The 144,179-nt window shown below is 43.2% G+C and overlaps 1 protein-coding gene across 1 annotated transcript; it reads left to right on the forward strand.

Annotated features, from left to right (window-relative positions):
• The first annotated feature begins 1,221 nt into the window (after positions 1 to 1,221).
• FOXO1 (forkhead box O1) lies at positions 1,222 to 101,636 on the forward strand. Its single transcript, XM_012758548.2, has 3 exons — positions 1,222 to 2,241; positions 96,488 to 97,839; positions 98,319 to 101,636. The coding sequence occupies exons 1-2, from the start codon at positions 1,612 to 1,614 to the stop codon at positions 97,823 to 97,825; spliced, it is 1,968 nt and encodes a 655-aa protein (XP_012614002.2). The 5' UTR covers positions 1,222 to 1,611; the 3' UTR covers positions 97,826 to 97,839; positions 98,319 to 101,636.
• The last annotated feature ends 42,543 nt before the right edge of the window (positions 101,637 to 144,179 follow it).

The following is a 144,179-nucleotide window of genomic DNA, read 5'->3' on the forward strand; positions in this document are numbered from 1 at the left end:
GACGTCCTGGACCTGCAGCCCAGATGAGAAAAGGTGGGGTAGGGGTGGGGGGCTGACTGACGCTTGCAGCAAGTGGCCTGAAGGAACTTGCGCCCCAAAGTTTTGGTCCTATCCGCTCTTGAGTTTTTACTCAACATCTCAACACTTCCATTCTAAATAAAAAAGAAATGACAGGCTAATAGTTAAACTTAATTAGGAGTAATAAAGTGATAAGGTTCTCATTAAATGCTCTCTTCTGAGCCCTGGACTCAGTGGACAGGGTGTGCGGTTCCCGCCTAGAGCAAGAGGTTCCCACAGAGGGCATGAGGTCTGGGGTGCCTTTGGGTCTGCGGGTGCAGTGAAACAGGAGTATCTGCTCCCCGCGCCGAGCCCGTCTTCCTCATTTCTAGCCTCTTGGGTCAAGAATGGAGTGAATCGGCTGCTGGCTGCGGGGCTGGGAGGCCGGCCCCCGGCCACCCCGAAAGGCAGCGGCTCCCCTCCGGGCGCGGACAGGTGGGCGCCGGGCGGGGAGGCTCCCTCGGCGCGGACTTGACCGCGGGGCGACGGCGGCGGGGGTGGGGCGCGTGGCGCCCGCGCGGGGCCGCGGGACTTGACAGATCGCAGCGAAAGAGAACATTCAACACAAACAAAACCCACCGATTCCCCACGTCGCTCTGCAAAGACAGAGTGGGTGGAGCCGGGAGGGGGCGACTGAGGAGAATTCCGCGAGGCCGCCTACGCCCGCCACCCCGCGCCCCGGAGCGCGGAGCGGCCCCGGCCGCGGCCCCGGGCTCCGCGTGGGGGTCAGGGCGAAGCGAGCGCCGCGTTCCGCTCCGGCTTCCCGAGTACTCGGCTTCGCTCCTCCGTAGTAAACAAAGTGTCGCCGCCGCCTCCACGCCGGTTTGCCTCCTAGCAATCAAAACACTGAGAGGGCGAGAGACTCACAGAAACACTCGAGAATTACCAGAAAATAATAACAGAGATCCAAAAAAAAAAAAAAAAGTGTGTGTGAAAGAGAAAAACACCCCTCTACCCCCCACCAACCCACTGCCGCCTCCCCGTGGAAAACCGGCCCCCGCCCAGGCCGGCGCCCACTGGCTGCCTGGGCGGCGGTGCCGCGCTCCCATTGGCCGCGCGGGCTGTCAGTTGGGGGCGGGCCGGCGCGCGCGCCGCCGCGGGCGGGGGGCGGCCGCAGATCCCGTAAGTCGGCCGGCCGCGTAGTCTCTGCAGCCGCCGGCGGCGCCGCCACATTCAACAGGCAGCAGCGCAGCGGGCGCGCCGCCGGGGAGAGCGAGCGGCCCGCGGCGTCCGTCCGTCCTTCCGTCCGTCCGCGGCCCTGTCAGCAGGAGCGCGGCGCCGGCTCTGCCCGGCCCGGCGGCTCTGGCCCGCCGTCCAGTCGGTGCAGCGGACCCGGAGGAGCCACGGTGTGGATGGACCCACGAAGTTAAGTTCTGGGCTCGCGCTTCCACTCCGCCGCGCCTGCCTTCCAGTTTCCGTCCGCTCGCCGCGCCGACCTCGCCCCCCCCGCCCAAATCTCGGACCGGCTCTTCGCGCCCCCTCCCCCTCCGCCCCCCGTGCTGCGCTCTCCCCCTTTTTGGCTCTCCCGCGGCTGGGGGAGGGGCGGGGGTCACCATGGCCGAAGCGCCCCAGGTGGTGGAGATCGACCCGGACTTCGAGCCGCTGCCCCGGCCGCGCTCGTGCACCTGGCCGCTGCCCAGGCCGGAGTTTAGCCAGTCCAACTCGGCCACCTCCAGCCCGGCGCCGTCGGGCGGCGCGGCCGCGAACCCCGAAGCCGCGGCGGGCCTGCCCTCGGCCTCGGCGGCCGCTGTCAGCGCCGACTTCATGAGCAACCTGAGCCTGCTGGAGGAGAGCGAGGACTTCCCGCAGGCGGCCGGCTCCGTGGCGGCGGCGGTGGCGGCTGCGGCCGCGGCTGCCGCCACCGGGGGGCTGTGCGGGGACTTCCAGGGCCCGGAGGCGGGCTGCTTGCACCCGGCGCCGCCGCAGCCCCCGCCGCCCGGACCGCTGCCGCAGCACCCGCCGGTGCCCCCGGCCGCCGCCGGGCCGCTCGCGGGACAGCCGCGCAAGAGCAGCTCGTCCCGCCGCAACGCGTGGGGCAACCTGTCCTACGCCGACCTCATCACCAAGGCCATCGAGAGCTCGGCGGAAAAGCGGCTCACGCTGTCGCAGATCTACGAGTGGATGGTCAAGAGCGTGCCCTACTTCAAGGATAAGGGCGACAGCAACAGCTCGGCGGGCTGGAAGGTGAGCGGTCTCGGGGCGCGCGGCCAGACCTGGGGGCGCGCTGGGGCAGGTGAGGGGGCGGCTGCGCAGGTTCGTGCGCCCGAAAGTGCAGGGCCCGAGGGCGGCGCCCGCGGGCAGGACAGCGGGAAGGGGCGCCGCGGCGGTGGGCTCGCCGGGAGCAGTCGTGGGGCGGCGGTAGGCGCGCGCGCGCGCGCAAGTGAGTTCGACTGGGACGGGGCAAGGGGCTGGTCTGGGAACTAAGAAAGTGCGCCGAGAAGTGGACGTCAGAGCGGCCGAAAAGTTTGTCAGCGAAAGGAAAAAGGGGTTCACTTGCAGCGGCTGCCCCCTTTCCTCCCGGATCTCCACGGGGAGAGGCGGCTCCTCTCCGCCCCCGCGGCGCGCGTCCCCCGGGCCTTGCGCCGCGGAGCCGTTTCCGCCGCGCCTGGCGTGGGAGGGCAAGGCTGGGGGCCCCGAGCCCCCCGCCCCGGGACCCGGCTACAGGTGGAGGGCCGGGCCGGACGCGGTGCAGGGCGGGCCGCCCGGTTTCTGGAGGTCAGTGCACACTTCGCTTTGTTTTGGTTTCATCCTGCGTGTCCTCGGGCGCAGGGGGCCGGGCGTCCTCAGCCCGAGGTAGCGCCTCCGACACGTGCGAAGGGGCGGCCACCGCCTGCGGAGCGCCGGCGCCCGGCCGCGCGGGGCGAGCTGAAGTTCAAGTGTGACCCTCGGCGGGGGCGGGAGCTGGCGGCGAGGGAGGGGCCGCGGGCGCAGGAAGCGAGTGCCTTTAAAGGGCCAGCGCGCCCGGGCCGTGCGCGGCGGGGCCAGGACTTCTTCGCGCGGGGAAATGCACCCGAACTTGGTCCTGCCCGGGTTACGAGGCTTCTGATTAGGGACCGAGACGCTGCCCCGGGTGACCGGGCAGCTCTTGCCTGGTTACTGAAGTGTTACCGAGCACGGAGCACAGATAAGGGGCAAGGCCGGGGGCTTTGGGACTGTCTTGGGGGCGTCGAAGTGGAGGTGCTTGTCGGAGGAACGGTCGGGGACTTCCTGCCTCGACGGAGAATTGTAGATGAGGCCGCTTTTCCCGACCGAGACTGGGAGAGACTCAGGCTGAGGGCAGGCACATCTCGACCTCGAGAAGGCCCCGGGGCCCCCAGGGGGACGGTCTCTGGGGAGGCTTATGCGGGCGGGGTCCAGTCGCTCTGTGGCCTCCCCAAGCTGTTTTTTTACTACCCGGCAGGTGGAGAGGATTGCAGTAAAGGCTCTCCGAACCAAACACCTTTCCACCTTTCCTCGCCCCTCATCTTCAGTGTGTGCAGCTTAATAAAGATTGATCTTTGCTGCGCAGTTGTTGCACCAGGTTATTTTACGTACACTGTCATCCCTGTGGTTAATGTGTGTCAAAACGGTCGGGTCACTCACATTCATATTAGAGTTCCTGGAGAAGGAGCTAGGATTCATTTTATTTTTTCCAAAATGGGTTTTAGAGTAAAGGTATCACTTATAACCTCGTTACTAGGCATTGCATGGAATTTTACCAAGTGTTTCAAAAAGGTGAAGTGTCCCCTTAAGACATAGATAAGCTGGCATCTGTTCTTTTAAGTCAGAAAATCGGGATTGTCTGCCAAATCTTATTTTACTTAACATCTGAATTTAAGTACTTGACTGATTTGCTCATCTATCAATCCTACTTAAGCTATTATAAAGCATTTACTAGTAAAAAATTTTTTTGGCATTCAAAGTACAGTGTGTACTTACACCATTCTTTTATGTCCTTGGAAATGGATACAACATACTTCAACTTGTTGGAGTGCCTTTCTTTAAAGATAGAGAAGGCAATGTTTTGGGATATTTTTAGTTTTGCCTCTCAAATGGCATTGTCAGGGTAGTATTCTTAAACTAGGAATATAATATCAAATCACCTTCTCAACCATTTTATTAGGTTCATAGTTTTTCTAATTTTTTAAAAATGCAAATATACTTTAGTTTTTTTTTTAAAAAAAACATTTTACTTAGCAGAGCTAGGAGACCTATTAAACGTTAAGTAAGGACCATCTGGAACTGGAGGCCAGTGGCAGGTCCTGGTGGGAACCTAGTGGGGCTGTGGAAGGAGCTGGCTGCCTTTCTCAAATGAGTAAATGTTTCAGGTGTAATGAGAGGCAGTTGGTGCAAGTCAGATTACAGCAAGTGCATTTTCAGTTTGAGTAAAAGGGTATTTTAAGAAGAAAAGAAACAACCTGAACTGTTTTAACTCATAGCTAGTCTTCTGGTTAGAGTTTTCATAAAAATAAGTTACTTGTTAAAACCAAGTTTCACTCTCAGATCTGAAAGTCTCTCCTGTTCTAAAGATTCATAAAAGAGAAATTTTACTATGACTTTTAACTTAAAAAAATCCTAATTCTTAAATGCAAATCAACCAAAACTTAACTGTTTTAGTATTGAGAGACGTTGCTTTGGAACAAAATAATATTTCCTGTGATTTACTACTGGGAGTTAGACTGAATCTTTAATTAAATAAAGTTTCTTATGCTCTGTCTACTTCCTGAGGACTGCCTGAAAATTTCAAAGACATTTGCATAGGACAAACTAGTTGGAAAGCTGTTAGAGAGTTCAAAAACTTTTAATATCATTACTTAGGCAGTTAAGCACTGGTTATATATGAGGGATGTGCATCTTGTGTTAAGGTGGTAGGATAAATCTGCTTACACTTGATTTAATCTTGGCTAGAACTGTCAGAAGGTCACATACAAAGTGGAACCTAAGACTTTTGGAAAATCCAGGATCTTTTAAACCTAGTGCAGTGTTTATAAATAGTGAAACTTCATTTCCATGACCTATTTTCTCACTTAGAAAGCCTTCTATGCTTGGGAAGTAGTATTGTGAACTTTGATTTTTTTTTTTTTTTTTTATGGCAGTTTTGAGTTGACTCTTGTTTTTTTGTGTTGATGTTATTTGGAACACTTTAGGTTAAAAGAATGACTTTAACACGTATTAAAGACATTTTTACATTGTTTTATTATGCATGCGATAGCTCAGATATTCTTTTATTTGGAATGAAGTTTCTTTAACTTGGCCTATACACTGACAATAGATTTTCTTATATTTTAAATCATCTTCTGCAATTTGGGCTTCTAATCTGTAGGTGAGTAATTTAACTAGCTGCAGAGATCTCATTACAAAGGTAGCTGCTCTCTTCCTGCACATTTGACTTAAGAATCCTGAGACTGACGATTCGGTGAGATTGAGTAGAGGATCTGAGGCATCTTCTGGTTTGTTACTGAAATTACCTTAAAACCATTTTTATAGTCAGGTAAAAAATTGGATACAATATATGTATTGGGGGCAATGAGAATGAGGAAAGATAATTAAAAATGGGTGAGGGGATTATGCAGCTGAATGTGATATTTTGTTAACGGCAGTAAGTTACTTGAACATGTCTGGCTAAACATTTTGTTAAGAAATTCCGAAATAAATGCCAAGTCTGAATACCTTACTTGAGACTTGTAAGAACTTTATTTCTACTTTTTGCCTATGGTTTTGTGGCACATCCTTGGTTTGGGAGAGGATGGACAGGGTGTCTTCCGGTTTTATTTATTTATTTTAGAGACAGGGTGGCACCCTTGTCACCCAGGCTGGAATGCAGTAGTGCAATCCTATAGCTCATTGTAGCCTCAAACTGCGGGGCTAAAGTGATCCTCCTGCCCCAGCCTCTCATGAATAGCCAGGACTACAGGTGTGTGCCACCATGCTCAGCTAATTACAAAAAATTTTTTGTAGAGATGGGGGTTTCATTGTGTTGCCCAGGCTGGTCCCCTGTTTTTAAATGATACTCAGCTTTCAAGTGGCACACAATTTGACTCCTGAAAGGAAGGCATTTTAATCTCATGTAAATTTTTAAAAAGTTAAAGTTCTTTGAGATCTTTAAATTGCTGAAAAGGTATCATGTTAGCAACAGATGCAAATATCACTCTATTTCATGCTCTGCACAGGGCCCTAATAAGATGGGGATGAGGGGAAAGAATACTCCCGGGTAAGTTAGAATCTCTTGTAAACATTTTGCTTGTCCTTGTGCTTCTAACCACTTCATCCAAGTTCCTAAACTGCAGTTTTGTACGCAGTTTTCTAAGAGAGCAACTGTCTGTATTTGTCTGGCATTTCTTTGGAGGGGAGCCTGAACTATTTGCATTTTTCTGGAACACTGCTCTTGGAAACTACCTAGTACCCTGGCATCATGGGAATTTACTGTGTGCTATAGCTTTGGGGCTTCCTGGGATCCTCTTGGAAAGGCAGTATAAACCTCATAGTGATTGGGGAAAGCAACTATTCAGTTGTATAGAAGACCCAGTGAGTTTGTCCTTGGCTTCCCTGCAGTTCCAAATTTGTCCTGGCCATTATTGCAACAACTTGAGGAGACTTGTCCAAACCCCCAATTTCCCCTGGGTCATTTAACCACCATTGTGCATACAAAATTCTGCAGTTTGTGGTGGTCTCGAGTTGTGAAACAGAGGACCAGATGAACTTGAAAAAAATGCTTATTTTGGTATCTAAGGGATGAAGGCCTGTATTCCAGTGGGTGTACCACATACAAGTACACTTAAGTGTGGAAGAATTCTTACTCTTTGCTGATAGCTGATAAGGATTAAGAAAAATCAAGTCAGTGGCACAGAAATTCTTTGTAGAGATTACTACCTGTTATTTGTGGTCTTCTAAGGAACATATGAAACATGAAAGAAAGTAAATTTTTGTACATTGGTGTCTTCATATGGTTCATCCTTTTAAACTCCTCCCATCCCAGTTTGTCCCACCCAGTCTGCCTCTGGTTTATCAGTTTATGGGTCAAGCACTGAAGATACTGAGTCTTGTGTTGACTTTTTCTTGCCACCTGGAAGGCATTTGTGCCATCTTCCTTTGTTCTTTCATCCATCCTCTTACAGCTTTGATAAAAGCTTAAAAAAAGGAAAGGAGAAAAGCAAATTAGTTTTGGTATCAACCTTAATACAATTGAAAAGCTACAATCTGCAACTCCTTGTCAGCATATCAGTTAGTGAATGTTTACCTTAACATATAAATAAGGGCCTAAATTCAGTATGTGTCCTTTATTTTAGGCCTTGTTCATTACAGGGAAAAAAAAACTGAAGTGAGAGCTGTGAGTGTTGATTAGCCTCTGTAGCCCCTGATTTTCTGGTTTTTGCTCTGATGCTTACTGAAGTTACACTCTATGCTCAACAGTCACTAAGGCTGGGGTGGGTTGGGGGCAGGTGTCTAAGTCTTCCTGTTTTCAGCTCTGCTTTGAGAAATTCTTATCTTGGACTCTGTTACATTGTACTATCCTGGTCCTCCCCCCATCTGGCTTTTCCGGTTGGTTCACTCATTTTTCCTCCTCCTATACTCGTAAGTATACATCAAGGACTAGTTGTGGACTTTTTTCCTGGTCTTTTTCTAGATGACTTACTCTCCTATTGCTCTGTGTTTCCAGTTTCCTAAAGGCAGTAAATGTCCCCCTTTTCAATATGTCTAAAACAAAAGATACTACATAGTATATTTCTCCCTAGTTGTCATCTTTAGGTCCCCGGTTGTGTTAATGGTCTAGTTAGCCCTTTCCCTACTTTTCACACCTGGATGTCTTCTTCATCCCTGCCATCTTATGGTGTTTAGTGTCCCCAAATCCATTAACCCTTCTTTCTCAGGGTGTCCCGAGACTTTGGGGTTCCCGGCCCCTAACCATTCCCTTAGTAAACCATCCTGTGCTTAGGGCTTAGATCATCTTGTGCCCCTACTGGAAATTCTTGCTTAGTCTGCAAGGCTCAAGTCAGTTCACCAACTTCCAGTCTTCACTCCTGCCCAGGGGAATTTTTGCCTTCTCTGAGCAAATTCCTGGTAATCTCTTAATTTATGCTGCTGTGTATTATAATTTAACTTAATGTCTACGTGTGTTGGCTCCTCAGTTATATTGTAAATACATTGTTTGGTAAAAAAACTTACCCTTGAAACATGAATCTTTTATATTTCAGCTTCCTGTGTGTTAGGAGCATCACAGTCTGCATCATGTGAGAATTTAGTAGTATAGCAGTGATTATTGTATTTTGAATAGTTAGTCAGGGTATTTTTTTTTTCCATTTATTTGTGGAATGATCGCTGTGTACGATATGTGCTAGGTGCTTTCGAATGATAGAAATAACTCCAAACTTAGAAGCAGTAGGGAGACCAGCTGTGACATGTAAATAACTATGATACATGGTAGGAAAGGGCAAAGTGCCTCAGAAAAATATGAAGTTATGTATTGGCCATTGAGCTGGGCCTTGAGAATGAGAGGTTATTCCCTTTAGATTTCACTATGGAATTTTTCAAACATTCAGTAAAGTTGAATTCTACACTGAACACTCGTATACCTACCACCTAGTTTCTGCTACTACCATTCTGTTACATTTATTTTATCTTAATGCACATGTATCTTCCTATCTATATATTTTATTTTTTAAATTTATTTTTGGGATGAGGGATTGGAAAGAAGATAGGAGAAGTTATCAGTTTCTCTGAGTGATAGATGTGTGAAATTCAAGGTTCCTAAAGTATAGGTAGAAGGATCTCTATTGTCAGATTAAACTTGGATTTATTAACTTTCATGCTCATTGTCTTAGTAGAGTGTTTCACAAAAAGAAAGATTACTATTAAACGTAAATCTTGTTTTTTTGAAAAATGAGAAATTCTGTCTGGGCGCGGTGGCTCATGCCTGTAATCCTAGCGCTCTGAGAGGCCAAGGTGGGCGGATTGCTCGAGGTCAGGAGTTCGAAACCAGCCTGAGCAAGAGCGAGACCCCGTCTCTACTATAAATAGAAATTAATTGGTCAACTAATATATATAGAAGAAATTAGCCAGGCATAGTGGCATGCCTGTAGGCCCAGCTACTCGTGTGGCTGAGGCAGCAGGATTGCTTGAGCCCAGGAGTTTGAGGTTGCTGTGAGCTAGGCTGACGCCACGGCACTCACTGTAGCCTGGGCAACAAAGTGAGACTTTGTCTCAAAAAAAGAAAAGAAAAATGAGAAATTCTGAATTGAAGTCAGCAACTCCAAAATATACTTAAGGCAATTGTGAGGGAAAGTTAGGTTGTCTTAAATGCTTCAGAATTTAAATATCAGTTCTAATGTTGCATCAACTAAATATTAGACATCTTGATACCTTTCTCATTACACTATATTTGTCATCCACTAACCCTAAGAACGAAGATTATGATGACTCAAGTGTAAGAATGGAAATTATGATGAGGTGTCCCGGTGGATCCAAAGGAGATTAAATTTGAATAGCCAAAACCCAAAATTGACTCCAAGCAGGCCGGCAGGACTGAATGTATTCAGATTACTTGGAGTCACTCTGACTAGTTTACAGCGAACCAAAAGGTTTATGCAATAAAAATGACATTGTGACATATGGAAAAGGACAGATTATTAAAACTTAACTATTTTACTGATATGTTTGTGCCTATGGCAAACATTTTATTTAAAATACACCCTGCTGAGGGGTAGGAGACAGTTAAACGAAAATGGACCAAAAAGCCCATTACTGTGAGGTTTTTTTTTGTTTTTGTTTTTTTTTCCGGCATATTATGGGGGTACAGATTTTAAGGTTTCAATAAATGCCCATTTTCCCCCCTCCCCCCACAAGTCTGAGTCTCCATCATGACCATCCCCCAGATGGTGCACATCTCACTCATTATGTATGTATATACCCCCCCCCCCACCTGCCCAATACCCTATGACTGCAGTACCTATGTGACCACTTAGGTGCTGTTCAGTTAATACCAATTTGCTGGTGAGTATATGTGGTGCTTGTTTTTCCATTCTTGGGAAACTTCACTTAGTAGTATGGGTTCCAGCTCTAACCAGGAAAATATAAGATGTGCTATGTCACCATTGTTTCTTAGAGCTGAATAGTACTCCTACTATGAGGTTTCATGAAATGTGTAAGTTACCATTCACATGGAGAAAATAGCTTTCAAAGTACACCAGGATCTTACACTTGCATGATTGTTAATGAGGCCAGGTGAAACTAGTCAAAACCAAATAGGCAACAGCCTGGAATTGGCCAAGTCTTTTTTTTTTTTTTTTTTTAAATCACTGTTAATGTTTATAGATCCCGTGAAATTTGAAATTACAGCTCATCTTTGGTCTTTTCATTTGTAAGTAGAGACATTATGTAAAATATCTTTGTCCTTCAACTCATCTTGGCTCTAATTTTCAAGGGAAGAAGTGTAGGGTCTTACCTCCCTCAGGGAGGAGAGGTAGAAGTCAGTTTGTAGATCTGTGGGGGAGACAGATCGGCTCTTCTAAGGCAGCCTGTCCCTGCTAGTCCAGGTCTTAGGGAGCTCTGCCCTGTCAGAGGAGAGTGCTACCTCCGAAGTGTGGCCCAGGGGTCTGCACAGCAGCGCGTTGGTCTGGGAAGTACTGTCATCTCCAACAAGCCCAACTTCTACACAGCACTGGCCTGCAACACTCGGTAATTTTGAGGCTGCTACCTTTCTCAGTGTGACTTGGTTCCAGCATTTCTGCACAGATCTTGGAGATCTAAATGAAAATCTTTTTCTACCTTGATTTATTTTTCCGCTTAGATGATATTTGCCTGAATTACAGTGTTGTTTTTTGTGTGGCTTGAGTTATGGAGTTGGTCCTAATGACATGCCCCATGACTGCCTGTTTCTGTTTGTTATCTTTTGTTTGCTTAAAGATGATTCTTGGATAAGTAGGTTTTTCTCAATTGCTATTCCTCACAAATCTGGAAAATGGGTCATAGTTTTGGTGATCTCTACTTTTATTGTGTTAGAGATTTGATAAGCAGCTGAGTTGAGAAAACATGTTTTTCTGTTTGCAACTCTGGTTCCCCCAGCTTGAAGTTGTTGCAGTACTGCCTTGGCTTTGCTGGTGAGAGGCCTTCACTATTTGCTCAGTTAAAATTTTGAAAATAGCTAAATTAACCTGGCACCAGGGAGAGAACCTCAGTGGTTGCATTTTGTAACTGCAGTAAAAAAGCCAAAGAACACCATTAACCCGCTGTCTTATTTGGGTCCTAGGCCAGGAGGGAAGCCTGAGGAAGGGAAGGAGGCCCAGAGGGAAGGGGTATGGACTGAGTTGGGAGATAAAGAAAATCTCTTAAGTGCTGAAGAATTATTCTGAGGTATTCTGAAGAGTTAGCCCAGGCCTAGAGGCACTGGGATTGCATTCCTCAGTGTTTCTCCCTTTTCCTTTCATACCGTTTTAACTTTTTAAAATCTGGGACATTAGTGCTTCCCCTCCACCTGTACCATGCCTTGAAGCCTTATGCAGGTGGCTAAGGAAAGACCCATCCTGTTGTCTGAGTGAGGAATCCCATACACAGAATGGGAACGTTTTCCTTCCTGAAGGGCAGCAAGGGTGAGAGCGAAAAGGAACCCTACTTACTCCGTATCTGAAAAGAAAATGGATTTAGACTTCAAATCCAACTTGGAGAGAGACATTATGATGGAATCGCCTAATTCCCAGGCTTGTAAATATTGTGTCCTTCAAAGCTTGAAAACAAGATAACCACATAAATATTTGAAAATGGCCTATACAAGTAAATGTCAAATATTTGAGACAGTTTGGTTGCTTGGAAGCAAGGTCAGAGGAAATGGTTTGCATATGGTTTAGCTAGTGGCTCTTATTTTGGCAGCTTCTTGAGGGTAGTGACAGTCAAATGCGGATTTTATTCTATTTTGACAAAAAAGTTTTTTTTTTTCAGTTATTCTCATATAACTGTAAGTGTAGGATTGCATAAATAACAGGTACGTTCACTCACCATAATTTTGTATCAGAGATGTACCTTCATCACTTGGTGAGGCTTAACTTTTAGAATCATCAGTTTGTCCTACCAGTGATGGTTTAGTGGTCAGGTTTCAGCTGTGATTGGAGTACAGGAGAAACAGGACTGCCTTAATACAGTTACCTCCTCTGTCTGTGTCGAGGAGCTCCCTCTGTGCAGGGCTAGCTCCAAGGGGGGTGGAGGGGGGCAGGGAGGAGAGGGAAGCTTGCAGAACTTGTAAATATCAACTGGGGGTTGTTTGTGTACTTGGTACCAAGCTGGTTGCATTAGAAACATTTTCTCTCTGGATAGGTAGTTATGCAGACCATTGTGAAATTTACATGAGATGAATAGGAAAGCTTCCTGTGGACCATCCCACCCAGAGAATTCTGTAATTTGTGTGACTGAATTGGTGTCTCTCCTTCAACCTTTTAGAATTTAGTTTTCTCTTTAGTGGCCCATTATGATATTTACATACATTGAATTTGAAAGATTCCTATACTCTCTCTTCTGTTACCTGTGTGCTTAGAGCAGTTTCTTGAATTTGTGAAATTTGTGAAATGGAATGAATTATGTAAAGCCTAGATTTACATTTGTTGTGCTTTTGTATTAACGTGAAGCCTTTCCAGTTATAACACTGATTTTAAAACACTTAGCATTTGGTGACTTTACATTTTAGAGGAGGTCAGCAAAGTGGTTTTTATTGCGTTTTTTTTTCTCTTTTGAAATATTTGGTATAATTAAAAAATTAATGCTAAGGAAATTTATCAGAGTTAAACACTGTTGTAATTCGGGGTGTTTTGATATTATCCTCTTTATTGGTTTTGTAATTGACCCTTCCCAGCAGTGACCACTCTGTTCTATAGTAGTCCTTCTGTGGTCTAGTCATCCTGGATGTTTCTTTCAGGTGCTTTATATTTCTTGCTATGCCATTTTGATACCTTGGATGATTTGAGTTATGCTGAGAATATACTTAAAAAATAAAAAGAAAGCAAAACCCAGCCCAGCCAGTGTGGTAGCATGCCTGTAGTCCCAGCTACTTTGAGAGGATGAGGTGGGAGGATTGCTTGAGCCCTGTGGTTCAAGGCCAGCCTGGGCAGCACAGAGAGACACTGTTGTTTCAAAAAAAAAAAAAAAAAAAGTAAGAAAAGGTAGAATCCCGATTATTAAAAGAAAAATTTAAAAAGCATGATTGTCACAAACTCCCAAGGATTATCCTGCCTGGTCTGCAGTATTTAGGTAGTCCCTTGGAACTGGCCCTGTCTCTACCTTAGGTGTGTGTGGTCCCCCAGGATCTGCCACAGCCCTGTCAGAAGCTGCTCTTCTTTCCTTTTTTTTTTTTTGAGACAGGGGGTCTCACTCTGTTGCCTGGGCTAGAGTGCTGTGGTGTCATCCTAGCTTACAGCAGCCGCAAACTCCTGGGCTCAAGCAATCCTTCTGTCTCAGCCTCCCGAGTAGCTGGGACTATAGGCATGTGCCACTATGGCTGGCTATTTTTTGTGTATATTTTTACTTGGCCAGTTAACTTCTTTCTATTTTTAGTAGAGGGGGGGAGGTCTTGCTCTTGCTCAGGCTGGTTTTGAACTCCTGACCTTAAGTGATCCATCCTCCTAGGCCTCCCAGAGTGCTAGGATTACGGCTTGAGCCACCGCACCAGCCTCCAATTTTTTTTTTTTAGCCTGAAATTCTCCATTGGTGCCTAACTAGAAATAAATATTCTGAAAATAATCTGTTCAGTTTAGTTTCATTTCAAGTCTTTTAATAACTAGTTTAATGTTAAGTTTATGTCGTTGCATTCCTTAGTGTGGTTGCTTTATTTTGAACTAAAGGTAGAAGATATTGGAGAGGATATTATATTGATATAGATGTAGCCCATATTTATGTTGAATGCTCTCCCTACACACAAACTATTGGAGGGTATATGTTGGAAGTCAGTTTCTGTATTCATTATATTTGATTGCATGCCTTATACATTTCTGAGGAAAAAAATGTGCCATGTGATTCCACTGAACTGTGTAAATAACCTTGGGTCATCAAATGCTGATTATATTTATAGGAGGACTCTACTTAATTTCCTTTATGATGAGAGTATGAGGACATTTTAATCAAAGACAAGCTGTTGGTGGTTTATGGTTCTTAGACTAACCATGACTTCTGCCTGTGTTTATATACAAGAGGCAAGAAGGGAAAAAGGAACACACTTTCAACCACGGAAGTCATCTATTCTATCATGATTGACAAGTTGGGGACCTCCAATTAAGCCTCATTTACACTCCCCACCCCCATTTTTGTTTCTAAGAACTCATTTTAAGGAGTACTTGGAGGAAGAAGTAACAAAGTCAGAGGGATGAAATGAGAATTTAAAACACTTCAGATTATAAGGTAATGCATCAGAAGGATTCTTTCATGACGAAATTCTTTGTGATCCTTAGCTGTGTGAATATATCCCTGGGATTTGAAATGAAGACACCCTCCCCTCTCCCTTAATCATGTGCCCTGTTAAGCTTATTTCTGTGTGGCTTGCTGGGACTCATTTAAAATAATGACATTGACTTTTGTTAAATTTTCAATTTTATGATGAAAAAGAAAATTTGTGATGGGCTTTTTGTAGGAAAACTCAGAGGTGTAGGTGCTCTCTGAGGTTGCTATCTTGTTACTCAGGCCTGAAACAAGTTAGCAGCCACCTTTCCGCAGACCTACACGTCCTGTCACATCCTGGGCCCCCTGATCAGAGCATAATGACCTGTTAGACTGTGTTTATTGTGCAAATGAATTTGAATGTTCATGAGGACAGCATACCCATGTAGCTTTAGAAAACTTAATTTTTACTGTCCCTCCATCTTTTATAAGGCTAAAGCTTTGGAGTTTATGGTTATTCATTCTGGCTATAAAAATATTAATAGTATTTTGGTCTAGCCAAATATGAGGCATGACCTTTGACATGCTTGGCTATGCTTGGGAATTTGACGTCCTTCAATTTAGATGGAATGCCCTTGTTTTGTTTCCTGTGATAGTGTGGGGAAATACACATTTTGGCTCTTCAGCGGAGGAAGACAGGAAAAAAAATAAAATTAGAATGCACAAAGAGGGTGTTAATGATTTTATTTCTGCTGGGTTTGGATGAATAGGTATGCTTTTTATAGAAGTCTGAACTTAGGAAAGTATTAGTGCACAATATGAAGAAAATGCTCTGATCATATTTAGTTTTTGTTTTCTTTGATCTGGATTTATTTTTTGACTAGTTTGGAATTTTAGGGTTTTTGGAGCGTTTTGCACTTAAGTACACATGGTAGAAAGGACTTTTTGTGATTCCTTTACCAGTATTATCAGTACTAAGGATCAGCAGCTGAAAAGAGCTGCCAAAGGGAACTGGGGAAGCAAGCCTGTTTGTATTTCTCCCTGAGGAGGGGAGTGTTTTGCTACTACCAACTAAAAGTTTACATCTGTGATTCTGTTTCCTGAATATAGTCAGAACCACCATCAATAATCACCCCTGTAAGGGAGTGCAAAATGGCTTTCCTCTCCCCTGCCAGATTTTTTCTTTTCTTTTTTTTTTTTTTTTGGCTGGGCTGTTGAGTTAAATTGACATAAGGCATATTAACAGGAGAACCAAAAAAACACTTTGTGTATGCACCTGGAATCTCACAAAATGTTAGACCGAAGAAGGGTCAGATGATTGAAGATTTTTATAGCATCCTCTGCTACATTATGGGATTATGCAGGTAACGGGAAAAAGACAAAGAGACTCCCAACCACTCTCACTTTGACCACATGCTGAGCAGAGATCTGGGAGCCTAATGTGGTTAGAAGTCTTACCTATAACTAGCGTTTGTCAGGGGTGCCGGGATCCTGCAGCTGCAGCAGTCCTGGAGCCAGCAGCGTCTCAGGCAGTGCAGGGCGCCTCACACTGGGCACCAGAAACTGTAGGGGAGTGAAAAATGGCTTCTCTCCACCCTTCTAGGTTCTTTGGCTGGTCTAGGAATTAAATTGACATGAAGCAAAATCTAACAGGAGGCAAAAAAAATCATTTCATTACTTACATAGAGTCTCACAAAAATGTGAGGTGGGTCGGATGATTGAAGCTCATATAGCATCCTGAGCTATAGAAAAGATTTGGGATTTGGGAGTGGGGTGTGGTCACACAAGTTGTGGGAGGTTGAGGGGAGGAATTGTATGGTGAATAATGGTTGTCTTGTTATTGCTGATAAAGTTTCAGGTAATAAACAATTGTCTGGAAGGCCCTCTTCTCCCTTACTGGTACTTTACTAATGTAGATTTCTTATACAAATGTAAATTTCTTTTACAAAAGGACAGCTTTTCAAAGCTCTCCTTCTGTGTCTGCAGTTTCTTAGAATAACCAGCTGGTATATTTTGGGGTGGCACAGTCTGGTCATATTTTAGGGTGATGTGTCCTGAGCCCCGACATCCCCTTTGAATTGTCAGGGAATTCAAATATCTGAAATTTGGTGAAGGAATTGTTGAAGCCAGTATTATAACATTTTCCTTTTAAAAGCCACAAAAGTCAAACTTTTGCTTTAATTGCTTTAAACAGAAAACCACGATTCCCCCTTAACCCCTAAATAACCTATTAATAACAACGAAAAAGCTTGCATTATGTTCATTAATTTGTTTTCATTTCCTACCTAAGGCTAGACTAGTTGAAAGGTTAGAGTAGCTGAAAATGTCAGTTTGTTCTCAAATACGCACTAAATGAAGAGCTCCAGGGGCTTTTGAAGGTGCAAATCTAAATGGCTGATATTACTAAAGGTCTTCTTTTTGGTCACCTTTTACTCCCCATTCCTACTTTTTCATCTCTGCTTTGCTTTCCTTCTCATTTTCAGCACCTTCACTTAACATATTTGATGTGAATAAACTTTTTAACCTTATTGTGATTTAGGGTAAAAGTTTCTTTAAAGGTCAGTACTGGTTGCAGGTGTGACTTTTACATTCCCTACAACAATCTCGTTGTATTTATTACTGTCTTTGGAAATGGTCATTAAGTTATTAATAGAACTAATCCCATTTAGAAGTGTTTGCAAGGAGAAGATTTAATGTCTGACAGGTTGTATGTGTAGGAGTTCTCTAGTGTTGGTATTCCTGTTTGTTTCTTGGGTTTTGGTTCAAGGGCTTTCACGTTCATTGAACTGTGTAATACAAGGTATGAAGTCATGGAGTCTTAGTTTGAACAGATTTTAAAACTATCACCAGATGCAGGAATCTTTGCCATGGAGAGATTTTGAGAATTCACTATCTTCCACACTGCTAAAAAAGTTTATTTCTGTATTGAGCCTATGATATATCCTAAAATTCCCTCTTTTCCAACTCCAGGTTTTAGAATTGGGAGCTACATTCAATTAGTTTAATTTATTAGGGTATTAAATATGAAATGTCTGATTTCCTTAATTACTAAGTTTGACAGTTGCTGTCTCTGGCATTTCACTTTGACACTTCTTGTTTTATTTTTATTGTGAAGGTACATCCTCATTCTTTCAAGCATATAGTTTAGCTTGTGATTATCTTTCCAATTTTTTTTTTTAGAGCAATTTTTGTGAACCCATGGATAAGTCAAAAATTTGTGTTATTTTCAAATATGACTTCCGTTGTGGAACCAGTACGGTGCAGGCAGTTCAAAATATCAATGAAGTGTTTGGGAATGGTGCAGCTAATGAACACACAGTATGTCGATCGCTGGAGAAGTTCCATTCTGGTGATTTTAATATTGAGAATGAGCCACATGGGTTACCAGAGACCAAGGTGGATAATGATGAGCTGAAAGCTGTAGTGGAAGCGAATCCATCTCAACCTAACCTACATGTGAATTAGCAGCAAGGTTCAGCGTTACTATTCCAACAATATTGGACCATTTGGACCAAATGAGCAAGATAAAGAAGCTGTATAGATGGGTTCTGCATGAATTAAACAAGCATCAGAAAAGAAATCATCTTGAAGTTTGCCTTTATTTGCTGTCACATGGCAAACCATTTCTACACCGTATTGTTATGTGTGATGAAAAATGGATTCTTTTTGACCATCACAAGCTTTCCGGCACAACGGGTGGATAAAGATAAAAGTGCTGACACAACAGTCTGAAACCAAATATTCATCCAAAAAACCCCTAATATTTCCCCATCAGATACATGTAGCCAGCCAATCACCACAAGTCTTCTTTCCAAGCTTACTAGCCCTAACTCTTTAGTAAGCTCCTCAGAGATCTTAGATTTCTGTAGTTGAGTTATCATTGTCCAAATACAGGATCCCAAACTGAGTTTTCTCTTCTGAATAGGGAATGACTAAAAAAGTACACAGTGGGGTTGGTAGTGCCCTGGTCCAGGGACATGGGCTTCTGGTAGGATAGCCTGAGGAAGCCTGAGTTGGCTTTTGGATGCCGTGTACACTTTGACATAGAAGAGAGATGAAAGGACACTGTTGTAGAGGTCTGTGTATATTCTCAACCAGTGTTTGGAGGATGGCAGTGATGCGCTTTACACTGGGCATGAACAAGCTATAGACTGCATTAAACAAGGCCTGTAGGAAGAAATCCACAGGGGAGTGAGCTAAATGGAAGCCACTCTGTATTTTAGCCTTTTAAGTTAAAAAGATGTAAGTATATGTTTGTCTTGCTATCTTTTTCTAACTTCAGTTTGTTCTGGTAAATAGGACCTTTGAAATAGGCAGGGGAAGGACAGGAAACCACTTTCCCAGCATCTGATAGATAGTCTGGATGTATAGATGTGAACTTTTCATTGAATATACATTTCCCAGACCATCCCTTTCTGTGATTCGTAGTTAACCCATATGTGACTTTTGGGAAGAAAGAACTGTGAACTTGTGCAGAAATATCAAGGTGCGAGTTAAGTAATCATAACTGTTTCAGTATGATTCTAGGTGTGCATTATCACCAGCTGTTCCCGTTGAACTAAAAATGCTTTTGTGCTTTTCAGCGTTGAATCTTGAACTCTGTCTGCAGCAATAAGCTGGTTTAGCAAATTCTAGCAATTCGGCAACCTTCCTGCCTCATCTGTGTTGAATGCTAAAATTAGTAACTTTGAGATGATGATGGTGGTGGCTGCCTTTACCTTCTGAAGCTCTTGATTTTAACTTCTGGCCTAGAGAACATAAGACCATGAACTAGAGAAGTCTCTTAATGTTAGTAAAAGTCGTTAAAATTCTCAGGGTGATTTGGTTTTTGTGCTTGAATGAAGATGGGAGAGAATGCTGCCCCTGTGTCTTGGGTGAATAATTTCATAGACAGGCATTTTATATGTTGAGACTACAGAGGTTTGACCAGTCAGAAAAAAGCCAGGCTTTGTGTAATTGTGATCTCCAGGATCAAGGGCTCTAAGCTCCTGTAAACCACTAGAAGTGCCTGAGCCACCACTCTGTGTGTGACCTGGCATATCCCATGGGACTCACCTGTATGTCTTACATCATGAATATTTTTCTGGCTGCAGCTGGATTTGGCTTTCACCCTATCTCTGGCTTCTAATCTGTGGTTTCGTTCCCCCAACCCAATTTCCCCTCTTAGTAACTTTTTCCTTTCTGTTTGAGGCAACAAAAGTCCTGACTCTCCTTGTCCTATCAGTCCACATGGAGGCTGTGCCTGCTTGGCTCCCCTTGGGATGGGATGAGGTGGCACAGGAAGCATCTAGTCTGTCTTGATCGCAGTTTGTTACGGGTAGTGTGTTTGAGTTTCCTTTGTCTCAATTTCCCCACCTGTAATTTTGGACAGTGATAATTGGCCGGCAACATGCTTGGAAATCTTGGGACAAAAGGTGCTGGTTAGATATATTTTCTGGCACACCCTGGGTGTGGATGTCCTTAGGTCACCAGGGTGTTCCAAAACCGATGTTGGGGTCACGTCAGAACTATCAGCATTCCCTCTGACATTTGCTGGTTATAATGCCCTCATGTGCCTAACCCAGATCTGTAAGTTTATAGTAAATATTAGGAGTCTTTAGTTCTGTTTCTAGATTGGTAACTACATAACTTGTATTTAGACAAGTCACATAACTGCTTTACTAGCTTCATCTGTAAAGTGGGGTTAATGATACTGCTGGGAAGTGCTTATAGGACAAGTTGAGGTGCTCAGAGCAAGGAGCTGTGTAATTATGCCATATTACACATAATAGCACTAACCAAAATACTTCAACTTAAAATTCAGAGGACCTGAGAGTTTGAGGCTTTCATTTTTATTTATGGACCTCAGGATTATGTGTAATATTTTTAGATAAAACCCCAGATGAGAACTAAAGAAAGGACCAAAACCTTTACGCATCTTTTCTAACTTTTCTAGTAATTGTAGCAAGTTTGATAAGGGCACTCTGGGAGACCATGTTTTTGTGTTCTGGAAGAACTTCTGATGGGATGGGGAGATATCTGGTGGCAGAATAGAAAATCATATGTAAACCAGTTCCAATTGTGTGAAGTATCTTTAACTCTGCATAGCTATACTTGGAAGGAAGTACACCCAAATGTTAGCAGTGCCAGTGCGTGTTGTATTGCATCGTATAAGTTTGGGTAAGTTGTTATTATTACTTATTTTTCTTCTAGAGACAGGCTGGAGTGCCTTGGTGTGATCATAGCTCACTGTAACCTCAAATTCTTGGGCTCAAAAGATCCTCCTGCCTCAGCTTCCTTAGTAGCTGGGACTGTAAGCATGCTCTATCATACTTGGTTTTTTTTGTGAGGAGGAGTAAGGGTGTAGAGACTGGATCTTGCTAAATTGCTCTGGCTCATCTCAGACTCCTGGCCTCCCCCCCCCCCCCCCAAGCTACTGGTGTCAAGACTCCTGGCCTCAAGTGACCCTCCTGCCTCCTGGGCCTCCCAAAGTGCTGAGATTACAGGCATGAGCCACCACGCTCAGCTAGTTATTTTTTTCTTTATAAGCAACAAACACTTTGAATAGAAGCATTAAGGTTTTTGAAATGAAAATGCAGTTTGTGGTTTTCAGGCTCCTCCTTGAGAGAACATTGGATTCAAATAAGTATTCAACTTGGAGGTTAAGTTACATTGTTAAAGGGGGGGGAGGACAAGAGAGCTGGGATTAGACTTTTAAGGGTCTTCTACATGCCAGGCAGTGAAACAGGACTGAGCTGATCATGTTAGGATTTGAGGGATAAGTTTGCCAAGTTTACATGTGGTGACAGGCATGAGAGATGCCTTTTTGGAGTATAATTTCCAGTGTAAAGGTAAAGATGACAGACATGATTGAAGCAAGTACACAGTGTATTAAAAATTCATTTTGAGGGCATTTACTGACTACCTCTAGATTGGGTTTTGGTTGCCCTTGCTACATATCTCAGTAATTCTCAGGACTATGTGCAAAAAACCTATAGAATTGTATTGTTTTTCAAAGCAGTGAAGATAGAGTAGCTGTAAAAAAAATAGCTAACATTTATTGTGTACTCACTATACTATGCACTGCTATAAATGCTTGTTATGTATTATTTAATCTCATAAACATAAAGTAGATATTATTACTATGGCCAATTTGTAGGTGATTAACCGAGACACCAAGTTAAGTGATTTCTCAACATCACACAGTAAGTGATGGAGCCACGATGCCATCGGTGTTTAATCTAGATCTCTGACTCCTAACCACTTCATTTTGCTATGTTAAAGAGAATGATTGCCTTTGGAATTTTGGAGAAAAAAACTAAATTGAAAGGTATTAAATTTAAAATTGGAAATACTAAGGTAAAATAAAATTAACAGACAAATAATCAGTTAATTATTAATAATCAGGATCTAAATAATTAATGTACATACTGATAATCCTAGGTTGAAGTTACTGGCTTGTCTAGCTAATTAACTAGACTCTTGAAGATGAAAAAAGTACTTTGATATGAGGCTTTAGTGAATTTTCTTGTCTCTGAGGAGAAAAATTTGAGTGCATTTGTAGTAATGATTAATGAACAGTTGGGAGGGGTTAGCCAAGTGACCTGGATGTGTGGCAAAGAAGAGCTGTTCCCTGATTTCCTCACCAGACAGATGAGTAGGTTCTGTGTGCCCCATAGCATTCAGAAGACCAAGGAAAAGTACTACCTGTCACAGGAGGATGGACTCATCCCGTTGATGCTGTGGGGTTGGTAAATAGAAATAACAAACACTGACCCATTTGAACAAAAAACTTTGTTCTTGGGGTAAGCTTAAGCTTCAGGAAGGCTACTGAGCCCTCGTTTATGGACAAGGACAAAATGAAATTCTTAAGCTGCCATCCATATTTTACTAAGTGCCGGTCATTCCTCCTCCCTGTTGGTACTATCTCCATTGCATGGACAGGAAACTAGGCCACAAGAGGCCAAGTGATCAGCTTCAAGCCATCCTCTTGGATTGCAGGCCTGGAGACTCAGAGCTTGGGGATGCTAAAGCTGCCCTTCTTACTAGATCATTAGTTGGCCTGTGTAATGCCTGGAGTCCCCTTAACTGAGAAAGTCTTTTTTGGGGGTTCTGGAAGATGCATGGAAAAGAGAGTAGTGTGGTTCAGAGGCAGGGGTAGCCTGGGCTTCAGAGTCAGATGTTGCATGGCTCAGGACCTCTTCCGTAATCTTCATCCTCTCTCTTCTTCCTGTATGTCCTTTAAAAAAATCACATCAGCCTACAGCAATTATTTGTTTTAATTCCTTTTATGTACGTAGCTTGTATGAAATAGTTGTCCGTAAGCTTTCGTTTGTGCAAATGGTTCCTCAATAGATGGACTGGATTTTAGCATAAGATTTTCTAGAGTTTTATTAATATTTGCTTAAAATAGTGGAATTTCTGTTCACTTAAGTAAAAGGGCTCCTTTGGGGCAGAGGTCCTGTAGTGTTTGGAACTTAGAGTATTGTCACCAAATCCATTCAAGCTTGTTAAACTTAACCTTGGAAAAGTTAGTATAGATTTTCTCATCTGTGAAATGAGAATAGTACTTCCTGGTGGTGTTGTAAGGGTTAGGAGATTGAGGTTACCACATAAGACAAAGCTTGCTGTTTCCCCGTCCTTGGTCATTTCATTTTCAGAGATTCTAAGTATTTCTACATTTCTTCCTATACTGAAGACTGGGCCACTGGCTCTCAACTGTGTTGTTGTTGTTGTTTTTAAATTTTTTTTGCCCCCCCCCCATGTTCTGCAATTCAGGAGACATTTTTGGTTTTCGGAACTTGGTGGAGCGAGGCGGTTCCTACTGACATCTAGTGATTAGAAATCAGGAATGCTGCTGAACATCCTACTGTGCACAGGATAGACCTCGCACAGTGAGGAATTATCCAGCTCCAAATGTCAATAGTGCTGAGCTTGCAAAACTCTGCTCTAGGCAAAATTGCTCTATATTTTTTCTACACTAAAAACCCTTCTATTTGCTGGGCCTGGCGACACTCTCTTGTAGTCCCAGCTCCTCAGGAGGCTGAGACAGGAGGATCGCCTGAGCCCAGGAGTTGGAGACTGCACTTCAGACTAGGTGACAGAGAGAGACTTTGTCTCAAAAAAAAAAAAAAAAAAAAATCCCTTTATTTGTTCTTTGCTGAGTGACCTCAAACAGTTGGAACAGACAACTGAGAGAATTGCTGACTTAGTTGCTGCTATCTTATTTACTACACCTAAAACTGGAGGAATGATGCAGGGCTGTGGGCTGCTGGCACCCCACTCTCTCTGGGGGAACAGAGTAGAGTTGGGCTGTCAGCCTGAGGCTTGTGACCTGCCACGAAGAGATGGCACAGTTGTCTCCCCAGGTTTCTTGAGCCTTCTACATATCCCTGCTTCCTTTTTTAAATTGTCTCAGCTACTGTTTGGAGTTATTGAGGTGGTGAGCTGTCCGCTCCCTCCCCCTACCTTCCTTCCATTTCAGAACTTGCAGCAAAGTTTTCGAGTTTCTTATGCTCTCTGTGCCCTCAGCCTCGTGTGAATACAGTCTTCATCCCTCTGATGATTCCTTTCTCATCACTGTCATAGAGGGCATGTGCTTTCTTTTTTTTTTTTTTTTTGAGGCAGGGTCTCGCTATCACCCAGGCTGGAGTGCAGTGGCCTCATGTAGCTCCCTGGGCGTGTGTTTTCTTAGGGCCTTGGCTGCCTCGTGAATTCCTAGGTCTCTTGGGTGTATGTTGGCAAAGCACTCAGCCTGGCCTGTCTCCTCACACCTTTAACCAGTGAACAGCTGCTTCTCTTCCCCAGACCCTTCCTCCTCCTCAGACTGCCTCTTTTGGCACCTCCTTTAGGAAGTTTGCCTTGATTTTCTCCCCAGTTGAATGGGATTTCTCTCTTTCCTTTGATTTCCTATAACAGGTGTGCTTTCTTGTGGAACTTTTCCTGGGTGAGTCTCTTGCCTCAGTATCTCATTGGACTGTAGGCTGTTCAGGGCAGAATTCTGTTCTTTTCTCCCTCCTGGTCCCTGGAAACATGAGTTATAGTTCCTTACACCTAATGGGCATGATCCAGAGATTTAAAAAATTAAAAACTAAAGATTTTTGATGGAGAAGTAAAAATAAATTATTCTTTTGTATTGTATCTTCCTTACATTTCATCACTTTTAATACTCCTCTTTAAGTTATCTCATGACGATGATGATGCCAGAGGTTCTCATCTGGCTTGACATGTTTTTCTAGTGCAACGTTTTAAATTACTAGGTCCTTAAATAAAATTATCTGGTTCACCGCTGTCATTGTACTAAACTGACCCTATACCAATCCTCGCTGTTCTTAAATTTAGAAAGGGAAAGAACACTCCACAGTATTCCAGTCTTCTCTGCCACTGAGCACTGCTGGCAGAAGAACAAATTTCAAGAATTTTTTGAAATACAAAAAGTTTAAAGTGGGCAGACACATCATTGTTGACTCAATAGTGGACTGTAGGTGGTAAAATGTATACTGCAATTTCAAAATGACCCTACGTGTGAAGCCTCCAAGATTTTACTTTTCATCTGTGATTAATCTGTGATTTATAGATAAACCTTTTCTGAAATTCTGTAGTATTGGTTATCTAAATAACCAGTTAGTCCCATAAAGTTACTGAGGAAGTATACTAGAATGGCTAAGAGCTTGGGTTTTGCCAGCCACACACTGCCTGGGAGGAGAATACTGCCTTCAGTGCTTAACCAGCTTTGTCATTTGGGCAGTTGACCTCACTGTGCTGCACTTTTCTCATCTGAAAAATGTAAATACTAGCTCTTATAAGTTGTGAGAACTGGGCAAAATATGTAATGTGTTCTAGAGCAGTGTTTGGCGTGTAGGAAGTATTTTATAAATGGCAGCTATTTTTATCATTACTTTAGCATAGTGCAGATTATATATAGAACACAGAAAATAGGAGGCTGCCATTTTTTGAGGTGGTTAAAATTGGATAGATAGGAAGACTTAAGGTTAAGGGTGAAATCTCAGGAGGACCTGTTACGAGCTTTTCCACTAGGGTCCGTGGCAACTGCTCACTGCCTCTGCTGCTAGAAGGGCTGCCACCTGTGTTGTGCTGGGGCTCTTGCTGTCTTATTTTGAATCCACACTTCTTCCACTTGCCAAGTTGTTAATCTTTATGCCTCAGTTTCTTTATTTATGAGTGGGAGTAATGATGATGAAGGATTGTTGTGAGAAGCTATATATGAGTTAATACATGTGAAGTGCTTAAAGAACTGTGCCTGGCATATAGTCAGTGTTCAAGAAATGTCATTGTTTATAATTACAGTCATTTATTCAGCTTGTACTTGGGCCAGGTATGGCGCCCGGCTTGTTGTAGACATTATTTCATTGTCACAGAGATCTTTCAAGGTAAGTATTATCATCACCATTTTACAGGTCAGGAAATGGAGACACCCAGAGAGGGAGAGGAGCTTGCCCAAGGTTGTAGAGCTTGTTGTGGCAAAGGTGTAAATGGCCCTCACTGTTTTTTCTATAGACATGTGCTACTGTGGGCCTGTGACACGCATGGGTCCCTGGGAAGGGGCAGCCTGATAACTGGGAGCCCTGCCAGGCCCCCAAGAATGGGCAGGGCAGAGGACTCACCCTGGTCCGCGGGTGTGCTTGACACCCAGACAGCCAGAGGCCCTTCCTGCACAAGGGCCCAGCCCTTCCCATGTGTAGAGGGCAGTGATGAGAGGTGAGAAGTTTCTTTTAAGGGATTGCCCAGATATGCCATCCTTTAAATTTTCATCTGTAAAAATACTATTGCCAGAATTGTGGCGAAAATGTTTTCATTGTCGTCTTAGCAAGGTATTCGTTTCAATAGTGTTTGGCAAGCAGATTATTGAAGCTGAGTAAAAGCAAAACTAAGTAGAATGATGATTTTTTAAAAACTGCCTCAGCAATGTAAATAATGCCTCCTGTTCCTCATGGATTGCGGTATTGAACTGTAAATTAAATCTTTAAAAGTTGCCTTTCTTGGGTTAAAGTGTTCTTTATTAGAAATACTTAAATTGTTTTTCTAAGTACTAAAAGAAACTTAAAATGTAATGGTTCCGTAAAGCTGCAGATATTTAGTAGCCTGCCGAAAAATTTGTAATCTTAAATTCATTCCTCCTGTCCTTCTTCGTAAGAGGAATTGAAGAAAGAGTGAATGGGAACCAATATTTTTCTAAATCTTTTTTGGTTAGTTAATGCGGAATTAAGCATTGGTCTCTTTATTGAAAGGCTCTTCTATCACCGTTTCTGGTGTCTAATACTTCCTCTCCGAAAATATTGAACAATGCCAGATGCTCGATCAGGTAGATGTTTATATATTTAATTGGTTATTAATCATAATTGATGCAAGTTAGTTTAGAGGCTGATTTTAGTGAATGATGCTAAATTGACATTGGCTTTGTAGAGGGTTTTTGTTGAGAAATTGAGACCAAAGCCACTTTTCTTGATAATACACTTAGAGTGACTTATAAATTGTGTGTATTCTCCTGCAGCTTCTTAAGTTTGTGTTCAGTTTATTGAATGTGAAACTGTTAATTTGTTAATGTCTAAGTGACGTTTGTTGTTGTCTATACAGCTTAGTAATTATATATTTTTGTCTGTAGTCATGTTGACATGAAACAGTTAAATTGTTGAGTCTCTCTGTTGCAGATTTACCCCAACACAAAGCAAGGCTTTGTCGTGTCGTTGGGAAAGATCTAAAGGGACTTTGTCATGGGTGGTTTTATTAGAAAAGTGAAACTTCTTTAAATTTCACTGTAAAATCACAGAGCTATATAATATCAAGCCTTGCTACCATATCACATGCCTATGTTGTTGGACTCACAGGTTGGTGTTGAAGAACTATTGTCAAGTATTACCTTGTACGATAATAGCTCATTAAGAAAATAGGCGGGAAACTTCTTATAATTAGGTCTCCAACCTTGATAGTGTTTTACTTGGTACAGCACTTTGTAACTTTATTTTTATGACCCTGGGTGCTTCACAAATATGAATAGCATGCATTTCTATTGATGTGTGCCTGTGCTAAGGGAAGTTGCATTCCTAAAATTGATTATAAGGAGCCCTGTAAATTCTTTGCCATTTAGAAAGTTACTGTGACTAGGTATCTTTTAGAGATGGAATGGATAAAGGCATCCACATTTGTTTTTGTTTTTCCCTAACAGCTTTATTGAGATACAGTTCACGTACCATACATTTCACCCATTTAACGAGTACAGTTCAGTGGTTTTTATTGTATTCACAGAATTAGTGCAGCCATCACCAATTTTTGAACATTTTCATTATCCCCAAAGAAACTTGTACCCATTACCACTCACTCTGCCCCCATCCTACCTCCCAGTCCTTGGCAACTACTGCTTTACTTTCTGTGTTTATTGATTTGCCTATTCCAGTCATTTCATATAAATGGTGTTATACAGTGTGTGACCTTTTCTGATTGGCTTCATTCACTTAGCAGAACATTTTCAGGGTTCATCCATGTTGTAGCATGTGTTAGTACTTCATTCCTATTTATTGTCACATATTCCATTGTATGGAAATACTGCATTTAATTTATCCATTTATCAGTTGATAGACGTTTGAGTTGTCCCCACTTTTTGAATTATTGCTATTGTGAATAATGTTGCTGTGATTATTCATGTAGTTTTTGTGTGTATGTATGTTTTCATTTCCCCTGGCTTGGGTATATACCTAGGAGTGAAATTGCTGGGTCATATGGTATGGTACTATCTGTTGAACCTTTGAGGACCTGCTAAACTGTTTTGAAAAGTGGCTATACCGTTTTCCATTCCTACCATGCAGGGTGTAACAATTCTATAATAATTTCTCTACATCATTGACAACACTTTTTTATTTTAGCCATCCTAGTGGATATAAAGTGATACCTCATCATGGTTTTATTTTTCATTTTTCTAATGGCTAATGATGTTGACTACCTTTTCACGTGCTTATTGGCTGTTTGCATATCTTTGGAGAAATATCTGTTCAGATCCTTTTCCCCTTTTATATGGTGTTATATGCCCTTTTATTATTGGGTTTTAAGAATTCTTTATGCATTCTGGGTACAAGTGCCTTATATATATGATTTGCAAATAATCTCTCCCATTCTTCAGGTTGTCTTTTCACTGTTTTGGTGGTGGTGGTGGTGGTGTTCCCCTCCCACTCTGACCCCCCCTCCCGCCTTGTTTAAAGTTTGTGGTAAAATACACATAACATAAACTGGGGGTTGTAGCTCATGCCAGTAATTCCAGCTGCTCAGGAGGCTGAGGTGGGAGGACTGAAGGGTAGGAGTTTTAGACCAGCCTGGGCAACATAGAGCGACCCCAATCTCTTAACAAATATCCTTAACGAAATGTACTATTATAACCGTTTTAAATTTACTGTTCCATGGTGCTGAGTACTTTCACATTGTTGTGCAACCCATCACCACCATCCATCTCCAGAATTCTTTTCGTTTTGCAAAACTGGAACTCTGTGCCCATTATACGATAATTCTCCATTCCCTTCTCCCCCCCAGCCCCTAGCAACCACCTTTCTGTCTCTGTGAATTCAACTACTTTAGGTGCTTTATATGAGTGGAATATATAGTGGTGTTCTTTTGTGACTGGCTGATTTCACCTAGTATAATGTTCTCAAGGTTCATTCATATCATAACATGTCATATTCCATTCTACATGTATGTCCCATTTTGTTTATCCATTCATCCCTTGGTGGACACTTGTGTTGCTCCCCCTTTTTGGCTATTGTGAATAATACTGGTATGAATGTGGATGTACAGATGGTGGTGGTGGTGTCCTTTGAAGCACAAAAGTTTTTAATTTTGATGAAGTCCAATTTATCTATTTTTTTTCCTTTTGTTGCTTGTGCCTTTGGTGTCGTGTCTAAGGCGTGTCATTGCCTAATTCAAGATCACAAAGATTTATGCTTATGTTCTCTTCTAAGAGTTTACTAGTATTAGTTCTTACTTTTAGGTCTTTCATCTTTTTGAGTCAGTTTTGGTACATGCTGTGAGACCACAGTCATAGTTTATGGAATGATGGCTCTAAACTTATGCTCCAGTTGTCAGGTCTGCTTTGGTTATGCTGAGAAGTTGGAGCATAAAATGTTTTGACAGATCAGCATCAGCACCTTTCTTTCCAAAAAAATAAAATAAAAAAAAAAGAAAAAAAAAATGTTTTGACAGAGATCTCTTCTTCATAACACTGCCGCTCCCCCAGCCTCTTTTGGCCCAGCATGATTGAGAACTCTGGAGCAAAGACTTTGGCAATAATGATTTTGTATCCATTTTTCTTCACCATAATGGCTTCATTCTTTTTCTCCCTTCTCTACCCCACAACATAACTCCTGGCACTGCCTCCCTCCCCGGCCTCTTTGGGATGCAGAAGTCATACCTGTGTGGAAGCACTGCCCCTTTGGTTCTGGTTCTGAACCCCATTCCAGCAGTGGTAGTCCCCAGGGAATCTTTGTATTGTACCTCAAAGCAACTTCCCTCCCATTTAAGAAGTTAAAAAGATTTAAACAAAGAAAATGATAGAGTGGTGTTGCCAAAGCTTGCTGCCTTCACAATACTTCAAGGGAAAAATAGTTTTAGGCTCTTTTGCTGTTTGCCAGACCAAATCATTGGCAAGCTTTTCCCTGGTTTTTCCATTGTTGACAAACAATTTTTGCTCTTCAGTAGGAACAAAAACAAACAGCCCCAGACTGTTTTGAAGGATTCCCCCTGGCTTGCATGTATACAAACTATACCCAGATTTTCGGTAGAATCAGAGATTCTCAGGGTTTCAGTTCCCCTTGCTGTTTAAATTAGCAGGACTTGAATTCCTAGAACAAAATGCCTAGCATTGTGGCAGGACTGGAGTTCCTGGTTTAGCTACTTAACATTTTAAATCGTATTTTTTTGGAGGTGGAAAGGTAGATGATACTATCAATTTTTTTTTATTGGTGGGCATTATTTCATAACTTAAGAATACTGTATGTTATTATAATTAAAGATTCTTATCACACAAGATCTTTATGGGCTTGAGTGCTGAGGACAGGAAAAGCATCAACCCAGCCACTTATTCTTAACAGACTCTTCCTGACCACCAGTTCCCATCTGCATTCTAGGTCTTCTGGTTTCAGAATGATTTATACTCATTCCACTAGCACATATTTAATTGCCCTGAACCTGCTCATCTGTAGCTTCCTCTTACAGAACCCAATTCCCCACAGGGAACCTTTGACTCTGTGGTCTCCTCCCAGGTTCTAGTCACGGCTCACAGCTAAGAATGTCAAAGGAGGCCACAGATGGGTGGGCCATGTCTGTATGCACGCTGTGTGTTCCTAATCTGAAAATCTGAAATCAGAAATGCTCCCAAATCCAAAACATTGGAGTGCCAACACAATGCTCAAAGGAAATGCTCATTAGAGGATTTTGGATTTTCAGATTAGGGATGTGTTACTGGTAAGTATAATGGAAATATTAAAAGATCTGAAATGTAAAACTCTTCTGATTCCAAGCATTTCAGTTAAAGGGATACTTAGCCTGTGCTTCATATATATCTCTACACAATGTGACATTTTGGCAGCTCAAAACCATTGTTTTAACTACTCATTGCCGTTTGGTGGGCCTCTTCAGCCATTGTGGTCTAATCATTGTAGTTCAATCCATTGTTGAATTCAAATATTGAGCCCTTACAATGAGCAAGGCTTGGGGCTGGTACTTAAAGAGGAGGCATGCACAGGATCTGCTCTTGAGGAGTTCACACAAGTGTGTCTTCAGAATAGGAAGGTCAGGGTCTCCACATATGCCATGTTTATTCACTGGTGGCCTCACAGAGTGTCTGTAGTAGTATAGGTACTGTGTGATTCAGGGGAATGGGAGGTGAGCCTGTTTCAGAGACGGTACCTGGGGACAACTTGGGGAGGAAGATTGAGCCTGCGAGGCTTTAGATGCGTGGAGGTAATGACTGTCAGCATTATTTTGAAGTATTTCCATATACTGTTAAGTTGATCTTTTTTTTTTTTGAGACAGAGTCTCGCTTTGTTGCCCAGGCTAGAGTGAGTGCCATGGCGTCAGCCTAGCTCACAGCATCCTCAAACTCCTTAATTTCTTTCTTTATAGTAGAGATGGGGTCTCGCTCTTGCTCAGGCTGGTTTCGAACTCCTGACCTCGAGCAATCCACCCGCCTCTGCTCCCAGAGTGCTAGGATTACAGGCATGAACCACCACGCCTGGCCTGTTAAGTTGATCTTTGCAACCCACCCTGCCAGTTACCGTCTGTATCTTGTCAGTAGGTGGCCATTTTTCCATTTCACAGATGAAGAAACTGGGCTTCTAACTAGGCATGTGACTTAGCACAACTGAGATTTGGGTCTAGATTGTGTGAGTCCGAATTCCACTGTAACTCTTCCAGGAAGTGGTAGTAGCATTAAAAAAGAAAAAGCAGAAGGGGGCTGGGTATGGTGGCACACACCTATACTCCCAGCACTTTAGGAGTCCAAGGCAAGGCTGATTGCTTGAATTCAGGAATTTGAGACCTGCTTGACCAACAAAGTGAGACCTCATTTCTACAAAAAGTAACTAGCCAGGTGTGGTGGTGCACACCTGTAGTCCCAGCTACTTGGGAGGCTGAGGCAGGAGGATTGCTTGAGCCCAGGAGTTCCAGGTTGCAGTGCGCTGTGATGTGCCTGGGCAACAGAGCGAGGCTGTGTTTCATTAAAAAAACAAAAAACAGATAAAACCCAGAAGAGGACAAGCTCAGCACAGTGAGGATTGAAGGAGGGAAGGATGAACAAAGGGTCGCAGGGGTCATGCAGCGAAAAGGTTTGGACAAGTTGTGAGTGAAAGTGCTCAGGAAGACAGATACCCTCAAGGGGATTTGTGTGTGTTAAGAACCAGCTTCACGGAGGAATAACCGACATGTGCAATACGTACATATTTAGATTGTACAGTTTGATAAGTTTTGACATATATGTATACACTTGTGAAACCTCACCACAATCAAGAGGATGAACATGTATCCATCACCCCGAAAAGTTTCTTCCTGCCCCCTCACGGGGTGCTTTAAACAAAACAAAACAAAACAAAAACCTTCCTTTTGAAAAATTTTCAGGAAAAAAGCTTAAAATTAGCCAGACGTGATGGCATGCTCCTGTAGTCCTAGCTACTCAGGAGGCTGAGGCAGGAGGATAAATCACACCCAGGAGTTTGAGGTTACTGTATGCTGCACCACAGCACTCTATCTAGCACCAGTGACAGAGCAAGACCCTGTCTCAAAAAAAAGGGGGAACTTTTCATATACTCTTTACCCAGATTCACTGTTTTTTGTTTTGTTTTTATTTTGGCACATGTGCTTGCATTCTTTATGTATATGTACATACATTTACACACACACACTTCTTTCCCCTGTTCTGTTCAAGAGTAGCTTATATAAGTGATACTGTTATTCCTTAATGCTTTAGTGTATATTTTCAAAGAATAAGAGTAACCCCTTATGGGTTCATAGTGCAGCCATCATATTCAAGAAATTTATTAATACACTATTTTTTATTCCATGTGCCAGTTGTGTTAGCTTTCTAATGATGTCTTTAATATCAACTTTCTTTTCTCTTGGTACAGAATCCAATGCAGGCTTATACAGTGCATTTAGTCGCCTTTGAACAGTTCCTTAGCCTTTCTTTGTTTTCCATGCTGTTGACAACTTGGAAGAAACCAGACCAACTATTTTATATAGTATCCAAGGATTTTGAGCAGGGAGATGAACAGTTGAGAGGTGGGTGTAGGTGGTAGGGAGGGGAGCTGGGGGGAGTGGCCTTGTGCTCTGCTTCTGAGAGGCCTAGGTGAGTGGAAGCCACAGCAGGGAGCATTGGTAAAGTTGCTTGGATGTGGATAGAAATGGAGAAGCAGCAGAGGCGATGGCTAGATCTAAGGCTTATGATCTGGAAAACTAAAGAATTAAAGAGGGAGGAGGCAGAAAGGTAAAAATGGGAAAGGGCTGTTTCATGTCCAGTTGTATGTATACATTTCTTCTTGCTGGATGCTGTGATAACCCCTGGTCCCCTAATAGGTGGCGGGGTCGGGGGAGGGTTGGGGACTGCAGTCTTAGGTTTTAAAATGGAAGGTAGTAAAGATGAAAAAGGCTGTCCACCCTGTTTAGAAAAGAGATGGTGAAATTTTAGGAGTTTCAGACCCTGTGGCCAGATTGGAGTTCATCTTCATCGCATGTGGGGTGGTTACCGTTGAAGTCAGCCTTGGGCACGTGTTGATGGCTTTAGATGGAGGAAAGTTTGTTCTCTAGCTTTAAGGAATCGAGACTGATGTCAGGGAAATTCATGGGCCAGTGTCTGTGCAAGTGAAACTAGACAGCTTCTCCTAACAGATGGCATGCAGAAACCTTCACCTTAGGTTTTTGAAGGGGAGGTTTTAATGGAGCTTGTCAACTTTGTTATGTAGCCTAGTGGTCATTTCTGTGGGTGTTTGACAGTTTACCACATGCAAGGAGTTACCTCTAGATCTTCTGTATAGTAAAGAAAATTTAGGCATCTTTAATGACATGTGATTCTGTTTATAATCCCTGTGATGCATAAATGCATTTATACTCTCTTTTACTAGAAATGAACATCTCAGAGGTGTGGGGTAGAAGCTCTCGTACCGATAGGACAGCTTTAGAAGGTATTAGATTTTCAGTTTCATAAACCATTTATCACTTACATTAAACCATCATAACTGCCTGAGACAGGTGCTCTTACTTGGTTCCTTTGTCAGGAGACTTGTGAGTACTGCATCCTTAAAAGTTTTTACCATGTTTTGAGAAGTGGGATTAGTTAAAAATACATTCTATTACCAGAATGTCTGCTGGCTAGGATTTGTTTTTCTATTATTCCTTCTGAATAGAATATGTCATATAGCAGGCATTTTCTAAAATTAGTCTTATCAGTGGTCCCCAACCTTTTTGGCACCAGGGACAAGTTTCATGGAAGATAATTTTTCCACTGGTGAATGGGAGGGAGGGAGGCAGGCAGGCAGGCAGGCAGGCAGGCAGGGCTCAGGCGATGATGCAGGTGTGCTGGGGAGGGGAGCTGCTGTAAATACAGATGAAGCTCACCTGCTGGTAGGGGTGTTGGGCAAGTTTTACAGAAGACTGAGGCGGAGACCTGGCAGCAGAGCTCTGAGGCCAGGTCCCTAACAGGCAGTGGGGTGTGGGGAGAGTTGGGGACTGCAATCTTAGGTTTTAAAATAGAAGGTAGTAAAGATGAAAAAGGCTATCCACCCTTGTCACTCTTCCCTGGTCAGGGACAAGGTCCATTATTTAAACTCTCTTGTCTCAGTTTCAGCATCTATAACATACTTAGGATTTGCTGAAAAGTAAGTCATTAGCATTGGACACTGCAAATAGTATAAATTATTGATATCATATTTGTTTTATGTAGGTGGACAAAGAGACTCCTTGAGTTAGAGCTTTTGAGTGATGAATTTAGTACTTAATGATTAGTACATTTGTGCACGTCATATTCTAGGTCATAATAAATTATCAATATGCCACATTCATGGTAGTCATGGTAATGCTTTTATTTCCTCCCATTTCCCCCACTTTGAATCTAGATTAACATAATATATTGTGTTCCTCTCAATTCAGTGTGGTAATTCCATTAGATTAAAGCTTTAAGGATTTTTGTCTACCAAGAATCCACTTAGACTCTATCACGATAAAAAGTACTTTTTGTGATTTCTACTGACTTAAATTTATCCAATGAAAACTATATATTACTAGACTTTTGGTTACTTTCAACTACCATTTGAAACCATGTTTTATGATTGGTTGACAAAGAGCTTTAGGACACAAAATTTTAATACTGAAATGGATATTGTTAAGTTCTCTACCTAATGGCTTGCCAGAAATACTCTTTGTTATACATATTAAAAACTATGTGCATAAATCTCGATGAGACAGTTATTTCCATTACTGAAACACTCTATTGAAAGTTGTGATCTCATGTTCCATGCTTACAAAAAAAAGATAACTGGGTTGTAGGAGTGGGTAATTCCATATGCTTTCAAAATTTCCAAAAAATAATTCAGGTGGACTTGATAAACTTTAGAAAGTATTAAATTGCTAATGCAGTGTCAGCCACCTGCCAGGTTGCTTGGCTAGCTAGTGTTGAACTTATGATGAGATGGGTACTCTGGCCCTGGGATTCTCACAATATGATATGAATCAGAACTAGAATTTATAAGTGATAGGGTAGGGTAGGCAGTACCTGGTAAATGGTATGTGGGTATTTATTCTTCTTTGGCACAATATTTAGATGTTATAAAGGAAAGCATTGCTGCAGGTTCTGGTAATTTTTTATGAAGCTACTGTAGTATGGTATCTCTATATGTTCTTAGGAACTTCCTGAGTGATATATATGTTTGCAGCAGTATTAGTTAACAGCTTTAATCACGATCTTGGCCTGTTTTCTGTTGATTGTCCTCTCAGGCTTCCATAGGGTGACAGTTTGTAGGGGCATGGAATCTTAGACTTGAGAATAGGCCACATACCCCTTTCAGCTCCTCCTCCAGAGGGTCACCCCGGTCTTGTTTGATGTGGCTGGTTCTGAGTACAGTGAGACTTAATTTCCTATGATCTGGAAACTGTACACTGGTTACTGCAGCCTAAGGCCACAACACCTTTCCCAGAATTTCTATCACTCTGGTGGTTCATATAAAACTTACAGTAAGCAAACATTTCTCTGTCTTCAAACACATTTCCCGTAGTTTCCCCCCCTTTTTTTTAACTGTTGAACTTCGATTTTATGTTGTTTCTAAACCCAGCATTCTAACTTGTTGGTGTAATTTAATTCTGTTGATTTTATTGCTTTTCTCTTTTTATTTATTGTTATTTGCAAATTTGCTAGTCTGTCTTCTGGGTTATCATGTGATATATGACACAAGGGAATAAAATACAGAAGAAAAAGTTTATTTTCATAATAGCAGTTAGTAATAACCAGTGCCCCCACATGGTCCCCATTGTCACTTAAAATAAAAAAGACTTGTGGTCTACCAATGGATAAGTGTTTTATTTTTTTTTTATTTTTTTTTTTTTAGAGATGCACAGGAAGGAAGATAAGTGTTTTATGATCGTATTTTTGATAGTTGGAGAAATGCATCTCAATATAATGGTTGTGTTACTTTTCACAAGGTAGTATTCTGTTTCCATTGTTCCTCTTCCACTTTAACTGTATATATTTCATTTTTTAAAACTTTCTCACATTGGAGAACTTAGAGGAAAGGTGAATAAATGCAAATTAGGTGGTTTTGTTTTGATAAAAGGGATTCTTTCAACTTAGAATTTGGCTGTGCAAATGCATTGCCATAGTAGACTTTAAGTCGTAAAATGATTGGCATGGGCTTAAACCTTTGAATTACCCTGAAGCGGATAGTGCCTTGGGGAATCTCCTGTCTGGAGAAGTTTTTTTGTGAGCAGAGCATCCTTCCTAACTTGCACACTTATAGCTCTTGTTATTCTTGGGGAATGGGCAAAATAGGAAAAAACTTGGAAAATAATTTGTAAGGGATTGGAATTTATCAGTTATAATAATAAAAAATTGATTAACTTAGAAAAATCATGTTTTGCCAGGCATAGAGCTGTGTACTGTACGTGTATCCTCTCCTTTCATCATCACAATCCCGAAGCAACTCTCTATTATTATTAACCCTGTTTTATCGTTGGGAAAACAAGCTCAGGCAATAGTGGAATTTTGTGGAGTTGGCAGAAGGTTTGGCAACTTTTGCTCGGATAATCTTTGACTTGGGAAAGATAGATTTTGCCTTTTGTCAGTAGAGAAACTCCCTGTAACAGCCAGCACTTCCAGAGTTGATATCTCAGAGTGCCGTATGGAGATGCAGCCAGTTCACCGAAAGTGATGGTGGTGGTTAAATAAACTCCCCTCTAGAAGTCTAGCTCTTCTCACAGTTGTGAAATTTGAGATTTTTTTTTTTTTTTTTGGACACAGAATCTCACTTTGTTGCCCAGGTTAGAGTGAGTGCCGTGGCATCAGCCTAGCTCACAGCAACCTCAAACTCATGGGCTCAAGCGATCCTCCTGCTTCAGCCTCCTGAGTAGCTTGGACTACAGGCATGCACCACCATGCTGGGCTAATTTTTTCTATATATATTAGTTGGCCAATTAATTTCTTTCTATTTATAGTAGAGACGGGGTCTCACTCTCTTGCTCAGGCTAGTTTTGAACTCCTGACCTTGAGCAATCCACCTGCTTCGGCCTCCCAGAGTGCTAGGATTACAGGCGTGAGCCACCGCGCCCAGCCTGAGATTTTTATTTCAGGATGATGGATAAGTGTTTAATGGTATATAGGCTAATATTATTACATAAGAGAGAATGTCAAGTTCATTAATTATAAATTATATAAATCTTATGTAAAAGTATTATTTAATGCTGAAGAATGATGCTAATCCAACAAATATCTTTTGAGCATGTTTGAGGCTACTCAAAAGATACTTGTTGCTTTATGGTTTTAAGGAATGGGAAGAGCCCTGTTTTTGGACTTTCTTTCTGCTGCTTTTTTTTTTTTTTTGAAACAGAGTCTCATTCTGTTGCCGGGGCTAGAGTGCTGTGGTGTCAGCCTAGCTTACAGCGACCTCAAGCAATCCTACTGCCTCAGCCTCCCGAGTAACTGGGACTATAGGCACGCGCCACCACGTCCGGCTAATTTTTTCTATATATGTTTAGTTGTCCAGCTAATTTCTTTCTATTTTCAGTAGAGACGGGGTCTCTTGCTCAGTCTGGCCTCGAACTCCTGAGCTCAGGTGATCCTCCTACCTGAGCCTCCCAGAGTGCTAGGATCACAGGGATGAGCCAACCGTGTCAGGTTGATTTCTGTTTTGCCGGTGCAAGGATCAGGCCTGAAGTGTGTGTGAGATCGGAGCTCTTCCATTTCCTGTTCCTGATGATCTGAGGCTTGCACTCTGGAGCTTTTCCCTGAGAATTTTGAATGTAATACCTCTCATTTGTTGTCTTACAAACAATATATGAAACACCCATGCTTCACTTGGCTAGGAATCTCTGAAATGAAAAATGAAATGCTGTGTTAGTTTTTGCTTTCTTCTTTGTTACTTGTTTAACATTGTTAGAATCTTTTCTCTTATTTTCAGATCATGACTTTGTTTCCCAACAATGCTTCTGGGTTTTTTTTCTCTCTCTTCTCTCTCTTTCATAGTCTTTTTCTACCTTCCTGTTCCCTCACTCAAATATAAGTTAGGAGAGGAGTGCTGGCCTGTTGAGGCTTGTGTCTCTGTTCACTGGGACTGAGTTCCCTTTCTAGCTCTTGACTACTAGGCACATCTTACCTGATATTTTTTTGGGACAAGAATCTGAGCTCTCATGTAATTTCTTGCCCTTCTCTCTTGTTAGTAATAAGCATTATAGTAAACTTTGACCTTTCTTATTCATCAGGGATAGGTTGTTCCCTAGACTGTCATTTCTCTTCCTGTCATCCAGTTTGAAATTCATGCAGAAATTAGTACTTTTGTAAAATATATTTAAACTATCAGATAGTTCAGTTATTTATATTTAACACATTGACTTCCAGACTAGAAAAAAATTTTTTTTCCTTGGGGTCACGGTGTTTTATTATGAAAATGGAATAAAAACTTCGAAAACAAAACAGTCCTTTCTAATTTAATGAAAAATTAGTTATTTTTTATTGTTTTGTATGCATGAGTTATATGCAATTAAATTGTCTATTAATTGTAACAATAAGAAAATCAACGAATCTTACTTGTTGATGTTCTTATTTTCACGAATCAATTGCAGTTACATATGCCCAGGCTCCGTATTTAACGTGAGTTAAATACAACTCACATGGCAGTTAATGTGTTAAGTTGTCTTGGCTCCAGCAGGGCAGGTGTGGGGAGGTTATGCCTGCATTTGCATGTTTGGATAAGGATTCTAGAGCAGAAGGAATTTCGATTGAAAGAAGAACACCTGGGAAACTCGGGGGGTGTGTGTGTGTGTGTGTGTGTGTGTGTGTGTCCATGTCCAGTGTTTGCTGTGAGAATCAGCCACTACCAATTAATTGTGGTTGGCACTGGAGGTTAGTTGCACCATTGCCTTGTTAACCTGGTTCCTTGCTCTTTTCTCCGTCTGTTCCCTTCCCTCTGTCTCCGGATCTAGACTGCCAGGTAGTGTCACTTTGTTCTTTTTGTTCCTTGGTTCTACTGCAGGTCTTGATTTTATTGTGTCTTCTTGTCTCTACAACCCCTTGCTCCCAACCTCACCGATCAGCTCTGTCCTAAGCACAGAAACACAGCTTCGTCTCCCTCCTGTCTTTCAGTCTTGTTCTGCCTGCTTGGTAGCTTCTCATACTCACCTCCACCAAAAATGAAATTGCTTGTCGTAGCCTTTCCGTGGTTCCCCTTCTGCTGTTCCTGACTGCCTTATTGTCCTTCCCAGGAACACTGTCCTCTGCTGTATCTGTGTCTGAAATCCTTTCCCATCTTCTTCCTGCATTGTCTCATCCCTGAGACTCCTTTCCTCTTCCCCAGAACTTTCTAGAACTGTTCTGGTTCTTGTCTTTTTATTTTTCCATCTCTCTCCTTTATACTTAAAACATGACCCTGTCTTCAGAGCCGCAAGGCTCTCCATGGCCCGGTCCCCCTGTTCTTTCTCTGACCTCATTTCCTTCATGTCTCTGGTCACACTGGACTCCTTTCAGGCCAGGGATCCTCCTGCCTCAGGGCTTGCCTCTGTTCAGAATAGTCTTAAGAGGAGGAGGCCTCTTGCAAACCTCAGGTGTCTGTATGGGTGACTTCCCTCGCCTCTCTTCGCTGACTCAGTGCAACCTTCCTAGGACTCTCTGTGGATAGTCCCAGCCTCTCTGCATCCTCCATAGGCACCAGACACCCTCCTCTGTGCCATTTTTCATAGCATTTGTTGCCATGTACCTCTGGCGTATTCTGCAGGTCCTTCTCCCTGCTGTAGGACGCAGGCTCCACAAGGGCAGGCATCTTCTGTTTGTTCATTCCTTTGAACCTGGGATATAGTAGGTGTTCAGCAACTATTTGTTGCATGAATGCACTTTTCAGCTACCTCTGCATTCACTGTGTGAATTCCTACCTTACTGGGTCACTGGGGCGGTTGGTCATTGGGAACTTTGGCCTTTTCTACTTACCTGTGTTGTAATGTCTTCTGGAGTTTTGCATACACCTCCTCCTCCTGTGTGTGTGTTGGTTGGCTTTGTAACTACTTCAATGTGGTTTTCAAGCTAGGAAAGGATGAGCTTCCCAGAAGAAGCTGTATAATGAAGTGTGTCGAATAATTGGCCTTATTTTATGCACAGTTTAAATCCAGCAGCCCCTGGATGAGGATCTGATGAGGGGCTCTGTGCTCTGTGGTTCTGTGAGTTAGCACTCCGGTTTCATTGCTGTCTTTCAGCCCTGACTTTCTGGTTCGTGTTCTTTCCAATGGTCTAAATGTTTTCATACTGGCTGAGGTTGGTTGGAAGGCTGGCCACCAAGTCCCTTAGGGCCCAGAACCTAGGTCTTTCACTGACTGCAGCACCAAAAAGTTTCTAGAATCATTCTCAGTAACAACACCTTCTACATGAAAACTTGCCCCCCTCTATTCCTTCGTTTTCCTATTTACAAAAAGACATGGGCACTGGACTGTATTTTCAGGCCTATAACAACTCCAGTGACCTTGAACCTGTAGGTTATTCTCTCTGGATAGCATGCCCCAATGCATTAAATGTGGTGCCATCATGTTGCAGGATCGTGCTTTGAAATGGGGGGCGGTCCTGTTCTTTGCAGTGTGCTTGCCTTTCTAAAGTGGACTTAGCTCATGGTCAGCACATATCCTGGTAGTTAAATGTATCTAGCCTTAAAATTTCCAGCCACCAGAGGAGACAGGGACAGTAGGGACGAGCCATACGGTAGTTTGGCTTTCAGACGCGCCCTGGCACAGCCAGGTGAACTTGCACAGCACCACTGGCACCAGGTTCGTTCCATGGGACTTTTCCAACTTTCGTCTCCGTATTCAGTTTTGTCCTTATTCCTGAAACAGAGTGGCCACAGAAATCAGGAACTAGAACTGTGGAAAATACCTTTGGAAACCACTATGTTGCATGGGAGAGAAAAGGTAACTGCCAGTGGTTCACATGCTGGGTTGGATACTAGTTTTTTTTTCTTCTTTTATTTTTTTCTCTTTAAAGAGGGGCCTGATTTAGAGCTTTTCACAGGCTCTTAGAAAAGCAAGCCATTTATTCAATGGTACCAGCCACGAGGGCCCACCTTTAATCCCATGAGAGCTGTTCTCGCCGTCCTGGTCACAGAGTCCTGTTGGAAGTTGACACACCTGCAAAGGCAGGCTGCTAGGCAGTCCTCAGATGGCTGCGGTATGGCCCACACTCATGTTTGTTCAAGTGACCTGAATGTGCTTCCTCTTGGAGGACTTGTTTTAAGTGCACATACTAATGCCACGCAATCACCAGCTAAACCTAACCAAGTGAGAGTCAGGAAATTCAAATTCATACTGCCTCTGACTTGGCCACACTCCCTGACACACATCACAGCCTTAAATCGGAGAGACATCTACAGTAACACTCAAATTGCAGATGGCAGCCGAGTTGCTGTTGCTGTGGGAACTATGACTTTGAAGTTCCAGACTTTGATGTGATTAAAGTCACAGACTTAAGGTCCCTCTGTGTGCAGTAACTTTTTTTTTTTTTTAACACCAAACTGAAAATAAGAATTGATTTAGATTGGGGATGGTTTGGAGAACAGACCGTGAAGGGAGGAGGAGGCCTCTTGCAAACCACATGCAACCATGTCACATCCTCATGTGCCCAAGGAGGAGAATGGTGACAGACCAGTGACCTTTCTACTGTGCCTCTTCCTACTTCTAAGCCGTTTCTTCACACGGCCCCTGCCCTCCTGCATGCACGCCACCCAAAACAGGAGGGCACGTTTGTGCTGTGTTTTGTTGACCAAGTGATAATCCTGATGGAGAAATAGGGTTTACAGGCATTAGATGTTCTTTTTTACCCATATTTCAAGGTTCAAATACTTAGCATCATCATATAGCTTTCATAAAATTGTGGCTAATGAAAGTTCAGTTCTTGCTGGTGAAAGGGATGTGAGGAAAGAGAAAGCAGAGTTTGTGGGTCATTCTTTTAAAAGTTGCCTTTAAATTCTAGATATAGGCCTGGGCATGGTGGCTTACGCCTGTAATCCTATTACTCTGGGAGGCCGAGGCAGGAGGATCGCTCAAGGTCAGGAGTTCAAAACCAGCCTGAGCAAGAGTGAGAGACCCTGTCTCTATTAAAAATAGAAAGAAATTAATTGGCCAACCAAAAATATCTAGAAAAAATTAGCCAGGCATGATGGTGCATGCCTGTAGTCCCAGCTCCTTGGGAGGCTGAGGCAGTCGGATCGCCTAAGCCCAGGAGTTTGAAGTTGCTGTGAGCTAGGCTGACGCCACAGCACTGTAGCCCAGGCAACAAAGTGAGACTCTGTCCAGAAAAAAAAAATCTAGATATAGTAGTCTCCCCTTAGATGAGAGAGAGATGTTCCAAGACCCCCAGTGGATGCCTGAAACTGCAGGTAGTACTGAACCATATATATATTAGATACATGTGCTGTGTTGTTTCCTATATATATATATAGCTATGATAAAGTTTGGTTTATGAATTGGACACAATACAGTAACTAATAATAAGATAGACTAATTCAATAATATACTGTAGTAAAAGTTAAGTGAACGTGGTTTTTCTCCCTCTCAAAATATCTTATTGTGTTGTACCTCCGGTAACTTCACACCAGGGAAAGTGAAAACATGGATAAGGAGGGGGCCACTGTACCAGGAATGGAATTGCCTTCAAACAAACAGGAAATGCTGTGCCTGGGGTATTAAGATTTCTTGGCCGGAGATACTGTAGGGCCTGCTTTCTTTTCGAAAGGAATCTAATCTCCTTAGGTGTGCTTGCATGTGTGCATGTGTGTGTGCACATATGTGTAACCTCCCCCGCCCCGGAAGAATCTCTTGTTTTCTTTCTTAAAGTTGAAAACATGAGGTGTCTGTGCCATCCTGATAATTTCATGGAGACTCTGTGATCCCCCCATCCCCAGTTAGCAGCATACTTGCTTTATGCTTGACTGTCTATGATGTGCTGTGGTCTGTCCCATTTGAGCTTTAAGGGCCTTGTGGAAGAGGTGGGGAAGCCCAGATTTCACCAGACATAGCCAAAGTCTCCACAATGTGACAGGTAATAACTGGACCCTCAGATTGTACCTTTTCTGCTAGACCTCTAAGAGTCTGCCACCCCCTAACCCTGTCTTCAAGGCCTGCAGAAAGGCAGGTAAAACCCACCCCTCTAGTTCATAGGGTTTTTTATTTTTTACTGTAGATAATACTATAGCTGTGGTGGGAAGAGGGAGCTGGCAGGGCTCATGAGCCGGTGCAGAGGCCTGCCATTTAAAACTCACTCATAGGCCGGGCGCGGTGGCTCACGCCTGTAATCCTAGCACTCTGGGAGGCCGAGGCGGGCGGATTGCTCGAGGTTGGGAGTTCGAAACCATCCTGAGCGAGACCGCGTCTCTACTAAAAAAAAATAGAAAGAAATTAATTGACCAACTAAAAATATATATACAAAAAATTAGCCGGGCATGGTGGCACATGCCTGTAGTCCCAGCTACTTGGGAGGCTGAGGCAGGAGGATCGCTTGAGCCCAGGAGTTTGAGGTTGCTGTGAGCTAGGCTGACGCCACGGCACTCACTCTAGCCTGGGCAACAAAAGTGAGACTCTGTCTCAAAAAAAAAAAATAAACAACTCACTCATACTTGAAAACCATGCCACCCCACCCCAGTAGACAGCTTGTACTGTTTGTCTTTATTTATCTGTTGTCTTTCCACATTTTGTCATCCAAGTTTAGGGGCTAAAGAAGAGTCAGGTGAGGAAGGAATGGGTAGGTAAGTCTGTTTCAAGGAGGTAGAATGGAATTATGGCTTAATTCTAAGTGTCCAATAATATTCTGAAATACACATTGTATGTACCTAGGGAAGGTTTTGTATGTACCTAGGGAAGGTTTTTTGTTTTTCTTTTAACACTGAACCTACTGTAGTAGCACTCTAGCACAATTTTGGGAAACCAATAATATTGCATTCTGACACAGTATCATAAACATTCTCAAGAACCCACGAGATCATGTAGAATGAATGTGTTTAAATAAAAAGACAGAACAAAACTTAAAACTGTTCTGCGAATATATTGCTCACTCATTATTTTATCCACCCAGGCATGAGTTTTATAGTCTCTATGCAGTATTGATGCCTAGAGAATAAGTATTTATTTTTGATGAAGGTACTTTCCCCCCAACATCTAGTTGAGAGGTTGCAAAAAACTAATACTTAGAGTTCTAGAATTTAGGTATATGCTTATAAATAAATACATGTAGTTTTATAAAACCTGGCAACCTTTATAAAAGGTGGTAAATGATTTTGGCTGTCTTTTAAAACAGCATTATCATGTGGTTGACCATTTAAATAAGAAACACTTTATCTTGATGAAGTGAATGCATTTAATTGGTTATCTTGGCAAACCAGGGTATTTGTTGGTTACAAGCTTAATTTGGGGTGTTTATATTACTTTTCCTTTTAGATGTTTGTGAGGCATTGTTTTTATAGCCTGTGTTGAAATCTTGCTTTTTCTTTTTTAAGTGGATTGTAGTATAGAGCTTTGTTAATAAAAAAAAAATTTAAAATTAAAATGGTAAGGCAGAATGACTTAGTTATTTTTATATTTTCCTGTAAAAACAGCCTCAGCTAAGTGAGCCACAATGAGCCATGATGTATTTCCTCCATGAAGATGGAAAATAAGCCATTTATTATTTCAGGTCTGACTCACAGTGAACCTGCTGACACTGGGATGTTTTAAAATCATAATCATAAGGAACAGGTTGGGGCAGAAACTTGGACGCTGTGCCTAGGATTACCTGCTTATTACAATGTTTTACAACTTGGATGCTTTAGGTTTTCTGGCACAATGTCCTAAACCTCACACACTAAACACCCCCTTGTTGTACAATTATTGCTTGCCGGTTTTAGATGGTGCCAAATAGACAGATGCCTCATCATGATAACCATTTTTTAAATTTCACTGGTATAGGCATATATATAGGTTGTTACCTCCCCCCCCCCACGCTGTGCTCATCTTCCCACAGAGAGAAGGCCGGATGCCCTTAGTTAATAAACTAGGGTGCTGAAGAGTGAGGGCGTGGCAGGTAGATGCCCTACATCCTCAGAATTGAAAAATGCATAATATAAAATTACATGTGATTGCAAAGAAAACCAGTTATATTGCATACAGTTGTCAAAATTGTCTTATGGTGATAGATGTGCTTCTTTACCAGTGTATTAGATAACAAGATTCAGTGGCAGGTCACTGTGATTTTTAGGTGGTGATGACTAAACAATATTTTGAGTTTTGACAGCAGCTGTAATGTGAAAGTGTCAGATTTCTGTTGGTGTCAGAGTCACAGATATTGCCAATACTCACTATGATGTGTTGTCTATATTCATGATTCAGAGAAATGCTAAGTTTTAGTGAGTGGTTCATAAAAATAGAAATGTGTTTTTTCCTTTCCAAGATCACTCATCCCCTTAGTTCTATCCAAGGGCTCCAGGTTAAAAACCTTTGGCTTTAAGGGATTCCCCCCCACCCCCAAGAATTTCTTTATAGACATCAGGTGGAATATATGCAAATCAAGTCGTCTTTGAAGACAATGCTGTTCTCCTGGTCTTGGTTCAGAAGTAGGGAGGAATGCTTAACTCTGCTTTGTCAATTTAAATTATCTATAGTCCAAAATGGAAAAATTAACCTTCATTTTCCTAAGAGAACCACCAACTCCTTCAACATCAAAAGATAGATGCCCTCAAACCTGTATTTTCTTTTTCTTTTTCTTTTTTTTTTTTTTTGAGACAGAGCCTCGCTTGTTGACCAGGCTAGAGTGAGTGCCGTGGCGTCAGCCTAGCTCACAGCAACCTCAAACTCCTGGGCTCTAGCAATCCTTCTGCCTCAGCCTCCCGAGTAGCTGGGACTACAGGCATGTGCCACCATGCCCGGCTAATTTTATATATATATATATATTAGTTGGCCAATTAATTTCTTTCTATTTATAGTAGAGACAGGGTCTTGCTCTTGCTCAAGCTGGTTTCGAACTCCTGACCTCGAGCAATCCGCCCGCCTCAGCCTCCCAGAGTGCTAGGATTACAGGCGTGAGCCCCCGCGCCCGGCTTTCAAACCTGTATTTTCTATGGTGAGGTGCTAAAGGGACTTCAATTTATGTGTACACATGCATAATTCTATACACATTCCAGGCACACTAATACTGCGTTTACTGGGAAAAAAATATACATACACATTATATATTTATATTTTTACATATATATATAAATTCGAAATTACATCCTTTCCAAAGAAAGTATATCCTTTTCCTTTTATAAGACAGAAGAATAAAGAAAGGAAACAAATTAACCTTGTCCCTGGCAAGCAGAAGGAAAAATAAGCAGTAGGTCCGCAGTTTGATATTCTGCCCTCCAGATGACTTTATTGCTTACTGTTATTTTCATCCAAACATAATTCTATTTCAAGTATGGAACTTCAGAAATTATAAATGATAGCGATAATTAATCAAATTTGAGTAGTTTTATATATATATATATATTTTTGATACAGAGTCTCATTTTGTTGTTCAGTTTAGAGTGAGTGCCATGGCGTCAGCCTAGCTCATAGCAACCTCAAACACCTGGGCTCAAGCAATCCTCCTGCCTCAGCCTCCCAAGTAGCTGGGACTACAGGCATGTACCACCATGCCCGGCTAATTTTTTCTATATATATTAGTTGGCCAATTAATTTCTTTCTATTTATAGTAGAGACGGGGTCTCGCTCTTGCTCAGGTTGGTTTTGAACTCCTGAGCTCAAATGATCCACCCGCCTCGGCCTCCCAGTGCTAGGATTACAGTATAGGTGTGAGCCACCGTGCCCTGCCAAATTTGAGTAGTTTTAGTATTGAGCTGTGTGCTAGAATAGAACTGACAAAATTAAAGGACATTTGCATTGGGTGTCATTGTTTACTCTTACCCTGATTTGGAGGCCCTTTAAAAATATCAGAAGTCAGGATATTTTAACATTTATTTCAGCTGAGAATTTTAAGCAGCCTTTTAAAAATCTTTGTACCTACAGTGAAAGATACATGTACTCCCTTCCCACCTACCTGTAGGATCCATCATATGAGCTGAAAATTATCTTTAATAAATTAACTGATCGTGACAAATCTTACTGCCTTGAAGGAAAAAGGAGGCATTTTGTGAGGTGGTAACTGAAAGGATGATTTTTTCTCCCACTGTCTTACATAATACCTACCTTAGGAATTAATGAAACACTTGAAAATGGCACTTTTATTTGGAGACATTTTCTTTTCTGCAGAGAATTCAAATAAAAGATGGCCTAGAGAAATTAGTAAAATAGAATTTGAAAAGAATAAGGTTGTTGCTACTTTTTTTAACAGTGAGTTAATACTCTTAAGGGATACAGCAGTGCTAGATAACCAGAAACATGCATTTTTGACTTGAAAGATAAGACATTGTATTAGTCAGCTTTTGCTGCATAACAAGCAGCTACCAAAAAAATCTCCGTGGCCTGCAATTGTAAGCATTTATTTCTTGCTCATATGTATGAGGTTGCCTGGGGCAGCCTATGACATTTGTCTTTCTTTGAAGTCCTGGCTGGAAGGTGAATGACTGTATGGGGTAAGTTCTTTGCACATGGTGGTGTCAGATGTGGGAGAAGGTGAGCCTTACTGTGCAAGTATGTTTCAGGCCTCTGCTAGCATCAGGTTTGCTAGCATCCCATTGGCCAAAGTAACTGAAACCAAGAAGTAGGGAAGTATACTTCACCGAAAAGGGGCCATGGAGCGAAGATGGAATTTATTTATTATTTATTTGTTTGTTTGTTTGTTTGTTTTTGTGGTAGACACAGGGGTCTTGCTCTTGCTCAGGTTGGTCTCAAACTCCAGTCCTCAAGCAAACCCTCCTGCCCCAGCCTCTCAAAGTGTTAGGATTATAGGTGGGAGCCACCCCAGCCAGCCCCCAGGACCAATAATTTCATCCTACCACAAATGCTAAAAATGTTAGCAGCTGAGGGGAGCATTTGGCTATGAGATTATATGGTGTTACCATATTGCTTTTGGTTTTTGTCATTTCCTCTGCTCCAAGAACCACCAACACAATTTTTCATATGGATGTAGACTGAATTTGTTAATAATAAACCGTGGGAGATGTGTTACTATCAATCAGCAACAAGAAAGAGAGGAAGTGAATTAAGCCAAGATTTAATAGGTCTGGGTTCTAAATCTGGTTCAGCTGCACTCCTGTTGGGGACCCAAAGCAATTAATGTAGCCTGTCTGCAAAGGGCCTCTTGTTCAGTAAAATGGACATGTCAGGCTAGTCCGTCTCCTTAGTTCTTCTAACAACCAGAATTGAAATCCAAAATACAGGTTTCATTTATTGGCACCTCAGTTGCCATGCATTGGAGGATCAATGGCAACAGCAGTGACTTTAGTAGCCAAACAGGGTTAAGTAGTGGACAGTAATCAAAAACATAAGAGTATATAGAGGTGTATTGCCTGCATGTACAATACTAAATAGTGTCGAGTAATGACTGTTGAATGCTGTGTTTTGCCCACTAAGTTCTAAGCTCCCTGAGAGCCTTATTTACTTAACTCATTCATCCCTTTATTTAGTAATTCATAGTGTCTAGTGCAGTGCCTGACTTATAGTAGAGGGCACTTGGAACAAAGAAAGGAAGAAGCAGGCCCCAAATTAATGAGGGAATAGCTCCCTAGCCTAAAAGTGTCTCCAAGAAGAATGATGGTTTTCTGGTGCTTATTTAGTGACTAGGATGGATGGCTCTCTGCTCCTGGGGATTTGGAATATTACAGTATTCCAAGGATTGCAACATTGATGCAGGCATTTGATATGTGCTGTGTCTCCAGGATTTTGCTAGGCGCTCAGGGTCAAGGAAGAAACATGATTTCTGCCCTTAAGATTGCCACCCTGGTTTCTGTGTGGAAGACAGATGTGTAAACAGAGCTGGGGTGCCACGTGTGGCCTTCTGTGTACCAGAGACCTGAACAAGGCATGGGGGTGCCCACATGCAGGAGGCATGAGGAGACCTCACCAGAGGAAACTTGGATCTGGTCTCCATCGAGGAGTGGGAAGAAGTTAACCAGATCTAGGGGTTCGCAGAGAGCCTTCTGAGAAGCGTGAAACGGCACAATATATTTTGGAGGCCCAAGGACAGAGTCTGAAGGGAGAGGCCGAATGAGACTAGTCCACAAAGGAAGGCAGAGTTAGATCTGAGAGCCTTCCATGAACCTGCTGTTTACCTGATGGAAAAAGGGAAGTACCCAAGGCCTTTTAAGCAGGGTCGTGGATGCGGTCAGATAGGAAGGGCAGTGTGGAAGTTGGATGGGCGAGGATGTGGGACCCTCAAGCTGCACTGTGTCTTAGGGAAGTTGGAGGGGTGGGCAGGGGATGAGCTGGGATGTCACTTGGCAGGTAGTGGCCAGCCATCCACTCGCATAGCCTTCCTCAGTGCCTTTGGGCTCCTGCCTCTCTCCCCACCCCTATATGGAAGAGAACATGATGAGCCACCACTTAAAACTCCTTTTCATAAGCTGACAGAGTTAGTGTACTACTTCTGAAATGTTGCTAGTAATTGGATTAGTCTGTTTTGGGCTGGATAGCTGCAGGCGACAGGACAAGTGTGAGATAGTCTCGGTGTTGAAGCATGATTTAACCTCAGTTTGGAAAATTATCAGCTCTGTACATTTGAAACCATCTTGGTCACCAAAGTAATGGATGTTATTTTCATCTTCAATTTTTGCATTTGCTTTATGTCACTAGGTGACATGTGAGAAAATTATATTATAAAATATTAAGTATTTTGGTTAAGTAGAACATGACTTTTAGTAGAACACGCCACTGCTTTCTGTGTCAGAATATTTTTTCTATTGTCCCAGATTTGTTGATATTTACTATTGCCTGGTCCATGTACATCTTCTAGGTTATTAGGCTGATACTAGCTTTAAACATTTGTCAGCCGATACTAAGAGGCATCTCTTAGTGGCTAGTGTCAGCATTATTGATATAATTTGTGGCCTCTTTCCACACACTGGTGGTTTTTCTAGCCCTGCATCTCCATTGATCACCAGTGATACTGTTCCTTCGCCTCATGCAGTAGATACACAGTCTCTGCCTTAAGGAGCTAACTACTCAGAGTTTATCTAGCCACTGATACTTAAATAGATACTAGATACTTAAATATTGCCAGCAAGCGACTAGAGAGAGGTGGAAAGGGGAGTATTGGGGGTGGTATAGGGGCTAGAAAGGTCACCCACCACTGGGTTGGAAGCACCAGGAGAAGTATGGCCCATGCTTCACATGAGCACTGGGCTACAGGTAGAATTTCAGTAGCCCAAGGCTGTATTTGGGCCAGACCAAGAGCAGATTCAGAGTGGTAGAAGCAGCCTGACCAAAGGACAGGAATTGAAAAGTACAGCATGGTTGGATTTGGGTTATTGGAAGTAGGGAGCTATTGAGTAGGGAATTTGTGTGTGTGTATTGCTGACAATAATACATGTTAAAGTTGTAAGTACCAACTAGGAAGCACTGGACTGCTTAGAATTGTAATAGCATCTCTACATGCTCTGAAATTACCCTCAAAATATCTTGGAAACACCCACTTACTCCTCAATTAGGAAATAAAATGATATGGTCAAGCAGTGAATTTTAAGAGTTTTATTTTCTAATTTAGTTATTCCTGTAGACATTTACTAGTAACTACTGTTCTAGTAGTGACCCTTTTCTGTAACATATAGTTTTGCTGACTAAAAATGAGGACTGGATGACAGTTAATGATTTAAAAAAGATACAAATATAAATAATCATTTTGGAGTATTTGAGTTGCCAATTCTGTCTGCCTAAAGGGACTTTAACATAACTGAGCATAATTTTTCTGAGAATGTTTATTTCTTTACTATTGCAAACTCAGAGTGTAAATTTCAAATATTTTAAAATGTAAAATCAGGGTTTTTATTTCCCCCCAGTAACTGAGGAATATCACTATCCAGTCTTACTTGGTTGATTTTTAGTAAATTAAAAATATATAGCAGTTTTAAATTCTGGAAACAAAGACTTCAGGTTTCTATGTGGATTCAACAAATACGATTATGCATAGCAAAATCTGCATTCCTGAGGCAGTTTAAGAACCAGAAGAAAGAGTTTGTGTCCAGCAGAGACCAACTGGATTTTAGGAAGACGTTAACATATAGTTGTTTAGCTGTCTATAATGTTAAACACACTCTTGGTGTTGGATAGAAAAATATTTTAACCTGGCAGTGTGTGGTTTGTTCTTATACATGATTGTTTTTAGGCATGATAGTAATATTTACAAATATGTGTGCAAATAACAAAGGTATCTGGTTCAGAGTCCTGTTGTCTGTTAGGACGTTTTTAAAGAAGAAAGCTTCTAGCTGAGAAAGGCCTCTGGTGATAAGACAGTATCAGCCTTCTAGTTACCTGCAGTACAGATTATGCATGGCCTTTTCATTGATACTGGTGCCTTGTTGCTCTTGTGTGCCTTGTTGCTTAGTGTGACACTGGGCTGAAAGCATCTGAATCAATTCTAATGTCCGTGTAACTAGCACATGGGGAGATAAACATGTTAAGAGAACCACATAGAGGCCATACCTATGTATTCCAAAGGCAAGAAGAATTAAAAAAAATATTTGGCATCAAGCTAATTATGAGATAGTTGAGAGCACACTCAGTCATGTGTGCACATTAAATAACATGTACATACACGCACGTACACATACTATATATCACCATTCAGATTTTCGAAAAAATGGACTTGTAGAAACAAGTAACATTCAACTCTTACACATTTAAAGTGTTAATATTAGTGCTTCTGGGTGGTAAGTCTTTTTTTTTTTTGGTGGAAGTTGCAAAATTTAGGTTAATTCTATCACACTGGAAAATAAATCACATTTAAAAAGCCGTCCTGTAGTCTTCCCTGTCTTTGCCCCTGTTGGCACATATGTTTAGAGTACATGTAGGTTTCTCACCTGATCTTTCCTCCCCAGCACATGGCAGTAACCCGCATGCTGGCATTCCCTTGATGCACAGCTCTCCTGGTTGAGGTGGCACTCCACCTGCTCGAGCCACCCTCTAGGACAATCGTTGAGTTCTGTTTTTATTGAAACTCAGTTGTGCATTTTCAGACATATTTGTGCAGTCATGATTGTTTTTCTGATTAATAAAGGTTAAATATTAAATGAACCAATTAACTGTGAATGTGAAAATAATCGTCTTTAGGAAAAACTAAGTTGAACCCTTCAGAAAACTTACATTGCTGATAAATGAGGTGTGGTCAGGTTCTGTGAGAGATAAGGGGAAACCATGAAGAATTCTGTAGTCAGATTGCTAGGCAAGGGTCAGGTTGAATAGACTCCTTCTCCACTTTGAAAAAAACAAAATTGTAAATCTTTGGTGACAATACACTGTGGGTTTGTAAGCACCCGGCCAGAGGACCTTGATTCAAAGGTTGTTTATTTTATTTTTTGCCTCATCTCATCCCCATTAACCTGCGTATTTTTAACCACTTCTGTATGAGCGTCGACTATAGTCAACAGCCACAGATGAACGTGCACAGCGACTTTAGCCGACGGCCATGATAGGACTTTTCTAATTTTTCATTTATCAAAATAAAATTGTGAACATTTAAAAATAACGTAATGAAAACATATACGTGGATGTTACCTATTCTGATTTACATTACAAGTAAAGCTGCCTGTAAAGTAAAACAAGCTTTCAGTGCTTTAAAGCTTTCCTCATCACACAAGAGCAAAACGGATTCGCCCTCAGTGCACAGCACAGACTATCGTGCGGACTATGAGTGCCGGCTGTGGGCAAGGTTTCCCGGCCGGTGAGTGCCGTACCGAAGTGGTTAAGGTGCATGTTTAAGGTATATATATAATAATTATTATTTTTTTAATCCTTAGTATCTTATTTTACCTTGTTTTTGATTCATTAGCCTAGGGTCTTGTTCTGGTTTGAGATGGATTGGGATTGACAAACACTTTTCAGCCCTAGGGTCAGTGACATGAAGAACATCAACTGCCAAAAGCTGAATTTAACCTACTCTGTTTGGGATGCATCTTGTTTCTCCTCATTACCTTACAGTGAAGTAACAGCTTTATCTTAAGTGTGGGGAGAGAAGCCTAAAATGCAAATAAAAGGCACAGCCAAAATCAGAAGTTGGAAGAGACCCTAAGAACTGTTGCCAATGCCCTGAATGAAAACAGAGGAAATGGCCCTGACAGGTTGAGATCTGCTTGAATGTGGCACAGCTGAGGAGCGACTGTGAGGCCCCGTGAGTGGATGTGTAGGGTATGTGGGGTTCGCATCCATCCTCACTCATCCCACACTAAGTTGCCTCTGGATTGGGACTTTGATCTCTACTAATTTTATGGTAGTGTATAACTTGCAGAGGACTTTCTTATCAAATAGGTGAGCTTGGTAATATGTTTTGTTTTGTTTTATTTTGCATTTGGGGCCATCTTTACATAGGTCAACCAAGAAGGATTTGCTCTTGACCTACACCTAAACCTGGGGCACAAATCCTGGAAAAGCCTTAAATGATTGACAGTGGTGAAAGGTGGCTTTGTAAGTCATGCTTGCTAGATAAAATGCATTGTGTTGGAATGAAGTTAAAACAACAGTTTTTTTTTTAATGTAAATGATCTTGTGTAGAAAAACATGAGCATTCAAAAAACTGTATATTAACAATTGAAGATAAATGTCTCCCAGTTCATTTTGAAATTATCTTTTACCTTGCCTGTGTGAATTTCTTTCTTTTTGAGGCAGAACAAGTACATTGATTATGCACCTCCCCCACCGTCCACATTTAATCCCTAGGGGATCTCTATTAATGAGTTTTATGCTTTGAACTTAAAAATTTTCTTGTTCTCCAAAGTGAAACTGGGGAGAAAGAGAAAAGGCTTTTTAAAAATTTTTCTTTGAAAGCTTTTATTTATCTCACCTACCTATTCCTTTTGAAAATTTCTCTATGTATGCCAGACTTAGTTTTTTTGCAATGGGCTAATTTAAATGCCAGAAAATGTTCATATTCACTGTCCCTTGGCTGTTCCTGTCTCAGTTCTTTTTGCTCAGATTCACCTTCAGAAAGTGAGGGAGGAGAAGCATAACCTACATACAATTAAGGCATAGGCCAGTTATTTGTACTTAGTGGGGGGAAAATTTTCTTTTAAATTTTACTTAATTTGTTCCAGCCATGATATAACTGAAAATAAAAAGAAAGGCAGAATGCTTGTCTTTGCTTTAGTGATGGGACTAAGACTAAGGTTTACATGAATTTTTCCGAGTGTGATTTCAACCAATACCTTTTGGTTCTGAAAGCTATGTATATACAAATTCATTATTAATGATAACATAGGTACCTCTTTGAGAGTTCTAATTACCCTGTTTTTAAAACTGATATTTGAAAATGTAGATATTCTATTTTTTAAAAATTATTCCATACGTCTGAACTGATGATCTTTGGTGATATTTCCTTTCCACAAAGTGTTTATCAAATCAAGATGTTAATGATAAAACTGTGCTTGTACAAAGATGCTTAGTTATTGCTCTGTATATTTTTTAAAAAATTGCAAAGCAAGAACATCTTTTACAAACATATGATTAAAAAGGGTACCAATCTGACTAAAAAAATTTAGCCACTGAGAATTTTAATGGAATTCAAAAATGTATTATATTGAAGAATCAATATTTAGTATCTTGGGTAGTTCAAAAGATTGATTTATTCAGGTTTGCTAGGGGACTTGAGAATAAATTAGCATTTAGATTTGTATATATAATTTAAAAATATTATAAAAATTTGAAAAATAGGGCAAGGGTGGGCCATATTAATTAAAACTACTGTTTATGTTTTAGCTGCGCTTCCGTTTTCTTTTCTGTGCATTATCTTTTAAAAATCACTAGTTAATGCTAGGTATAAAACTTGCCATCTTTTGATCGACAAAGTTTAGTCAGTGAATAACGTAAAATGATCATTGACAGCATAACTGGAAAGTGACTTGAGCAAATAGAAATTACTTTCAAGTCAAAGGATAAATTCCTTCTGTATATTATCTCTTGTTATCATTTAGAGAATAGATACATGTCTCATCTTAGAGGTTCTCATTTAATATCCTCCAAAGACGATGACCACATTTATTATTTGTCATCTGGTAGAAGTTTCTTATATCTGGTGAAGGAGAAACAATGAAGATACTGAGTTATAACCTGTGTCTGTGGGATAATTATATATGCAGACTGGACACGCCACAGGTTCATATTTCCAAATACACTGTTAGTAAGCAAATATTGATCTCAGGTTTTCTGTTTTTCCATCTCTTTTAGGCTTTTATTTGTAATGGATCTTTTGGGGAAGGACCACTGTAGGTTGGTCATAAATCATTTAAGATTTATGATGATTTGGAAGTCTAAATAAAATCTATTAGGCCCAATTTGAGCAGAAATTTAAATGCCCAATTTGGTGGATTGCCTTTAAATTCTCGTTGGTGATATGCAAATTGAGTTAGAGTCTTGGCTATTTAAAGCACCTTTAAGGCTGGTAACTCACGTGATTGTTCACAGTCAGTTACAGATTGAACTCCTTGTTCTACTACTTTCCCCCCTCCTCACTACTGCACTTGACTAGTCTTAAAAAAAAATTAAAGCACCTTTAGGAGTAGATTAGATAGTTTGGAAGCTCCTTTAACTCTTTCAGAGTACTAGGCTACTATTTAGTCTACCCAAACAGTAATTTACTAAGTTTAGCATACCCAGACAGTAATTTGCAAAGTAATACCTTGAAGATGCTGGAAAGAGTTAATGAAGCTTCTGCAATACCCTTGTATTTTCTGGGAGAATCTTACCCAGCATTTGCAATAGTTGGATTTGAGAAAAAGCCTTTAATGAAATCAAATGCCCATTAGAAAGGAATTGTTGTTAAATTCATGATCTTTCAGTTTTTGTCCCACTCCTTCCTTTTTTCTGTCACGTTACAGACTCTTTTCAGTCTTCTGTGCAGTTTCTTAGTGGTGTCCTCTCTTCTCTGGCTTCAGCACGTTGCCTTGACACACACATGGCTTCTGGAGGCCCATTTAGTTCTAGTGGTCTCATTCTTCACATCTCCACATCTTTTCTCCTGAACTTTAATTTGTCCACTTCTTGGGGACCAGGTGCCTAGCTTATTGTTACTTTAAGCTTGCCTCCCTCTCTGAAACTGCTTTCTCCTGAGCTCGTCAGGTTTGGAATAGCACTTAGCACCACGCTTTCTGTAGGAATGACTTTCAGTGCTGGAGCTGTGGGAAGACTCCGTTTCAACCCTCTGTCTCACAGTGGAGTTGGGCTTTTTGTGGTTTGGCCTCTTTCCCCTTCTCTATGTTGGCTCTTACCTTCGTATCCTTCCATACCTGAATCACTGCACTCGTCTTTTCATCGGCTTGCTGCCTCCAGTTTCTTCCTTCCCTGTACTCTGGGCAAGATGACTATCTCTTTAATTATATCGTGCAACTCCTGAAACATCCTTAGACACTATCTGCTACCTTGAAGATTAAATCCTTTTTCCTGGTATTCAAGGCCACTCACTACCTGTAGCTTCCTTTCTTAACAAACTCTATCAGCCTCTCCCATGCCCTTGGGCACCCTCCTCTCTCTTAGTTATTTTATTCATTCTCTGCTCTCAGCAGGTCATCCCTTTTCCCTGTCTACACTGATCCTTCTAGAACCACTCAATGAAAGAAGCCAGGATCAAAAAGATACATTCTGCACAACTCCATTTGTATGAATTTAAATAAATATGCAAAATTATGTGTGAAATGTCAGAATAGTGGTTATCTGTAGGGAAGGGGCCTAAGAGACTCTTTCTAGGGTAGGGAGAATGACCTGGGTGTTTGTTACATTGGGGTACACAGTTGTAAAAAGTTTGTCCAGCTATACACAGCCTATTTGAGCACTTGGCTGCGTGGAAGTTAAACCTCAATAAGACACAACTAAAATAGTACCCACCTCTTACACAGCTGTGGTGAGGCTTAAATAATATCAGGTAGTATATAAAATGTTGGGTGACAGTGACTGGCATGTGGGGGGAAAATCTCACCTCTTTTATGATAAGGCAAAAGTAGTCTTCCTCACTCTGATTTGTATAGCAGGTGTATTCCCTGACAAGACTACCTTGCAAACAATTTTGCCTTGGAGACTATTGTGTGTTTGTTTTTCACTTGACTTTTATTGCCATATTTCTGCTCAGTTGGTATCCTTGATTTAATGTGGATATTTCTTCCTTCCCTTCCTTCCTTCCCTCACTCCCTCCTTCCCTCCCCTTTCTTCTTTCTCTCCCTCCCCCCTTTCCTTCCCTCCCCCCTTCCTCTTTCCTCTTTCCTCTCCTTTCTTCTTCTTCTTCTTTTTTTTTTCTTTTTTTTTTTTTTTGACAGAGTCTCACTCTGTTGCCCGGGCTAGAGTGCCATGGTGTCAGCCTAGCTCACAGCAACCTCAAATTCCTGGGCTCATGCAGTCCTTCTGCCTCAGCCTCCCAAGTAGCTGGGACTACAGGCATGAGCCACCATACCCAGCTAATTTTTTCTATATATTTTTAGTTGTCCAGCTAATTTTGTTCTCTTTTTAGTAGAGACGGGGTTTTGCTCAGGCTGGTTTTGAACTCCTGACCTTGAACGATCCGCTTGCCTCAGCCTCCCAGAGTGCTAAGATTACAGGTGTGAGCCACTGCACCCAGCCTAATGTGGATATTTCTTATTTATTTTTATTTATTTTTGTTTATAGTTTAAATTTTTGATCATTAATAGAAATAATGGCAGTGTGACATGTTGTGCAAAAGCTCACAGTGGATTAAAAAAAATTTCCCCCCCAGAACATTGCACCCATCAAAAAAAAGAACTTTGAATTTAGCCTTAAATTATTTTATACAACAAAGTGAAGATTTATTTTCCCAAGTCATCTAGTTACCTAGGAAGCATCCATAAATAGGATTTATAGAAGGACATGGTACAGGTTAGTGTTAGACTTTAAAATGGGCTGAGATGATTTTTAACTTAAACTATCTTGCGAGAGTCTGCTTAGCAATCTCCAGTTTATGTATGAATCACCTGGGCATCTTGTAGGTTCCGAGTGAGTTGGTCTGGGCTGAAACCCGAGGTTATACTGGCCCTGGAACCACATGAGAGCAGTAGGGAGTTAGGGGTGCATTCAAGTTCAGAGATACGACATTATGAAGGGCAAAACAAGAACTTAGCTCATAAAAACCACTCCACTAATTTGGGTGGGCAGTGACCTTGTGAACCACATTTGTGTAAATATTCCTGAAAGAATCCATTCAAGAAAGCATCAGCTCTTTTAAAGGTTTCGTGTTGTGCAGTTTTTTTCACGCTAGTGGAAAAGACCGGTTGATTTCATTAGTTTGTTTTTGTTCTCTCTTGCTAACAATGTATTAGTAGAAACGGTCATGAATTCAGTCAGAATTTTAGGGAAAAATTTAGAAATAACTTCATTTGTGTGAATGCCACTTCATTAAAAAAAAACCCAAAAAACTAAATTAAAAAATACCATCCTGCCCATTTGTTACTGTACTCCCTGCACAATACTTGACAAAATTGCCACCACTGTGCCATACACCACCGAAGAGCCAATTTCACTGGCTTTATGTCCTCCCACTTACATGCGAGTAGCTTTCCATTCCTGTCCTGAATTGGGGCCTTGTTTATTCCCTTATCCCCTTCTGCAGTCTGGACTCAGTCTTGATTTTATCCCCGTCAGTCTTTAGCCCTTGTCAGCCTATGACTGCAAACTGAGAAAAATCCAAGTTACAAATGGAAAACGATACCCGACCCGTGGAAGCTGGGAAAGCAGGCACTCAGAGGACTGGCCACCGTGACAGGTTACCAGGAAGAATGTGGCTCTGCCTGACACCGGCTCCGGGCACATTCCTTTCTGTTAGGGGACTGCAGTAGTGGACACGCACGTTATTAAATTACTTAATGAAGATTTTCTAGCACACCTCTAATCCTCTGAAAAGGCCCTTTCAGCTGGAGAAGGGTGTGCGGGCACGAGACAGGAGCCTGCACACTGGTGAACAGGGCCCCTCAGATGCTCCCCGGGATGCGAGTTCCGCACTCCAAGGCTGGCTGCTGCCTTCTGCCCTGAACTGCAGGGGAGACTTACACAAGCTCAAGGGAAGGTTTTTTATAGGGCAGGACCCATCACTGAGGGGAAAATGTAGGGTTTCGGCTCCAGCTTTGACTCAGTATTGCCATTTACATTTTGACACAAGAGACCTTGTTTAAGCTGTGATGAAGGGCCTCCAGGTGGTGGGCTGTCATTTACAGGTCCTGATCACATACAGGGGTGCAACTCAGACTGATAAAAATGAGCCCCAGGGGTCACTCTGTCAGAAATGTGTGTAGTTGAATTACGTAGGTGGTTCTGATGACAAAGATGTGTTCATTTCTCCACCACCCTCTTATTGGGGACATCTCTGCCTTAGAGAATGAGAGAATGGGCTCTGAGGTCAAGTGACCAGGGGCTCATCTCTTAAATGAAGCTCCACGAGCCTTTCTTTGTCTTATATATGTGGTGATGATAATAATAGCCCTAAATAACAGTCTGGGGTTATTTTTGGGGATTGATTGAGAATATATAAGGAAAGGCTGTAGTTATTAAAAGCATCAATCATGTGCAGCTGTTTGTAAACTAGGGTTTCCAGGCTTTTGCTTTCAAGTAACTAGCCTTCCCTGTGTGATCAGTACTAAACTGGCAGAAAAGGGGCAGTCCTTTTCTTCCTACACCATGCTTTTGGAGATGAGTTGCTTTTGGCTAAGGAAGGACACATTCTTTGTGATGCAGGGAGATGATACCCAGATTTAGGCTCTCTTCCTCCTCTTTGGGGTACTGTGCTGTCTTTTGACAGAATGAGGATGAGAGGAGGTGGCAGGAGGTGGGGGAGGATTATTGATGAGATGGCACTGGGGACAATGGAGAGAATTGTTGTATGTGTGTGATTAACAGTCTTTTCTGTAAACTACAATGTGTAGATGAGGACAGAGAACTCAAGAGTTATCAGTAATGTCTGAAGAGTAGGTGTTGCTTGCTTGGAACGTTAAGCTCATTGAGAACAGAATGTGCTCAGTGACATGAATATTTAGTGTAGCACAAATTGGGATTGGTTGTCTCAGTTGGAGAAGGGTGGCCCTGATGATGACAGAGATGATCCTACCCTCAAACACTCACTGGGCCAGGCACCAAGCTGCTGGTACAGGATCTCACTGGAACCTCACTAGGTATCTATTGTCCTTATTTTATAATTAGGGAAACGAAAGCCCAAGATCATATAACTAGTAACTGGCAGGGATTTGAGTCAAGATCTCAGACAACAAAGCCATACCTCTTCCTAAAGCTAGTTTTAAAAATTTTATTCCTTAAATGTGGAATAGCCCACAAAGGCTGTGTAGTCTTCAGAAAACTTACATTTTCATTAAGATGCATACGATTACAAAAAGAAACGATGTTAGGCATTGCTGTTAATAATGATGTGCCTATTTGAGATGTGCCCTGCTCCATGGTCAAGGACCCTGGATTTTCCCTGGGCCATCAGGACAAAAGCCTCAGGACTCTTAAAAAACAGCTCAGTGGAGAACACATGGGTTTAATTTCCTTTTCATGTAAGGAAGGATTAACTTTCATTCAAACAACTACTTCTTGGTCCATTTGGCCACTCAGTAGAAGATTTAAATCATGTTCCATAACTCTTATCAGCCTTTTTACTGTCCCTTCGTTGTATGACACATTCTTAAGCTGAATCCCCCATGCCCCATCTCAGAGCAAATTCTGTTGTATTAAATAACCATGAGGCTATGTACTGAATGCTTTCATACTTACTGGACTTGGTCCTCTTCCCCCAAAAAAGAAAGTATATTGACAGTTCTTCAGGGCCTGGTGCTACCCAAAAGGAAAAAGATTCACATGTCACTATAACTAGCCATCTAAGTTGTGAAATAAACATACCATGAAATGTGGCTTTTATACCCCCTGTATTTTATGGCTTTCCTAGAACACAAAGAAATGATAAATGTTTGAGGTGATATGTATGCTAATTACTCTGATTTGATCATTTCACATTGTATCAAAATATCACTCTGTCCCCCCAATATATGTACGATTTTGTGCCATTAAAAAAAAAAAAAAGTGTAGTGTGAACCATTGGCATTAGCATCCGCAGGAAATCTCAGCCCTGACCCCAGACAGACTGAGTTAGAACCTGCATTTTGACAAGATCCTGGGAGATCCTAGTGCATGTTCAAGTATGAGAAAAGCCCTGATTCATTTGGTATTCAGCCTTCTTCAAGTTACTGGTGAAGCTTATTGAATAGATCAGGCTTTTTTCTTCTTTACAAAGCCTGTTTGCAGCTGTTCCAGAGCTAGGCCCTGGAGAACAGCTGTCTCAAGTGTAGCTGTTTGGTATCTTGGGGTGTTTTACCATTTCTGGCAATGAAGTCTGAATTACTTATTAAACCTCCTAGTCATTAGTCATTCTCAGTGTTCTCTGCTTATATTGCATTGTACTCCATTTGTAATGTAAAGCTAGTAGGATGTGCCTTTTGGGGGTGGAGAGGAGGGTTCATCTTGGCCTCGTAAAAGTATAAAAATTGAAACCAAACATATACTAGCTCTTATAGGGGCTGTTGAAGATAGAAGCCCATTTGTATAATCCAGGTGACAACGCCACCCCCACACATACAACACCCTCTCTCCTGCCTTCATCTAAGTGTTCTTTCTTAGAGAGGAGTGTGAGGTGAACACACAGAGAAAGGTGCTCCCACTGTGGCAGGTTGAACTTTATCATTTATTGTCCATGCATTCTGCTCTCTCAGCAGCTGGATTTAGGCAACCTGGGCTTGATTCCTGTCACTTCCTGGCCTTGTGATTTTGGGCAAATAACTGTCTCTCTGTGCCTCAGTTTCCTTATCTCCAAAATGAAAGAGTTGGGTTCCAGCACTCCACCCTCCCCACCAGCTCTTCAGGGACCCACAGCTCCTTTCTTCTCTTCTTCCTCCACCTTGACTGCACTGCCTTCTGCCCCTGGGGACTCCCTTAAACTCCAGGAGCATAGAAGTGATCAATGTGCATCTTTCACTACCCATTATCTGTTCAAGGGGGGAGAGTCTGTGTTCATGTAAGCAGAGACAAAATTGTGGATTTATTTTAATTTATATTATTCAGTTGATAATTGTACAGTTGTCTTGGAGGCCCTTCAAACAGAAGACATCCCTTTATGAAATATGACCTTCCCCCTATTTTTAGGGGATGGGGCTCACTAAGTCCTTTTCGAATTCAGAGACATTAGGAAATCTTGGATCATTTTAGTATTTAATATTAAAATTGTGGGTGGTTGTACAATCAGCCCTTGTCTAAGGGGGACCTCATTAGGCGGTTCTCTATGATGGCGACAAGGTGGCTTAAAATGTTGAACCAAATGTAAATTATCTTAGAGCCAAAAGCTGAGTTTCACTTGAAAGCCAATGAAACATCTAATTAAGGAATGAAGAAGGATGTTGGAGAAGGATCCAAAGCCCTGAATTTTTGTTTTATTATATTGGGGTGGATATTACTGTAAGCCAGAGTATTCTTTATATAATTAATACCATTTGAAAAAATAACAAAAATCTAAATTTCCCTTTTTCTTTACTGGTGGTATAACTATAACCAGCTCATAGGTTGGGATAGCCAGTAGTTTGTATAACTTACGTATTATCATGGTTCAAGGTTAAACTTGAAATATTTTTAAAGCACACAATACAGTGATAACTTTTCTTTGCTGCAGTTTTTTATTGCTTAAATAGAAAATAGTAACATTTTGGAATGATTGTAAATTGTTATTTGAGACTCTTAAAAGTGAACAGTTTTTTAATTGCTGGATTATGTCTGTAACCCAAGGTTCAGTACCCCTCCCCCTTGAGTCAGTTTTTAAATAGGCTCATTCAAAATGCTTCCTTATATTCTTGAGTCATAGTTGATATTTTAGCAGTGTTAAGTTTTATAAACTAATTATTATCTTATGTAGGCTGTGAAATAATTGCTTATTGGTTTGGTAATATCATAAACCATATGCCTTTTTAATTATATTTAATAATATAAGGCTCAGAAATGCCTCATACACTTCTTTAATATTTCATGGCAAGACAGGGGCCTGCCATCACTGTGAAGTAATTTAAAGGATTGGAAAACAGGAATTGGGATTATTGAAATTGGAAAAAATGAGGGAGTAACTTAGATTCTTTTTTGGTTATTAAGAGTCTAGTTTCCTGACTGTGCTAAGTACTGCAGAAAGACAAATGAAGTGTAAGACAAAAGTTCTGACCTTTAGGAGCTTACATCCAAGGTTTGGGGCACCTGGCACTATATATATATAGTTCCAGTTGTGTTCTTCCAAGGGGCAGGAGAGGAGAATTGGAGATATTCAGAAAATGTTCCGTAGGAATGTAGTGATCACGGCACCCTTCTTGTTTAGTCTTTCTTTTCTGCTTTCACTACTTTTTGGAAAGTGAAAAGCTGTGTCCTAGATCTTTGAAATACAAACTGGTCTGTTGCTTTTTCAAATTTTAGATAACTCCTTCAAAGATACTGCAGGCCTAGAAATTGGTACACGACAAATTTCTCTGTCCTGAGTTTTGGTAAGTTGTTTTTTTTTAAATGAAAGGCAGGACACAGGTCCTCAAATTAGTTTATCTGGAATTTAGTAATCTGAGAGCTGGAGATTGGAGGGAAGAGATGGGAATAGCATGAGGATTAAATGAGATGAGGATCACACGTTCTGGTTTACCCCATTCAGAAGAGTGATACATGGATGATACACAGTGTTGACGGTGACGATGCAGGTGCCACAGGTAGTGAGAATTCACACCTAGCGATTTAATTTACTTGCAAAGCTCTTAACTTATTTACTGAGCTGTGGAAACCAAAAATTTCTAACAGTCTTTGCCATAGTTTTAAGTTATGTGCGCTATACCTGGGAAATAATGGACAACTAGCAACTCATAGTGAAGGTGTGAGGATTAAGAGTTAGAAGTTGGGTAATGCCAACCTGTGCTGCCATTTTGTGCACAGCCTCCCATTAATTGAAAATTTGGTTTCATCAGCAGAAGACTTGGTTAAACAATAATATGATTGGGAAGATGATGTAGTCACACCCTGAAATATCTATTATGATTTTGACTTAAGGTAAAAATATACATTGGAACCTCTTATCAAAAGTGGCATTTCACGAAAATCACTGAACAAACAGGTCTTTATTACCAGCTGTTTTCATTCTGAGATTGCACCCAGAGCAAGGTTGAGTGTGTTTGTATAAAAATAACGTTTCTTTTGGAACATAGACCAAAAGTTGACAAATCTAGGATGAAAAGTATTTAAATTGTGTATCCTATATGCACTCCCACAGTAGCAGCTATGTCAAGAATTTACAGAGACTTTTTTTTTTTTTTTTTTTTTGCTATAGCTCCTTTTTATTCATCCATTCAATCCGTACTAAGTATTTAATACCTTCGGGACCATCCTTGGGGCTGCAGACCTGCCCATGTAGAGTTTACAATTCAAGCAGCAGAGACTGGTAAATAGTATAAAGTATGGCATGGTGACAGATGCTTTGAAAGAAAGTTAGTAAGGAAAGGGGAGGGGGATGCTGAGTTCCGGGGTGGCTTCATTGGAGTAACATTTAAGCAAACACTTGCAAAGTAATCTTTTTAATTTTATGTCATGTACACGTATTTCCTCATAAAAAGAAATATTAAGAAAAAGAACATGTGGCTTAAACTTTTGATTACCTTGTATCATTCTGTCCTATATAGCGGGAGCCCAAAGATGGGGAAGGTGGCTGAATATAGAGTTGGAAGGCTTTGTATGGAAGGAAATGCTAGTTTCAGATGCTTAAATTTTTATATTGAAGGCTTTAACGAGATGAGCTATATTCTATTGCTGAATAACAAAGTACTCCCAAACTTAGCAGCTTACAACAACATGCAGTGATCATTTCACAGTTTCTGTGGGTCAGGAATCCTGGGCCCCTTAGTTGGATGCCTGGATGGGAGGAGATTACCCAGGGCCTGAGGGGAGGTGGAGATCTTGGAGCATCTTTAGGCACTGTCTGCCACATGAGATCTCTCAATAACTCTCTCTCTTGTAAAACCTGACAGGTCAGGCTGGCCTTAAACCTTGGAGACAGAAAAAACTACAACTCTTCCTGCCCCCTGAGGCAGCAGTAGAGGAAACGATTTCCCGACTTTTCTTTCTAGTTCTTTAATCAAATATAACACCCATTGCAGGGAACAGGGATTATAAAAGTAACAAAACAGTAGTAAAATTACAAAGCATCTGTACTTTATGGTCTTAAGCCTTCTCAGTTCGTAGCCCCACAGGGTATTCCCTCCTCTGCCAGCCTCCACTCTGCAGCCCTCTTAGGTGCTCTGCCTACCTACACCCAGGATTCCTGTTCTGGGCCTCCAGCTGCCTTGCACTGGCCTCCTAGGCATCGTCTCCCCTCCCAGAAGCTCTGGGCCTTCACTTCCTTCTGTCTGCATTTGCGCCCACTGTGGCTGCCCCGCTGCTGGTGGCAGTTTCTTCCTCTTGTGAGCCTTGCCTTCTCCCCCTGAGCTCCTGTCCTCCTGGACTTAGTCGTGGTGCCGTGTGTCCAGAAGCGGGGAGCCACCAAGCCGGGAAACTGTCTGCGTCACCACCCTCCTTCAGCAGCAAGCTACAACTTGCTCTCTGCCAAGTGTTTGTCCCTCCTGGGTTCCTCAGTATTCCCCACTCCGGCTTTGTGCTTTTTGACAGAAAGGGCCTCTGTGTTTCTCAGTTGATGTGCAGATCGGAGTGATGGACCCCAGTTGAGCGCCTCAAGTGGTCTTCCTTCTCTCCTTGAGACTGGCGGTCCTTTCACCTGCACACGTCCTCTGCCCATCACCAGGGCCCACTGCCTAGAGGTCTTCCAGAACCTGAGCACTAGGTCCCACCTAGTACTTTCAAACCCAGAAGGGAATAAGAGGAAGAGGAGAGTACACGATAAGTAGAAGAGGGTTTTGACAGCCAGCTCATAAAGTGGAATGTTAAATGAAAAATTGTAATCTGGCCCTGACTTGACCACAATGCAGTATATCAATGTAGCAAAACTGTACTCTGTACCTTGTGAATATATACAAGTAATAAATGGTGAAAAATTATGATCTGAACAATTCAATATTTTTGAAAGTCCTAATACTATTGTGCCAGGTGAAATGTTTAGTTTTGTCCAATCCCCTAGCATTTTTTTTTTTTTTTTGAGACAGAGTCTCGCTTTGTTGCCCGGGCTAGAGTGAGTGCCGTGGCGTCAGCCTAGCTCACAGCAACCTCAAACTCCTGGGCTCGAGTGAACCTTCTGCCTCAGCCTCCCAGGTAGCTGGGACTACAGGCATGCGCCACCATGCCCGGCTAATTTTTTATATATATATATCAGTTGGCCAATTAATTTCTTTCTATTTATAGTAGAGACGGGGTCTCGCTCAGGCTGGTTTTGAACTCCTGACCTTGAGCAATCCGCCCGCCTCGGCCTCCCAAGAGCTAGGATTACAGGCGTGAGCCACAGCGCCTGGCCTCCCCTAGCATTTTGATTTCCTTAAAAAAGAAAAACTGCACAGAAGGCATTAGTCTGTGGTACAACACTGAAATTGGAACAGCATTTCTGCACATCTCCACATCCACACCAGCTTCCATTAACAGCAAACCTGAGCCCACGGAATAGGTTCGAGCTTTTGAGACTGCTGGGATAACCGTGCTGTGGAGATGGAAAACTCTGAACCGTCTGGCTTTGTGCTGTTTTTGGTTCATGTTTGGTATGTCAGCAGTTTTGATTTCGAGGTGCCATATTTTAGCTCTTCGGTTACTACTGGGTGGAACGGTTAGTATTATATCTACCGTGTTTCCCTGAAAATAAGACAGGGTCTTATATTTATTTTTCCTTAAAAAGACACCCTAGGGTTTATTTTCAGGGGATGTGTTTTTTGTTTTTTTTTTTTAAGTGTGGTGCAACAATCTACATTTATTCAAATATAGTTAAGTCATCGTCTTCTGGAACATCATCATAACACTCCAAATCCCGAATTCCATCCTGAATTTCTTGCAACTCTATTTCCTTTAGAACCATTGGCCCCAATCTCTCATGTCGAGCAATAGAGCTCTCATGGGGCAGATGAGGAGGGCTGCTCGTCGTCTTGAATGAAATGCGTGGGTTGTGTAAATACGCTGCATAGCCACGTCCATCACTAGGTCTTATTTTCGGGGTAGAGCTTATTTTGCACAGATGCTTAGAAATCCTGCTAGAGCTTATGTTATGGATAGGCCTTATTTTCAGGGAAACATGGTACCCTGCGGAGTATTCCTAGGTCCCTCTCTTTCCTTAAATTTGGTTGGATCCTGAGAAAGGCTCCTATTTTTTTAGACTCACAGAGTAGTCTAAGGGTCTTTGGAGGCCATCAGATAAACAGAGGAGACTGAGTAGCAGGATGAAGGCTGTGTCGTAGCCACCGGGCTCGTGAGTCACACCAGGTAGAGCAGGGCTTCCTGGCTGCTGGCTCAGTGCCCTCTCCCACACCTGACGTCTTCACAGCTGTGTCACAGTAAAAGCAAACCAGAGGCAATCTCTGTCTCTGTTTTGCACCCTTGGCAGATGAATGCTTCTCTCAATCTTGAGAGATAATGCCCCACTTCTTCTTCTTCCCCTTTTTTTTTTTCAGATAGGGTCTTACTCTGTTACCTGGGCTAGAGTGCAGTGGTGTGATCATAGCTCACTGCAACCTCAAACTCCCTGGGCTCAAGCGATCTTCTGCTTGGCCTCCTGAGTAGCTGTGACTACAGGTGTGCACCACCATGTCCAGCTAATTTTTCTATCTTTTGTAGAGATGAGGCCTCACTCTTGCTCAGGCTGGTCTTGAACTTCTGACCCCAAGCAATCCTCCCACCTCCCAGAGTGCTAGGATTACAAGCATGAGCCACTACGCCTGACCAATGCCCTAATTCTTTAACTCTGGAAGAGGGGCATTTGGTTAATGGTCATTTTGGAAAGAAAGCTATTTTGGTGACAGTAACTGCTTGGAGTCTTTGTATAAGAAGGGACCCAAGAGCCTCAGGGAGGAGAGGATTTCTCTGTGGCTTTAGGCATGATATACATTCCTCTCGTGCTGTCTTGTTTGTATCATTTGGCTTAGATGTTATTAGATGTTACTAATCTAATCCAATTCCTTGCTTTACAAAAATAAGATTTTTGTTGTGCTTCTCTTTGTGTCACTGTAGTGGAATAGTCATTCTTGAACAGAAATGATAGCTTTTTAAATCTATCTGTAACATTTTAAGACTTTCTTCAGGGGCTTTAAAATGATAGTGGTGTTTTACCGAGAGGAGTTGGGCAGGGGCCATAGCAGTGGGGAGAGATGGGAGAGACTGCTACAGGTCAGACTTGCAGACTTGTGTTAAATCTTGTCTCTTGATTGCAAATAATGGCAAAAGAGCCAGTATACTAGTATCCGCTTCTTCACATGGTTGTTTCCAGGCACCCTGTAAACACCTGCTGCTTCTGGTCTTGTCCAGTCACGCTTGGGTGACCAGCCCCAGAAGTCTGACAGCTCTTCCTGTCTCGACTTGCGCCAGTCCAGAACAGCTGAACCCTCCCCTCCCCGCACCCCACAAGGGAACAGGGGACTCCTGAAAACTGCTCCACTGTTGACATGCAGAAGCACATTTCCTCTTTCTTAACTTCCAGAGTTGCTGTCGTGGCTTTGAAATTTCTTCTGAAACAGAATAAACTCAAAGGATTCTGTTAATCTATTCTGATTTATTTAGGAGGCAGCAGCATTCATTATTTGACTTATGTTAGTGGTTAATTAACCAAACTAGAACATGTTCCTTTTTACAAATTGAATGCTGAGACAGTAACAAAGACCAAATATTTTACAACACAGATCTTTGAGCTTGAAGTATTCTATTCTATTTTGCAGCAACTTCCGGTTTTAGTGACACTTAAATGCTGTTGCTATTATTGGCAGGTTTTGAATTTTAAGTAAATTACAATGGAAAGTTGTTTCTAAAAATAATACAGATTATACTTACTTGAGGTTTTTTTTTTAAACTCTATGTCATTGCTGACAAGGAAGGCTTTGATGAGGAGAAAATGTAAATTTTATGCCAATATCTTCTTGTTTCAAATTGGCAAGAATTGGATTGAGGTGTTGAACTGTTGAGAATAGATATGAATTTTTGAGATTTCTTTTTATTTGGAATATTCTTACAGCCATTTTATGATGCATCTACCTTGCCTGTCTTTACAGACAGTTGGCATCAGCCTCACTTTTAAATCTCTTGTGTTGTTGACTCATGGTGACTTTGTGTTGGTGGACCTGCTGTTCATTCTGCCGAGGAAGGCTAGCTCTGTATTTGCTCATTCTGAATTCCTTAGAGAAGATTTGGTTGAGGACTGCTCTGAGTAGGCGGGGCCTTCGCCAGTGAGAGTTGAGGAGATCAGATGGATAATAGGGAAATAATCCGATTGTTTCCCAGCCCCTTTAAGTGGGTTCTTCTTAGTGTAACATTTGGCTTGGAGTAGCCCCCCTGTGCCCCAAAATCTTCTACACTCAACATAAGAATGAATATTCACTCCAAAACTTAAAAAAAATTATTTTTTCCTGGACTTAGGGATTCTGTGAGCATTTGTTTGCTACTATGAATGCTAATCGTGGAGGGTTTAACACCCTCATTTTCACTAGGTTTTTAGTCCACTCAGTGGAAGAAGAGGCAGGGAATTGTGTTCCGCTTGTGAACACAAGTTGGGCTATCCAGATTCAGGTGAGTCGAGGTTGGTAATGAAGGTGGAGAGATCTGTTCTGCAGATACACCCCAAATCCCTGAGTGTACAGTTCAGGCAGTTATAACCAGAGCCTGTCTGAGGAACACCCTGATCATTTGGAAAGGCAAGATGGGAGACGAGCACCCCCTTGACACGCTCCACCACTCAGTTTCTGTACGGTTAAAATGTAGGATTCTGCCTGAACCCCTAACCATTTAATTGAATTTAATCCTTCATGTCCCAGGCTTCCTCCTGCTCCATAGGAGATGTGAGGATATGGAAAATAATGCAGCTTTTTGCACTCTATGTAATTTGAGTATAATTTTAAAAGCACCCTTCCAGCCTGAAAAAGTTGGTACATTGATTCTTTTTCACATGGAAGACCCTCATGGTTTGCCCTGGGGAGTCAGCCTATGGTGGCACAGACAGAAACCCATTTCCACCACCAACCCTCCGGTCCTTTTAAAAGGCAGGGAAAGGATGCTGTGAACACCAGAGACAGCACTTTAATTGGACGGGTTTCATACTGAATGGCTCCTTAAGTGAAGACTTGTGTTTCGTTCGCCTTTCCCGACCATTTGGTAGAAATTGCAAAGGACTGGAGGGAGAACAGTACATCTCTGTTGGCAGACACTGTGAGCAGACGGGGATGCACCACAAGGTACACAGCTAACTCCTTCCTTGCAAGGTAGAGATTTTGCCCAAGCACTTGAAGGAGATTTGGCTTTTGTCTAGAGAGCCATGCTCTAAGGACTGCCTTTGGGGCCACCCTAGTAATCATTATAGTTATATAACACCAGCTTCTCTCTCTATTCTCCATTGCTATTTCTTTTAGTAAAAATAACTTTGACTCCTCAACCAAGGGTACCCAGCCTTGGAGAGGAGATGAAATTCAAATCAATTTATATTTTTATTTGTATTTGAAGGGGAAGTTTAAAACTGATCATGTAGATAACTGTTTGGCTTATCTGGGCTTTGGAGGCATTTCTGTGTTCCTTCCCTGTCAGTGCCTGCTTCTCACTGTGGTCTCCTCTGCCCTACCCCCTCCTTTTTTTTTGCTTTGTTCTGAGCCCTTCCCAGGCAGAGGTCAGGCAGGTACATGTGCCTTCGGGAAGAAGGTGGTGCAAAAAATATGGAATAATGAGCCCTTCTGATTTTGGATTCAGCAATTTAGCATTGGTGCAGTAGGTGGAGTTATTCTTGGAGCTCCAGTTTGAAGATTGCTGTGCAGAAACCCATCTGTGCCACTGGTTGCCAACATTTCTGGTACAAATATTGTCATTTGCTCTTGAGGCAATCTGCTATTTCAGTCCTAGATACAGTTTTGTAATGTGCTGGGCAAAATAGCAGAGAAAAAATATCTTAAGTGGTGGTATAATCTTCAGTTTAAAAACACTTTAGCAATGTTTCCAGTAGTGGATTGTTCAACGTGTCTCCTTTCCTCGGCTGTAAACATAATCTAAATTCATTTTTCTTCACTTCCCGAGCCATGGTTCCCTTGTGCTGATTCTTCACGTCAGTAACTTCTGCACCCCAGTAACTTCTGCATCCAGTGAAAGCAAAGATGGGGGAGCCCTTTGTCCAGATAAAAGGTTTAAGTAATAATATTTCTTTGAAATGGCATGCTAAACCTCCATGTTCATTGTGTTGATAAGAAAATGAATCATTTGCTCGAAGTTACTTGGTTGACAAAAATTATCAAACTCCACAACTGTCTCCCATCCAGTGTCCTTCCCTGTCCAGACTGTGAGAGTCACATCTTCTATGTAGGTTGCTGAACAGCTTCACAGACGGCACCTGTGTTGCCTGTGCAGAGTAGGTGCTCGCTGAAGCTATTGGGGTCTCTCCAGAAACCCAGGGGTGGGGCTGTGCTGCCATTTTATTGGGCCTTCATTACTAAGTGTTTCTTAGAGAAAGCATGTCCTATAGGTAGTAGTATGTTTCCTTCTCTGTCTGTGGCTTTCTCATTTTCTTCCCATCCTGATGCGTGGTGAGAAATCCATTTTACAGTACAACTCAGCACATGTGTGCGCACACGACAGGAGCTTTACAAAATAGTACTGTACTTAGCCATTTATGTGAGATGGGCTTGCTTTATTTTATTAATCAAAAAAATATGCTGGCCTCAACCCTCTACATTGATTTCGCTACTTTATGGATCACGACCCAGAGTTTTAGCCTGTGGGCTTAACCCAGATTCTTTCAAAACCTTCACGTCATGGCAACGGCCTTGAAGTTAGGGGGGGAGAGAGAGATGCATCCATATATGGAAGATTGGCCGACAGGGTAGAAATGAGGAGGAGGGGAGTTCACAGGTCACCCAAACACACTGTGAATGCAAGTAGGTAAGTAGCTCCTCTCTGGATTAGTCTCATGTGGAAGTAGTTAAAATTATATACTAAATTAAACAGCCTCAAAAGACAGTCTGTTTTTCTCCGGTCTTGGTGTGATTGATGAGCCAGGACAGAGTTTTGCCCCTATCTAGCCATGTCACCATTTAGATTTTTCATTCAGCCCTTGAAGGTGGACGGCCGCTGCGTTTACTCTCCTGGACGAGGTTTTCTGCTCCTTTCCCTCAAGATGAACCTGAGTCAGCGCCGCCTGGCTCAGCTGTCTACAGAGCTTTGATCCCATGAAAATGCAGTCTACTTTTCATTTCTTCAGAGTAAATATGAGTTCCACCTCCACCCTGGAGTCACATTGTTGTCAGAAATGTAAAGGAATTTCTACGTGATTATCAGTGTTTGATAAGAAATCATTACTCTGCAAAGCTGGAGTGGTGGAAGCTGGTGTGCTCTGGCTGGGCGAGGGCTGTCCCCTGGCTTAGTGCCTCCTGCTGAGTTCCTGACTTGCATGTTGGTGTATGGAGCAGTAATCTTATCAAATCTCCATTGTCAAGTTGGCTGTGCATGTGTTCAAAAGAAATGCTCTGTATTAAAGGGGAAAGCGGGGGAGGAAAATTCCAGGAAATTAAAAGGTGAAGTTAAAATTCCTCATTCACTAACACAGCTTGTTTTTCCCTCTGAAAAACAATGATGACTTAAAATTGATACCAGAACTAACTGGCTTTTATCCACAATCTTATATTTTTTAGACATATTTTCTTAAATAATCTATCTAATGAATTACCTTGTATTGGTTGGTGTTTAGTCATTTAGAAGTCCCATTAACATAGTGTTTCTCAAACTTGCTGTCATATGAGATATTTGTTAGGAATATTCTGGGACTTTGCCCTCCGTGTTGAATCTGAATCTGTATGGAACAACTAGTTCAGGTGTTCCCAAACCTAGTGGCCAGCATCGTCATAACTGTTGTCCTACAGATTCCTCAGCCCTACTCCATACCGATTCAGTCCTAATATCTGAAGCTTCCTTAGAAGATTCTGACCGTTGGCCTGAAGTGGTAACATCACTGACTTATTCAGTTTCCTTCAGGAAAGGGAAATTGACTTTATGTGCTTGGTTATTAGGCTAGTTATTAATACTAGAACGAGAGATCTTGTGATTTCTGTTGATTGGTCCAAATAATATTTACATCTCAGGTACTGATGAAGTAGGCAAACAGAAGCAGTTTTGAGGTGGGTGAGCAAGTCCATGTCCTGCAGGTACATGGATCGTTGTGTTCAGCCTCTTGCAAAGGACGAATTTGGGAGGTGTCATAGGAATTATTTGAGGAGCTTTTTTCCAAGCTATATACAGTGCTGCCCCAGCTATCAGCTGGCATGTGCCTGTATGGTGGCATCCAAAAGTTTAGGGAGCCAGCTTGAGATCTTCCCTTGTTGGTTGCTGGCCATTTGTTCTTCTCTTACAACTGTATGAAATACAGGCACACCTCGTTTTGCACTGTTTTGTGCAATAAAACAGATATTGCACTTTTTATAAATTGAAGATTTGCAGCTGCTGTGTCGAGCAAGCCTGTCAGCACCATTTTTCCAACAGCATGTGCTCACTTGATATGTCTGTGTCACATTTTGGCAATTCTCTCAGTATATCAAACTTTATCATTATATCTGTTATGGTGATTTGTGATAAGTGATTGTTTATGTTACTATTATAATTGTTTCGGGGTTCCGTGAACTGTGCTATGTAAGACAGAGCACTTAATCGGTCAATATTGTATTTTCTTTTTTTTTTTTTTTTTTTTTTTTGAGACAGAGTCTCACTTTGTTGTCCAGGCTAGAGTGAGTGCCGTGGCGTCAGCCTAGCTCACAGCAACCTCAAACTCCTGGGCTTGAGTGATCCTTCTGCCTCAGCCTCCCGAGTAGCTGGGACTACAGGCATGCGCCACCATGCCCGGCTAATTTTTTTATATATATATATCAGTTGGCCAATTAATTTCTTTCTATTTATAGTAGAGACGGGGTCTCGCTCTTGCTCAGGCTGGTTTTGAACTCCTGACCTTGAGCAATCCGCCCGCCTCGGCCTCCCAAGAGCTAGGATTACAGGCGTGAGCCACAGCGCCCGGCCGTCAATATTGTATTTTCTGACTGCTCCAACAACCAGCCATTCCCATCTCTCTCCCTCTCCTCTCTTCTCCTCAAAAGCTAGAAATGATTCAGCTTAGTGAGAAAAGGCATGTCAAGAGCTGAGATAGGCCAAGAGTTATACCAAACCAAACAGCCAGGTTGTGAATGCAAAGGAACAGTTTTTGAAGGAATTAAAAGTGCTACTCCAGTGAGCACAAGAATGATAACAAAGCAAAAACAGCCTTACTGCTGTTATGGAGAAAGTTTGAGCAGTCTGGATAGAAGATAGATCCAGCCTCAACATTCCTTAAGCCAAAGCCTAATCCAGAGCAATGTAACTCTTCAGTCTGTGAAGACAGAGGTGAGGAAGCTGCAGAAGAAAAGTTCTAATGTACCAGAGGTTGCTTCATGGGTTTAAGGAAAGAAACCATCTCTGTAACATAAAAGTACAAGGTTGGCCGGGCGCGGTGGCTCACGCCTGTAATCCTAGCACTCTGGGAGGCCGAGGCAGGCGGATTGCTCAAGGTCGGGAGTTCGAAACCAGCCTGAGCGAGACCCCATCTCTACTAAAAATAGAAAGAAATTAATTGACCAACTAAAAGTATATATACAAAAAAAAAAATTAGCCGGGCATGGTGGCGCGTGCCTGTAGTCCCAGCTACTCGGGAGGCTGAGGCAGGAGGATCGCTTGAGCCCAGGAGTTTGAGGTTGCTGTGAGCTAGGCTGACGCCACGGCACTCACTCTAGCCTGGGCAACAAAAGTGAGACTCTGTCTCAAAAAAATAAATTAAAAAAAAAATAAATAAAAGTGCAAGGTGAAGCTGAAAGTACTGAGGAAGAAACTACAGTTGAGTTATCCAGAAGATCTGGCTAAGATAATTGATGAAGTTGGCTACGTAAACAACAGATTTTCACTGTAGACAAAACAACCATCTGTTGGAAGAAGATGCCATCTAGGACTTTCATAGCTAGAGAGGAGAAATCAATGACTGTCTTCAAAAGACAAGCTGACTCTCTTGTTAGGGGCAAATGCAGCTGAGACTTTCAAGTTAAAACCAGTGCTCATTGACCATTCTGAAATCCTAGTGCCCTTAAGAATTATGCTAATTCTATACTGCCTGTGCCTGCTAAATGGAACAACAAAGCCTGGATGACAGCACATCCGTTTGTAGACAACACATGGTTTACTATTTTAAGCCCACTGTTGAGACTTAAAGCTCAGAAAAAAGATTCCTTTCAAAATATTACTACTTATTGTCCATGTTCCTGGTCACCTAAGAGCTCTGATGGAGATGTGCAAGGAGATTAATGATGTTGTTTTCATGCCTGCTAACATGACATCCATTCTGCAGCCCATGGATCAAGGAGTCATTTTGAATTTTAAGTCTTATTTAAGAAATACATTTTGTAAGGCTGCTGCCGCCATAGGTAGTGACTCCTCTGATTGATATGGGCATAGTGAATTGAAACCTTCTGGAAAGGATTCACCATTTTACGTGCCATTAAGAGCATTCGTGATTCATGAGGGGCGGTCAAAATATCAGTATTAACAGCAGTTTGGAAGAAGTTGATTCCAACCCTCATGGATGACTTTGCAGTGTTCAAGACCTCAGTGGAGGGAGTCACCAGATGTGGAAATAGCAAGAGAACTACAGGTGGTGCCTGAAGATGTGGCTGAATTGCTGCGATCTCGCGATCAAACTTAAATGAATGAGGAGTCGCTTTTTATGGATGAGCAAAGAAAGTGGTTTCTTGAGATGGAATCTACTGGCGAGGATACTGTGAACTTTGTTGAAACATGACAACAATGAACTTAGAATATTACATAAACTTAGTTGATAAAGCAGCAGCAGGGTGTGAGGGAATTGACTGAAAATTTGAAAGAAATTCTGTGGGTAAAATGCTATCAAGCAGCGTCATACATCACAGAGGAAATCTTTTGTGAAAGAGTCAATTCAATCGATGTGGCAAAGTTCATTATTGTCTTGTTTTAGGAAATTAGTGCAGCCACCACCTGATCAGTCGCAGCCATCAACGCTGAGGCAAGACCCTCTGCCTGCGTAGATTATGACTCACTGAAGTTACAGATAATTGTTAGCAATTTTTAGCAATAAAGTATTTTATTTTTTTATTTTATTTTTTTTTGAGACAGAGTCTCACTTTTGTTGCCCAGGCTAGAGTGAGTGCCATGGCGTCAGCCTAGCTCACAGCAACCTCAAACTCCTAGGCTCAAACGATCCTCCTGCCTCAGCCTCCCAAGTAGCTGGGACTACAGGCATGTGCCACCATGCCCGGCTAGTTTTTTGTATATATATTTTTAGTTGGTCAATTAATTTCTTTCTATTTTTAGTAGAGACGGGGTCTCGCTCAGGATGGTTTCGAACTCCCAACCTCGAGCAATCCGCCCGCCTCGGCCTCCCAGAGTGCTAGGATTACAGGCGTGAGCCACCGCGCCCAGCCTGCAATAAAGTATTTTTAAATCAAGGTGTATATATATATTGTTTTTTTTAGACCTAATGCTATTATACATTTAATGGAATACAATATAGTGCAAACATCACTTTTATGCACACTAGAAAACAAACAAACATCATGTGACTTGTTTTATTGCAATATTTGCTTTATTGCGGTGGTCTGGAAGTGAGCCTGCAGTATCTCCGAGGTATGCCTGCATTCCAAACATCCGGGAAAGGCACAGAGGCCAATATAATTAGTTCCACCTCCCAATTTTAACAAACACCACCCATCTGGCTGTAAATAGCCTTCTTACCTCCTCAGGGGTAGCCACTAATCCCAGAGTTGGTGGGCATCCTTCCTACCAGAAGCCTGTCCCCTGGCCGGTGTAGGATTGCCTTTTTAAAAAGGTTTACGTAAATGTTATCGTTCAATGTAAATATCATTCTGTAAGTTGGTTTTCTTTTAAAAGTCAGCATTGTGTTTTTGATATTTATTCATTGTTGTTACATGACCTGACATGGCCCCATACTTAACAGTAAAATCAGGAAATTGAAGCCAGACAGCCTGAAAACCTTCTTAATGGAAAAAATGCAAGAAGAAGTGGGTGGGATAGAGTTTCTGTTGAATTTTTGTATAGAACATTGTCATTTATGGGAAACTAGTTGATTTGAATTCAGCATTATTTTGAATAGCCTAATATCAGCTTAATGAGAATTAATTGCAGGTTGTATGAAAAGTTAATTGTTTTAATTTACTGTGGGTGTAGTTACTGCAGTTTGGTCCAAACAGGTGAAAGTTAAGATTTGTAGTATAAAACAGGAAGCAGATGGGGGCTAATTAAAGTTCTGTTGACGATAAAAGGATGACTGATCAAGGAGCAGCTGGTTTCCCAATTTAAACACAATTTGTACTATTGTATGAGGACAGCCCTGTAAGTTCTCATGAGTGTCTTTCAAAGGTGAAGGCATGTGTTTCAGCAACAAGTGTGAAGGCTGTTGCAGTGCTATTTGTGTTCACTCTTTATTTTTTTATTTTTTTGAAACAGTCTCGTTTTGGAGTTTATCCAAGAGAAAGGGGGAAGGGATCACAAAACTAATATTTTCTGTGGTGCTTCAGCTACTCTGTACCTGTTGTCCTGGAAAAGCCCCAAAAGCTCTTTCAGTATTCTCCAAGAAAGTGCCCAAGCATTTTATTTTATTTTATATTTTTTGTTATCCCAACCCCTTCTCCTGGCGGGTTTTAAAATGATGCCCTGGCCATAATCCAGGAAGGCCCATGCCTGCCTAACGGAAGTGCTGGGTACACGTGTATGCATGCATGTGTGTTAGATAGTGCCAAGAGGTACTGTGGGGACTTCCTTGGAGACTCACCTTGTTCTGAAGTGTCTTTGAGCTTCTGGCCATAAAATGTCGGGGACTTTGGAACTTATTTTGCTTGATTGACTGTGCCCTGGATGACTTTCACCTTCATATGACAGCATCTTTTGTTGCTACTGCTAATAGTGGTTGCGCAAACATTAAGAACAAATGCCCTGTGTGTGTTTTGCCTAAAAAACACACCAGCACTTGGTTCACTTCGAATTTGTACATGGAGGTGACATGAGGTCAGATGACATGTGCCTTGCCTGGAGTCTAATATTTATAAGTGCTTTATAGGATTATCTCATTTTAATCCTTACAAAAATCCTTTGAGATGGCAGCTCTTATCCCCATTTTGCAGATGAAGAGGTGGAAACCTGGAGAGGTAAAATTAACTCATTCATGGTCATGCATTTGCTAAGTGCCAGAACTGGGTCTAGGTTCCGGGTTTGTCTGACAACAAGCCCATGTTCCTTGGCACTGTACTCTACCTGTTTTGTGTAAAACTATTGTCCTATTCATGCCCTCTTGCTTAAGGAAAGATCTTTTGTTTCTTAGAAAAACAGAAGTCTTAAGATATAGTTTGCAAAGTACAACTTAACTGTTTGGTTTAGCAAATAAGTGTGTGTGTGTGTGTGTGTGTGTGTGTGTGTGTGTGTATATACACACACACACATATATACACACACACACATACCTGTGTGTGTATACACATCCATATGTATCTGTATATCTGTGTTTCACTTGGATATAGTCTACTTGGTATGAACTGTTTAATTTTTTCCGTGAACGTGTTAAATAGGAAAATGTTAAGGTTTTTTGTTTTTTGCCACAATGTAGTTTTATTCTGATTTTAAAGGTATACATACTCTTTAACAACAACAGCAGAAAAGACAATACACAAAGGTAAACTTGAAAGTGAAATTCCCTATTACATTCATTAGCCAGAGGTGACATCATTACATTCATCAAGATTGTCTTGTAAAAGAAATAATTGGCCACATAGAGCTCGTATATTTGGCAATAAAGAGCACCTTTATTTTAGTTACAGTGTGCTTAGAGGTTTCGGGGATGCCATGATTGCAGTCCATTGTCAGATGTTAATATACAAACTTTCCAATCCTAGATGCTGTTTTTGCCCATTTGGGTTCCACAATAGTTCCACTACTTACTACACTGATAGGGAAAACCTGGGTACAGGTTTCTCATCCTCCAGGCTCTATTCTGGTGACCCTAGAAGCTGTCACCCTGTTCATGTCATGGTTTTTACAGTGTGAGGCATGGTGTCACAGCCAAAGCTAGAGAGTTTTCCTGGCCTAGGAGAAATTTCAGGATTCTGTTATTTTTTTTCACTCTTTTGTCCTCTCAGCAAATCATCCTAACACACTTTACTCCTGTCTTCTTTCCCCCTCTCTTCTTATTCCTTCATCTACCTTGTTTGCTTTCCTTCCTCATACAGAATAATTTAGGGGAGTAGAAAAGATTTGGTCCACTCTTCTCCCCTCATAACTCTGCTTTGTGTATTTTTAAAGATGTTGACTTATTAGCATATGAGTTTTGGGAGAGAAAAGTCTACTGTGGGTCCTGCTTCATCTGAGTAACTTGACCTGGGTTGGAGAGTCTGCGTCTCCTTCATCCTCCAGAGAGTAAGAGGCAGAGGCATGGTTCAGTTGTTTCCAGCAGCAAGTCCCACCGAACACCTGGGATTTCTGAAATACTTTTAGGACAGGTGCGTTCTTTGGTGGGAGTGTGGGCAGCTCTGGGACTTTTGGTTAGAGCCTCTCCTTCTACCCCAGGCATAATTATAAAATCTCACAAATGCTTTATGTACTTTATGCTTTTTGAAGCAGTTTTATCCATTACAACTCCTGTGTGAGGCAGTTAGGACAGGCATTATTTTCCCACTTTATAGACAAGAATGCTGAGACATTAATAGGATATAAAATCTGTCCAGTCATACATGTGACCACCTTCTTGCTATTAGATCAGCATTTTCTAGTGTGTGCTGCTAAACATTGGTTTCGCAGTATAGTTGAGAAGTGTGATCCAAAAAACATGATTGTGGGGGAGGTATTTGTGTGTGCATGTTTTTCCACCCACAAAACTAGAAGTATAAGTTACTGGAGGTTTTTGCTTTGTTTTATGTATTTAATGTGAAGCTCATATAGTAAAGGCTCTAAAAACCCTGCAGTTAGGAAACCTGCTTAATTCTGTGTGGTGAGAGTATCCAAAGGTATTTCTCAGTGAATTCTTTTCACCCTGCAAGGAACCACTGTCTTATGGAGCACATGTTGAAGAATGGTTTACTAGGCTTCAGTGTGCTGCTTTGTCCTGGAACTGCTTTAGGGGTGCTGCAGGAGACCTCAGTGGTAAGAGGAAAATCTGTTCTTTGGGGAACCTGCAGGGGAGAGTCCAGGGGATGCTGTTACGTGGGCAGTGGCTGGAGATGCTTTGGGAATCAAGACTATCCTGGAGGTGGCGCGGGATGGGAAGCTGGCTGCAGGAAAACCGTGTCATTCTGTCGCTGTCAGCACTGTGCCTCTGGTATTTCATATTGAGTAGGATTAACCAGAATGCACAAAAGTTCTCAGTCTACAGGATCAGCATTCTAAGACCATTTGTCAGCTCTGTTAGTTAAAGATCCATGAACTGTGGCCAGAGTGACAGCTACAGCGTTTGGCAGCTCAAGGATGGACTTAAGAAATTTGGACCTAGAACAGCATGTCACTGCATCTTGGCACGGCATTTGATGAAGCACATGCTCATAGTGAGGCCATCTGCACCAACCCCCCCTCCACTGCCTTTTCTTTAGTACTTATTAGTCACCTTTGCTTGCAGTTGTTGCTCTTGTTAGATTGGCAGTTGATGGGAGGAGGGGATGGTGGTAAAGGTGCCAGGGCAGATTCTGCACCCATCACCTTAATCAGCTCTGCTGCTTCCTTTTAGTAGAAGTAGAACTTCTTGAAAAACACTTTTATTTTGAGGCAAGTTTGTGCCAACCAGGTAGCAATGATAGATTATTTTGCATTAACAAGTCCAACGTCTTAGAACTGATCATGGATATCACTCTGCATCTTTTTCTTCGTTCTGTTTTGTTCCAGGCATTGAGCGTCGATCAAAGTTCACTTACGGTATTTTAAAATCCAGAAGATAGAAACTCTGAATTAATGGAGGTGGTTAGTTTGCTTGTTTGGTTTGGTAGGGAGAATAAAATGATCCAGGTGGGAGGAATGGCTGAAAAGAGTGCTGTGAAGTAGATGGGAACAGTTAACAACCCGAGGTGTGGCGTCTCTCTAAGCAAATATCCCTTAGCTGTCTTCCATAAAGCGATTGGACATAGTATTAGACTCTGACCTTCCTTCAACAAAATATTCAAAATATTTGCACTACATGCTGATGTTTGTTTGCTAGTAACTTTGTGACTTTTAGACACAGTTGTAAGTTGCATGGCACCAACTTGCTTTGCAACAGGAAGGGAACCAGTTAGAGGCCAGGACATCTGGCTGGTGGAAGAAGAATGGGACAGGATCTGCAGAGGATAAGGTTTACGTCATAATCATGCTTTTATAACCTACTTCTGATGGGGGAGTGGTCATCAACCCTTTAAAAATTAACAAGGATTTGGATCTCTTGCTTTCTAGTGTGTGCTTGGGAGAGCAGGGGCGTTTGGTGCCTTCCACAATGATGGCAGGTGGGGGAGGATTAATGATGGTAGAGGCAGGTGCCATCTGAGTTTATCCTCACACCCCTTCGATCCAGCAAGGTCTTGGCCCTGGATCTCTTAGGTACCCACTAGGGTGCTGACTAACTCGTGAGTAATTTGTTGTAGCTTTATTCATGTTTATGTTGAATAATCCATGGTTACATTGTAGGGCATTATTTCCTTTAATTTTCTTTGAGCTGTTCAAAACAACCTGAAAGATGTTGTGGTCCGAGCCTAGACAGTGACCTCAAGAAACAAAAATAAGCCTTCCAAGTGTAGGAGCTGAATCTGTATGCCAAATGCTGTGAACGAAGGATATAATATATCAAAACACAGTTGATTTCACGAAGGGGGGGTGACTTTAAAACTTGTTTTGAAAACAAATGGCCCCTGCCCCAGCATCCTGCCCTCCTCTGGCTGTTAAAAAGTCAGAGATTATACCATGAGTTTCAAAACAACCAAGTATCCTTCAAGTCCTGAGACAAAAGCCAAACAGCTGCTTGAATATAAAACCCACTACTTTCAGAGAGGGGGAGAGGTGACACTGAAGGTGACACTGGTTTCTAGAGTCCCCCCTCTCCGCACAAGCTGCAGCAGCATCCTGTTAGGTGGGAAAGAAAGCTCCGATGCCTTTCAGGCTGGGGAAGAACCATGCCCAAAGACAGCAGCTCCCTGAGATGCTTTTACTCATCAAGAGAAATTTATATGCACATAAAAATACAGACACCCACACATATTTAAATTTTTGAATATTCAGAAATAGTTTTCTGCTCTCCAAGCAGGGTCCTAACTCTCCTTTTCTCCTACCATCTGGGTGGGAAGATTGGTTTGTTGCTTTCCTCTGGGTTCCATGTTGCAACTTTATTCTATTGTCTTCTGATCTTGCGCTTGCTCTCCTGTGTGTTGCATGCAGGATAAAATACATGATCCTAGTGTCTGATTCAAGGTTCCTCATCTCTCTCTATCTCCCTGTATCTGTGTCTAAACTCAAATACAGACATACTGATACAGACATCCTGACCTCTTCTCCCTTCCTTAGACATTCCTTGCCTAGTGTTTGTTTTGTTTTTAATTTTCCTCACCAACACTGATAGCTGACATTTCTTGGTTACAATATAGATGGAACATTTAGTACTCAGCATTTAGTACAATTCAGTAAGCATTAGTAGTTAGTATTTCTTTCTTACAAACAAGGGAACCAAGGCCCGAAGATTGTGAATCACTTGCCCAAGACCACTCAGGTGGTAACTGGGTTTGAATCCAGGACTGTCTGGTTCTGCGACACGTTCTTCACCACAGCACGCCCATCGTGTCTGATTCATGTTCTGCCCTTACATCAGAAACTTGCTTCCCTTTTTATCCAGCAAAGCAACTCCTGCCTTTCTTCTGCACCCCCATTCCGGGTCAGGTCTGTCTTACTCTGAGCGTGCAGCCCTTACGGTTTCGTCTCTCTGCCTTCCACACGCGCGTTGCAGGCACAGGAATGCAGGGGCAGGAAGAACCTTATGCTGCTTTGTTCCCAGAGTACCTGGTATACAGTAGGGGCTCCGTAAATACTTGTTGAATGAAAATTACATTGATCGGTATGGATTTGGCTGAATTAAAAGGTCCTAATTTATATTATTGAAATGTGAATGGAAATAATGTCTGAAACTGTCAGTGGCTTGAAATAGTTTACGTTAGACTCAATTCAGTGAGGCTTTGCTCAGTTTCTTGATTAGTTTTGGATGGATTTTTTGTGATAAAAATGAAGGTAAAAGTTTATCTTTGGTTTGTATTCCCAGTACAAACATCTGACTGAGAGTCCGTTGAGATCCTTCTCGTTGTTGTCCCTCACTGCAAAAGCAGCGTTCTGGCGTGGGCAGAATGAGACACGTTCTATTCTGTTCCCGATTCTCTGAATGGTCCTTTTGGAATAGTCAGGTGTATGTATAATTAAACAACTAAATAACACAACCTAGAAACTCTCTTAGGGAAAATACATTTTGTTCTAAAATTGGCTTGCTACTCACTAGGTTAATTTATAGTTACTTGGAAGACTAAAATGGTTATCCAATATATTGGTGTCTGTCTTCATAAATTATTATATCTTATAGAAATGTATGATAGACTTTAAAAATAATTAAAATGTAAAACTTCTTTTGGGTGTGGTTGGTCTCACTCAAGAATGATGGCTTTAAACTTTGTTCAGTCACTGACAGTTCTAAATCATTCATTAGAATCTTGATTGGGTTGTCAGAATTTGACTAAATTACTTTTCTCAGTAATAAACATAAAATGAAATACTGAAAAGACTACATTAGTTGGTTCAGGCACAAATGACCTTTGAGAGGAACAGAAGTGATCTGCTAGACTGATCTTACTGCTCATCTCATAATAGCTGACAATTTCTTAAGGAAGACTTTGCGTTTTGTTCTAGAATATCATGGATTTCTGGAAGAATTTTATAGTATGCTTGAAATAATCAGCATTCTTTGCATTTATAAAATGTCTGTGTTTTCCAAACATGTTCCTACCTCATCTTCACAGCACACCTTTGAGTTATGTGGTTCCTCGCGAGGCACCAGGGCGTCATGCAACTCAGATCCACATGTGGAGTTCATAGCCTAAGTTGGACACAGACATACACACCTGCATTCTGGTATTCTTTCTACTGACCATGTTGGCAAATATATAAATTTAAGAAACGTGGAGAAAAGGCACCCCTGAGTGCACTAATATGTACGCTGCAATGGAAAACTATAGCCCCACAGTTCAGAGCATCCTTGGGTATAGAAGCTTGGAAGAGATAAAAAGCATTTGTACTTGTGTGCAAGATTCCAGACACAATAATTGCTATTCAGTTCCCTTTTGGAGGAAATTCAAAGTAATTAACACTGAAAACAATGGGGACTAAAATTCCAAAGAGGAGTATAAGGTGTACCATCCCTAATTATTGGCTCATGAGAGAAGTTCTAATTTATCATTGGTTTGAATTATCCTAAGAAATGGTTCGTTTGATCATTCAGTCATTTTTTCCTTTGCTAGTTTCCCTCCTAAGTATTAAAGATAGAGCAAACAGAATTCTCTCTGTTTTTCAACCCCAAACAACAAATATGTATTGTGTAGAGCCAGTGCATTTCAAACTATCAACACCTCCCTCGAAATGATATTTGTAACTTGGCCCTGTGAGATTTTGGAGGTTTATAAAGATAGTCTTGTGTACTCTTAATTTGTGACTATCATATTGTCCATGTTTCCAAAAAAGACATGGGTTCAAACTACAACATTACAGTACAAAGGAAAGTTTAATATAAGGAAAAACTCTCCAGATGGTAAGGTTTGGTTAGTCATTCAAGTAGGGACCTCCAGGTGGTGGTTCAGAGTTCCTTTTTGTCCTACCTGACATTCTCTCTTCTCTCTGGAGCCCAAAGAATTCATAGTGGGTTGTCCCCAGGTCTTCTAATTGTGGTTACAGGACAGACTCACTTTGGAGACTTATAGAATCCCTTTAGCCTGGAATGATTTTGGGAAAGCATTTCTTCCCGGGCTGGCCTGCCTAGACCTGAGACCAGATTTCAGCTGCAAGTCCTGTGGGATCAGTGACACAGATGTGCTTCCTTCTGGCAGAGTGCCAGTGACTACTACATGGGGGAGGGAGGCTGCTTCTCTGGCTGCTTTTCTGTTTGGTGGATGCCAGGTTTTCAAAGGAGGTGAAAATGCTGCTTACGGCATGCGTGCTTCCCTTGGTCTTACAAATGAGCAGTGTCGCTCGCGGTTAGGTTTGTGCTGATGGGGAAGTGTGGCTTTAGGATGGACAAATTGTGGAAGGGCCTTGAGGGGCCCTGGAATCTGGGCTTTCAAGTAATGTGACGAAAGTGGCATTACTGAGACATTTATTTGGAGTTATTTTGGCGTACCCGAACACACTTGGGCTTCTGGTGTTGCAGAGGGAGCAGCAATTCGTGAGGGTGTCCATGCATCTTTGTTGAGTGTTCTGAAGGAAGGCGTGGAGAGCAGGGCTACTAACAGCGCACCTGCTGTGTCTGAGTAGAATTGTGGTCTTTTTTAGTGAAGTGGTTCCTGATATCTGTGGGAAGCTTAGGAACAGCCCTGACTTGGGCTCAGTCTCCCATGGTAGGGGAAATTTTACTTTGGGGGAGATAATTCTGGGCCAAGATAGTTTTGCTCGTATTGGGTCAGCCAGTCGCTTGATAGCTATTTGATTTGGGACAAGTTCTTGAGAAGTTTGGGGATGTGGCCCCCAAACAGTATATATACTCAGCAGTCGCTGGTCATTGTTGGCATTAGGCTTCCTGGCCAGAATAATGAGCAAGTTAGCTTCAAGATTCTATAGAAACCATACAGGAAAACCCTATGCTGCAAGTCATGTGTAATTCAGAGTTGAAATACTTTATTGCAATTTGCTGCTCTTTTTATAGTCAAGGTTATCATATCTGGGTCTCAAAATAGGGAGGGGGAAACCCCACATAAACCTAGACTTTGTATTAATACTTTAATTCTGTTTACCAAGAGTTAGCAGTTCTTAGTAGACATCTAGTGGATTAATTCTTCTCTAGTTTTTCCTTATAATAAACATTTAGGATAAAAGCAATTCTAGACAGTACATGGTATGAGTAGAATATTGTTCTAGAGATTTTAATTTGTCAGAGTTTCAGCATTTTTGCCCCTGAATTTATATTCATAAAGCTTTTCATTGAGTTTTGTAAACAATTTGTGCATACACCTTGCATATACGTTTACCTAACACAAATAGGATGAATGGGATCATTGTCGTAACTGACAAAATACTCTAAAATTCACATTAGTCCTTTAACATTTTAGAAAACTTTAAAATTGATCCAAGTATTGATATGGTTATGTTTCATTTTGTGGCTAATTTAATTTCTTCATCAGAGGAGAATAGATCCTAATGTGTTCCTTGTTTTTGGTTTTTATTTTGTTTTGCCTAATTCTTCTGGTAGCCAAATAGATAAGGTAAGTTAATTGCATTGTAATGCTGTGTGTTTGTAGAACTTTTGCAGGTTAGAAAAATTGTATGGCCTATAAAATAGACCCAGATTTTCATTAGGAAACAGAATCACTTTAGCAACAAATGAGTTTCCTCTTAATATTCTCCCATGGCGGGGCCCTGTGTGTCTGAGGCAGCCCATCAGGCAAGAACAGCAAAAAGAGTTCGTATTCTGGGAAGTTAATTAAATCGAAGTTTCAGAAAGGTTCCTTTAGGCCATGAGCAGGCAGGGTAGAGGAGTTGTGGCGACACATCCCTCGTGGACTTGGCCGTGCCTGGTCTCTGTGCCTCACTGGGGAGGAGGCGGTGAGTGGGTTAAAGGGTCACCGGGGATGCCTGCACGCTGCGCTGGAAATAATTAATCCCGGGGGAAGCAAGCTCCACTTTGAAATACTTGGTAGCCTACAGATCTCTTTAAAAAGGGCATTTAAAAGAATTTTAGCTAAATGAAATTTAGTCTCTGAATATCTACCATGGGGACCTTATTAGCCAGGGTTGATGACACTCAGTGGAGAGTTGGCCTGTCGCTTGTGTGGCAGTGTTGTTAGGCCCAAGTGTATGACAGGGGGAGGTAGTTTCTATTTTCCAGGCTTTGCTTAAATGAGTCCACATTAGCACCTTACACGGAGGCTATATAGAAGGAAAGCGATTAAGATACATGCCTCATGATACGGAGCAGAAGGAAGATGCTCGCATCTAAGGAGATGGGTTGTTTCAGCCTCACCTGCGTTGTTTATTACTTTGTCTTTCAGGATACTTCGTTTGTGATAGTGCATGGAACATAGGGCATTGAGCGGTATAGAAGACTTCCATTTTCATTTTCTGAAAATTAAGGGCTTTGCCCTTCCTTTCACAAAGCTGTAGCTTCCTTTGAAACAGGGTTTTCTGGTAAGACACAGTTAAATTTTATGGCAAAGTGGGGAAGCGCTGTGCTTCTTTTTAATGACTACCTTCTGAGAAGCAGTAGGCTTGGTATACTTTAAGTACATTTTCTGTTCTGTCCCTGAAGATTTTTTTCTTAAATCCTCACATTATGGGGTTATTGACTGAAAAGTTACTCTGAAATATTTAGTCTTTTGGCTCATAAAAAGCAGGCAAACAAGTGTCCTCCGTTTCTCCGTTGCAGACCTTCCTGCTCCCTGGTCTTGCAGGCTCTTGGTGCCTCTGTCTGCCTTCTTTGTTGCTCAGGACCAGGGTCCCATGTACCTGCACCTCTCTTCTTCACCAAACATTGGTCTGTAATGTCTTCTTGAACTCGTCGTCTCCTGGGGGCTCTTCCAGTGTTTGCTCTCTGCAAAGTCAATGCTTGTGGGTGCCTGGTGTTTGAGAAGAGGAGAGAGCATCATTCAGATAATTGCCATCCTCAATATAATCCGCCCTCAGTCACTGCTGCGTCCCCCAGCTTCAGCAACCTTGTGGACCCACACGTGCTCTGACACAGGTCACCAAAAAAGCCGACAGAATACGCTAGTTAAAAGCTCAAAATTTTTAATTTAAAAAAATCTTATGGGGTGTAAAATGCAGTTTTTCTGTAAATGGAGGCTTGCAGCTCAGTCGTGAGGACAGGGAAACAAGCCTGAGGAAGGCTTAGCTGCCTGTTAAACAGGGGCGTTATGATGAATGACCTTTACCCAAGCTGTAGCCATTCATGATGGCTTCAACACTCCTGTTTATATTTTCTTTTACTTCTTGAAACAAAATGGCCAGCGTTCATTGCTTTAACTTTGTGTCAGGGATGCGTTAAGCGCCTTGCCTGCATCTTACACAACCCCGTCTCTCTCAGTCCTCGGCGATGCTCACGCCTGGTTTGCAGAAGAAAAAGCTGAGGCTTTGTGAGAGGGACTTACTCAGACCGGCCCAGCAGTACCTCTGCCTCTGGAGCCGGCACCTTGGGTTCTGCCTCACTACCCACCTCCCCAGTCCACGAAGCGTCTCAGGACACCTTTGAGTTCTTACATTTGTCTTTTTGGGTATAGTTTTGCATGAGAGCATTATCTCCCATGTTCTTTTCTAAGTGGAGGCTGCTTTAATGTAGTCGTATTTTCCTAACTTTGGAATGGTTCGCCTCAGAGATGAAGTTGTGTAGAGCTAAATGTGTGTAGTGTAGTGGTTTGAGACTCCATAGCAAAGGATCAGCCAGGGTGGGTGGGGGGAGGGGAGAACATTGCATGTCCTTGGTACTCTAGGACTAAAGCCCTCTGTGGTTCTCCTTTCTATAAGTGAGCACCATAAACTTTAGCTCTGCATTTTAAGCTCTCTGAACTCTGTTTTCCCTAACATAAAGCAGGGGTTTTAGGCCAGGCAACCCTTGCAGTACTATCCAATTTGGGGAGGCAGCAAGTCCCTGTCCACAGTCCTGGGATCGAGGAGAAGCGGTGAGACCTCAGTGCACACTGAGGGCTGGGGCAGGGGTGTGTGGAGTGTTCTTTGGGATGTTCAGGCGAGAAAGAAACAGTTCTGCCAGTTCTAGGAAGTGGAATTAGCCTTATGGGAGGGCCTGAGGTACATAGCTGAGCTATTCTTAGCAGACCCTGTGTTACAACACCTTTTCAAGTTGGTTTACGTGCTGTCTCTTGATAACGTGTGTATATTGACATCTCTTGTGAAAAGAACGACTGGCAAAAGGTCACATGTTTTGCTTGTGTTTGCTAGCAAAATGGATTATTTTTAAAAGTTGTTGTTTTATTAGCAACTCTACTGGGAACTCTGTGTTGAATAGAGATTTTCCTATTTTCTATTGAGTTTGTTTTCACTTGTGGACGTGCAGGAAGAGATGGTGTGAAAGGGAGGGAGGGAGGAGGAGGGAACAAAGGCCACGCTGGGAGTCTGTACGACCGTCACACGCCTTGAGAAAGTTCACAGAAATTAGATACAGTGCTTTGGAAAAATCTAGTTTGTCTAGCATTTTGAAAGAATTTCTAGAATTTCTGGAACGAGTTCATTTTGTCATGTGTTCCAGTTTCTTAGTGTGAAGCTCCTTTTGTTGGATTTGGTGGCTTTTGCTCACACCCGCACACAAGGCAGGGGACTGTTCTAGGCAGCTGGGGGTTGGGGGGCCTCTGGGGACCTGTCCATTTCCCCTGTGAGTCCCCACAGCCTCTTCCACAGGCTTTCCCCAGACGATGCTCACACCTGAAGTTCGCACCTCAGCTGCTAGGGTTTCCTGCCACAAGAGGAACCCACTGGAATAAAAGCAAATCATAGTGTGTAAATTTATCCGAAAATGAGTCTTGTAAACTAGTAAACAGAATTGTCTCTGCTCCTTCAAGGTATACATATGTGATGTGTACATCAGTCTTCGGTGTCTTCCTCCGATTCTTCTCAGCAGTGGACAGGCCACAAAGGTGGTTTTCCAGCCAGCCAGTGATATTCCAGCTAGAGTCACAAAGCTTTGCTTTGAGCTCTAACTAGGCACGTCATTTTCTTAGTCTCATGTTTCCCCATTTCTAAAATGATGCCAATAATATTTATTTTATAGGCTGGAATGAGATGTACTGACAGCTGTAAACTATAAAACAAAACACATAGAATGTACCAAGGCCAGGGTTTCACGAGCAGCATGTATTCCGCTTAAGTTGCTGGTTAAACACAGAGCCAGGTAATCTTGGAAGTGGCAGGCAGAAGGAAGGTGGGATGCAGCAGTGATGGGATGACCCGCAGACAGGCGGTGGTCACCATGCAGGCTGAGGGCTGGATGCATCCGAACCGGCAGCCCACGTCAGAAGGCAGGATTCAGGAAGGAGTGTCCAGAGAAGCCCAGGGCGAGGAGAAGTGCCCAGGAACGAGGTGAGGTTCTGCTCCTGCGAGGCAGGGAGCTGCAGGCAGAGGCCAGGACCCAGGCGCAAAGAGTTTTCTAGACTCGACTCAGGGCTAGTTCCTGTTCCCTCGATCATCTTTGTTGGGGCCTCCGGGCTCTCGGAAGTCTACTGCAATAGATTAGTAGTCTCTAAATGGGTATTTTTTAAAAGTCACATAGCCTTTTTGATATAGCATATATTGTTGATTCAATTCAAATTTATTGTGTACACATTCACAAATACGAATTTTCAAATAATAAGATAAAAAATTTAAATGAAAGTTGTAAAGATTTCCTCCTGCACTTTAATGGCTGATGATGGCTTTAGACAGTGGAACTAGGTGCATCCAAGGGAGGGGGGGACATATCAAATGACCCTGTCCCTTGCCTTAGGGGTCTCTCAGGGCCAGCCTTAGTGCCTGACTTCTTCCAGCCACAGAGTGGAACAGGGAAGGTGGCAGAACAGGGGTGCTCGAAAGGGAGACTTGCAGGGAGACTCCAGACCATGACCCATTGAGGTAGCCATGCTCTGACCCTGCCACTGCTTTTGTTTTCCCCTTTCCCCAGACACCTATATAGTAGAAGCAAGCACCACTGGTTCTCTACAATGTCCGTGCCAAGAGCCCTGAGACCCCTCACCGCACATGTGTGGTGCTCACACGCAGCTCAGCAGCAATGCCTTGGAAAGACTTGAGGATTCTAGTGACATTGGCTGGCAAGTGCATGGACAGACTGGCCTTAGTATTGAGTCTAGTTCTGAGGCCAGATCTAGTGTGTAGAGAAAATGCCGTAACTCTTTCCCCCAAACCAGTTTTCCCAGTAACTAACATGTAAAGCTTCATGTTAGTGGAAACACCACCAGATGTGATTATAAAGAAATGAGATTAATGTTTACGATATAGAGAAGTCTGTAAAACACACAGGCATGCTGTTTTTTATAGATGTGTTATCCTGGTAGTGACAGCAGTACATCAACTAATAATAATTGAGGTGAGCATTTTACCTGTATTATCTCATTTAATCTGCACAGCAGCTCCGTAAGTGTAGGAAGTGTTAATCCCCATTCAGCATATAACTGTGTCCTCCTGGTGTTGGTGCTGTGAGGAAAACGTACAAGAAGACAGACGAAGTCCCTGCGCTCACATGAGCAGCTTGCTGTATAGTGGGGAGCCTGGCACGCCCCCAGGGACCGGACACAACAGAATCATAAACTGTAGTGAGTGAAAAGGTCCCATGTTAGAGCTGCAGGGTGGGATGGGATTATCAAGAAATGCCTCTGGAGTGGACAGTTGCACCAAAACAGGCTCTGGGGATGGTGGTGACCTTAGGATGGAAAAGGTCCATGCTCCTGGATGGTCCTGTGTGGGTCATTTTCTGTCCTGTTGAGTGACTCTCTGTCTGGACCTGTTCTTTCCCCAGGTATATCACAGACTTCCAGAGGGCAGCCTCTGTGTCTAATTCCTTCTTGGGTCCTTCGCACAAAATAGGCTCCAGTAAATGTTAGTTGGCATGAATTGGTACATGAATGGATGGATAAAAGGTGTGTAGTGTGTACAGCCTCACATCTTCCTTGTAACGTTTTTGGATGTCAGTCAACAAATGTTTGTTGACTATTTCTTGTGTGCAGAGCATCCCTTAGTGGCTGTGAGATTAGAAATTAAAAACCAACTTGGCTCCCTTGCCCTTTAAGGAGCTCATAATCTGGTCCATAGAGCACCTAGAACGCCCAAGAACAGCCAGCAGAGCAGGCTGAACGGGCAAGCACACCGTGTCGGGCTGCCTCCCCTCCCAGTCCGAGCTCACTGGGGCAGGCTCCCCAAGAAGAACGAGCTGCACTGTTTGGGGTGGCCGGGCATGTGCAGATGGCAGAGGGGGTGTGTGCAGAGGCTTTTGAGTGGGCCTGCAGAGAAGCTCCACGCAGCAGGGAGCCCGCGCTGCAGAGAAACACAGCTAGGGGAGAGATTGGCTCCAGACTGGCTGACTTGTCTTTTTCTCTAATGGCGTCATGCAGAAACGCAGGATTTGGGCAAGTGCTGGTGCATGAGCCTCTGTCCTCAGGCCCTGAGAGTTCAAGAAGGTCGTGTCTCAGAGCCCCGGTGGTGGGCGGCTCTGCTGCGGAGTCGCGCGGGCGAGCTGCTCGTCCACCCAGCCTCAGCGGCGTCCAGCAGAGGAGTGCAGACACAACATCTTTACGGCAACACATGCTTTACAAGATTTACCTCTTCAAATCCTGCCCCTTAGAGATCATAGCATCTTTAACGTCCTGCTGGCTGTGTGAAAAACAGGAATTTATGTAACGAGCCCTGCACAGCAAACCTTTTCCTGTTCGGAAAAAATTTTTTTAATTGTTGGCAAAGTTAGGAGACAGCCCTGTTACTCAAAGAGCGACCTGAAATGTCCTCTTAGAAAAATATGCGATATGATGTTTTGATAAGTAAGGGATTGCTGTGGCTTTTTTTTTTTTTCAAGTCTAAATAGTGAATGAGTGTACGTCCCACCCAACTTAGTAAATGCTTGCTGCTTTAGCTTTTTAAAGATTTGATTCTTACGTCTTCTGCAGTCTTGTTAAGAATGTCCCCCAGCTGTACCTGCCAGGGAGCCAACAGGGTTGTCATGGATGTTGTGGAGCTGCACCCCTCTCTCCCCAAGTCAGTGCAGACAGCCAGGAAGCTACTATCTGGGAAGATCTTTCTTCCCCCTTTATCATTAACTAAATGTGACAGGGACAGGAGTCAAGCTTCCTCTCCTCCAGAGATTTCGTCAGCGCTTATCTGTGTGTCTATTGTGTTCAGGGAACAAAACTGTCATGATGGAATACTGTGCAAATGCCCAGACTTCCAGCATGTAGACAACGTTGCAGGTCCGAGTGCTGGGCTGCATTCTAGCCCTACCCCAGGGGCAGGCCTGCTGCTTTTGTGGAGGAATCAAGAGCTCGGTGTGCTGGTGTGTGTGGGCACAGGGGACGAGGCTGTGGCTCTGTGGGCGTGCGCGCATGTGTGTGTGTAGTTTAGGGCCTTCCCATAGGATTTTTGGAATCGTAAGCAATGAAAATGCTAGAGGGAAACGTGGTCCCCTCTTCTAGCAATTCTTGTATGGAGTCCAAGCCCCTGAGTCTTCCTCACAGCATGTCTTGAGTTTTGGGGATAGATCATAGAGAGGAGGAGAAGGAGAGTCTGGGGACCAGGAGACGGTCACTGCCACCAGCTCACACACCTGCTGGGAAGCTGGGGTTCGCCATGTCTGACCCACATTCTCTGTGTACACTGGAAGAATGGCTTGTCACGCAGCTGCTGTGTTGCAATCCTTGGGTGGAATGTAGTGCAGAGGGTCAGAGGGCCATTTGAAATGTGGATTTCTAAGTCTCTGACTGTTGAGCCTCACTCTGACTTTTTTGTCAGCTTTTAGAAAGTGGGATTCCCCTCCCACACCCCCTTTTAGTGAGAAGAGACTTGAGCTGTAGTTCCTGTTAGAGCCAGGCCTCATCCTGCCGTGCAGAGACTCTGCTCTGGCGCAGGGATTGGCACTCGGGCCTCCGCGTCCCCTGTCGCTGGCATGAGGATGTGGGCACTGTGGCTGCATCTCTGGGTGACCACAAATCCAGCCACAGCCTTTTTGTGGTTGAGGAGAGGGGCCGCAGGGATGCAGGGTGCTGGGTCAGCTGAGCCTGGCACCCAGTTAGCAGATGAGGCCAAGGAAGTGGGGCAGGGGGTGGGGCTGTGCACCAGCCCTGCTTCCAGGGGTCCACTCCTGGGACCAGGCCTCTGAGGACAGGCTGCTGAATGAGCAGAGTGCAGTTGCCACATGCCCCATGCTGTGCTGGGACACAAGCTCTCCACCGAGGCCCCTCCTTCTGAGGAGCTTGCAGGCCGTCCATCCCCCCTCCCCCCCCCACACGCATACATGTCCCGAGGGCTCTCCTGAGTGCCCTCTCGCCCCCGGTTGAGTAGGGGAATCAAACTGGGGCTGTTTCATCTGCATCCTGGCTCTCTGGGGTTTGTGCTAAATTGGTACTACCATCTCTGGCCCTTTACCTTGAATTTACTGCTGTGGATTTGTGTGTGAATACCTCTGAGTGCCTACTCATGTCACACTGAGTGGGGACACAGGACTTAGAATGATGGCATCCCGTGTCCCCAAAGTTGGGGTCCAGTAACTTCTTCCTGGTGACTGCTTATGATACGCCAGACTCTGCTGAGCATGTTTGTGTATCTCGTTTAATCCATGTTACAACGCTGTAAGGTGCGGTTATTTATCCCTATTTTACAGATGAGGGATATAGGGGCAACATAGCAGGATAAGCAGCTCCCCAAGGCCATTTAGGTAGGTAGCAGAGCCACTTAAAAAGTGCTCAAAAAAAAATAAAAAGGCCAGGGGTTGGTTTTCTTTACTAATTGGCCTAGGTATATATACGTGGCACAATGAGTCATGAAGCTGTACTTACTTGAATTCTGGAGCTCTTTGCATTCTCCACCATTACCTCCCCTCCCAAGTCGTCTTGGACCGAGTGTGCCCCTGATGGGATGCCATGGAGCCTGCCCTCGGGCAGGGCGAAAGTGAGGCAGTACTTGAATTTGAGTTTTGAGGTGGGGAGGTCAGCTTTCTCATATTAAAAACCCAGTGATTCTTTTATTCTTATATTCACTTACATTTGCTTAATGGGCTTTAAAGGTGTAAATGAATCTAGGTCTTACTCATTTTGGAGCTTTTAATTCTTTGAAAAAATTTTTATGCTTTAATGTAAAATTTTTTTTCAAGTTTTAGCGTTAAGCTTGAAGAGCTTTTAATTCTCGACTAGGAATATATCCTGCTTCATCTTTTTCTTTTCTATAATCGTGGGCCCAGTGATATAAAACTTCTCACTTTATATAAATGGCATGTTCAATCTGAAGAGAATGGGCAGTAGAATGGAAAGAGGTTTGATAGCACTTTGATATAGAGTGTTATCTGCACAGCATTATAACTAAGCAAAATCTAAGTGGTTTTAAAACCAGTTCCTATAATTTCCCCCATAAAATACTACAGCTGTATCAAAAAAGTATTTATACCAATGCTTATTTAATTTTGTTCCTTCATTAAATTAAGATACAGATGCCCTTTAAGATAAGATGCTATTTTTTTCTGTGCCATTTGAGGTCTTTTTTAATGGGTTCAGAGCCATTATGACTGTTCAGATTGAAATCTGTACTGTAAATTCTTAACATGTTATGTGTCTTTCATGTAATACGTGTTGATAGTAAGTTTTCCAAGTGGAGAAGTATTGTACTTCTAACACGATGTCTTGCTTTACAGAATTCGATCCGTCATAATCTGTCCCTGCACAGCAAGTTCATTCGCGTGCAGAATGAAGGAACTGGAAAAAGTTCTTGGTGGATGCTCAATCCAGAGGGCGGCAAGAGTGGGAAGTCCCCCAGGAGAAGAGCTGCATCTATGGACAACAACAGCAAATTTGCCAAGAGCCGGAGCCGGGCTGCCAAGAAAAAAGCATCCCTCCAGTCTGGCCAGGAGGGTGCTGGGGACAGCCCTGGGTCTCAGTTTTCAAAGTGGCCTGCGAGCCCTGGCTCTCACAGCAATGATGACTTTGATAACTGGAGTACATTTCGTCCTCGAACTAGCTCAAATGCTAGTACTATTAGCGGGAGACTTTCACCTATCATGACTGAACAGGACGATCTTGGAGACGGGGATGTGCATTCGATGGTGTACCCACCCTCTGCCTCAAAGATGGCCTCCACTCTACCCAGTCTGTCTGAGATAAGCAACCCTGAAAACATGGAGAACCTTTTGGATAATCTCAACCTTCTCTCATCACCAACATCATTAACTGTTTCGACCCAGTCTTCACCCGGCACCATGATGCAGCAAACACCATGCTACTCGTTTGCGCCGCCAAACACCAGTCTGAATTCGCCCAGCCCAAACTACCAAAAATACACATACGGCCAGTCCAGCATGAGCCCTATGCCCCAGATGCCTATGCAAACACTTCAGGACAACAAATCAAGTTACGGAGGTATGAATCAGTATAACTGTGCACCAGGACTCTTGAAGGAGTTGCTTACTTCTGATTCTCCTCCCCATAATGACATTATGACTTCAGTTGATGCTGGGGTAGCCCAGCCCAGCAGCCGGGTTCTGGGCCAGAATGTGATGATGGGCGCTAATTCTGTCATGTCAACCTATGGCAGCCAGGCATCTCATAACAAAATGATGACTCCCAGCTCGCACACCCACCCCGGACATGCTCAGCAATCATCTGCGGTTAACGGGCGCGCCCTGCCCCATGCAGTGAACACCATGGCTCACACCTCGGGCATGAACCGCCTGACCCCATTGAAGACATCTTTACAAGTGCCTCTGCCCCATCCCATGCAGATGAATGCCCTGGGGGGCTACTCTACAGTGAGCAGCTGCAATGGCTACGGCAGGATGGGCCTTCTCCACCAGGAGAAGCTCCCGAGTGACTTGGACGGCATGTTCATTGAGCGCTTGGACTGTGACATGGAGTCCATCATTCGGAATGACCTCATGGATGGAGATACATTGGATTTTAACTTTGACAATGTGTTGCCCAACCAAAGCTTCCCACACAGCGTCAAGACGACGACACACAGCTGGGTGTCAGGCTAAGCGTTAGTGAGCAGGTAAGTTCACCCCAGTATCAAGAGACCTTTTGAAAAATAGAGTTTAAAAGGGGAACACAGTAACTTGCCATGTATCTTGCATGGTTAGGACTTCTTTGATATCAGCTAACTGCCCCCCTGCAGAGAGGCATCTTTTATCATTCATTCTCCATCCTTTTTGCAGCTTCTCAATTTTCCTTTTGAGCTTAAACATAGGAAGCTTCCTCTAACTGGTTTAAAGACTTTTCTTTTGACAGTTAGATGGCTGCATCTTTTTAGTAGCTTTTCAATAAATGAATATATTTGATACAAATCAAATGCTGAAAGGCTTTTTGTAAAGTGGAACTTTTCCCCATTGAATGATTTTAGAGCTTTTTTGAGAAAGCTCTAGCTTTTTGCCCCTAAGTATGTCTTGTCACTTTAGTATGTTAAGTTGAATTGATTTTAATTTGGCTATATTTTCATTGCGTATGTGTGTTGTGTGTCTTTTTTCCCCCTAGGCTACACTTAAAAAGTACTTCAGATTGTCTGACAGCAGGAACTGAGAGAAGCAGTCCAAAGATGTCCTTCACCTCCTCCCTTTTAGTTTTCTTCATTTAAAAAAAAATGCAAGAAAAAACCTTCCTTTTTTTTCCTTTTGTCAGACTTGGCAGCGAAGACATTTTTCCTGTACAGGATGTTTGCCCGATGTTTGCAGGTTTTGTGCTACTGTAGATAAGGACTGTGCCATTGGAAATTTCATTACAATGAAGTGCCAAACTCACTACACCATATAATTGCAGAAAAGACTTTCAGATCCTGGTGTGCTTTCAAGTTTTGTATATATAAGCGGTAGATACAGAATTGTATTTGTGTGTGTGTTTGGTTATTTTTTTTTTTTTTAAATATCCATTTGGTCCAAGGAAAGTTTATACTCCTTTTGTAATACTGTGATGGTCTCATGTCTTGATAAGTTAAACTTCTGTTTGTACTACCTGTGTTCTGCTGAACTGCCGGATCACAAAGAACCGGGGTCTCGGTTCTGCACCTCCACCGAACAGCTTTGACCTGTTCACGTTGCCACAGAATTCACATGAGAACCAAGACGCCTGTTATCAATCTGCTGAATTAATGGACTTGTCAAACTTTTGAAAAACAAAAAAGAGATTAAATGCCAGCCTTGTACAGGTCTTTTCTATTTTTTTTTGTTTGTTTATTTTGTTATTTGCAAATTTGTACAAACATTTAAATGGTTCTAATTTCCAGATAAATGATTTTTGATGTTATTGTTGGGACTTGAGATCATTTTTGGAATAGATACTGAACTGTAATGTTTTTTCTTAAAACTAGGGTCTACTTTGTTACATAGTCCGCTTGTAAATTTGTGGAATCACAGGTATTTGGGGGCAGCATTCATAATTTTCATTTTGTATTTCTAACTGGATTAGTACTAATTTTATACGTGCTTAACTGGTTTGTACACTTTGGGATGCTAATTGGTGATGTTTCTGACTAATCTTAAATCATTGTAATTAGTACTTGCATATTCAACGTTTCGGGCCCTATTTGGGCAGAAAAGTGATGTATAGTTATGGACACTTTGCGTTTCATATTTAGGAGAACTTAATATGTTTTTATGTGTGTATTTTAAACAAATTTCATCCGCTTCTATTGAACTATGCGCAGCACACAGTGTCAGGTTTTCTCATAGGTGCCTGTGTGTTGCATTGTTACAGTGATGCCTGCGAGGCCTCATCATGTTTGTAGATCAGAAAAGGAGAGCTACAGCTAAAACGATGTTTCTTTGTCAGACTGTGGGTTCTCATCAGCCTCACCTGTTTGAATTTAGCTTCAGCACAGGTTTCCCCTCCCAATCATGTGCTCTTGTTTCGGACCAGAGGGAGGTTGGTTTTGTAGCTGTGCCCTGAGGAATGATGTCAGCACTCTCTTCAGCCCTGTCTCCCTTCTGCCCTGTGGGTTACTCAGCACACTGTGGAAGTTTGAGATGAAGGAGGGAATTTACAGTTGGGACTTGAATGATTTGTGGAATGCTTTGTGTTCCTAAGTACAGATGGCTACCAAATGGAATAAAGCTTGTTTAAAAATTGGGGCAATTAATTTGAAAACCAGCAAACCCAGCTGTAAGTTGTGCATTTGAATTTATTTTAAAAGCCTTGGCTTAAGTTAAGAATTTGAAAATTTCTTCAGCCTTTAGCAACCCAGAACACAATTTTAATCATTATGTTTTTAGTACTTTCCAATTACCTGTAACTGACAGACCAAGTTAATTGGCTTTGTGTCCTATTCAGTCCATCAGTATTTTCAAGCCATGTGGAAGCCCAAAGTCATTAGAATAAACGGAACAGGTACACAACAATGTTCTTCGTGCCTTTTTGAGAAGGCTCTTATTTCTGTGTACATAACCCAAATCACACTTCCTTTGTCTTGTATGTTAATTGCATCTCCATTGGCTTGGTTTTTCCTACCCGTTTAACAAGAACACAAGTGCTCCTGATAGATTTCCTACAGGAGGCCGGCACTGTTGTAAACTTTATTTTTTTGAAAGTTCATTGTGCATCTACCATTCTAACCGTCTTCATTGTTGGGCACTCCAAGATATGGCTGGGTTTAAAAACCTTAGCCCCTCTAAGCAGTGTCTCCTGTGTATGGAATTGAACTTTTTGGTGCCAAAGTACTCGTGTTCTCACTTCTGTTACTGTGGACTGTCACTTTCCTCCCATAAGGTTACTGCACCATTACACAGGAGCCTCAGAGCCCCTCATTCATTCATTAAAGAGGCAACTACTGCTAAAGTCACTGTTAAAATCTTCCCACTTCATAAAGTGATGTTTAGAAAGATATTTCTTCCTCCTGAACCTGGGTAAATATCCCCACCTCCCCATTTTTTTCTTGGTTTTGAAATCTTAACAGGAATCCTAGGTAGCTCTCCTGGCACACTGAAGTCCGGAGATAAACACCTTGTCTGTCTGGAAAGCAAACATTATTTGGCCTCTGGTAGTTGTTTTTCTGTAAGAATACTGACTTTCTGGAGTAATGAGTGTATAAGTTATTGTACATGATTGCTTTGTGAAATGTGCAAATGATATCACCTATGCAGCCTTGTTTGATTTATTCCTTCTGGTTTGTACTGTTATTAAAAGCATATTGTATTATAGAGCTATTCAGATATTTTAAATATAAAGATGTATTGTTTCCGTAATATAGATGTATGGAATATATTTAGGTAATAGATGCATTACTTGGAAAGTTCTGCTTTGACAAACTGACAAAGTCTAAATTAATGAACAGGTGTTGTATCCCAGTGAGCAGTAAATCAGTGAAACATCCCAAGAAGAGGATAAGGACACTTAGAATGGAAAAACAGTTCTCCAAAGAGACACAATTTGGACTTGTTCAACTGCTGGATATACATACTGCCAATAGTCCCCTCCTCCACCTTAATAGTTTTGTATCCAGCTCCTAAGAGTTTTTAATTTATAAGTGATTTTAAACGAGAAGGTTTTTTAGTTTGGAAGTAATCATTCAGTACAAAATGCGATGTGGTTTACACAAACGAAACAGCCTGGTATTGTACTTGGCCCCTCCTTGAGGTGTAGGGCACAGCTGGCAGCGGCCAGGGACGGCCACGGAAGCCCCGCGGGACACAGTCGCACCCTCCCACATTTCACTACCCGAGCTCGGTAACAGTGCAGATTCCACGTTCCTGTCCCGATACTCTCTGAGAAGTGCCTGATGATGCTGATGTACTTACAGACACAAGAACAATCTTTGCTATAATTGTATAAAGCCATAAATGTACATAAATTATGTTTAAATGGTTTGGTGTCTTTCTTTTCTAATTGTGTAGAATAAGCTCGTAGGAATTGTGTGTGTGTGTGTGTGTGTGTGTGTGTGTGTGTGTGTAGCTATCAAGTACTTGAGTTAAACCTTGCCAGCCACAGTGTCACGGTTTATTCAAAGCTGGTATTTCCTTTGGAGGAAGGGGGAACTTCCAGTACCTCTGGGACCAGTCCGTAGCCCCCCGAGATAAAGAACAAGCACAATCCCTGGTAACAAACAACCCTGGAGTACTTCATCGTTGGAATGTGTGAAACTACATCTGGGCTGGTAATTACTAGGCATGTGAAATTGCATGTCAGAACAGACTGTTCTGAAGGTAAAAACACCTGAGGGCAAGTTAGGGTCTGACCAGGAGGTCACAGAGCAGACACTGGATGGCATGGCTTCCCACAACCATGTGTGCTCCAGTGGACAGCCCTCTTTAAGTGGCTGCAGATCAGAAACTTTTATGTTTGCCTTTAAAAATGCCTGAGGAATGAGCTGGGATTAGATGAATGTGGTTAAAATGCATTTTTACTTATAAATCAGTATGAAGTCCAGTCTCTTCTTACTTCTGACCAGGCAAGGGAATGAATGAATCAGAGTAGCAAGGAGAAGTAGGTTATTCTAATGTTTATTGGTTTAGACACCAGAAGGTCACTCAGTTTTCACAGTTGTTGTGGTGTTTGGGTTTTTTTTTAAACCCCTTCCAGCAGTGGAACTCTTTGTTTAAAATACACAGTAGTCGGAAGACCAGTGCATAGAACAGATAAAAGCATCTACTCCCAGATCCTGGGGCTCATGCACAGATCAGTTTGAAAACTGTCTAGTCCAAATGCAGAAAACTGCCTTGATCATATCACCAGCACACACATCAGCTGGCCTTCCATAACCCTCTTTGCATATACATGAAATCATCCATCTAATGTTGTTGCTTGAGACCAGCGTCCAAGTTTTACGTTAATTTGTAAGAAGGAGGAACACAGCAGGAAGGTTTCCCTGAGTGATCCCCTGGGAGGAGCTCAGTGCTTCACTCATTAAGCCGGGAGAGACTTAACTTCCTAGGACAGTATCTAGGCCCCTGCTGTGACCAGAGATGACAGTAGAATCCAGATGTGTACATAGGATTGTTTCTCAGCCTATGAACCAGCCACACTGAGGACTTTGCCTTGGCTATTGTTTCTCCATGTTTGAGGTGGCCTGTAACAAAGATGGTGCTAGTTAAACTTACACTGTTGGTGTGGTGAGGTTAGGGAGGTGGAGTGTCACGCTAAGTGGCAGTCTCTGAAGTAGACACTGTCACATACACATTGGACCTGGTACCATTTGATAGTGTACACGGAGCCTGCAGCTGAGCTGTGGCCTCTAAAATGAAGGCATATTCATAGTAGGTTTCTTTATTGTAATTTATTATTTGGGTATAGAAATTGCTTTATTGATAACATACACATGGACTATGGGACATTTCTGAGTGTAAGTAACAGGGAAGAAGAAAATTTCTGATGACGGGGGAAGGGAGGTGGCTGTGTGCTGGGATGGAGGTGAGACAGGCAGGTAGCCCTGGTAGGTTGTGGGTGGATGATATGTCAGCAACCTAGACAAAGTGGAGCCATACGCCTTGGAAGAAGCTACACAGTGTTTTGGGGCATTTAGAAGTTAAGAGAGAGCTTTGGTTTTTGAAGTCAGCTGGGAGAGGAGGGTTTTTGTGCACTTGTCTAGCTTTGGCAGTGCAACTATTATGGGGGAGCTCCATGCTGAGGAGACATCTGTCTGACCCGTTACAAGAAGCTAGAGGGGGGAAAAAGACTGAGGCCAAATTTTCTTAGCTTCAGTGGAGATGGGGGTGGGACATTTCTCACCCCACCTCATCCCTCAGTATTTCCCATAAACTCCAAGGTTGAAGGAAGTCCTTGCCATTAGTACCTTTGTCATGCTCACATCTCCCCAGAGTGAAAGTCTTGTTTGCTTGGCAGCCTTTGGTGGAAAATAGAGATTTACATCCTTCAGAAATAAAGAGGGTGACTTTGTGATGGCTTCTTAATCATTCTCGACATACTACTTTTTTGAGCTCCAACCCCCAGACGAGCCATGTTTATAGAATTTCTACCAAATTTAAACATTGCAGATGGCAGCATAGGGACCTTACTGGGCTCTTGGAGTTACTGCAAACATTAACTTGGGTTGTAACATTAATAAAATTGCTGCCCAAGTTGATGACCTTAGATGAGACAGGTGCTTAAAAGAGGGCTCGCCCAATGCCAACTAGTTGAGATAATCATTGCCCAAGAAGTTCTCTACCATGGGCCCGTACTAAGGAAATAGAGAGACATGTTAGCTTACTCGATCTTGACCTCACCTAGTCTACAGAGCAGACTCTAGGACTCCGCCTCCACGTGCCCTTTCTTGCTCGTCCATCTGGAAGACAGGGAGGGAGGAAGGGGTGAGGGACAGACTGAGGCTGGTCACCCTGTTCACAAGAACGGATGGTTAAATTTAAGAGGAATTCTGTGAGCCAATTTTAGACACCTCCATTATAAATTAAATTAGATAAACTTACTGTAACATTTAAAAACAAAGATAGTAAATCCTCAAGGTCATCACTCTACTACACTGCGCTCGTCTGCTGCTGAGGTTACTTTGGGTGGCTGGATCCGTGAGATGGGGGCACTATAATGGCGACACTATAATGCCGTGCTGATGCTGAGCCAAAGTTTCAGCTTCATGAATATAATTTGAGAGCGAGGACGAGTTTAACAGTTAAATCACATCAGCTAAGTTTATTGAGAAATCTATTGGGAAAAAAGTAGATTGGGATGCAAGTCCATGTGTCAACTCCTGATCAAATTGCTACCATTTGTTGGCTGCAGATATATGCCACCGTATGTTGGCTACACCATATGTTGACTAAAGAGTTCAGCAAAAATCAATGAAAGCATTCTGTGGGAATCAGTTGACCTGATAGGATGTACAGTAAAGAAGATTGTATATTTTATTTTTTGTAAATTGTTTGCTACTCCTATCAGCAAATTCCTAATAAATTTATGTATGTATATGCAGGCAGACATTGTTACATTGTTTCCCGCAGATCAAGTGGTGAAAACATTTCCTGGCACACCACTGGTGTTTTTATGAAGGCATTAAAGGACTAGTCACTTTGACGACCTTGAGGAACAGGGAGACTAGGAATAAGGGAATAAGAACAGGAGGCTGAGGGAAGGTCCAAGATGTGGTCATGGCAGCAGGTGACCAAAAAGGGATGTTTGGATTCAGTCTAGGGGCTGCACTTTTGGGGATTGGGAAGGCCGCATGTGGCCTTGAGGCTGCATGTTCCCCACCCGTGGTAGGGGCTGATGAGTCCTCAAGATTGGATGGGGCATGTGATATACTCAGAGCTAACCAAGGGGACAGCTGGACTTGGGGTGGAGAGAGAGTCACATGCAGGTGCCAAAGCCCTTGATTTGGGGAAAAAGCCAGGAGGCAGTAGCAGGTGGACATCAGTGACTGGGAAGGGGACACAGTGGGGTAGCTGGATGTAGTGAGCATTGACACAAGGCCTTTAACATGAGGGTGGATGTGGAAGCTTCTGGAATTGGAAAAGAAATGCAACAGGATGCCAGCTCTGCTTTGGAGACTCATCGTGTGTCATGGGAGTAATTACACTTGCTTACCGAGGTTGCTGTGGAAACTAAATGACCTGAGTTAATCCCCTATCCCTGTGCCCAGCACATAAAAAGGGCTCACAAAATATGGGTAACCAAACATTCTGGTTTCCTTAGAACAGGCTGTTGTCCCAGAATGATTATTCAAAGCTCCTCTTGTCACTCTCAACATGCTCAGGGGTGGGTGAGATTGTACATTCACCCTATCATCAAATAACTGTGCTTTAATTAATTCCTAGAACCCTCACCTCACAGTGGGACAGTGGGACATACCAAGAGCCCCCAATGAGTGAGAGGACCCAGGGACCCCCTCTGTCATGGGCTGGAGGGTTAGCCTTCTGGAGGAATATTAGCCTCGTGTCTGAGTAGCAGATTATAATTTAATCTATGGTCTATTAAAATTTAATCTATGGTTAATTAATACAATGGTCGTCCCCAATTCAGACGTTGAAATCTGTTGCAGAGGGTGTTGAGAGGTGGGGCCTTTGGGAGGTGATTAGGTCACGAGGGTGGAGCCCTTAAGAATGGCATTAGCACCCTCACAAAAGAGACCAAAAAGAGCTACCTGGACCCAGGTGAGGACACAAGTGAGAAAGCACCATCTATGAACGAGGAAATGGACCTAGATCTTGAACTTCCCAGTTTCCGAACATGAGAAATAAAATTCTGTTTTCTATAGTGTGTGGTGTTTTGTTGCAGCAGCCCTGAAGGGACTAAGACAGCACACACGCTTCTTCCCAACCTTCCTTTGCATTTTCATCTCCTCCACCCTGTGGACAAGTCCCACTTCATTCCCTTGGATGCTTCCTGCCTTTTTGCATGTTGGAAGGTCTGTTTATCTGGAATACCTTTCACCTCCTTGTCAATCAAGGTCCAGCTCAAAGCCTTGCCCTGCCCTTCAAGCCCACCCCAAGCCCTGGTGTTGGAGTTGTGGCCCAGGTTAACACAATGAGTTCAGGACTCCTTTTCCAGATACAGGCATGTGACTGTGTTTAGCTGTGGCTAAATAACAGTAACCGCGATAACCCTGCTGAGGCAGTCCTACAGCCATCCCACCAAGAAGTTCAGAGCCGGGGCCTGCCTGACTCGGGGTCATCACGAAGCTCCCAGCGAGTCTAAAGCAACTGACCAGTGCACTTGACCACTGGACACAGCCAGAGGCATTCCTCTTTGGTGAGCCAGTCTGTGGCTGCCAACATTCCAGCAAATTAAAAGCAGACCAAGAAGCCCCAAGTATTTTAACAAGTCTGGAGCTGCTATTCACTTTCTTCAACCAAGGCGAGTACAAAGATGAGAGACAGGGTGAACGATGATAAAATGTCTCAAAAGGATCACTGGCCTGCCTCCGAGCCAGCCCTCTCCATGGCTGCAGAGTCATCCTCCCTTTCCATAACAGCTTTGCTCTAGACTCAGGGGACAGAGCCAGCCTTTCACTTAGCTCTCGCCTCCAAAATTGCCATTAATAAGGCTAAGTGCCAGTTTGTCTCCCTTGCCCCTGAAAGGGTCCGTATGTCTATAGAAACAGCTATGTTGTGCGTTGTGCGAATCCTGGGTCAATTATAGCCTCTGAGTTAAAAGAAAAAAAATAAAAAACAGCTGGCCACCCTTAATTTAATAGTTGATTTGTTTTCTCACCCCCTCACCTGAGAAGGACATTAAGCACTGTCATTTGTGGATTTGCCTTAGTGTTGTGTCATTGGGCTGTCTACACTTCTCCCCAGCCAAATGGGATTGCATAAAATATGTGGAGTTCATGTTCTATTTTTTTTAACTATTATTTTGAAACATTTGAGATACTCAACTATTTTTTTTGAAATATTTTGAAATGAAATATTACTTTGAAAGGAAGGTAATTGATTGTCGTCCTTTGCAAGATAGAACTTTTTTCTACCCAAACAATGGCTTGGTAAGAAGGAGGCATGACCTGAAGTCAGGCAGCTCTGTTTAGAAGTAACTGTGACGTTGTGATAAAAACAGACCCTGGTTAGAAAATGTCATTTATTCTTGTAAACACATCCTCTGAGACTTCATAAATTCTTAGATCCCTATTAGCTATATTTTAGACATTATCTTTAAGTTTCTAGTTCCCTTTTTGACTACTTTTTTCTGTCTTCAGTAATTGGTATTCCATTAAAAGCATGGATATAATTTTCAAAACCCTGGATGGGGCTGGCTGGAAGCATTTAACAGCTGTATGGAATCTCATGTAACCATCATGTGCCTTTTTTTGGAAACAACAATCTGAGCAATTGTCCTTGTCTTTTGTAAGAAAAATCACATGCTTAAAAAAAAATAGATGACTAGCAATAATTCTGTTGTCACTTGGTTACTGGCAGGAGTAGGGAGGGAGGGAGGAAGACATAAGAAAAATGCTTTCTTGGATCCCTCAGCCACACCAATCTGCAAACCTTTCTGGAGTAAATAATTTCCTTTGTCATTTCTGGGTAACTAAAAAAAGTCATCGGAATGTTTCCAGGCTTGGGCATTCTGTTATGTAATACGTTTGGAGTTTGAGTTACCTTACATTGCTCAGAGAGTTGGCTCAAAACCCAGCCGTTTTTTCCCCTTGCTGGATCTGAGTGTTGGGAAAACTGATATGAATTGAATGAATGAAAATTCAGTCTTTTTTATGGACAATAATGCCCCCTCGGGGATTAGAGTTTCTTAATTGGCAGCAAGAAGTTTGAATCGGTTTTGCAACCCAAAGGTGCAGTTCCAAAATCAAGCTGCCCTTTGCCTCAAATGTCCTACCCAGGAAGAGCTGCAGGCTTACTCCTGCCCTGCTGGGGAGGTTCCTGTCACTTGTAGATTCCAGAGAATAAAGGCCCCTAATATGAAATGTGTGAAAGAGGCAAGGCTGGGCATTGACCAGAACAAAACAAGCGTTGGAATTGGGTGTTTCTCTGCAAAACAAGCTGATTTGTTTTTTTCCAGGGCAGTTTTAAGACTTGTGGAAGAAAAACTACAATTAAGAAAAGTGGATGGATTATTAGAAAAGACTTTTTATTTTAAAAGTTTTGTGATTTTAATAGCACTTTGCATTTGTAATACCTTCCATGAGAGGATACCAGCCACTCTTGCCAATGCGAATTCCTCAGCTTCCCTTTGAATTAAAAAGAGTAGAGCAAACCCATTTGCTGTGGGCCACAGACTAGTGAAAATTGTCCTAGAGGAGGGAGGGGGGCTTAGTTACCAAAGACCCTGAGGGAGCCTGTTGGGAAGGAACTTGAGAAATGAGACATGGTCTTCCTCAGAGTGTGAGCTACTAACCGTGAACAACGAAATTACTTGGGAAGATTTGCAAAAATCGAACTCTGGGGTCTCCCTGACCCATGGAGTCATAGAATCTGGACAGGAGTGTGATGGTGGAGGAATCTGTATTTTTTAACTGTTCCGGGTGATTTTTATGAAGTTTGAGACCTGCCCCTCATCTATGAAAATGCTGTCCCATTTTCTGCTATTGGTTCATTCATTCATTCATTCATTCAGCAGTTCCATTTCTTCACTGAGCACCTGCTGGGTCGCAGACCCTATGCAGGGTCTAGGGACAGACAGGTCCTCCTTGGTCGTGAGGCTGGCAGCCTTCCCTTCTCTCCAGATGTATGGAGGGTTAGCAGAAAGGAGTCATGAAATATTCTTTGAAAATAGGCGACTTGGAACAAATAAATACTGGGCTGATACCAAGCCTTGAAACTCAAAAATTTCCGTCATTCATCAGAGGACTTTCCCTGCCCGGCCGGCCATGGGTGCTGCATAAATGAGGTGGACAGCCTGGCCGCCTCCTCCCGAGGTGCTCACAGATCTGGGCCTGGTCTGGCCAGCGTGGGACCAGCCCCTGGAGAGCACCATGGCACGGCAAGAGGAAGACCTGGAGACACGGCCAACTCCATCCAGGGGAACCTTGTGCCTGAGCTAACTGCCTCCAGGCCCGGCCTCAGAAAGGTCTGCTTCCCATTGGAAATGAGGCCTTTCTTTCCTTTCCTTTTCTTTTCTTCTTATTTAGTACCTGCAGGAGAGAAGAGGCTCCTCATGCAGGATCTTTGAGGGTACGTGGGCTGGCCCAGCTGTTGGCGCTGAGATGAGCAGTGTGGCCTGGGGCGGGCGGGCACGCCTCGCCCTGGGCAGGCCTGGGGCAGCTGCAGGGTGCAAGGCCTCTCCTCCAAACTGGGGAGGGAGGAGCGGCTGTCAGATCGGAGCCGCCCTAGGGCAGGGCCAGACACTCCATGATCATAATACATTGGCACTGCCTTTGGGTGGTGTCCTCAGGCCGAGCTCTGTTCCACAGATCACTTGAAGTCACTGCCCCTGTGGCTGCCTGGATTTTTTTTATTCTGTTTGTTAAGTGTCCTCCCCAAAAGTAGGACATAAATCAATCTCTGTTGCAAAACGCATCATATCCAATACAGCCTAACCTTTTCCGGTGACTCGGGGTCATCATTAGGAACATGTGTGATTTGGGCAGAGTTGGTGTCCAGAGATGTCCTCAGCACTGTTGAGGCAGATCCTGAAGCTGGACTCTGTCCTTCCTCCCCACTCCCTTGTCTTCCTCTCTCTCCCTCTCTCCCTCCCTTCCTCGCTCCCTTCCTTCTCTGTGCGTCTCAGTCTTTTTTATGATGAAAATTTTCAAACCAAAAAAAGGGAGAGCGAATAAAAAGTATAGTGAACCTCCACGTGTACTCATTACTCAGGTTGAACGATTATCAACTCATGGCCAAACTTGTTTCATACACAGTCATGCGTCACTTAACAATAGGGACGTGTTCTGAGAAATCATCGTTAGGCGATTTTGTCATTGTGTGAACATCACAGAGTTACTTACACAGATCTAGATGGAACGGGCTTGCTGCATACCTGGGCTGCATGGTGTGGCCTATTGCTCCAAGCCTACACACCTGCACAACGTGTTACTGCACTGAATAGGTGGGCAATTGTAACACAATGGTATTTGTGTATCTGGATGCATATAAAAATAAAAAAGGTCCACTAAAAATACCGTATAAAAGGTTAAAAATGGCAGGCATGTACAGGACACTTACCATGAGTGGAGCTTGCAGGACTGGAAGTTGTTCTGGTGAGTGAGTGAGTGGACAGTGAGTGTGAAGGCCTAGGACATTACTGTACACCACTGTAGACTTTATAAACAGCGTGCACTTAGGCTACACTAAATTGATTAAAATATATTTTTCTTTCTTTAAGAATAAGTTAACTTTAGCTTACTGTAACTTTTTTACTTAGAAATGTTTCAATTTTTTAAAAAAATTTTAATTCTTTTGTGATAATTTAGGTTAAAACACAAGCACATCATATAGCTGTATGCAAATATTTTCTTCATAATTCTATAAGCTTTTTCTATTTTAAAAATTTTTTATTTTTTTAAAAAATTTTTTACATGCTTTTGTTAAAAACTAAGACACGAACACACATTAGCCTAGTTAGTATTATCAGTTTTGTTGTCTTCCACTTCCACATCTTGTCCCACTGGAAGGTCTTCAGGGGCAGGAACAGGCCCGGAGCTGTCATCCCCTGTGATAACAGTGCCTTCTGGATACCTCCTGCAGGGCCTGCCTGAGGCTGTTTTACAGGTAACTTTTTGTTGTATAAGTAGGAGGAAAACACTCTAAAATAATGATAAAAAGTATAGTATAGTAAACACATAAACCAGTAACATAGCCGTTTATTATCAAGTACTGTGCACTGTACATAATTGTGCTGGGCTTTCACACGACTGGCAGCGCAGGTTTGTTGACACTGGCACCAGCACAGACGTGGGCGTTGCTCACTAGGTGACAGGGATTTTCAGCTCCTTTGTAATCTTACAGGCCCACCGTCATATATGTAGTTCCTTGCTGTGTGTGTATATATGTATGTGTGTGGGTGTGTGTGTTTGTGTGCCCAATAGCTGAAAGTGAAAAATAAGGGCCACAAGGGGCTTGAAAGTGAAGTCAATTCGCAGTTCATTCTTCCAGGGCTGGTGAGATGGAAGGCACTGTCCCCGGGATATGCCTCGTGGGTCTGGAACAGGCCCGGGAAATGGGGACACCTTCTGGGCTAGGGGAGTGTTTGGCCGGGCCTCAAAGGCTGGGAGCGTTTCCCCATGCAGGTTTGGGCTGCAGGAGTGAGGCTCTGACGGTGGATGGTCTTTTAAAGGTCCGGACCAAAGCAGGAGGGCAGGCAAGTACAGGGAAAGGGTGGGCGGGTCCGTCTGGCTGGAGGTCAGTGACCCGGACGGACGGGGGCCGGAGGGGGCAGGCTCCTCTGTGCGGCAGGACTGTGGGGAGCTGGAAGGCCAGGCCAGGGCGGGCGCCAGAGTCAGGGACACGGAGGCTGAGCCTGTCCCCACTGGCTCAGGAGCAGCTAACGGGGTATGGAGCAAGGGGCTTATTTGAAAGGGCCCGTGGAGGTTGAGGAGACGTGTGTGTGCAGAGAAGCAGGTAGAAGGTCCCCATCGCACAGGGGCGTTTGTTTTGTGGGCACACTGGGGTCACCTGGGAAGCAGGTCTGGCCTTGGTTCCCTGGCCTTGGCTGCTGCCCACTCCGCTTCTCACTGCGGTGCGAGGAAGAGTCCTGTTTCAACAAGGAACCACACCTGCTCAGAGGGAAAATAATCTCCTTGTCAGGCTCTTTCACTTTCTGGGAACCAGCTCATCGCCCCAGCGGCGTCACCGGGCCCAGGGGTGGTCACGGAAGCTTCTGTGGCTCGTCTGGAGCGCCCTGGGGGTGTGTGGCGTTTGTCCCCACCAAGTCACTAGGCGGCCCACAGTCACTCCCCGTGGAAATGCTGTCTCCGGGGCCTGCCTTCCTCAGGTGTTCGTAAGGCAGGCTCGGGTTTGGGGATGAACGTGCTGGCTTCTCGTGTCGTGGCTAGGCAGCGCCCGCCGGGCCTGTTTGCTCTCCCTTTCTCTTCCCTCCCAAGTTGTGTCGGGAGATGTGAGGAACTTCTGACTCACCTCAGCAAGTGACTGTGGCCTTTTTGCAAAAAGCCGTGTCCCAAGGGAAGAGGCAAATGTGACCCAGGTAGGTGCCAGCAGTCACATGGCTCGCAGGGATGACAAGCTCAGACAGGACTTTATGGCTGAGCGTGATGGAAACCACAGCACATGATTCCTGGGAGCAGGTCAGCGCTGGCTGGGAGGACGTTTGGCTCTGTTTGTGTTTGAGCAGTCTGACAACAGCTCTAAAGCCTCGCAGCTGTGAGGTGTATCAGGTACTGGAGGACTTCTGGACTTAGGTTAACCCTGGGGTCTCGAGACTAGAACTTCAGCTTTAAAGAATGTAAGCAATGAAACAGCACTTAGAAACGGAAGCCCTCGAGCTCCCTGTGTATTCAGTTCTTACCCACTCTGGAGACGCTGGTAAGACAAGCCCCTTCCAGTCATTAATTTTCTGAAGAAATGGATTTGAGATGTATTGCCATATTTCTTCTTCCAGGAGTTGACCAAATAAATGCCAAATAAATATCTCCTTGGTCTTCCGGGAGCCTACTGTTTTTACTTGGTCCCACTGGATACAGCCGAGCTAAGTCCTTCCTGGAGAGTTGCAAGTCACGCTAGGAGGGCGCTTAGCCTGGCCTCAGCTACCCCTTCCTCTTTGCCACTGTGATTGGGGTTGATGAACGGGATCAGGACCTAGAGAATCGTGTCCTGCCACGAACGCAGGCCCTGGGCCTCTCTGGGTCCCAGGCGGGAGCTGCGTGGGAGGCAGTAGGAAGGAGTGGTGTTAACAGAGCTGGAATCTGGACACAGACTCAAGGTCAAAGCCTGGCTTGTCCACCTACCAGTTATGTAACCTTGGGCAAATGCCTTCCCCGAGCTGAGCCTTGCTTTCTTCATTGCTGAATAGGATGAGAAGAGCTTGCTTCCCGGCCGGCTAGCTGGGAGGAGGGCACGGCGCAGTGACTGTCGGCCCCCAGCTGGGCGCTGGGCACAGAGCCCGCCTGTCCATCAGTGTTAGCACCTGCCGCTCTGCTGCCGGGCCTCTCTTAGTCTCCTCTACGAGGGAGATCTTAGGATCTTCATTTCCAGGAGAGGAGATGGAGGTGAAGCAGCTGGCGCAGGGCGCGGGTGGTCCGCGGTGGCGTGGACAGGGGCGAGAGGCTTGTCCGGCTGCTCTTTCCATGACGCCAGGCCTGCTCCGGAGGTGACAGGGCCCGCCAGCCTGTGTGGGCTCCGAGAGACTGCCGCAGCCCTTTGAAGCTCTTTTAAACTTCTTCACCATTTCAGAACCATCACTGGAAAATTCTGTTCATCAGACATGTGCCCTGCCAGGTCATCCGGCAGCCCAAGTGCTCTTTTTTTTTTTTTTCAATTTTTTTTTTTTTCCCCAATAAAACAAGCCACAAGGTCCAGCTCTGGTTCAATTTCCTGCAAACCTTGGTGTTAGAAATAATCCTCGCAACTGGTTTTGGTTAGAACGTCTTAGGTGCCAGGCATGGAGGTAAAAGCTTTACCTGTGTTACCTCATCTAATGCCTGCATCGACCCCGGAAGGAAGGTGATTTTACTCCTATTTTCCTGAAGTGGAAAGGTTAAGAATTTACCCCATCTTGTTGCATGGAGCCTATCTGTCCATACCGTTATGGATCGAAAGGCATCTCCCAAACTTCTTTTTTGGAACTGATGATTCTGGAACAAATAACCCAGGATTCAAGGGAAAAAAAGGGGTGTTGGCATGAAACGCCATGTATAAACCAGTAAGCAACCATTACACAGAACTGTGGTGAAACCTTCAAGACTTTGTGGGGCTATTACACCAAATTTTGCAGGGAGAGCTCTTACTCAGAATCTTCCTGTTCCAACGTTACTAGTAAATGTGTAAGCCCTGACTTTTGTTGCACAATTTAAAGTATTTTCTTGAAAAAGAAGCCAATTGATGGTCTGGGGCTGTCACTTCACCAACTGGACTGTAGTATTAGTAATGTCAGGACGCCAAGGCACAGCCCGTCTGCAGTCCCGCGATGTGCACAGTGACTGAAACACACTCAGATCACCGCTTAGCAATTCCGCTCCCATTTGGGGGATCACGTTCTTGCATTGGTGACTGGTTTCCATTTTCACTGCAACATCCCAGAGATGGGAGACAGCAGTTCCACACTCTGTATAGTTTTAAACCTGTGGGACATGAGTTATGGTGCTGTTATTTATGTGTTCTCTGTTCTCACAAATCATTTGCATTAATATCAAAGGTAAAAAGTTAAGAACTAAATATTTAAGGGAGAGCAAAGTGACCCATTAAAAGACTTTCTCTTCACTACTGTTTCTCGTTTTGTTCTTTTAAGTCATCTTTTTATGCCCCACTATTTATTATACAGAATTTCTAACATGCACACGTGTAGAATAGCGCAATGATCACTATGTGTTCATTACCTGCTGCCCCCAATCTCTCCTACACCAGAGTATGTTGAAGCAAAATGCTTTGAATTATCTGTAAATATTTGTAAATACTACAGTATTTGTCTTGAAAGATAAGAACTATTTTCTTAAAAAGACTCACAGTATGATAACCATGCCTTAAAAATCAGCAATAATTCCTTATTGTTCATTAGTGTTCTTATTTCCCTGATAGTCTGGCACATTTTTTTTTTAGTTTTATCAAGGCATAATTTATAAACTATAAACTTCACCTGTTGTAAATGTACAGTTTGATTTTTGCTAAATTTATGCAGTTGTACAAACATCACCACAATCCAGTTTTAGAATACATCTATATTTTAAATAGTTTGTTTGCATTGGGGTTTTATTAAGGCCCATATGCTGTGACTGCCTATCTTTTGAGTCTCTTTTAATTGATTGGTTTGCCCTTTCTTTTTTTCCTTGCCTTCTTTTTTCTTTTCAGTGAAGAAATGAGTCTTTAGAATCTCCAAGTCTAAATTTTGTCAACTGCATCACTATAGTGTTATTTAACATGACTCTCTTCCCCTGTATTTCCTGCAAATTGAGTTGAGAAGCTCCAGTAGTGTACTTCCATAGGATGCCAGGGTGTACAATTATTTCTGTCTTTCTGATGTTAGCAACCTTCGGTGATTATTATCTAAATCCATTATTCCATTAGGATTGCAAAATGATGCTTTTTCTAATTTCATCTTTCCTTCTTCCTTTATTACCTGGAATATTTCTCTAAAGATAAACTTCTCTTCTTAAACTCAGTAATTCTAAAGTTTAATTCAAATATACAAGGCAAGATAAATGCTTAATTCTTTTGCTTCATTTACCATTTTTCAAAATAATGAGTTTATTTTCCAGCATCCTCCAAGGCCACTGGTGAGTTTTGTTTTGGCTTTTAGTGTCATTATAAAGTGCGAGGTTGAAACATTCTGGAAGTATTTCAATGCGTTGTGGTTATTATCCTCTGTGATGCTCAATTGTTTCATCTTTTGCCAGTAAGGATCTACTCAAGTTGGCGGCATGTCAGTTCTTTTGGACGTGACTCTAGTAGTTTTTGGTAGCTTCTTTTCTTTGTGGTATGACAAAAATTTCCAGGATTATCTGGTACATTTTGTACCAGAGATCTGGAATAAGAGACTTCTTCAAGAAACACTGGTTCCTTTCGGTGGAAAATTGTGTTAGAGATCCCAGTTTGGGTGCTAGGGGGCTCATTAGGACAGGATAGGTCATTTTTCATTTGTGTTGCTTCATTGCTGGACTCTCTGTTCTATTCCATTGATCTGTCTATATTTATTTATTTATTTTTGCCATTACTATGCTGTCTCCATTACTGTAGCTTTATAGTAAGTGTTGAAACCAGGTGGTGGAGTCTTCCACATTTGTTCTTCTCCCTAGCTGTTCCAGGTCTTTGCCTTTCCATATAAACTTTGAAATCATTTTGTCAAAATTTACAAAATAGCTTCCTGGTGTTTTTTGATTGGGATTCCATTGAATCTGTAGATCAAATTGGAAAGAATTGACAACAATATTGAGTCTTCTAAATCTGTGTGTATGGAGTATCTCTCCATTTATTTTGATTTTCTTTGATTTCTTTCATCAGAATTTTGTAGTTTTCTGCATATAGGTCATGCATATATTGCATTAGATTTATATCTAAGTTTTCATTTTTTTCGGTGCTATTGAAATTGTATTTTTAAAAAAATTTAGTATTATTAGTTTTTTCGAGACAAGGTCTTGCTCTGTTGCCCAGTTTAGAGTGCAGTGGTATGATCATAGCTGACTACAGCCTTGAACTACTGGGCTCAAGCAATCCTCTCTCCTCAGCCTCCCTAGTAGCTGGGACTACATGCACTAGCCACAGTGCCTGGCTAATTAAAAAAATTTTTTTTGCTATGTTGCCCAGGCTGGTCTAGAACTCCTAATCTCAAGTGATCCTCCTGCTTTGGCCTCCCAAAGTGCTGGGATTACAAGTGTCAGCCACTGTGCCTAGCCTGTTGTTTTAAACTTCAAATGCCAATTGTTAATTGCTAATAAAGGAAAACAATTGACTTTTCTATAGTAAGTGTGCAAATTTGCTGTATTTGCTTATTGGTTCTAAGAGATTTTTGGTGATTCTTTGAGATTTTCTACATAGACAATCATGTCATCTGCAAAGACAGTTTTATTTCTTCCATCACAATCTTTATGCATTTTATTTACTTTTCCTGTCTTATTGCACTAGTTAAGACTTCTAGTACAATGCTGGTTATGACTGGTGAAAGAGGACACACTTACCTTTCTCCTGAGGCACTTAGGGGAAAGTGTCTAGTTTCACACTATTAAATATAATAGCTGCAGGATTTTTTTAGATGTTCTTTATCAAGTTGAGGAAGTTTCTCTCTATTCTTAGTTTGCCAAGAGTTTGTCATGAATGAGTGTTGGATCTTGTCAAATGCTTTTTCTCCAACGTTTAATAAAATTACATGATTTTTCTTCTTTAGCCTGTTGATGGGGGGGGTTACATTTTGGGGGGTTACATTTTTGAATGTTGAACCAGGCTTGCTTTTCTGGAAGAAGTCCCACTTGGTCATCCTTTATAATTCTTTTTATACATTGTTGCTTTCAAATTGCTAGGTTTTTTTTTCTTTTGAAGATTTTTGCATCTATGTTCATTAGAGGTATTGGTCTATAGTTTTCCTTTCTTTTAATATGTTAATCTCATTTTGGTATTAAGGTAATGATGAACTTATAGAACAAATTAGGAAGTGTTCCTTCTGCTTATATTTTCTGGAAGAGATTGTGGAGAATTGATATCATATCTTCCTTAAATGTTTCATAGAATTCACCAGTGAAACTATATGGACGTAGTGCTTTCTTTTTAAAAAGGTTATTAATTATTTATTCAATTTCTTTTATAGACATAAGCCAATTCAGATGATCTATTTCTCCTTTCTGAGTTATAGTAGTTTGTGTCTTTCAAGCAATTGGTTCATAACATATAAGTATCAAATTTATGGATATAGAATATTTCATAATATTCCTTTATTATTCTTTTAATGTCAGTGGGGTCAGTGGTGACAATTTGTAACATTTTAAAATGAACTTCTAAATTTTATCATAAGTAGTTATAAAGACTGTAATTTCCTGCCCTCGTGGCTCATGCCTGTAATCCCAGCACTTTGAGAGGCTTAGGCAGGAGGATGGCTTTAGCCAAGGAGTTTGAGGTTGCAATGAGCTATTGTGATGCCACTGCACTCTAGCCTGGGCAACAGAGCAGGGCCCTGTCTACAAAGGAAAAGAAAAAAAAAAGACTATAACTTTCTGCATATTGTAAAATGTATTGCTTTTATTGGAAAATTAAATGATTATATTACTTTTTTCAATGTTTCTTATGGAATCTAAATGCCATATTAATTTGATATTTGTCATCATCTATATAAAGCATGGAATGGCTCAATTGAACTAATTAGCATATGCATTAGTCCACCTACTGCTATGGTTTGGATATGGTTTGTTTGGCCCACCAGGTCTCTTGTTGAAATGTGTTCCCTAGTGTTGGAGGTAGGGTGTGGTGGGAGGTGTTGGGTCTTGGTGGATCCTTCATGAATTGCTTTGTGCCATTCTTGTGGGAGTGAGTGAGAACTGGTTATTGAAAAGAGTCTGGCATCTCCTCCTCTCTCTCTCTCTTCCCCTCTCATATGTGATCTGCACATGCCTAGCTCCCCTTCACCTTCCACTGTGGTGGAAGCTTCCTGAGGCCCTCACCAGAAGCAGATGCTGGTGCCATGCTTCTTGTATAGCTGCAGAACCATGAGCCAAATAAACCTCTTTTCTTTATAAATTACCCAGCCTCCGGTATTCCTTTATAGCAACACAAAGGGACTAAGACACATACTTATCATTTTTAGTGGTGAGAACACTTAACATGATTCCATTTTCTCCTTGAACTTGTAGTTCCATTTCGTTCCTCCCCCAGAATTTTATCTTAATATAACCTATTTTTATGCTCTAAAACCTTAACACTTTCTTACAACATAAAAAGCAACATTTTATTGGAAATGCATCTTGTTATGAATAGACTAGGTCTCCCTTTTAAAATCATAAGTAGTTCAAATACCCATGGCTGAATATGACTTATTGCTTGAATGGCACAAGGTTCAACATCAATTCTGTTACTATTTTGATTTTCATAGATGTAAGTGCTAAGAAATCTTGTCTGCATACCTAAGTAGATAGGAGTGGAAAGTTTCTGTTAGAGAAATGTCACTCAATTCTCTGAATTCCTTCTGAGTTAAATGCCAGAAATCACTGGGTGATCTTTCATCAAAAATTATTTTTAGATATCTGTAGTGAATAACTCTATTAGAGACTTCATCCATTTTGTTGAAAGCAATGAATTAGAAACTACTTGAACTGTGAGAAGATATTTTATTAATCAGTAGAATCATTGCCCTTTCTCAAAAGTAACCTCAACATTTCAAATAAACCTTTGCCGGGCACCCTGGAAGTTTTGCATGGACAATGCATCATTACGAGATTTCAAATGAAGGAGAAGTAAATTTCTTTTATAAAATGAGGAAAGGGTCTATTCTGAAAGGGGAGGTGAGATGTGGGAACTTGTAAGATACTTGGCCCCATTATGCTCTAGTTTAGGACAAAATGCAGGTAGAGCTTGATACTCTGAAAATTATTTACTTTTAACTACCTAGGTATTCCTTGGAAGCATTTTGTAGACCTGGGAGTAGTTACCCTATTTTGAAGACCTCACTATGGAAAAGGCAGGAAGGCATCCTTAAACATTAACTGCCCCATGAGTTGTATTTAACTCACGCTAGTTTTGAGGCTGGGGCTTCGTGAAGCATGTGTAACTCACACATCTCTTCACCTTGGGAGCTGTGAGAACTATTTGTCAAGTTGCATATAACTCACACACAGAAACCAATAAAAAATAACAAATTTTTCTTTCATTAAATTAGAAAGGCTTGTTTTGTTTTTAAAGTTTTTATTCTATGTTCGTGATAAAACACTGTGGCCCCAAGGAAAAAAAAAATTTTCTAGTGTGGCAGTCAGTGTGTCAATGACATTTGATAGAGAGACCTGAAGGAAGCTATTTGGAGGAAGAACATTCCAGGCAGCAGGAACCTCAAGAGCAAAGGACCTGAGGCAGGAGAGGGCTTGGAATGTTCTAGCATTGTGAAGAGGCCCACCTTAGTTGCAGGAGAGTGAATAAGGGAGAGTATGGTAGGATAAGATGTTGGAGAGGCAATGAGTGGCATATTAGGTCTCAGAGTTCAAGGTAGAAATTTGGGGTTGTGTTGCAAGAGAAAAGGATAACTTTCCATTGGAGGATTCTGAGTTTGGGGGTGACTCGACCTGACTTCTATTTTGAAAGGTTCACTCTGGCGGCTGTGTTAATTATTACATGGAAATATTCTTGCATTTATCATTTCTGGGGAATTTTGCTAATGCTTTTTCTTGGTTTACAGCTGTGGATGGCAGTTTTAGCTGTGCAGGATTATGAACATAATCCGACCCCTGAGGAATTTGGGGCTGCCAGTTTGGCTGGGTGTGGTTCTCTCTGCTTTATAGGCCTCAGAACTCTTGTATTCGAAAGAGAGTCGCCTCCTTCCTGGCTGCCTGCCCGCTGCACTGGAGCCATAAACGCCAGGATTTGGGAGTCAGGTAGAGGAGGCAGGGCCCAGCTGACGACCTGCAGAGGCAGATCATGGAATCACAGACAGAAGCAGTTGCAGGTCAGTTCCCAGGAAGCCAACTCTGCAGCTCAGATCCGTGTGCGGGAAGCTTATTGGGAAGTGCTCTTTCGAACAGTGCCTGTAAGGGGCAAGGGACGCAGGAGTGGGCAGAGGGGAACGCTGGACTCTGAGGCCATTGCCTTTGGCCATCCTAAAGGAGAGGAACCCATTCGAGTTTTCTCAATTGCAGTGTGTGGCCCAGGCCTCAGTGCCTCCCACATCAACTGGTCAGTGGTTTTAGTGGCCCCTAGAAAAGGGATGTGCTTGGGATAAGAGTTGTTCCTGGGACTTAGGGACTTAGCTGTGAGCCCTCAGCTGCCAGGACTCCAGGCAACCTGGGGGTGAGTGTCTCTGTCTTGAAGGGGGTGTCTGGGGGCACACTACAGGATCCACTGCAGACGAGCGTCTGGAAGAGACCTTTATTTATTTTTGAGACAGAGTCTGGCTTTATTGCCCAGGCTAGAGTGAGTGCCGTGGCGTCAGCCTAGCTCACAGCAACCTCAAACTCCTGGGCTCAAGCAATCCTTCTGCCTCAGCCTCCCGAGTAGCTGGGACTACAGGCATGTGCCACCATGCCTGGCTAATTTTACATATATATGTGTATATATATATATATATATATATATATATATATATATATATATTAGTTGGTCAATTAATTTCTTTCTATTTATAGTAGAGACAGGATCTTGCTCTTGCTTAGACTGGTTTTGAACTCCTGACCTCGAGCAATCCGCCCTCCTCAGCCTCCCAGAGTGCTAGGATTACAGGCGTGAGCCACCTCGCCCGGCCTGAAAGATTGTTTTTTGAGCATTTATTTATTTATTTTTGAGACAGAATCTCGCTTTGTTGCCCAGGCTAGAATGAGTGCTGTGGCGTCAGTCTAGCTCACAGCAATCTCAAACTCCTGGACTCAAGCAATCCTCCTGCCTCAGCCTCCCAAGTAGCTGGGACTACAGGCATGCGCCACCATGCCCGGCTGATTTTTTCTATCTATATTAGTTGGCCAATTAATTTCTTTCTATTTATAGTAGAGACAGGGTCTCGCTCTTGCTCAGGCTGGTTTGAACTCCTGACCTTGAGCAATCTGCCCGCCTTGGCATCCCAGAGTGCTAGGATTACAGATGTGAGCCACCACGCCCGTCCTGGAAGAGCCCTTTAGAGCTCATCACCAACACCCTAACACCAGACACCACCATTTTGAAGCCAGTGAAACAGGCCCAGAGACTGTGCAAATATTCTCTGTTACTTGCTTTCTCATGTGTTAATTATAAAACATAAAAATGACTTTAACATTTATGCCTTATTTTCTAAGAGGACAGTATAAAACCTATTCTTAATTTTAAAAAGTCTTTGCATATTTCAACAATAATTCACCATTTTTGTTTGTGCTGCACATTATGTGTGTGTGCATGTGTGTGTGTATTTTATTTTATTTTTTGAGACAGAGTCTCGCTCTGTTGCCTGCACTAGAGTGTAGTCACATCAGCCTAGCTCACTGCAGCCTCAAACTCTTGGGCTCAAGCAATCCTCCTGCCTCAGCTTCCCAAAGTGCTAATAATAGAATTAATAGGCATGAGCCACTGTACCTGGCCTATTTTTATTGTTTCGAAATAGTTGTTTTACTTCACAATAACTACATGGACTGTTAAGGCAATGACCAAATTCGCTTCTCACCCATTCCGTGCACATTCTGTTCCCTTCATTGGTTCACACGTTATTCATTACCATGAAAATCTACTCTGTGCCTATAGCAATGAGAGGGCTCAATTCATAACACTGAAATAATTTCAACCAAAATGAAGTACACTGCTGAGATAATGTAGTTTGCTTTGCTTGGGTGGTTCTGTCTTCCTGAGTTCATTGTGAAAGAAGTGTCTTTGACCACCCAGCAATAATGTTCCCTTATTCATAAAATATTTCTTCCAGAAATGAAATTGCTTGGAACTGAAACAACCAGATTTTGTAATGTGTGGACCAGATTCAGACCAATTATAAGAAGACGTTTTAGAGATAATTGGGGAAAAATCAAATACATTAACGTAATGTGTTACTTTTCTTAGGAAATGATAATGGACTTGTGGTCATGTTAAATTTAAGTCATTATATATTGGGATTAATATGAAATATTTACAGGTGAAATGATTTGAGGTCTGTGATGCCTTAAAATATTCCAGAAAATAGGGGGAATAGATGAAACAAGAATGGCAAAATGTTGAAGCTGGGTCATGGGTACAGGGGTGTTCATTTTTACCACTTTCTTGACTTTGGTGTGTATTTGAAAATTTCCATAATAAAAAGTTTAAAAAAACACATTTTTTTTCCATGTCTGGTTTAAAATGTTTCATTTTACCGGATAGAAACTGGATAAAAGAATGAGTTGTCTAACTCACTGCTGAACTTCTGGCATTGGGGACGAGGCCTAGCCCAGCCTGCACAACTGCCCGGCTGGCACGAGTGCAACTGTGCTCAGCCTCCCAGCTGGCAGGGCCACCCCTCTGGGGCTCAGGGTGAGCCCTGGCTGAGGAAGGGTGAGCTGACAGAACAAGCAGGTCTGGGTGCACACCTGGGGCACACCTGTCATTAGCTTTGTGATTTTACATGTTGCTCATGCTCTCTCAATCTCCTTTATCAACTGGGACTTGTTTGAGGGTTAGAAATAATGCACAGAAAGTAATTAGTATATAGCTGATGGCCAATACAATGCTAATCATTATTGATAAAAAGCTCTTTGTTCTTCTGCCCTGGGAAGTATTCCTGCTTTGTCTCCATGGGGTGGGGGAAGTTTTTCCTGGGAGTTCGTCTTGGTCTGGGAGGGAATGAGTCCCTGTCTTTGGATTTAATTCATGGGGTCTCATGTCACCTTGAACTTCTTCTTCTGCCTTTTAATCCTTTTATGCAAGTTTATTTACTACTCTGTCTTTAGTACTTGGATTAAGAATTTGAAATACATGTTTACTTAAACATGAAAATTAAACATGAAGATTTGGGAGGAAGTTTAAAATGTCCCTGAGAAATCTTGTTGTTGTTGGGTGTTGAGATGGGGTTTTTTTGTTCCTTTGGGAGTTGCTGCCCCAAGGCCACAGGGCTAATCAAAGAGGCATCACCGAGGATCCTGATTTCTTGGCCAGGGCTCTATCCTCTAAAATGAGGGAATCTGCTCCTAGGTGCAGAGTGTAGACAAATAATAATAATAATTTCATGCATTAATATTTTTCAATAGTAACAGTGTTTTAATTAACTTTTTTGCTTGTAAAAGTCACACAACATGAACATCTCCCCAATTCTTTTACATAATATTTCATTCGTTTGCTCCATAAGTACTTTTTCAGTTTTAAAATGCATCATCATTTATGCATTTATTTAAAATGCATCATCATCGCTCATCATTTCCCTGGTTTATCCTGACGACATGCCTGTGAGCTGGACAGGTGGGAAGGCTATCACTTGGCGACACAGAAGGCCAAAGCGAAGGACTTGGTTCCAAACACAGGATCTCACTTCCACCTTGGGTTCCATCCATTAATTAGACCCAGGCTTTTCCGTGGGCAGATTATAATCCACCCATTGATCTTAAAGTCACGCCTGGTTAATTTCCCAGCTGACAACTGCCACCTGCTCCCTCCCCATGGGAATTTCCCAAGGGGAGCCGGGCCAGCGCTGACTCAGACAGCCCACACCTCGCCCAGCCTTCCAACAGCCGCCCTGCACCCACCTCGATCACACTTGAAGGAAATCAAAAGTAACACCTTCTTGGGAAAGGGCTCGGGCCTCTCGCCATAGATGATACTGCCGCCCACTCCGCAGCTGGCGTCTTGTCCATTCAGACTCACAGATCCCTGGTGCTCCGTGGGAGTGACAGACTTGGAGTCTTGGAGTAATCCCTGACTCCTTTGCTTGGGGATGGCGACAGAGAACACGACGCTTGCTTCTCTTCCTTGGAGTCAATAGGTTCTCTCCATAGGTTCCGAAGTCCAAGCCTTCCGCAGACAGCCTTCCTCTGACTGGCAGCGCTTCCTTGCCTCTGGGGTTGCAGCTGGACGCTGACGCGAGCTCCCAGCTAGGAGCACGCACGTGTGCCAGGCACCGTGCTGAGCAAGGCAGTCGCCTGCCAACAGTAACAGAGCCCCTGGGGATACGGTGTGAATGATGCTTTCCTGACGCTTATAATTCTCGGAGGCTGTTGGAGGTGACAGCCACGAACAAGGGCTTAGTTGAACAATTAGGAGGGACAAAGCGCTGGGAGGAGAAGCCCAGGGCGCTTTGGGAGTCTATAGCTGACATGACTTGATTCGGTCCTCGAAACAGCTCTGGGAAGGAGGCATCCCTCCCCCTTATTTTTCAGACAAGACAACCAAGGATGAGGGAGTTTAAGTAAATTTCTTAGTGAATGGGAGTGCTAGGATCCGCCTTGGTGTGTGTCTACTCTGGACTTAATGCTCATATGCAGAAGCAAAACTACTCGCTATTGTTGGAAGTGTACATCTTCTGTAAATTTATTTATTTATTTATTTATTTATTTAGAGACAGAGTCTCGCTTTGTTGCCCAGGCAGAGTGAGTGCCGTGGCGTCAGCCTAGCTCACAGCAACCTCAAACTCCTGGGCTCAAGCAATCCTTCTGCCTCAGCCTCCCGAGTAGCTGAGACTACAGGCATGCGCCACCATGCCCGGCTGATTTTTTCTATATATATTAGTTGGCCAATTAATTTCTCTCTATTTATAGTAGAGACAGGGTTTTGCTCTTGCTCAGGCTGGTTTTGAACTCCTGACCTCGAGCAATCCACCCGCTTCAGCCTCCCAGAGTGTTAGGATTACAGGCATGAGCCACCGCGCCTGGCCAATCTTCTGTAAATTTAAATTTGGACAAATTGTTGCATGAGAAGATCAAAGTTCTTACTTCTATGGAGAGGTTTTGGGGAGCTGTGAAATTTCTGAAACTGTATGCAAATTTTACTGGGTATGTGCCTGTATTTCTGGGGCGAAAGTCCCTAGATCACACCATGTTCTTTGGGGACCAACGACACCAAAAGGTTAATACCCACTGCATTGGCCCACGTGATCATAGTCCTGCACCCGACTCTGTTCTCAGCCCACCCAGCAGGCAGCTGAACAATCCCAGTGCACAAAGAGGGGGTGTTCCTTGGTCCCACATTTTTGCAAGTTGTCAGTGGTGATGGTTGAGGGTCCCTCCATGTCTGTCTTGTCCCTCCCCCTTCCCTGCCAAGCCCCATGGTTGGGTACGTAGAACAGCAGGTATGTCCTTCTGGGGCACCAGGAACCTTGTCCTAATACACGTCTTACGTGTGTTCAGTGGGGCCCGATAAGCTGGCATTTTGGATTTACAGATATTGCATCAGTTTCCTGGGCTGCTATAACAAAGTGCCACAAACTGGGTGGCTTAAAACAACAGAAACGTGTCCTCTCACAGTTCTGGGGCCGAAGTCTGAAATCCAGGTGTTCAAAGGCTCTAGGAAAGAATCCGTCCTTGCCTCTTGCTAGCTTCTGGTATGGCTCACCACCCTTAGCATTCCTTAGCCCCTTCACTCCTCCTTCTGCCTCCTCATGTGGCTGTCTTTCCTCTGTCTCTGTGTCTCTCATGGCCTTCTTGTAGGGACACCAGTCATTGGATTTAGGGCCCCTCAAGACAGTGTGACCTTAACTAATTACATCTACAAAGACTCTATTTCCAAATAAGGTCGCACTCTGAGGTTCTGGGTCACATGAATTTTGGGGGGATACTCTTCAACCCAGTACTGATTCAGTCTTCAACCTTGTCTTCTGCTAACAGAGTAAGTGCTTCTCAGGAGAAAGCACTAACATCCAAAGCCTTCTCGGTAGTTTTTTATGGTCGTTTGAATGAGTTTATCAGGTCCTTTTCCAAAGGCAGGTTCTGTTTGAGAAAGTAGGTGTGAAGTCCCTGGGGAGCTGGGTGGGAGGACACATACTCCTAGCAGGGGAGGGCAACTGACTAGGTTGGCTGGAGACACCAAAGAGAAATTTTTCTTCACATTATAACTTCCCTAGGATGGATCTTGCTGTGGGATTCATTCGTTTAGTGATCCGTTCATTCATTATAAAAATACTGAATGCTTGATATGTGCAAGGAATGGTGAGGGCAAAAAAATGCATCAGATAAGGCCCCTGCCCTAAAGGAAGCTGCGATCTCAGGGGGGAAATGAACCGGCACTGCATACCTGTACGCGGGGCAGAAAGGGATGAATGTCCCCACTCCCGGCGTTGGGCGGTGGGAACCCTGAGTGTACGTCTACCCCAGAGACGATCAGGAAAGGCCTCTTGAAAGTGAAGATATTGGTACTAGGTTTTCAAGGGTGGATGTGATAGAAATGTAGAGATGGGAGAAGAGGGGCAGGGGGACTGCAGAACAAAGACACCAAGGTAGGAGATGATGAGGCTGGAACGGGATACTCCCCATTGCCCCCAGCCACTCTCCCTACACCTTCACCTCTAGGGAACCACTGATCTACTTTCTATTGCAAATGGAATCCCCTATTCTGGATTTGCTTTTTCATGCAATAGCGTATGATTTCATGGAATCATACGTGTTCTTCTGCAACTGGCTTTTCTCGAGGTTTTCAAGTACAGTTTTCATACTGTAGCCTTTAACAGTACTTAATTCCTTTTTATTATTGAATATTGTTCCATTTTATGTATATAACACATTTATCTATATACATCAGTTGATGGACATCTTAGTTGTTTACACTTTTTGACTATTATGAGTAATGCTGCTGTGAGCATTTGTGTGTGAGTTTTTGTGTGGACGTGTTTCTATTTCTTTTGGGTATATGCCTACGGGTTGAATTGCCAGATCAAGTGGTAACTCTGTGTTTCACCTTTTGAGGAACTGTCAGGCTGTTTTCCAAACAGATGGCCGCACCATTTTATGTCTGCACTAATGGTGGAAATGAGGGGTCCAGTTTCTCCATGTCCTCACCAACACTTGTTATTTCTGTCTTTGTTATTATGTTCATCCTGGTGGGTATGAGCGATTCAGCGTGGTTCTGATTTGCCCTTCCCTGTTGGCTAATGATGTTCAGAATATTTCATGTGCTTATTGACCACTTGCAAATCTTCGTTGGAGAAATGTCTGCTCAGGCCCTTTGCCCATTTTTTAATTGGGTAATTTGTCTTGTTATTATTGACTTGTAAAAGTTCTTTATATATGCTAGATACAAGTCCCTTATCAGATATATGATTGCAAATATTTTCTCCCATTTTTGTGGGTTGTTTTCTCAGCTCATTGACAGTGTTCTTTGCGGTACCAAAGTTGTTAATTTTGACGGTGTCCAGTTTATCTATTTTATTATGGTTGTTGTTTGTGCTTTTGGTATCATAGCTAAGAAACCATTGCCTAATCCATGGCCACAAAGACCTATGTCTATGTTTCTTCTAAGAGTTGAATTGTTTAGCTCTTTCAGTTAGGTCTTTGACCCATTTCGAGGTGATCTTTGTATATGGTATGAGGAAATTTCATTCTTTTGCATGTGGATATCTGGTTTTCCCAGAAACATTTGTTGAAAGGCCTATTCTTTCCTCATTGAAAATTCTTGGCAGCCAATATTATTTTTGTTCTAATTTTTTTATTGTGGTAAAATACACATAAATAACATAAAAATTACCATTTTAACCATTCATTGTTATTTTTTATAGCATGGATAAAGCAATGAGAAACTAAAGAAATTGCAGAGAGATTTCTTGATGAATCCTGGACAGTAATGATGCATGATATTGTGCTGTGTATACGCAAGTATTATCTCACTCAATCCTTGCAACTCTATATGGTCGACTATGATTATTCCCACCTTATAGATGAAGAGACTGATGCTTAGAGAGGTTAAGAAGCTTGCACAGAGGTCAACTGCTGATAACCAGTGGTCTGGGCTTTGAATCCAGGCCCAGCTGACTCCAGCACTGGTATTAACAATTCTTGGCTCATGCTGGAAATAACAACAGCAGCTAACTATGTTTCAGCCACTATTCTGAGCATATTACTAACTCATTTCATTCCTACAGTAACCATATGAGGGGTGTGTGCTACTCTTATGTCCACATACAGATGGATAAACCAAGATGCAGAGAATTTTAATAACAGCCCAACCAGTAAGTGGCAGAGACAGGATTTGAACCCAGAACGTTTGACTTTTAACCACCACACTACACTCTTCAAAACTTTGTTGCTGCCGTTTTCAATTTTCAACTGCAGCTCCTTTTTTTTGAATATTTTTTTAGTCTACTCATTTGTAATTTTCCACAAATAAATTGCTATAATTTTGCCAGGGCTCCTTGACTCCAGGGTTGCTCACTGTAAGAGTCTTAAAAGAAATTTCTAGGAGGTATTTCTGTCTTAACGAGATGAGCAGTTTTCATAACGCTGAGTTTCTGCTTTTTCTAAACTAGGGGAGTTACTTGCAATGACAGGGGCATCAATAGCATATAGGAACCCGACCAACCCCACTGTGGGTTTTATTTAAGGCAAGATGGATGACTGCAGGTCCTTTAGGCCTGGGTGTCATTGTTCATGGCCTACATGAGTATAATAAATGCTGCAGTTCAGGAAGATGACTGGTACGATGCTCCCCGTTTTTACTGTTTCTTCTAAATCATAAAATGTCAGGGCTCGTTAATTCCACTTGTTCTTTTCGCGGATGAAAAAAACTGACTGCTCCAAAGGTTGTGGGACTTGCCCGAGACTTCTGATCCCAGTCCCGGGCATTTCCTTGTCCCCTAGGCTGCTTCTCGGTGATGTCAGTGTGTTTGTTTTCTTGCTTTTCGAGGGAGGGGCGAACTGTGGCAAGGTGTCTGCTGCTCATGTCTTAGCAGCGGAATGCAGGATGATATAACCCTTTTCAGCCATTCCATTGTGAATTTACTCCACATAGTTTTTGTTTAATCACAACAATATTTCCTAGGTTGCCAGGCAACATGGCAACAGAGTTTCAGGCTTTCTTGCCAGCCCATGACAGGGAGAGGGCTCTCTCTTTTGCTTCTAGAATGAACTTCTCTCGCTCTCTCTTTCTAGATTTGTGTTCGCTTTGTGTTGAGGTCAAAGAATCAAATAGGCATAGAGGGGGAAAAAAAGCGGGAAAGGCTAATTTAAGAGGAAAGGAGCACCCTTCTTTCTGGCTCTTTTACCTGAATTAGTGGATGGTGTGGCCATTCAGTTTGTGTGTGACACCATGTTGGGTGGGAGAGTCGGCACTTGCCCAACTTTACATTGAAATCCAACGCAGACCTGGCTGACTGGGGAAGGAGACACATTGAATTAAGGCAAGATTAAAACGTCACGACTCCGGGGAGGGATTCACTTGGGTCAAATGTGCACCCATCTCCCGAAGGGCTTTTGTCAACTTTGGAGCGGAAGGGCGGGAAAAGACCAGGTGCGTGTAAACCATGAGCCCAAAATGAAGTGTGGGTCGTGAGGCTCTTCCCTAGCCGCTCTGAGGCCCGGTCCTCACCTGTCGCCCTGAGGACTCCTCGGTGGAAATGGGAGACGGCGATCCGGGAGGACGCTGGTGAAACGCAATGAATGATTTGTGGCTAGAGGGAAGTCGAAAAGGAGCTGCTGTGCTGTGGTCATGAGTTCGGCTGAGGAAGATGCACCTTGTCCCCCAGCAGGGCCTTTCCTGGCATTCCAATTGTGTGGCTGCCATTCGTAAGTGTCGCTTTCTCTCCCGTTGCCTGTGACTCTTGTGACCTCCTTTCTGATGTCTCTCCTGTGAGGTCACCCCTGGTGTTGTGGCCCTCGAGGTGAGCATTTCCTGACGGGGGGCCAGATGAAGGACTCTGCACCCTGCAACCCCCTCAGGTCACCCTCCTCCCTGCCCTGCTTTCTGTCCCCCAGCTCCCTCCTTCTTTGCTTTGGGTACTAGCCCCTCTTTTCGAGTGCAGCCTTTTACAACATAAAACGCAGATGTTTGGCCCTGTTTATAGCCGCACTTCCCGTCCCCTCGCTCCCCCATCCTGCGACACGCATGCACACGGAGCTTCCTTCATAAACAACACTCTTCCGGAATTTCTCTGATCTGATTTCCTCCCCCTCACCTTTGCCAGAAGCACGTTTGCCAGGGTTTCCAGTGACTCCTAACCATCAACAAAGAAGGAACTTCACCTTGTTTGGTCATCCGTTCAGTAAAGCTGGCTGCACACTTTGCCATGCTGGACGCGTGAGTCAAAGGATGCAATTCCTGCCCTCAACACGCATCCGTTCTAGCAGAAGAGAAAGCAAGAAACAGACACTTATCTGGGGCTCCCGACTGGAGCTGAGGGTGGAAGACACTTCCTAAGACTCTCCATAACTTGGTCAGTTGGCTCATTAATTTATTACTTAATACCTTTCTTTGATCTACATAGTTTGCCTTTTAATTAAAGCTACTCTTACATCCTTTTTGGGAGATAGGTATGTTCTGGGGTCCTGCCTTTATAAAGCTCCTTCATACATACTTTAAAATGCCTACTGTATGCAGATCAAGGCTGCAATAACAAAAATGGAAGAGATTGAGAATATAGCAAACTAGAGTTTATAGGAAGGCAAGAAGGAACCGTTTAACAAAAGGAAAGGATGGCAAAACAGAACTCGGAACACGTTAGAGTGAGAATCTAGTCTTTGTGGGCACGTATCATCAACTGATATTTAAGAACATCAGTAGTCAGGGTTCAGGGACAATTGATCAGCCAGCAGGTGCCAGAAGACAGGGCCGGCAGCTCATAGCTGGCGTATGTTCTGATTGGCTGGTGCCAGAGGGGATTTATATCAATCAAAGCCTCAGCTCAGGCCCCTTCACTTTCAGAGCTATGTGAGGGCCTAGGAAGGTGGTCATATGTTTGTATAAAAGCTGTACAAGTAAGATAAATGAACTATAGTTGGTTAAGATCACTGTCTCCTTCTAGTGTCATTTCATACCTATTCTACTCTCCCCTGGAATTGGTGCTGTAGGCATTTTGGGGGTTGGCCTAAGGGAGGTGGAGTTGAGCAAACACTTTGTTGGGTTAGAGGGATATAGTTATGAGGCTCACAGTCACTTCTGTGTATAGTTAAATATTCCCAGCCACTCTTGTGTAGGAGTGGTTTCAAGAAATACTTCTGGTGCCCATTGTGCTGACTCAGCCAGTTCCATGCCTGAGCTGAGGGGAACAGGCACTAAGGGACCTGGCACCCGAAGCATGTGGATGATAGAAGAAAATCAAGATTTGAAATGGAAGGAACCAGAAGCTATTCTGTGACAAATTCCCATGAGCAGGTATGTCCTTTTATTTATTTATTTATTTATTTATGTATTTATTTTGAGGCAGGTCTTACTCTGTTGCTCAGGCTGGAGTGCAGTGGCACAATCATAGCTCACTGCAGCCTTGAACTCCTGGGCTCAAATGATCCTCCTGCCTCAGGCTCCTGAGTAGCTGGGACTGCAGGTGCATACCACCACACCCAGATAATTTTTCTTATATTTTTTTTAGAGACAGGGTCTCACTATGTTGCCCAGGCTAGTCTCAAACTCCTGGCCTTGAGCAGTCCTCCTGCCTCAGACTTCCAAAGTTCTGGGATTTCAAGTATAAGCCGCCACGCCTGGCCAGATGTGTAAAACTTTACACTGAGGATTCAATTCTCATCAATGCCTTGTCAAAATAGAAGTTCTCTCCTGCCCAATATATACTTGATGATGCAGCCTATACAATTATAAATGCACCATATAAAGAAATTATTTGTCATATATTTCCGTAGGAAATCCTTAGACATATTCTAATATTAACAAGTGATTTGTAACAATTTCAAATCATTAAAGCAGTAATTTATAATAAAGATGAAATCGTTGAAAAGAAGTGATGGATACGATCTTGAATTCTTTACAATCTAATTAACGAAGAGGTATGAATGTGGGTCATCCCCAAGCCCCCAGCACGCTGGGTCCCTGCTCTGGGCCTGGCTCTAGAGGACCCAGTGACAGCTTTCCTCTTTGCCCCACTCCAAAGGGGAGGTGTCCACAGGGAGCGAGGAGACGCTCGCCTTTCCGTAGTGTTTACCCCTGGCACATTTTTGATAAGAAATCGATCCCTGCTGGCCCACATTGGAGACAGATATCTGGAAAGCACTTTCAGGAAAGAAATTCTTAAATCGTTCTGGACAGAGAGTGGCAAACCAGATCCTATAGCTAGTATAGCAGAGACAGCCAGACAGTAGAAAACAGCCACCGGCTTAGGCCACCCTGCAGGAGCAATGGAGAGTCAAGTGTCTCAGAATTATAGGGTTAAGAGGAGGTTGGCTGGTGAGCAAGGCCTTTAGGGTGACAGTGCCGTTGTGAGCGGTGGATGTTGGCTGGTGAGCGCCAGCAGGAATGCGCGGTGAGCCTTGTAACCTGCCCGCCTTGTCTGGCTCAGGCTGCAGCCTGAATGAAAATATCCTTCTAAGGGTATTTCAGGTTCAAAATCCAGTTGGCTAGTTGGAGGAAAAGGATATTATCCGATGACAGATAGTGGTAGCCAGTGTCTGACTCTTACTCATAGAATCAACATGCGCTGGGAATTCCAGAGAGGTGTGTTCCAGAAAGCCTGCATCCTAGTGCTTGACGTCTGGTTTAGGGAAACAATGGGGTGTCGAGGAGGGGAAGGCATGTGTGTGTGTGTGTGTGTGTGTGTGTGTGTGTGTTTGTGTAGCTGAACGTTCATCTCTAGTCATGGTGTGACCAGAGTTGGAAGGTCACTCCACCATTCCTCAAAAGCTTGGTGATTCCTCCAAAAACTAATCTAAAGTATGATGTTTGCTTTTACTCAATCACTTCACAAATATCTACTGCAAGCTTGCTCTGTGCCAGCCATTTGTGCTAAGAAATTGAACATAAAGATACAAAAGATAGGGTGCCTTCCCCTAGGGTTTTGCAAATTTAATAGGGGGCTTCCAGAATGACATTCCGATAAAGAATGACCAAGAAGAACTGGCAGCGACTTGTTAATTCTCTGGAAGTTGGCTTCGCCTGAGCTATACTGAATGGATTCCGAACTGGGAGCAAAGGTGGATGCTTGGAGTAAGTTAATTCTGGGCTCCAGGATCTCCAGCAGCAAATCTTTTTCCATTTCACTCTGCTTTTCAGCACATCAAGGTCAGCTGCCTCACTGCCTCCTGGGTCTCTGGATGAGGAGAAGTACAGAGAGCACTTAGCAAAGGTCACCCCTCTCTGTTACTAATCTTGTAACCATCCACTCAGCACAAAGCCGGCCAGCCGCTCCTTCCGAGTGGGCTGTATTGATGGTGAGGGTGGCTGATCTACAGCGAAGGCCCTTCATCTGGAGGCCAGAGCCCCAGCTGTTGGGAACCTCGCCAGAGCCAGAGTGTACTTGGGTTCACCCCGAGGGTCAGCACAGTGGCGCTGCTGTACAGGCGGAGGCTCCTCCCTCACGGCAGCCAGTGGGGCCAGAACAGTGGAATGTTTTCAGGGCTGTAATGTGAGTAAATTATGAAACAAATGGCAATGAAGTCAGTGCTTTATCTTCTTACAAAGCTGGAAGCACGAATGCTATTCTGTGCTTTAAAGTTTAATGGTTTGTGGCAATAGTGCAGAACATTCTTACATTATGAGGTACGGGCTGTTCTGTATGGTGATCAACGAGTCTAGCTGCAGGGACTCCATGTTTGGGGAGGAAGGGAGGATGTCCGAGAACAACGGACCAGAGACGTGGATAAAGGTCCCGTAAAAAGCTGTAGTTGGTGGTGACAGGGATGGCCATGTAGCTACCGTCTCGCCCCTATGGACTTTGAAACTAAAGTAGCCAAAGCATCTCTTTCGCTGGGATTGTGGGCCAGTTCCTAAGAAGCAACCAATTTAAAAACAGGAGCAACCAGCGAACAAATATTCCAGGCAAATGGATGCTTCTTTGCTCTTACCTTGCTTTTTCAGCTAGTTAGTTTGAATTATTTGTATGGTTAGAAGTGAATGCTTATGTGACACGATTCACTTTGTAATTCAGAAGTGATGATAATGATAGTTTTTCTTGAATATATTTAAATTCATTGTTATGCTTGACAACCTCTCAAATCTCTCAGACATTCTTCCTGAGTAGAGCCTTGAGCATCCTTCAGTGCCTTGGACAGGTCTTTGAATGTAGCAGGGGACTGGAAGTTTGGCTGCTGACTCTGGATGATGGTGACGGTGACAGCTAGTGTTTTATGTGCTCACGTGCACCAGGCTGTTTATTCTGCACTCTGCATTCGCGAGCTCATGCAGTCATCGCTGCTCTGAGTCAGGAATCCCAGCTCCACTTCCTAGGTGAGCAGACTGAGACGAAAGGATAAGAAACTAGTCTATGCCACACGGTACATGAGTGACTGAGCCAGGAAAGGGACCCGGTGTTTCAGACTCTAAAATCTAAGCTCTTAGTCGCTTCACTGTGCTGATTTCATGGTACTCATGAACCCTGACATGAACCCTCTATTTCTCTCCTCGCCAGATATATGTGAAACCATAGAAATAAATCAGGTGTTTTTTTTTTTTTCCTGGACAAATATGTTATTTTTGCTTTAGAAGATCTCTCTCAGAGATTGGGGAGGGGAAGCGAAATTGGAAACCTGGTCTTCCTGTAATGGGATATTTGCTTACAGGTCCTGAGGAATATCTTTTTATTTTTCCTTTTATTTTTAGTTGACATGTAATAATTGTACATATTTATGGGGCACAGGGTGAAGTTTTGATACATGTATACTATGTGTAATGCTCAGATCAGGGTAATCAGCATATCCTTCACCTCAGTTATTATTTCTTTGTGTTGTGAACATTCAAAATCCTCTCTTATAGATTTCTGAAAATGTACAGTAAATTACTGTTAACTGTATTCACCCTGCAGTGCTACAGAACCTAGAGGTTACACCTCCCATCAACTGTAACTTTGCATCCTTTAGCCAATCTCTCCTTATCCTCCCCTCCCCCCACCTTCCCATCCTCCAAATAACCACAATTCTACTCTCTACTTCTATGAGCTCAATTTTTGTTTTTAGCTCCCAACATATGAGTGGGAAAATGCAGTATGTACCTTTCTGTGCCCGACTCATTTCAGTTAACGTAATGCCCTCCAGGCTCATTCACACCTTGCTGCCAACGACAGGATTTTATATTTTAATGGCTGCATAATATTCCATTGGGTGTAGACACCACATTTTCTTTACTCATCTGCCGATGGACACTCAGGTTGATTTGGCATCTTAGCTATTGTGACTAACCTCAGCACCGTCCTGGGAGGGGTGGGCAGAAAAGCAAAGAGCCTGGACTCCATCCTGCCTGCCGAGCAGAGAGCACAGCCCAGCAGGGAGGGGAGGATCCTCCCAGAGACGGTGGCCGTACTCACGGGACAGGGCAGGGACTGCAAGAGATGGGGGAATGGCCGCTACTCGAACGTTAGTGATCCTGACCCTTCTACCACTGCTTATTATGGTGACTTTAGTCTTTTACTTTTTAAAGCAAATCGTACATATGTCGTCTCGGTTTTAAGTTTTTACTGGACACCTGTGAGGTAGGTGGCCCAGAGATGAGCTCATCTTACAGCTGATGCAGCGGCACTTGAGCGAGCTCAGTTGGCTTGCTGAGAGTCAGTGTACCGCATGGGTTGGGGTCTCAGCCTCCGGCACTGGCAGTTTGCTCGTGGCACCTGTCCACAGCTTCAGTGCCACAGCAGTGCCCTGATGGCTGACACTGTCTCTAAAACACTGGCTTCTGGAGAGCTCCAGAGAAAGAAACGATTTCCAAATTGAATGATTTTAAATGCGTTTGGGCATCAAGTCCTACAAATGTGCTACTTGTTCTTGCTAGTGAGTTTAGAGATGAAGGGATTTGGGCTTTTTTTTTTTTTTGGTGACTCTACTTTTTTTTTTTAAATCTATTGAGAGATAAAATCACCTAGAAGCCTATTATTTTTCCTTTTCTCCCCAATGAAAATAGTTTTCTGTTTTCCTTGTGATTTTTATATACATAAGGCATCCTCATTATATTAAATTCAAATCATATATAAAAATATACAAAAGAAAGTAAAAGAGCCCCGAGGTAATCACCATTCGCAGTTTGGAAATGATCATTTCCTCAGCCATATACATACTCTTTGTGAATATACTTGGAGCTTCCTCCTTAAAGAAACCTGGGCCAGCAGCCTTTTATAAAGAGAGATAATCACCCTAGCTTTTCTCTTGCAATACAGACTTTTCCTAGCGCCAGTGTTGCTTCTGTGGGGCACACCTGTGCGGGGTCCCCACCTTGCGAAACAGAGAAAATGGGCAATTCAGGGCGAGCCTGCGTTCTGAAGGGCGGGCAGGTGGGGGGTTTGTAGGAGATAAAGAAAATGCCCGGTGTGCCTGCTGAGGAGGGGGCTGGGTCTGTTCAGGTCAATGGGTTATGTTGAGTTTCTACTCCGTGCCAGGCACAAGGGACACAGAAAAGGAAAAGAAGCCGTGCTGCCCGCTAGGGAAGGGTGGGAGGGGGATGGCTGTAGCTAGAGTGGGGGGATCCTTGTGGTGATTGAGGGGTTGTCTCTTACCTGGCAGTGTCAGTATCCTGGCTGTGATGTCGTACTAGAGTAGAGCATGACTGGGTAAAAAGAACATGGGCTAACTCTGAATGCCCTCTCACAGTTGCCTGTGAGCCCACCACTATCTTAAAACAAAACTTCAGTTTGAAGAAGGAATGGTGGGTGGCACTGTGGTGAACTAGAGAGCATATGACCCTTTTAAAAATAACAATACTAATTTTTAAAAGCTAACATATAGTACAGACCAGAAATTATAAGCACCTCCCCCAAACCAACCAGCCAACCAACAAACCAAGCAATAAAAATGTCTGCCTGCCCACTTAGACTTTCAAATTAAAAAAAAAATTATAACCATTTTAGATGTAAATCTTGTAAAAACTTAGTACTTATTCCTTTGCCTTCTTAAACCTAGCCTACTGGATATATAGCAAAATGTTCTCAGTTGCTTCTTGAATCAGGATACTTTTATTCCCTGGAGAGGGCTGAGCCCCGGAGAGAAGGGACTTGCATAGTCAAAGTTGGGGTGGAGGGTCAAAGGGTGAGGGCTGTTTGAACGTTATTGCTTGAAGCTGGGCTGCCATGCTTTGTGAGTTTTACAGTTGTTCTCAGGGTTTTTCTGTTTCCTCTTTTATTGCCAGACTCGTAGTAATGTTTTCTTGATACTGTCAGCGTGCCTGCTTACAGCAGACTGTCATTTCCTCCTCACCTACTGTGTGCTTGGAAAGTGGCTCGCAAAACTTATCAGTGTCGTGTGTGTGTGTGTATGTGTGTGTGTGTGTGTCTGTGTGTGTGTGTGTGTGTGTGTGTGTGTGAGAGAGAGAGAGAGAGAAGGAGTAAACAGGCATTGAGTGGGAAAATGAGGAACTGAGTCTTCGCACTTTTGTGTGTCCGTTTTGACTGCTCAAAGGTCTTTTTGATTTCAAATAGGCAAGACTTCTGAAAAACTACATTTTGAGAAATTGTATGTTGCTTACTTCAGACTGCCCAGAATAATACCTCTGAGAGGCAGCTAGACTCTCTAGCCTGAGCAAGAGCAAGACCCCATCTCTACAAAATATAGAAAAATTAACCAGGTGTGGTGGTGCGTGCCTGTAGTCCCAGCTACGCAGGAGGCTGAGGCAGGAGGATCACTTGAGCCCAGGAGTTTGAGGTTGAGGAGTTTGACAGAGGGAGTCTCTATCTCAAAAAAAAAAAAAAAAAAAAAAAAAAAAAAAAAAAAATAGAACCTAGATTCTGTAGCCAGACTATCTGGGTTCAAATCTCGATTCTGTCACACATGAGCTGAGTGACTCTGGGCAAGTGACAGAAGCTGTGTATGCCTCAGTTTGTTTACCTGTTAACTGGGGAGGATGCTAGTAATACCTGTCTCATAGGGCTGTTAGGAAAACTGAATGAGCTGATAGTTGTAAAACTCTTACAAGAGGATCTGGCAGAGTGTGAGTGCTATGTATGCTTGTAAACATTAGTAGCAGCAACAGCATGAATACGAGTGCTGCCGGCCACTACTCCCCAGCCCTACGGAACTCCCTCCACCCGCAGGTCCGGCGGGATTTCCACCACACGTGAGGTTTTCCCCTGAGGTTTCTGGATTCTGATCACTGGCCATATGGGAGACCCCAGCCTTTCCTTTCCTCTAGACTGTGTCTGTCTGGGAGCCACAAATTTGGGGATTGGAGAGGGAGAGTGGGAGGCACAGATGGTTTCACATGATCGTCCCATGCCCGAACCTGCCATTCCTCTGTTCCAGCTACGGCTCTGTAGGTTCCAATTCCAGATTCCCAGAAGAGACAATCTGACCGGCCCAGCCGGGCCCAGCGAGGCAAAGGCTCTGCCAGGGGGAATCTCCAGTGGCAGTAACAAGGAGAGGGGCTCATCCTAGAAGGCGTGGGGACAGTTCTGGAGTTGTCGCCTTGAGCTGGGCAGGTGCTCAGAAACGTGCACATTGCATCGATGAGTCAGACCAAGTGCTGCTCGGGGAGGTGGGCGACCTGGGGCTGGAGTTAGCTGCTTACTTGCGGGGTGATGTCGGGGGAGCCACTTAACCTGCCTACCCCTCAGTGTGCACCCCTGGAAATGGGGGTGTTGGTAATGCCTGTGTTTCTTACCTCACCAGGCCAGGACCAGCTACATAGTTTGCAGGTTGTAGTATAAAACGAAAACATGGGACCCTTTGTTCCAAAATGATTAAGAGTATCAGGATGGCAACAGCACAGCATTACACCAAGCGTGGGGTCCTCTTAAGTGCAGGGTCCCCCATGGCCTCGTAGGTTGCATACCCAGGAAGGCCATCCTGCACGAGACTGTGATACTGACCTCACGTAGAGCTGTGTATAATAAGGCATCATACATCCTTCATTATGCATCTGTCGTTTAATCTTAAAACATTCTTTAGAAGAAGGAAACCTGACTGACACTTCTGTGGTGAGACAGTCTTCAGCCGACGTGCCCTGGGACAGGCGGGCCTGTCGCCTGTGGCTGCATCCGTTGGGGTTGGCCAGTGCCTGTGCCGTTGAGATTGTGACGTTTCCAGCATCAGCCCACAACTCATCAGGGTGAGCACAGGTGGTTTCTGCTGCCTCTTCTGCTCTTCTGGCCATCACCGTGCTGGATGAGGGCAGCTCCACAGGGACCTTGGGGACGTGGCTCGGGAACCCAGCCTTGCGAAGTCCCTGCCTGACTGCCACCTTTCCCCATAGACGCACCACCTGGGAGCCCTCCCTGGGGACCAGCGCTAGGGAGGGGGCTCTCAGGGAAGGAACCCGTTCTCCCTGGAGAAGGGAGAGCAGCCTTTTCATCCTCACCGTCAACGCATCGCCTACACTGTACCTTCTCTTCTTACCCAAACCCGTCCAAAACCCGCTACCAAGTAAGCTTCCTGTCCACTCACCTCGTCCGCTGCTGGACTGAGCCACTGTCCTTTCCTCAGTCGTCTGTCTGTGCGACAGGCTCCCCAGGGACTGCCCTACCAATTTCTCCATCAGAGGGGGCTCTAGGAGTCTCCTTGCTTCTGGATCTTCTCTCCCTCCTTGCATCCCCTGACTTGGGAGGACTTGTGCCAGGCTGCCCTGAGTCCCAGTCTTGCCGAAGTTCCCAATTCCTCCCCTCCCCCATATCCACATTGTGTTCCAGTCTGGACCACGGAGACAGGCGTACCCCACCCCACTCCCCGCTTTCTGGTAAAGCTTATCCCTAACTTCCTTCTGGGAAGTCCATGTTCACCACCAGTGAGTTATCAGCTAATAAAAGGCTGTGGAGGAGGGGACAGAGGAAGAAGAGGGAGGAGGAGAAAAGGAACACCATCTATCCAAAGGAAATTCAAGATAACCAGATTCCTCCCCTCTGGAATAATGGGGGGGAGGGGGACATGTGTCTAACGTTGCAGGGCAGTTTCCTTCTCTTCCGAACAGCTTGCATTCCAGATTTTAGGGGCAGCCCTTTGAAAATCAGAATTTACTTTCCCAAGAAACACTATTATGCCTGGTGATTCTCAGCCCAGCCCACAGAGGCCCTCGTACCACGTGGACCTGCAGCCTTACATCAGTCAAGCAGGCCGACAACCTCCAGCCCCCCTGTGTGACACGGTCTCTGCAGCACACTGATGACATCGTGTTGCATTTTGGGGTGCTGGCCACAGCTGGCAGAGTCTGAGATACCATCCTCCAGGGTGCAGCCGTTTGCATAATGAAAGATGCTTCTACCTTATGGAAGGCCCTTCCCCAGATAGGAACATCCTCATAAAGAAGGTGGGTGCCTTTTTTGGGGGCACACACATCCTAACTGACAAAATTTGCCCAGCGGAGGCAGAGGCGGGACTCCAGCAACCCAGCCCCCCCCCATGCCTTGCTCACAGAAGAGCGTCAAGGCATCACTATTCCACGTGGGGTTTTTTTTCTCAGAGATCCCATTTCGTATGCATTCACTGCAGCTGCAGACCTCAAGGACTTGACTGTTTTTTATAATGATGATGAATAAATGCAAAGTCTTTGAAGAAGAAAAGTTCATTTTGATTTTTCAAGACAAATCAGCGGCAGCCCCAGAGACTCCCCGATCCTTTTTGCCCCGCGCTCCCGGCTCGGAGCTTCACATCCATGTGTTGTTTGCTGTAACTGAAAAACACCTCGGTCTCTGGGAAGCTAAGTGGATGCAAATGGATTTGGAATTGTCAGCTTGGAACTGTCTCCAGTGGCCAGGAGTCCCGAGACAACTTTGATGGCCCTGACAGAGTTGCCCTGGTCCCTCCCCGGGAGAGCCGGCTGCCTGGCGTGCTTCCTGCCCACTGCAGCTACGTGGGGCCTCGCTCTCTCTTTAGGAGGCTGCAGGAGATGAAAGCAGAAACCACGTCAATTATTGCAAAGTGCTTTCTACTTTCAAAAGTGCTGCACTAGCTTTAATTAGTTATTCCTACTTACAACGCTCTGGTGAGGTAGGTCAGATGATTGCTCCTTTTCTACCTCAGAGGAAACGAAGACACAGAAATTTAATGACTCCCCAGGAGACCTGGGAGAAGTTGGTCTCCTAGACAGAGTTAGGTTTTCAGCGTGGTGTGTCTGGCATCCTCCCCGGGTCTGTGGGTGTCGCCATACCTTGCTGCCACAACCGGTATCCTAAGAGCTTCGTAGGTGGGGACAGCTTCTGACTGCCATTGTTGGGAGACATTGGATTTTCCAGAGGCTCTGGTGGTTGGAAACAAAGGGGAAAGGTTATCCACATCAAGGCAAGGAAGCTTCTCTTCCCTGGTCCTTGGCCCCTCTGAAGGAGGCAAGGTTGGGTTTGCTCATGGTCTGATGCCCCAGGAGGTGACAGGGAAGGGGAGGAGAGAGAGCGTGGTAGTGAAGACTGTTCCTAAGTGCTCCTGTGCCTGGCACATACTTTTCTAGATTGTTTCTCATCTGCATGGATCAGGAAGCAAAAGACACCAATGCAACTGCCTTTCATTCTTGGGCAGAAAGAGATTAAATGTTGGGGAAAGACCTTCCGTATGGCAGGGGGGCAGGGAGGGGAGACGTGGGCTTTGGAATCAGATGGCTCCTGGTGCACATGTTGGCTGTTCCACCTGAGTCTTCCTTACCTGTAAAGCTTAGGTGATGAATGAGTTAATAGTAGGCTTGAAGTGTCCGGCACAGACTCTACAATGGTTGTCACCAGATCACTCTTTAATTGCTTTTTCCCTCCCCTTCCCCATGTCCAGGCGGAGTTGGAATTTGGTCACTTCAGACCCTGCCACCTCTAACTTTGCAACTGAAATCTTCCCTGGATTTGAGCAGAAACCCTCCCCACCCACAAACCTATCAGATGGCTTTGGATTTTAGACAACCTTGAGAAACTCTGTCAGCCTGACCTTGTTTCTGTATAGAGTTTCAGAACCTCCGGGTTGGCGTGGTCCAGGGGGGATGAATATCTGAAGGAAGAATAGTCTCAAGGCTCAGAAAAGAAGGTGGAGGAGGAAGACACAGTTCCTCGGAGGGAAACGATGTCTGTATTTGGCCACGGTGCTGCCCATTCTAGGCTGCTGTCCCCTCTCTGGGACAGCAGGATGCTCAGTCCCACACGAGCTAGACTGTCCTTCATGGAGGGAGGGGAGACAAACCTCAGGTGTTTGTGTGCCCACCTGGAGCAACGAGAGGCACCTTTCCTCTAGCTCATCCTATCCCCAAGAGCCCTCACATGACAACTTGACTTCCGCTTGGGGCAACTCTGGCCACATGTGTGCCCGGGGCCCTCTCCTGAGTCAGCAGAGAAATCTCTGGTCCTTGCTTTGCAGGCTCCTGTTCTGAACTGCTGGGCTCACAACCCGCTTGTCCATTTTCTAGCTGGGTGACCTTGCATACGTTCCTTCATGGCTCAGGGTCTTATTTCTTCATCCATAAAATGAGAGAATAATGATGTCTATCTTATTATGAGGATCAAATGAGTTAAGACAGTCCAGGCACTTCAAGTAGAGCTAAGTTAGCTATTACTGATATTATTATTAACCTTAGTGTGCGTGTGAGGTGGCAGGCACTGCCTGGGTTACAGTATAGCAAGATGCAATTTGGTTCCTTTCTCTTGAACTCGGGAGAGCTAGGAGGTGGTAGGCTCACTTCTGCTGCAGTCTCCCTCCTTTCTTGGAAATGTTTTGTGGGTCAGTGGACAGGAAATAGGTAATTCTAATTCTACCTACTGAATAAATTCTAAATTCCTTAGCATGGCATTCAAGGCCTGCCCCAGAGTCCGGCCCCAACTCATCACGCCAGCCCTGGCCACAGCACACACAGTGGTCACGTAACATGTGTCTCCGGAGTGTGGACCCAGGAAAGCCTGTCTCCCTGCCCTTCCCTGTGGACCTGCAGGCTCTGTGTCATTCTCCTTGCTCCTCTACACCTTGAACTTTCATGCCTCCAGGCTCCATCTGTGTTATTCTCTCCTCATTTCTCCTCCCACCAAGACCCATGTCCTACGTCACCTCTGCTGTGAAGACTTTCTGAGTTCTCCCCTCTGCACCTTCCAATTAAATCACACCTTCTCTGTGCTATGTGTTTACCCCCCTGCCAAGTGGTGTGTGTTGTGCATTTGGATTCATCCCTGCCACCTGTCTTCCTCCCTTTCGATCCATCTTCCAAGCAGCACTAGGGTAATAATTCTGAAAGCACGGATCAAGACCTCACCTCTCTTTTTTAACCGGCTTCTGTAATTGAGTGCCAGGCACTGCACTCAGCACTTGACATTTTTTATTTTACGTAACAATCTATGACGTGGGTATCATGATGCCCATTTTATAGATGAGAGAATGGAGATTTAGAGAGATTCAGTATCTCTCTTGAGATTGCATCATTCCTATGAGCAGGGATCCAATGTGAGGTCTGGCTGATCCTTCAAACCGGTGCCCTGATCCTTAGGCTGTGCAGACTATGCTGAACCCCACCGATTACCAACCTAAAATGACACTGAGCCACCCTCCTGAGCAGGTGTGAAGCCTGGGCCCGCTTTCCCGCACTGCCCATGCGCACCGTGGCCCGGCCTGCCGGCTCTGTGCGGTGTTACCCACTCAGCCCTGCCCTCGGGGCTGGGGCTGGGCCTGGGCATTTCCTGCTACCTCTGCCCGGAACGTCCAGCTGCCCAACTGCTGTGACAGTGTTGAGTCAGCTCAAGCGTTCACTCCTCTGGGAAGTGAACTCTCCTCCCTCACGCTCTCCAACCCCCGGGGATAACTAGGGGATCCCTTCCTGTGGCCTCTCAGCCTTCTCCAGCGCTTCCTGTGGGCAGCCATGGGCTCCTGTG

This window comes from Microcebus murinus, chromosome 13 (assembly GCF_040939455.1).
Source record: "Microcebus murinus isolate Inina chromosome 13, M.murinus_Inina_mat1.0, whole genome shotgun sequence".
Taxonomy (NCBI): Eukaryota; Metazoa; Chordata; class Mammalia; order Primates; family Cheirogaleidae; genus Microcebus; species Microcebus murinus.

Bases quoted from the DNA above. Each gene is read 5' to 3' on its own strand.
- FOXO1 (XM_012758548.2), top strand. From the start codon at position 1,612: ATGGCCGAAGCGCCCCAGGTGGTGGAGATCGACCCGGACTTCGAGCCG. The intron at 2,242-96,487 runs GTGAGCGGTCTC...CTTGCTTTACAG, and splicing joins ACAGCTCGGCGGGCTGGAAG to AATTCGATCCGTCATAATCT.